Source organism: Cyanidioschyzon merolae, chromosome 19 (genome assembly GCF_000091205.1).
Source record: "Cyanidioschyzon merolae strain 10D DNA, chromosome 19, complete genome".
Lineage (NCBI taxonomy): Eukaryota > Rhodophyta > Bangiophyceae > Cyanidiales > Cyanidiaceae > Cyanidioschyzon > Cyanidioschyzon merolae.
In genome coordinates this window covers 1,205-134,815 of record NC_010145.1, presented here as the reverse complement: position 1 = coordinate 134,815, position 133,611 = coordinate 1,205, and the positions used below count along the sequence as shown (strand labels likewise).

Sequence of the window (133,611 nt, the reverse complement as noted above, 5' to 3'; positions counted from 1 at the left end):
ACTTTTTCAATCAGCTGAGCGCCTTGAAGGAGGATGAAAGTCAGAGGCTCGTAGTAGCGTACGGAGCAGGGCGACGGAAGACCCAAGCAAGGAACTTCGCCAGCTCCAACGACAAGAACGTACAAAGAGTGTGCACGGCGTATCGGCACGATACCTGTAGATGAGTTTCGAACGTCCTATACACACCATGAACTGGGGTGTACACTTCAGAGGGTCGAGATGGAAAAGTGCCAGAGGAGTCCTGAGGTTATAAGAAAGTACGGTACGCTGACGGAAGAGCAAATGGAAAGGAGCGCGAAAGTTCGTGGACTACTTGCATTAGTGAGTACAACTCCCAACGGCAAGAAACTGATGGAGTTTATGAATCGAGACTTTAATGCTGCCATCAATATAAGGAAATATGCGTTGATGGAGAAGAGACCCCCAGAGTTGACAAGAGAACTCTTTATTGAACAATCTCTGAATGTGGAATTATATGAGATAAAGTTGGAAGCCGTAGTGGGTGGCCAGTGGAAAAAAGCTGGAAGGCGTCTGCACGTCAATTGGAGACGTTTCCTCTAGGGCGCCGGTCGCGACTACTGTACACCGCTGGCGGCAGCGTCTTTCTTTTGAAAAGCGTTTGTTGCCGGCGGTGTGTGCTTTTTGTGTACGGTTTTTGACCCAGTACTTGTTGGAGAACAGGAAACCAGGGGCACTGTTGCGAGCTTGAAACGTTCCACCGTGTGGAATCGGTCGGAAAGCGTAGCCTTTTCGGTTTCGTGAACCCCGCTCTGCCAGTGGGCTTCTCCTGGCACTTGCAGAAGGCCCTAGAGCTGTTACAGAGAACGCAGGAGTGAAGCGCACACACAGGCAACGGGGCTTCTCATCGGATTCAAGGTCGGCCGTACCCAGTTTTTGGCGCAAGGGCGGTTCCCAGACGGACCCGTCGAGACGCACTGACGACCGGTTGTCGACAGTGGGGTGCGTTTGTTCAACCCGTCGTTGTTCATTGAGGACGTATTTTACCAACCCGTCTGTGCCGCACGCGCACGCTTTGTCGTCGATGGTGCTTTTCCATTGCTTCCAAGTGGATCAGGGAGCGTCTACCATGGGCGCGCATCGCGACTGCGCTTTTGTCTCGGTGTTCGGCGCACTTCGCAACGAGAGCCGCTGCTCTGCTTTTAACTGCTCCGGTACGTGTCGTACGCGGCGATGGCGACACCACTGTGCACAAAGGACAGCGATTTCGCCCTGTTGGATGCGCTTAGACTTCGAGGAGGATCACGCGGAGGACGCCGACATTGGGCCGCCAGAGCGGCGGCGCGCATTCCGTCCGCGCCCGAAACAGAGGGACCCAAAGTCAACGCGCGACTTGAAGCACCCGCGTGTTCCTGAACGCCCCTCCGCTTCTGTGACTCCACTGCCTTCGGAGTCGTCCACCACATCAAAGTCGGAGAAAAGAAAACCGCGCACAAGAGCTGCGCTCAAGACGCCTCCAGAATCGAAACCTACATCACCAGCGGTGCCGTTGCCGCATGAACCCGCGCCAGCACCAACGCAACGGCGTTCATCTGATACTCAGGGGCGTCATCCGCAGGGTCACTGGAGTCAAGGCACGGGGCCGCCGCCCAGCGACCCGCACCCGAGTAGCATCGCACCAAGCAACGGGCTCGAAACCGCTCGACGAGAATCGTCTGCGTCGGCTCCCGGTCTGGGGCGCGACGCAACCGCCGGCAGCCGCAGAGGTTCCGTTCCAGGAGCGAAGCCAACTGCCGACAAACGTCCAGACGCGTCCAGCTCTGGCCCCGGTTCCCGGAGTGCGGTTGGCCGACGCACGCCAGACCAGTCGATGGCGCCTCAGGAGCTGAAAAAGCTCGCTAACACGTCGAGAATGACGAGTCGAGGAGCGTATCGACACCGGTATCGAGGAAACCAGATCCCGCGCTACTCGAGCGAGCCGCAGACCCTTTCTCCGCGCATGCAAGAGCTTCTGCAGCGTCTGAATTTCGATGAAAGTCGTTTCCAGGAAGCCGAGATTATTGATGATTCAGAAGGCTTTGGGGCGGTTTCATACACGAGCTGCTACACGCGCGTCATCACAGAAACGCAGAACGAAACTTCGAATGCGTCTGCAGCGCCCAATACAGACTCGGCACCGAAGAAGAATCGGAACAAATGAGCGTGGTGGAGCTCCTGTGGACCGTGGCGTGTTCGGCGCCAAAGGTGACGCGTCGACCACACGGATCCGGAATCGACGATACCGAGGTGACGTGGATGCTTCGCGCTCGTTTTTCAGACGACCATACCACGAGTCTTTGCGGAGCTGTTGCGAAGCACACCGAATGGACAGATACGGATTGCCCCGAATAGCGGAGGATTCGCGCAGATGCGGGAGGCAGGATGCTGCCGTTCTTGTCGATGGCTTCGGGTTTTGGGCCAGCGAATGGCGTTCACTTCGGGGTCCGCCGCGCATTGCCTCGCAGTACCCAAGCCTCGCCTGGTACCAACAGGATATATGTAACGCAATGCAATGCAATGCAATACAATACACCAGCAGATGAAAATGACCAGCAGGTACGCGGCGTCGTCGTGGGCGACTAGGCACGAATCTGTTGCATGCTGGTGTCCAGCACGCGAATATGGGCCGAAAGCACTCGGTAGAGCTACGGTATCGCTGCGGTTATGCGAATACACAACCGCGCTATGTGATGTACTCGGGAATTGCGTGGTCGCTTCGCGACGAATCGACCAAGTCTTGGCATACGATGACGCAGTTCTCGTTCTGGATGTAGCGCGACCGCCAGTGCACCTAGCCTTCAGTCGCGAGCAGGCTCAAGGTGTCGAAGCCTGCTCTATACTACGCGTAAAAGCTTCCTTCCGTCAGAGAGCTATCTGCAGATTTTCGCACCGAAGTAAGCGCTGTTCACCGACCACAACGGACTTTACTTGATCAAGGACGTATCGGACCGAGCGTCCGCGTCCATCAGTGCAACGATTGCCTCGACATTGTCCCGCCCGCCATTGCTAACGACCGAGGCGGGTATCTGGGATACCGGTTGGACGTGCGCAAGCAACCTGCACTAATTGACGGGCGCTGCGGGTCCGCGCGCACCCCGCGTAGGCGGCATCCGCGCAACACGAGTCGACGCGTCGCCGACGTTTGCCCCCGGCCAAGGCGCGTATCGCGGTGTCGAGCGTGCTTGCACGAGCACGTACCATTGTAACACAAGCAGTAACCTGTATCGCAACCGCTACCAATACCATCATGGAACATGTATCAAAGCTGGTTCTTCTCGACCAATCCCCTGATCAGTTCGCGAGCATCAATCACTAGCCAAGCGGGACGACTCCTATCACCCCGGCAATTGAGCAGCACGCTTCCGAACATCATGCACCGAGATGAGTGCCAGCTTATGAACTCAACCACACGTACCTGCAACGTTCTCGATGATCCGCAATTTTGCCGAGCGACTTCGCGGATTCTGGTTCACCTCTTCGGGGCTCGGCACAATGGGCTTCTTCGTGATGATGCGCCAGCATTCGTGATCCTCGAGCTGCTCAGCATATGCTGAATCGTTCGCCGGTTGCCGCGGCACCTCCACTGAGCAGAGTTGCGCGATGCGTGCGCCCTCCGTGCACGCATCATCCGATGACGTGTCCTCATCGCTGATGCGTGTCGCAGGGCGTGCCTCGTGCGCTCCTGACGCCCGCCGGGAGACGGCGGGTATCGCAGCGCATCCGCTCGCTGGCGTGCGTTGCCCTTCAGCAAATGCCCGAAAAGTCCACTTGACGATGCGATCCTCGAGTCGATGGAACGAGATGACAGCCAAGCGTCCACCCGGACGCAGCAGTCGAATGCATGCTTGGAGGCCCTGCTCGAGGCATCCAAGCTCGTCGTTCACAGCAATGCGTAACGCCTGGAACGTGAGCGTCGCCGGATGCAGCGTTCCGCCGTGCTGGTGCCGTCGTCTTCCGGGGTGCCAAACGCCGACCTGCTCCATCACTGGAAGCCGTCGCTTGGAAGCCGCCGTCCCTATGGCTGGTTGCTCGCTCGATCCCGTCAAGGCGTCTTGGTGTTGTGCATGTGTTCGACGGCGGATGCCCTTGGCCTCGAGTACGATGGTGGCGAGTTGCCCTGTGGTCTCGATGGGCGCCCGCCGTCGCGCCTCCACGATGCCTCGGGCGATTTGGCGTGCACGAGGCTCCTCGCCGTACGCTCGCAATATGCGATACAACTCGGATTCGCTCCAGGTGTTCACGATATCCTGAGCAGTGAGTGCGCCTGTAGCGTGCTGATCCATGCGCATGTCGAGAGGCGCATCCCAAGGCGCGTCTGTACGCTTTCCCTGGCTGAAATCGCTTCGAGCGCGAGCGCTTCCGCCGAAACTGAACCCTCTTTCAGGGTGGTCCAGCTGCATCGAAGACACTCCCAAATCCAGGAGAATGCCATCCACCGCGTTAATGGATCTGGCTTGGCAGAGTGCCATAATATCGCGAAAATTCCCGTGCAGAAAATGCATCTGGGGGGCATGTCGCCCCGCAAACTGTTCTTCCAAGTGTTTCGATGCCAGCTCAAGGGCAGATCGATCTCGATCGATGCCGATAAAATGCTCCAGTTCGGGATGGTCAGCGATGATCATCGTGGCATGCCCGCCCGCACCGAGCGTGCCGTCAACAAAGTGGGTCATAGAGCGCCCTGCGAAGGCTTGTCGCACAGCATCTGCAAGCACTGGCACATGCACACGAGCTACTCTCTGCGAATGCGTCTCCGGTTGGATTTTCAAGTTATCCATTTCCTCTTGGGGAAGTTCCACGTAGTCGTGGTTGTTTTTACGATGCATGCGCGCGAAGTTGGCCCAATGACGCCCTTGCCCGAAGCGTTGCGACGGCTTACCTGCTCGGCTTCCGGCCGCGAGGTGCCTCACTATTGCTGGCGTCCAGGTGCCTTTCGGGGTGCGGGGGAAACCTCGGCGTCCAAGCGCAAGCGAGAGCCCCGTACTGCTCACTAAAGCAGTGAACATAAAAGTGTTTCTATGCGTTCTTCGATGACCGCGGCTCTTTCGTCCAAAATCGCGTTACAATGCGCCGGTTGGAACCACAAAACCTGCAGAACAAGTCGGACGCGTTTCCGAAGCGCCCGTAAACGCGGCTCACCGCTTCAGCATAGCAGCAAAAGTGCTCACCGCGTCGCTTCCGAGACGAGCGGTACCAGCTCGTTGTCGTCCGATGCGTTCAGTTGCGCCACAGACGCACCAACCAAAGATTGCCGGGATCAAAGCAAACCTCTCTATGGCTGAAGCACTACAAGATCAGACCCTGAACCGTCTATGGCGGTACAGACGTCCTTGGTGACGGCCGCTGACAAGTCGCAGCGTTCCGCAGGCGCTCGAGTGCTGCGCACGCTCCTCACGACTTGCGTCGCGCCGGCTTGCACGAGAGCGTTCGGCGAGCGCAGCTAGTCTGCAGGCTTCGTGGAAGGATTCAAGACCTGAGCGTTCAGCAAAGATCTCGCTTGAGAATACCAGGTTTACGCGTCCTTCTTACCACGAAGACTGGCCTGCCGTTGAACGTTCTCGTTTGGAAGCCGTCGGCTATCCGCGAGCCTGTTTGCAGGTGCTGCTCAGAGCGCTCCTGAGCGGCGGTGTCGCCACCGCGCTTGCTTGCCGGGTTGATGGATAACAACCCCGGTCGCTCGGCTTTTTCACGGCTTTTGCTGGTTTTTGACGTGGCGCTCTCCACTCGAGCTGTTTACGGTTTCCTGAAAGCGTACTTTCGTTGGCGATTGACGCGATCGAAGGATGGTGGGGCGGCACTAACCGCCTCAGCACCCGCAGAGCCCCGGAAGAAAGTGCGAATATATCTAGACGGTTGCTTTGACTTGATGCACTATGGGCATGCGAACGCAATACGCCAGGCAGCCTCCCTTGGGGACGAACTCATTGTTGGTGTCTGTAGCGATGAGGAGATCACGAAACACAAGGGTCCTCCAGTCATGACCGAGGAGGAGCGCTACGAGACCGTGGAGGCCGTCAAATGGGTGGATCACGTCATCCGTGGTGTTCCATATAACGTGACGCCCGAGTTCCTGGAAACGCTTGTGCGTGACTACGAGATTGACTATGTGGTGCACGGTGACGACCCGTGCCTCGATGCGTCGGGTCGCGATGTCTACGAGGCCGTCAAGCAGGCGGGGAAATTTCGAACCATTGCCCGCACTGAGGGCGTCTCCTCGACGGATATCGTGGGTAGGATGCTCCTCTGTACGACTTCGCATCATTTACCGCCGTCGCGAAGTCAGTCTGCTGAACTTGACGGACCAGAGGATGCCCAATCGCCAGCAGAAGAGCGCCCAATGCTGACAAATGGGCCAACAGCGAAGAGCGAACAATCACAGCAACCCGAACAAGGATATCAGCAACCAAGGGCGTCGTGCTTTCTCCCGACTTCTCGTCGTTTGATGCAGTTCAGCTCGGGGAGCAAGCCACGGCCCGGGGATCGAGTCATCTACGCCGACGGGGCATGGGATATGCTCACCGTGGCGCACATTCGCTTCCTGAAACAGTGCCGTGAGCTTGGCGATTTCCTCCTAGTCGGTATTCATGATGATCACGCGGTGAATCAGCATCGAGGACGCAACTATCCGATTCTGAACCTTCATGAGCGCACGCTGATGGTGCTCAGTATCCGGTACGTCGACGAGGTGATCATTGGTGCGCCCTGGAAAGTAACCGAGGACATGATCAAAACAATGAATATTTCGCTAGTGATACACGGCACGCACTATGATGAGCTGAATATTCGAGACGGTGACGATGATCCATACGAGGTGCCGAAACGTCTCGGTATCTTTCGAGAGATTCCCTCATCGAGTGACTTGAGTGTTCCGAAGATCATCGAGCGGATCGTTCGCAATCGAGAACGGTATCTAGAGCGCCAGCAGCGGAAGGGCACACAGGAAGCGAGGTACTATGCGGATAAGACGCACGTGGAGGAGCTCTGAGAAAACAGCAGTGCCCTGGGCACTCGGTTCGAGATGCCACCGCTTCGCCGTTGCGGGTAGCGCTCTGCGACCTGTGTTAGGGCTGATGTTCACGGCGGTGCGCGTTTGTCGCAGGGCTCCGCATTGCTGCAGGGCACCGTACGGGAGCCGACGTCGATACGTAGCCATGCGGTCGGCATGATTGGAGTATGACGAATCTCCTTGCACCGTGGGGGCAGGTGTGCGCGCTTTTGTTCGTGCGGGAATGAAGCGACGCACAGGCCGGTACGCACGGATGATCGCGGTACCCAATTATAGCATAAAGCTTCTCGCGCAGTGTTTAGCTTTTTCGTTGTCGTTGAGGTCAGATGACGCAAGTTCGGAAACTGGGTGATTCGAAAATGTCCCGGGACCGAGCCCATGGCTTCCGTCAATGCGCTGCAAGATGCAGGCGAGCGTCCAAGACGACAGTAGCAGGAAGGCTCTGGTAAAGTTGCCGCTGCTCGCCGCGGTCTTTGGGGAATACTCATTCACACCCGTAGAATCGGATGTGTACACGTGATTCAAACTAGTCTGTATCGTCTTGAACATCCCGCTGGTGTTCTGTTTCGGGAAACATCCACTGCGGAGTAAGCCCAGACAACATTCGGTGCATGTCAGCAGACGCATCTGCGGACATGCATCCTTGACCCATGTAGATTGCTCTTCAACCCCGAGTCCGATGCCAGTGCAATGCATCTGAAATGGAGCGAATGCAATCGCCTGAGCTCAGAGTCTAACCTTGACACGCGCTCCGAGTCGTCCAAAGAGCCATCGACCGCGTCCAAACAAGCAGCGCTAAGAGGCTCGCGAGTGCGAAACGCCATGGCTGTAGAAGATTACAGGCGTCGACCCCGAACCGCAGCTCATGCGCTACCTCCACAGGCTGCGGGTATGCGTATCCTTTCGGAAGCAGAAGAACCAGCGCCAGCTGTATGCCTGCCTCGAAAGTCAGTGACCAGATCCACGCTCGAGCAAGCATGCGTTGTTGCGGTAGCATCCAGTACGCAAGCGCTGACGCCACAGCGGTGAACCGTGACTCGCGCTTGAGGTCCCAAGAAGCAAACCCTAACCACAGCGTATCGAGCAGCGCCCAGGGCCAGTATGGCGTTCGCGGACGCATTCGAGTCTCGACTAGAGCGCCCCCTAACCGCTGGTTCCCTTTCGTGCACGCGCGCAACGTTGCATGCTCGCGACAAGTCCGAAAGAAGCGTAACTGTTTTGAGAGAGGTTTCGGGCACAAAACCTACTTCCAGGCACTGCGGCACACTGAACACTGCCCGGAACAAGCGAGATTTGGCCTTGCGCAAAGCCAGAACAGTAGGTCCGCCTCCACGAACCTAGAGCAGGCGTACCTCGACCAAACGCGTCCTAGAGAGTTTCCTGACCCGTATCCAACAGCTCTCGCTGTTGCTTTCGGAAACCTCCAGTGTGCGTCAAAAAGAGTCTCTGGAAGCAGACGCCCTCGAAAACTGTCTAAAACGTCGAACACGACGTTGTAAACGGCAGCAACACCTCGAACGAACCGCTACCAGCGGAAAGGATGCAACGTGCGTCCAAACCAAAATGCAACAGCAAGACCTGGTTGAATCAAACGAATAAAACTCCCAGTTTACGCACGTTATCCATAAAACTTGCTAGCCTCTTGCAACTACCCCAGTGCTGCTCGTGCGGACGCGCTGCTCACTTCACAAGCGACGCAACGGCACCGTAAGGTCGCAGTTCACAGCGTCGTAGGCCAGACTGTCTCGCGTTGCGTTCGAACACAGTGACGCTTGGCCATTACGCTAGCGACGTTTTGGGAAACGCAGGGCCAAGCTCCTTGCGAAGCTTGGAAAAAGAAACACGCTTCGCAGCAGCTCCGATATTGGCGTGAATAAAGCTGGCAGTCGCAACGACAACACCCGGGTTCCAGAGCACAAAGCCCGCGTTCATGACGGCGACGCCCATGTTGACGAGAATGAAGCCAACATTGGTGACAAGTACCCCGAGGTTGATCAAGACAACACCAACGTGTACGCACGCAACCGCCTGGTTAACCATGACGGAACCGCCGTTCACACCAGCGAAGGTTCGGTTGAACGCGACACCCCCGATGTTGATGCAAGCAAGGCGGGTATTCAGCGTCACGAACCCGAGATTGAACAGGACTACACCCTTGCTAAGACTCACGACACCTATTTTCTTCATCGCAAATCCCGTATGGTGCGCTATGAAGCGTTCTCTTGTTGCTGGGGGTTCGGGCATCGTCGTCAAGGGCGCGTCGCGGAGCCAGGCGAGCGTTTGCAGGAGCTGGAACACGCACCGCCACCAGACAAGTGCTTCCCGCTCGAGCCCGCTGATGCGAGGTAAGCGCAGCCAGTTTAAGGGAGCTTTATCCCTGAAACAGCAGTTTGACGACCCAGACGAGCACCCAGTGGAGCGTTTTGTGCGCAAACGCAGACGACCGCCTGCCTCGCCGATACCCTGGTCTGAGCGGCTCCTCGGTATCTTGCCGTATCTGGTGCCGCTGCTGGACTCATTGGTATACGGAAAGTACGTGTTTGAGCGATTCCCAATTTTCTCTATGTTCGTCTTGCAACCATTGTGGCCTCTGCTGAGCATCTACCGCGGCATTCCTTTCCTGCCTCTGATCATTTTCGTACTCATGCTCGTGCTCGTGGTGCGAAACCCCCGCGTCAGCTACTTTGTACGATTCAACACGATGCAGGCACTGACGCTGGATATTGCCTTGATTTTACCACAGCTTTTCCAGGGATTAAGCAACGCTCTTCCAGTGTCAGCTGTGGCGATTCAGGTGCTACAAGCTTCCGTCTTTTATGGAATGCTCGGTTGCATCCTCTATGTGATCCAGTCATGTGGACGGGGACAGGTTCCCGATCGTATCCCGCTGATTAGCGAGGCAGCACATACACAGACAATGTCGGGTCCCTGATGCGCGTAGCACGGTATAGTGGAACGCGGTTTACGCTCCGAGCCCCGTTGAAAGCCGCTCCCCCGCTTGGGAATGGAATATCTCGGAGCGTGCCACCGGGGCGTGGTATCGTACGCAGGTTCCGTTCTCTGCAGCGGGGTGCCTGCTCCAGACAGCATCAGTGTCCGGTAGAAGCGGACGATATTTGGTTTAGCTGAGCTCAAGCGTGATATCGCTTCCTCTTCGTTGCTCTGTAACAGATGCGCCCCACGGAAACTGTTGCAGTTGTTCTCGCCCGACGTTTTTGATTGAAGTTTTCCAGCGGACGTTAGGGATGGTGCGTTGCCGGCAAGCTCGAGGACTACCTCACCCATATGCACCTCAAGACCCCATAGGTATAAATCGTGCGCTATCAACAACTGAGACGACGAAAATCAAGACGCTACCGGTTCACCTGGTGCGCTCACGAGCATCTGACCCTGTGAAACGGGTGACGCCCCAGGTATACGGCTTGCCCTAGCGGGTGCACGCCTCGTGCAAGAGCACGACGTTTGCCCGCGTCGCCTACACACCCGTACCTGTTGGTGAGCTCAGAGCTTTCTCATTCAGAAAACAAACAACGTCCTCTACCCTTGCCCTGTATCGAGCGTCGCGATGCGGCATGATACGCGAGAAGCAGAACCGGCGCCCAGTCGACCTTCGGGTAGCATTCGGATGCTGCGGCGCTATATGCAAAAAAGTCAACGCGGTTGCGTTTGACGCAACGTCTCTGAGCGGGCACTACGACTGGAAACACCAGGTGCTGGGCATCATATAGATCGTTTGGGGTCATTTTCTATGTTCTTTGTTGTGAATCCGTAGCGATCTGCGGAAACTCAGCTCGAAGGTGCTTGCTTCGCAGGATACGTCGCCTGGAATAGAACTGTTTTTTGCGGCGAAGGTCAGGATCTGTGGTAGCATCGGCACGAACGTTCCGTTTTCGAACAAGCAGGCGATGGTGTCACCGTTGATTCACTTTCGCCACGCCGCCAGAAAAGCAGTACAAGCTGCTTCTTCTATACAGGCCCAATCGGCCGGAAGTACAAAGCCAGTTCCAGCGGTTACGAGGGAAGGCGACACTCGGCCGGTGAAACAGCGGCTCAAAGCACCCGCTGTGAAACAGCCTCAGTTTTTGTATCGAAACGTAGGGCTCGCGCGATCAGTCACCAAAAGTATGCGTCGATCGACCGTTGCAGAGGACGAAGCAACCATGATTCTTCTGGGGGGTGCTTCAGAGTAGACGCTGAGGGCAGGGCGCTCCGGAGCGGCTGCCAGCTATTCGAAACCGGCAGCAGCGCAGGACCGAGGCGCCCCCGACTGAGTTGGATGTGTAAGCGCTGCAGCTGGAGCATGGCATAACGCACGCTTGTAGCGTTCGCGAAGCGATAACGAGTACGCTGTTGAGGGATCCGGTGACGCTGTTGCGTTCGGGTGACGATCTTTGAATGGTATCAGATCGATGCATCGAGTGGGGATTCTTCTGATATGTGAGCGCTACACATGAGCAGGACTGAGCTATCAGCTTCTCGCAGAAGGCAACCGCGTTGTTGCAAGTCGAATCTGACGTGCCGACCGGGAAAGCGGTTACATTCAGCCCGCAATGTATGTTCTCGATACGTTGAGCATACCGTCGACGCAAGCATCGATGCTGGAGGCATCAGCAGCTCCCTCGTTGCCTTGTAGAGACGGAATCGCTTTGCCATGGCTTGACGCGTGTCGACTTGCGGTGTCTTGCATCCTGCGCATGTCTGAGGCAGTCGGGTGGCCATGCGGACTCTGTTCATGTAGTGGCAAGGGTGCAGGTACTCGAATGCACGTTACCGCAACATCCGACTTGGTGAAAATTGATCTTTTTTCGCCAGATTCTGTATCATGTTATGTTATAATGGTAGGGTGGACGCAGCATTGCGGTTACTGGATTGGTGCAGCTGGGCTGCGACTTGTGCAGCGGCCTGCCGGCTGTCTTCGGACGGCTTCGAGAGGCATTGCTGGCGCACGCCGACTGTTGGCCCCTAGGTTCGGAAACTGATCATGACTAGTTAAAAGGACGCAGATCCGTACATTCGCGATGAAGCTTTCGACTCCGTCATGGCGTGCGATCGATGGATAGGCGTGGACGGCCCTGCTGTGCCGCCGACGCTACTTCTGGACCGGCAGCAGCGACAAAGCATACGGTAGGCCGCAGACAATGAACAAAACTGTCAGACGTCATGGGGGACTAGTGCCCAACTCCTCTCGGTAGCATCTATCGATGTATGCTCTCGCGAAAGATCCATAAAAGCATGCAAGTCCTATGCTCATCATCTATCAAACGAGGCTGCGGGTCATCATTCGGATCAGCACATCAAGACGCTACGCTCGATCATGATCATCATCATCATCATCATCATCTGCTGCTGCTGCTGCTGCTCGTGCTGTTCTTTCGTCATTTTCCTCATCATCCGTTGCACAAAGATCGATGCATTCGAGCGTGTCATCCGCATCTTCAACCGTGAGATCAACCACTTGGATCACTTGGCAGGTATCTCCCTGCTCCAAACAAGTCGCTGACTCCGAAAACCTGGTACGCTCTTCTGATTCCAACGCGACAACGCGTTCCTCCAAACCAGATGGATCGTTCTCCGCTACCTGGATCACTGGTGGTCGATTCCAGTTGACGAGCGCCAACGCCCCCTGCGATTCGTCCGAATACCGTGTTGCGTCATGAGGATCCGGTCTTTGTTGTTCAAGGCGACGCAGCACTGCCTTCAAAAGAAGATTCCGCCGCTGTTCTGGATGACAATCCAAGAGAGCAATCGTTCCCGGTGTCGCTGGTGCAGAAGCAAGGACGGGTCGTGAACCGCATGATCCATCACCACAGCCGCGCGGTGATAAACGATGAACAGGACCGTATAGTCCGGAGCGAGCGCTCCAGCGAACCTCCTCCCAAAGCGTCTCCAATAACGCATAAAACGCCCGATTATGGGCACTGATTTCAATATGTACAAGTTCATGGAGTAACGTGCCCAGGATTTCCTCATATGCGAAGAAATTCGATGCCGACGTACCCGGTATGTCTGAAAGGCCTCGCACTCGTTGTGGAGCTCCAGTTAGAGAGCGCTCCTCGCGCTGGTGATCAGTTCTCGCCGCCCGAGACTGACGCCGACACCCGCCTGAACGGTGCTTACGCAACCGGATACAGATCACGCGCCCACCGTTGATATTGAGCCCGAGCAGTTGCGAGCCTCGCGGCAGGAACTCGCGCAGCACACCGACTACCCACTTTCTTCGTTGCATCAGCTCTTGGACGGCCTCTGCCGCCCTAAATAGCAGTTCGAATGCCACATGGCTATCAGGTTCTCGCTGAAGGATTCGGATGTCGGCGAACATGGCGCGCACGTGCCCAGTCGCGCCAAGCGAGGACGTTTCCGACAAAACCTTACTTCAAGCGCCTCCCTCTTTTATGGTTTGCGAAGCATATCGGGAGCCAGAACTTTGAAGCTAAAAGTTTCAAGCGTATGTATGTAACCCTCTTCGTACGGTTTACAACCACTTATTCCATGAAAAAAGTCTGCAAGCAAGCTGAAAGCCTCCGAAACGCCAACAACCCAAAACACTCCAGAGTGCGCTCGTAGCGAGCGGCCGCGGCACCCTCGTTCAACATCCCCGAACGCGACGCTGTGGAGTTCCAGTTCGTCGCCGCAAGCTGTTTTCACCGCTGCTGGTGTCAGAAACTGCCTTAAAGAAACAGCAGTTCAGACGTGTACAACAAGCACCTGTTCAGTTCTTGGACAATGTTAATATCATGAGAGTGCTGGAACGAGTGATTCATGTTTTGAGGCGCGCGTCGCCACTGCAGCGCGCTAGCATCGCGAGCGCTTCGCGTGCGCTAGCGATGAAAGCACCCGACACGGTTTCGGGAGACGCGCAAGCTCCCCGAAAAAGCATACTGTATAACGAACTGACCAAGCCGCTAGGCTTCTCCTATTATACAATTAAACGACAAGTGGCTGGGATGAACGAAAACGCGCTGCCAGCGATTTTCGCCCGACACCCCCCTGGGGCAACTGCTTCAACGAGCACTCCTGCGAAGCGCGATCCGCTCATTGATGGGCGAGGTGAAGGCTGCTTCGCAGTTATAGCTCATGGACCAAAGCAGTACAAGGTCACAGTTGGAGATATTGTGTATTTGGCTCGCATACGCGGTCAAGTTTCTGAGGAGGTTCGATTCTCGACGGTGCTGGCCCTCGGGTCCGTCGATTGGTCGGTGCTGGGGCGGCCACAGGTGCCCGGTGCCGAAGTCATCGCTGTCATCGAAGAGCAGTCGCTTTCCCAAAAGATCTACATCTATCAAAAGAAACGCCGAAAGGGCCACGAACGCTTGCTTGGTCACCGTCAACCGTACACACGCGTCTGGATCAAGGATATCCGATGGGAAGTTCCTGACGACACCGAGCTGGAACCACTTGAGCTTGCGTTGAGCCCGTGATGTAGGCCTGCAGTAATCCCCCAGGCTGGATGTTCTTGCGTACGCTATGGCAGCGAGCGAATAACGTGCCCCGGATGTTCCGAGTCTGAAGCATTGTCGAATGTCGCGCAGTTTTGCCGATAGCGTTGAGGCGGGCTCAAGGCACTGTGTTGTCCGTTCGCAACGCTTTGATCGACGAAGACGTTCTGGAATCTGCTCCTGCTGCGAACATGCTTCGAAAAGCGAGCGAGGACAGTTCGCTTTCCGGAGCCTCGGTGCTTAGCATCGACGACTTCCCCGGGGGCCGGTATCAGGCCTCCGGCTTAGAGTCCTACACCAAGACGCAGCGTCTGGAGGTGTCGCGTCCCTGTACCTGTATGCTATACCCGATCAGAAAGGAATGAAAGGATTTGTTTTGAGGATCTCGAAGCGACCAAAGCGAACCCATGATTGCACTCTTATTTGCCGGTTGCGACGCTTCACAACCTCACGGGCTTGCGTCGAGCAGCGGTGCAAGCGGGGCGCTGATGCTCGCACCCCCTCCAAGCGTCAGTAACCATGCATCCCTACATCGCTCGAGTTATAGTGTGTGTGTGTGTGTGTGTTTGAATGGCGCATCGATTACACCTGATTTGATAAAGCCTGCTGAACCAAGTGAATCGAAACGAAGATCAACCCACATGGAATCAGGAGAATCATCGCGATTAATACCCAGCCCAGGCCTGATATCTTCCCGTCTTCGCTGAGAAAGCGCAGACCAGTTAGAGACTGCAGTTCACCCAGTGATTGCTCCAGCTCCGCCAACTCTACGGCCACAAGTTCTTCCTGCTGCTTTATCTGCTGAAGCAAACGATATCGCCGGGCCTTTTGGCGTTCCCACCACAGCCACCGATCGAGTGAATCGCCAATCCAGGCCCGTGCTGCTTTCTCAAGCTCAGCAAATGACGGGTCTTCGGCAATCAAACGAGCGTCAAGGTCGTCTACTCCCGTGCTCCGCATAAACGAGAGCTCGTGTCCGTTGCCATCCGAAGCTTCCGCTTCGCCCGTTGGAGAGCTCTCGTTAGACAGCGGCAGGTCAGCACTCGTTCGCGTTTGACCCTGCTCCCTCGGTCCTGGTGACTCTGGCGGTTCGGAGCACGCTTCGAGGGTCTCGGGGCGACACGGCGGTAGACGGCACCGCTTTGGCGGGCGCCAGGCGCAAGCCAAAGCAGAACGGGCTCTGCAACGCGGAGACGGGTGAAAGACCCAAAGACACCAAGCCATTGGCGTTGGGTAACTTGAAGCTCCCGTTGGTTATGAACTTTGTGCCCTGCGCTTGCCGTGCGTGGTCGTTTCCTCGTGAACACACCGGAAGCTCCCCACCGAAACGCTTCTCGCGCCCAAGTCGTTGCGCAGCGGTCTATGCAACTGGTCGGGGTGGCGACCCCGCTACCCCGCTGACCTTGAGTACCGTTACTGCACACGCGCTTCAGCGAGGGGTTCGGCTGCTGAACCGCAGTCTGGGGCCATTGCTTCGCATCGAGGCATATGTCAGGGTCGCTGCTAGCACAGAGCGTGCTGGACGTTCCTCGCAGTCGACCCGGGGCCAAGTCACTGCAGCGACGACGGCAGCAACTGCTCCAGCGCAGCGTCGGCGCACTGACGTTGCCCCAGACTGCGAGAACTGGGTACTCGCGGGCTACGTCAGCGCACTCTGTCTGGCGCCCCTGCTTCGTCGGACGCAGGTAGAGCGCATTGAGCTTGTGAGCGAGCGCCCGACGAACACACCGCGAGTCACATCGAAGTTGCTGGCTGTAGCTGCAGCTTGTGAGGCGTTGCGAAAGGGCGCACCGCACTGCTACTTCTTGGCTATAGACGACGGCTTCCATCGTCACCAGAAACTTGTTCGATATTTTGAGCGTTTAGGGTTCCAGCGTGGACGGCGCGTGACGGACGGTGTGCTCGATCGCCTGCTCTGGGGAGGCTGCGGTACGGTCATGGTTGGTGATCTAGCGGAACTGGCTACACGCTGGTGGCAGGATCTGCAGGCTGGCGAGCACAAGCAAAGCCTTTAATTCATATTGGCAACGACGCTCCATGCGGTTTGAACGGAACGCACATCGCCGTCGTCTGAGCATTGGGCGCTGGTCGCTTTGCCGATGCGTACTTGCGAATGGTGCTGTGAGCGTCCGCAGATGTGTTGCCATTCGCGAGCCTCGAACCGGAACGACGAAGACGATAGCAGCAGCGTTGATGGGAGGAACTGATCGAGATGTACACGGAATCGGCGTGAGCAGATCCAGAAGGTGATATTGGCGATCGCATACCTGCTTTGCTCATGAACGGATACATAGAAACGGACCGAGACATCTAGGATGCATACGTATGGCAGGCGAACGTGCTTATTCGCGCCTATCGCTGACTCTGGGCAGTCACCAGAGTGAAATGAGGTTCGCGAGAGGCCGTTCCGGCCAGCCGTCCATCGCCACAAGCCACAGCAGCTATGAAGCGCTCGAGACGACCCAGCTAGTCGACTGGTGTACGCACTACCTTTCGAATGGACGCTTCATATCACAGATGAGCGCTCTTCTTATGGAGCGCATCGCGAGAATGACTGCCCCGAAGCGCCTGTCGAGGCATCGGTTTCGTTGCCCACCGACGCACAGGCGAGTCCAATGCTCAGAAACTGGTGACCTCGGGTTTGGATGTCTTATTGTTCTTGCGGTTGCCGTCGCCGATGTTCATGGCCCTGACAGATGCGACTCGAGCAATTGGAACCTGGGTGCGACGCTGAAGTAGCCGGAGCAACCGCAGCGACCTTGGAGCAGGTCCAATCATTGAGCTGGGCTTGTCGCGCGATTCTCAGGAATCCCCTCGAAAGGACATGCGCGACCGACGTTACCGCATCAGCAGGAATTGCCTGTAGAGCTGCGTGCCTTGGAGCTCTCTCGAAAGGAAAAGCTTTCCAGCCATCACCAGAGGCAGCTGCTTTCGATTCGGATAGCGAGAGAGGTCGTGCTCCCGGTCATCGCATGATACCGATCTTTTTGTTAGGTGGCGTTCATCAACTCGCTTGGGTGGAGAGAGACAGCTTCGCGGGAAAGCGCACCTCGCATCACCATTGCTATTTCATCATGAGCCAGGGCTGTGCCTCTAGAAACGCAGCGTCCTCGCTGAACCAAATTCTTGCGAGACCAAAGTTCATAAACTCGTGTCACATGCCGCCTAAAGAACGATATCATTACACGCGATTCACATTATCTGCTATGGTTACGAGGAGATTGACGAGTGTCGGCATCGTGCACCAGCGTGTTCGCCAGGGTGCCGCATGCGTGGACGAACGCCCCACAAGCATGCGCGCGAACTTGCACGCCCCATGGACTGAGACCTGTTCCACTGCCTCGACCAGGCGAAGCGACCAGCAGCATCCGCATAGCTTGCAGAGCGCAGATGTGAACGAAGCACAGGAACGCCGCCCCTGATCGATGCGATGTAGGCGCGGCAACCCGCATATACCCGATGCCGCAGGCAACGAGCGGCCGACCGAGTGATCGATAGACACACACACACACATACACACACACAGGAGCCAGAGAGGCCTTCGTTTACCGCAAACGCGCAGCCAACATGAAAAGATTCGATACCGCTTCATCAAGGTTCTTGATCAAACGATTTGCGTCCTGGCACAGCGCATCGGTCTGCGTCGATTCGTGGACGATCAGACAGCCCGCACCCTGATCGATGATGCCGTTCAGTTTCCCATCGAGAATCATTTGCGAGCATTTCGCCTCGATCTGCGGAAGTGGCATTGCAAGCTTGCGTGCGATATGGGCTAAATCGACACGATGATACGGTTCGATGATTCGCAGGATGTTGCGCTCCAGTAGTTTCTGATAGAGCTCATCCAGATGGTTCCTAATAATCGGATCCTCGGTTAGAAACTGCTGATTGGTGCGGAGCACTTGTTCAAGGTCCTGTACCGAGCGCTTCTCGCAGGCGGCGGCTAGTTCCCGCATTGCATCGAGCTCTCGACCTTGATAGCGAAGCGCAACTCGGCCCTGCAGGAGCGCGGCAATCTCACCGGTCTGCTGCGTCATGACCTTGCAGAGAAGAAGGTACTTGAGACTGTCGAGAGCGCGCGAGTCATCGATTGATGCGAAGACTTCAAAGGATTCGTAAAAGTAGGAGAAAGCAGTCTTGTAGTCGCGTTCTTCTGCATAGATTATACCTGCCCAGAGATCAATCTCTCCTTGCAACGCTGGCGGCACATAGATGGCGTTGGCGGTAGCTCGTGCGCCTGTTAGCGCTGCTCGTGCCTTTGAAATGTTCCGCAACGCGTGATGAAGTCGCGTTTCCAACAGTTGCACTTCCAGCAATAGACCTCTGTCGTCCATGCGCCGCACTTCGTGAAGCAAACTCGTGATCAGCGCCAACGCCTCGGGGTACTGCTTGCGTTCCAGGTAGAGGGAAGCCAATCGCGTTTCCACACGTTGACGAAGAAACGTGCGCTTTTCGTCGCGGCACCACTGCACAACCTCGTGACAGAGCGCCAACAAGACCTCACCAGAACCTGGACAGCGGCTGAGCGTTTCAATGAGCGTACGTACGATCTTCGCAGTCTTTGCTTTCGGAACTGCATCAAAATAGGGGCGCAACCAGCGCGCCAACTCTGCCAGGTCTGCTATGCGGTTCCTGTGACCAAGCAGTTCGATCAGCGCCACAATTGCTGACTCTTTCTCTTTTTGTGCGATTTCCGCCCCGTTCTCAGGCAGAGGCTCCGTGATGATGGAGCGGTACAAGGCCTCGGCCTCATATTCGTGAGCCGCCTCAAGTGCTTTAGCTTCTGCCACGCGATCTGAGTCCATGTACTGTGAAAACGAGCCGAAACGCTGAAGCCTTGTCCAAGGCTCGCTCCTACGTATGCTGTTGCTCGAACAAGAGCGCCGTTGACGCGCACGGTTCACAGCTGAAACGAGCGACACCTGATCGATGTATTGTCTTCCAAGCTGAATTCGGTTCCATGTCCGCTGTGTGTCATCGGATGCTTTTTCGCAGTGTATGGCATGGGATCGACACCGCGACGCAATGTACCGAACAGATCGTAAATGAATTTTCTGTAGGATATATATTCGCAACGAGATAGTAAAGGAGGACTGCCCTTTTCCCTCAGGCCAGTCAGACAACAGTATTCAGATGGTTGAGGAACACTGGGATAGACAGAAGGAGATGCGCTCCATAATAAAAACTGATGTTCTCGAAGAATGGTTGAGGTACATGATAGCATACGACCCGTTTGCCGCCTTAAGGGATGCAAAAGCAAATACAGTAGGTGCCACAGGGGTCTCTGTTCCTCAACAGCTTGTTCCGGTGATCCTGAAAACACTGGGATACTGTTGCCAAAGAAGAGCCCGAGTTCACGCACGGCCTTCGTCCTCCGAAAGTGCAGCTACTGCAGTATTCCTGAAACCCAGCGATCGATATAAAGTACAGGAACGTCGGTCCGTTCTTTCGGTCAATAAGACTTGTTTCGGACGAAACGGTGGGGGCGTCCATGGGTATGTACTTAGAGAGAGCCCGTTGTATGTGCTATCGAACTGAACGAGAATGAGGATATCATCATCTGTTCTAGCTGCAGTGGATTCAGTTCGCGGCCACAGGTTCGTTCGTGCAGAGGGGGCTCGTAAAACAGCACCAGCCACTTTGTCGAATCATCGAAGACTTTTCGCTGACGTCCGGCGCCGTCCTTCTATTGAACAACGGAACGATTGCTCTTACCTTTGCGTTCGAGCTCTTGGCGATTCTATCGTGACAGATCTGTTTATCATATCTCCGTGCTCACGAAAGTTCATCCCTGTCGAAGGAGTGTTTTCCATCCTGAAACGTAATGACCGCACCGTTTGGCGAATCGCTGAAGCGTTCAGCACACAGTGACACCAGGGTAAATGTCGACTTTCCACCGCAGGTCCTTCACCCTCAGAGAAGGTTCTCACCTAAGGGCACAAAGAATTGCGTTCATTATCAAAGATAACAAATCCATGTGAGAGGTATGGACATGCAAGTCGAGGATCCTGGAGGGCCGTCATCGCCGGGTTCGACAAAAAAAAGCCAATAAAAATTCCCTTCTCGCCAACCATTGAGCGAAGAGGCGCAAGCAGCAAAACAGGAAAAGAAGAGAAGCTATAGATGACAAAAAATGTGTTTGCCCGACAGCACGATGACGAGATTGTAGTGGCACAGAAGATACGAGTTCGGGGACTCCTTGCAGAGGTGCGTTCAACCAGCGGCAGTGCCTGCATGGAGTTCGTGAACCGTGACTTCCTTGCCACCATCGATATCAGGGGATGCGCGGTGCCCAGGACGAGACCCGCGGAGCTGAGGCTATCTAACTTTATGGGGCAGCCTCTCAGGCTCGAAGCATGTCTGGCTACACTGAAACCGGTTGCTGATGGCCGGCCAGCAAAAAGCTGCAAGATATCTGCGAATGGACACTAATTTTCCCTACATTGTCGTGAAATGTTTATCGTGTTCCCGGCCATATTTTCACTTATCAGTCGAACGGCGCAAATTGCTGCACCCGCCAGTTGTCTTGGCACAGAGTGATCGAAAACTTGAAGAACGCAGGAGCCGGTCAAGCGACACGCAAGGATGCGGAGAAGCGTGGAGGCTTCTACCCAAACACTGGATACTCTAATCTCTTGTTTCATAAGACCGCGTTCGACCGCGTCCCGAATGATCGTACGGATAATGACGTAATGAATTCAAGCGCAACGCGCCGAGCAATTCACTCTGAAAAACACGACAAAGAATCCGAAAAACTACCTCTGAGTCCACAAACCCTCACTGCTGCACTTATACCACTAAAACTACAAATCGAATAAATAGTCCGTAAAACCGAGAAGTGCGAGCAGATCTTATGATTCTCATTCCCATTTTCATCTGACGCAGGTATATCGAAAGATCGGAAACTGCACAACCGAGTGATATCGGGCCGCTTCAGCACAACAGCGCGACGTTCGCGTGAGCCAATCGCAAAGACCACGAACGGTACGCTTAGAATCCGAAGCCTCACATGAATGAATCATGGTCTCTGAAAGCCAATCCCGCTTCTAACTACTGGCATTCGACAATATTGGATTGAAGTGGTGGCTGCTGTCCCGGTTGCCAACAACAATGGCGGAATTCGTGGACACCTTCTCCCATGCATCCATACGACACCATCCACAGGAAATTCAAATCGCCGATCCGCGCGCCTCGCCGCGGTTTTCTCTGCACCCCGACGAGCGCGATAGCCACGGGCGCTCTCGGTACCGTCTGATCGCGCTGCGCTTCCGTTCTTGTGAAAGAAAAGATCATGCAGCGTTTGGTCAAGTGCAGGTATCCTTATAACCCTCCTGCTGGTAAGGAAGGTAAAGGGCAACTGAAACTGGAACGAGGTGATATCCTTGCAGTCGGGGAAACGGTCTCAGACTCAAAATGGGTGCATGGGAAACGTTTGCGCGATGGTGCACAGGGCTGGCTGCCCAAGAACTACTGCCGAGAACTCGGGCAAGCTGAGCTGGAGCAAGCCTTGCGGGAACTGAACATCACAGCGGCGGCGGAGGAGGAGCCGAACACGAAGCGCCTTGACGGCAACTTGGAAAACGTGTCCACGACTGGAGCGGCCGACGCGAGCGCAGTCTCCGAAGAGGGCGCTGATCCCGCAACCCTATGGAAGCAGCCGATCAACTTATCTGCGAAAGCGCGCTCAGCTCCAGAGCACCCGGCGGGCACCGGAGAACAATATTGGCGCTACCGATGTGCCGACCTTGAGACCGAACTCGACACACTGCGGGAACGTTTTGAGCGCTTTCGCCAGGAGATGACCGAGGCCCTGACTCTCGAGATGCAGCGTCGCGAATACGCGGAGAGCAAGTTGCAGGAGCTTTGCGATCGTCTTGAAGCGGCGAGTGTGTCGGATGTGCAGGCAGCGGACGCTTCGAGCCAGATGCGTCGGGAGAGCAGCGGAGCGAGCCCTCACGGTGGTCGGTCCCGAGGCAACGATCCGTTGGCCTCGCCTGAGCTCGTGAGCAAGCTGAGCGTACGCGAGCGACAACGGCTCTTCATGGAGAAGATCACGTCGATGCATCAGCGTCGATACTGATGGGTCGTAACTTTACAATCTCGCTGGATGTGATTGTCGGATGGACCATTTCCTTAAACCAAATTTTGCGTTGAGGAAGCATTTTCGATCACTCTGCGAAAACAGCACACGCAGACCCACAAACGCTAGTGCTAGCGCTCATTTCGGTCACGTTCGTTCCGGATCTGGGATCCTGGTATTTCAGCTTGCGTCTCTTCGCTGCCAGTGCTGTACGCTGTGCGCGGCACGCCGGCGAACTGGTTGCCCTGATATGCTGGACTGAGCTCGGCTTTCTCGAGCTTGTTGTTCATGTGAGTATCTGAATCCAAGAATGATGATGCGGGTTTGCCCTCGATGAGATCAACCTTGCTCCGACTGACCTCCGAGTCTTCTGCATCCACGGCGTACGCGAAACAGGGGCCGCATCGGAATCCGCCAACATTATCATGAAGGAAATAGGTAAAGACCTCAGCTGCCAGAATGAATCCGACCGATGTCCAGAAACATGCAGCCAGACTTTCGACTTTGTCGGAACTGACGTAGGTATAGAGCAGTCCACCGAAAAAGGTACCAATGAAGCGGCCAATAGCGTTGGTCATGTAGTAAAAACCTACTGTCATGGCGACCTTGTCGCCGGACGTGTACTTGACGATCATGTAACTATGCGCTGACGAATTCACGGCGAAAACGAACGAGAACGCGAACACCGTCACAATCACGAACCCAATCATGCCATTCACATCATGATTGGCAAATGTCGGGGACCATTGAATAAAGGCAGCCATAAAGACAACCACCGGCAAAAGAAGTATGTTCCAGAACAGAAGCGTATAACGATTGGACGGCATCTGTCCGAGCGGCCGAAGCAAGTACTGCGGCGCCCAGCTCTGTATCTGACCGTACTGTACCGTGTAGAGGCCAACAAACAGACCCACGGCATAGTCCGGCCAGGAGAACCCATACTTTTGGTTCTGGAGGAAGTACAGTATCGGAACTTCGAGCCACAGATCACGTACACCGAAGAGAAATATCCGCGCGAGACAGAGAAAACCAACGTTGTGATTCACAGTGAGCATGCGCCTCAGCGAGACATAGTCGTGCGGTATACGCCCAGTCTCCCAGTCCAGCCCGAACCAAACGATCACAGCGACGATGAGAACGATCCCGACCATCACACCAAGTGCGGCATAGTAGGAAACAAACACGATCGATGCACCCATGATGTACCCGAGGCCTTTGAACGTATTCTTAAAGCCAGTGATGAACCCTACCAGACGAAAGAGGCGCGTTTGTTTCGATTCCGGGGTCACGAGCCGAGATATGGACTTGCCGGAGAGTTTCACCATGTCCTTGGCGGCACCGCTCAGCACCTGAGCGGCCGCAACGTAGACCGCGCCTCGCACCCCAAGCAGATGCTGGTTGTCTGCCTGCCACACGAAAAGCATGACCAGTCCGAGGAGCTGGAACCCGAGTCCAATCAGTAGCGGGGCTCGAATTCCCCAAGCCGACCCGATCATGCCGGCAATGATATTCGTCGACACCCCAGCAAGTTCGTATGCCGAGAACATGAGCGCTGTTGCGAATGCGGAGAATCCCAGGAAAATCGAGTACAGCAGCACGATCATTCGAATGCCCCCATCGGTCAGGGAAAATAGGAGATATGCCGATGTGACGACGATGTAGGAGCGAAGCTGTTGGAACTCGCGCCGCAAATAGTCCCGACGCGACTCACCCTTTCGAGGGCCAAAGTCCGCCGAGGGTTCCCGCTTCTCCGAGAGCGACGCACTAGGCTCCGACGGTGTCAAGCCAGTCGTCGGCTGCTCGGGGTCGCCACCAGGCACCTCTGGAGATATCGGAAGTACGAATTCATCGCACGCACCGTCCGCATTGGTTCGTTCTGCAGCACTGGGCAGCGGCTCTCTGCCGACGTACGGTGGGTCAGGGGAACGCGCTGCTGTCGCAGCATGCTCCACGAAACCCGCTGATCCATCGCGCTCTTCCCTGGACATTGTTGAATCGCTTTCAGATCGATTGATTCAAGTGACTTTTTCTTCGAATAGGAGTGAACGTATCGTTCGCAGAACAACAACGAAAAAAAACGTTGCATATCACATGTTTTTGGATCACGGTGGAGGTGCATCATCGGCGTACACGAGCGCATCTGTGCAGGGAAAGATTCCGCAGACGGCGCATCTGGGAAGCGGCAAACGCGGCATCACGGTCGCGCGATGCGCATGCATCGATGTCCTTGCGGGTCGTGCGCCCGTACGCCTGGCGCATCGGCGCATGGATCCCGCGGCCGTTCCCGCTTTCGATTCGATTTCCAATGGTGTGCCATATTATATATTTATGTATATATAAGTACCTGGATAGAAATTGAGCAAGTTACGATCCTCCATAAGTATATGGGTATCTGTTTGCGCATGTGCGATCCGGTGTCCGCCACTGGCAATGGCGCGCACGATCGCCCGAGTGTTGATCTCACTGGTGAATTTTTCGATGAGGTTTCCATTGTCCGTGAATCCCAGATTGCACGACGGACATTGGTAATCGAGATTGTGTCCATCATTCCGCACCATACCTTCAAGTTCCATTACCGATAATTCCTCTCGGATATACTGGTTGTTTCGTATGTTCTTTGGTGCGCCGAGTGCCTGCTTCGAGCACCCACTGTAGCGCTTGCATACCGCTGAAGCAGATGCTGCCCGGGGACGCAACGGCTTTGCCATACAACTGGGAGCATCGGCCCGAGGCGTGGTTCATTCAACATGGAATCGGTATACATTATCATTCTAGGAGCCTGAAACCCGCGCGGACTGGCGTACTTCCTGTGGCAGCGCGAAGCGATATACTAGGAGTCCACCGCGACCAGGGTGACGCACAGACGCAGCCTAACTGGCCCTAGTCCCAGAATAGACTGCGTTGCCGACGAGCTGCTGGGGTCTCACTACAGCGCTCGGTACTGCAGAGTCGCATGAAGCACATCCTCGACAGACTCGTCCGGTTCGCGGGACCCATCGCCTATGAAGCAAACTATCCGCAATAAAGAAACTTTTCCCGCGTTTAACGTGTATCGTAGAGGGGAAAGAAATATGGCTATTCATATTTGCGGGTGAATCTAGAGTCTCTGCTCTTTATTCTATATAGTAGGTTCGATATGCGCACCTGGGAGATCAGGCCTTCACGAGACGCGACACGCATGTCGCCGTTGAAATGTAACGCGATCCTGACCGTTCGTCGACTTGTCGCTTCGACGTACAAGTTGCATCTGCGTTCAAGTCATTGCAAATTATAGTGTTTCAATTCAATCGTCTTTCAACGTTCACATTAGTGTATTCAAGTGATTTTACGTGTTTCATAACAGAAGCGTTCAATGTGCGTTTTTTTTTCAAAAAAATAGCAAAGGAAAGTCCTGGACACGGAAATGAAGGATCCTGGAGGGCAGGTGCCGCCAGCTGCCGCATAAGAAAAAACGAACAAAAGTACCAAGCGCAGAAGTGCAAGACAAAAGGAAGAGGCAAAATCGGGAGGTCCAATGTCAGAAGCTCCCAGAATGACGACAGCACGACGATATGGTTGTGAAAGCCTGTCCTCTTGGACCTATCAAGGACTCGTAGAAGGAAACGTTGCGAGAATCCATCAGAAACCATGTCGATTCGTACTCCATGAGTGTTCGTGAGGCTTCTTCAGGGCTGATGCATTTGGTGCAGGGGATGTATCACGACGTGACGGACATCAAAACAGTCGAGGTTTCGGAAGAGTTTCTCAACATGAACTTTATTCGTCACCTGATGGTTGGCACAGGGGACGCGTCGACGAAAAATGAGCGAGTGCATGCCCTCCACGAAAATCACGCCAAATACCGCTTCGACGGTACTGGATACAGGGGTGACTCGCGTATTTCCGAATACGGGGCGATGAGATACCCCACGAGCCCGAGGAACCATATGATCGTGAATATCGAACGTTTCGTGATACGCGCCGTGTTTGCACTCTACCCGGGCCTCTCTCGCAAAACGATATGGGCCATCATCAACGGCATCACGAAGAATTGTAGGAATAAACAGGAGATCGAATTCGTCAACAAGAAGGCATCAGCCAGGAGAAAGAATGAAGCTTCTGTGATCCGTGCGGCTTTTCAAGAGCACCGTGCGGTCTCGGGGCTTGTCAACCCAACAGAACAGGGATCAGATATGATAAAAGATGAAGAAAGATGCTATCACCTCGTGCTACGCTATTTCGTGTTTTTGAATCGAGAACTCGAACGCAAGGCCGAAAAGGAGGCGTGTCGAGAAAAAATGAAGAGTGGGAGAGACGGAAGGCTTTCCTAACGGGGAAGCGCTTCAACATCGTTCTGTTGTGCAACATCAGGTCACATTTTGTGAGTATCGACTCCAGAATCCTTCATGGAATCATGAAGCAGATCTGTCCCGAGTTCTATGTTAGCAGGGAGGACTTCACCGGCGAAAACCGGGAGACGTACTGGAAGAACATCTTCAATTTCAAACGTCTCAAAATCAGCAAGCAAAAGGTATTCACGGGGATGTTCGATATCGATGGAGTGTCCACATGCATTCACTACAGGCGCTTGAAGGTGGATCGACCTAATGCGTCTTTGTTGTCGCCCTTGGCGGAACATGAAGAAAAAAAGGAGGCAGATCCTGGAACGTATAACCCGTAGGAGAACGAATTTGTCGTTGCTCTTCGCCCCGAGAACACGAAGATCGTAACCATTGCTGCACGCAAGTGTGCGAAAGATGGTATCGACGGCAACTTACTTCAGAAAGGCATGCGTCTTTGAAAGTTCTCAAGAGCGAGGTATCACCAAGAATCGGGTATAATGAATGCAAGGAAACAGAGTGAGACGTGGAATTCAGGAATGAAGAAGCATCTGGAAGCGATGAACAAACTGACGGGCCGCAAAGCGGCCTTTGAAGCTTTTCGGGAATCCACGGGAACTCAAGCTGCTCATGACGAGGCGCTACGGAAAGAGTATACAAAGCCCAGGTGGGCTCGTCAGCGACTGAACTTGTGCAAAGGGAAACGGCTTGCATTCGCCAACTTTTTTAATCAGATGAGCGCCCTCACGGAGGACCAGAGTCAGAGGCTCGTAGTAGCGTACGGAGCAGGGCGCACGGTTCCCAAAAAAAGTTAACACACCAGCTCCTTCGCCTAGAGTGTGCAACGAGAACAGGCATCGATGGTATTCGATTCCCATCGATGCGTTTAGGATGACGTACACACATCTCGAGGAGCGTTGCGCGCTGAGGCTGGAAGCGAGGCATCGCGTGAAACCAAACGATGCACCGCATGGTGTATGCTAAGCTGAGCGAACCTCACACCGCGAGGCAATAACAGGTGAGATGCTTGCAATATCGAGATTCCACCTGCAGCAATACACACGAGCTCCTTCCGCATCCGGACTTGGACGCTTGGATCAATACCCGGCATCGCCGTGTGCTTTTGGAGCGACGACTGGCTTTGTATCGAGCAAAGTTTCGTGGTCATCGTTTCGTACTCCGTTTGGGCACTGTACGGAAACGCCGAAGACTTGCGATGAGAAAAAACAGTAGCCAGGTGAGAGGGCATGGGAATCCCGCCTGGAACAGCGCACTCGTGCGGTCCAGGTCAGGAATCCAGATTCACGAGAGCGCCGTGTATCAACACCGGAGACGATCTGTCCGGTCCATTTGTCGACGATCATGGTGTGCCGTTGCTCCATTTTCTCGGTCAGTTTACGCAGGTCGGATCAGCTTAGTGTATCGCAGTGGCAGCGAGCTCCCCGAAACCAGATATCTCGTCCAGTACGCGCGCTCGCCGATATAGGAGCAGCAGCAGCAGCAGCAGCAGCAGCAGACCCGCTCACGAGACACGCCGCGTTCCCTGTCTCTCTTGTAGCCAGCTCGTAATCTGTTCTTTGAGCGCTGGTTGCGGGATCACGTCCTCTATTCTCAGCGGTTGTCTGTTGAATGGATCGTGCGGATCGCTCAACAAATGTCGCACGATGGTCGAGCGATCCACGATTTTGCGACTCGATGGCAACATGACGGGATCCTGCATCAGGGTTGCCAGAATCGGATCTAGGAATTCGTCGGGTGCTTCGCTGAGCTCCTCATCCTCGGCAACAAGCTCCTTAGCACAGATCGCCACGGACTCGACGAGTTCGTGAAATCGTTGGCACTCGGCAGGCGTCAAGAGGCCCCGCGTTGCAGCTATCTGCGCCGCCCGCTCGAAAACCTCCGGTCGATACGAGCGCCCGTCAGCTGCTATTGAGCAACAGAAGCGTCTGGTGCCGTCACGATCCCGAAGCGGATCGTGCATCGACAGATAAATCCGCAGGATCTGGGATAATAGCTGGCGCGGTTCCCATTCGTACCGATGACGCTCCTGAACAACGAGGTTCTCGCAACGCGGCCCGCAAAGTGCCACCAAGAAATAGTTCAGCATGTTCGTTAGACGATCCAGCAGTTCCGGTCGCAAAAACGGCTGCCGCACCTCCTCGGTTAGCGTCACCATCAAGCGAATACTGCTGTTGGCAAGCTGGTTGAACGACTTGGCCTGACGCTGCAACTGAAGCAGGCGCTTGCGTTTCTCTTCGCGAGCCTGCGGCTCCAGAGCCTGACCCTGTATCGAATTCGGCTCTAGAAGCCGCTCGAGTTCGTGGATTTCTGCCAGGGCTTGCAACGACTCATCAAGCAAGAAATTGGCATCATTAAAGAGCATATTGCTGAAATGTACGAAAAGTCCCTCTCGCGTCGAGGCGAGGCGTCGGAGCACACGCGCATACGCCGGGACCCGCCACATGGCCACCAGTACCTCACTCATGTAGAATCGCATCGAGAACTTGTCGAAGAACTGTGTATGCGTTCCAGTACGCTCCACATCGATATAGAGCTGCATCAGAGCTGGTGGCAGATTCTCAACGACCTGTTCATTGCCGAGAAAAGCGGCCTCGAATTCGGGCGGTAGATGCACTGCTCCGAGCGCATGGCGCAGCTCGTTCCCTATCGCCGGGAACATTTGTGCGAGCCATTCAGCGTAGCGTGCGCGGATATGTATGTTCCGCAAGTAGAACGTATTCGAAAGCAGCATGGTAGCGAACTCTACAAACTGGGGAAAGAGGGCGCCCACCGTGGTCAGCGGCACGGGCAAGCGCAGCTGTACGATCGATTGGAGCACCTCAGCCAGCAGCTCAAAAATTGACTCGGGTAACAAGGCGTACTCCCGGGGTACAGAAGCCGCATCCTGAGCAGGCAGCGGTAAGCGTCCGGCAAAACCTGCTATTTGCATGATGTATGCCGCCAGCGCAGCTAAAAATTGCAAAAGACGATCCAGTGAGCCGCTATCGAACAAATAGAAGAGGCAGGATTGGCGATCACGTCGGAGACCGGCGATGGCTCGCTCACACTGGCTTCGCATCAGCTGTTGTTCCAGTTGCTGCATCGAAGATACCGGTTGCTGCTGCTGTTGCTGTTGCGCGAGATTCAGTTCCTCGCGCATCTCTTCAAGCCGCTGCAGTTGATGCAAGATTTCCTCTCGATAATACTGCAAAAATGGCAGATATGTGAGCTGAAGTGCACGCGTCGTCAGGAAAAAACATTCGGGAATGAATGCGTAGGGATTCCCGGCCTGCTGCTGCTGCTGCTGCTGCAAATAGTCGGCTTGTAGACGCTGCGCTTCCGCATAATCGCATCCGACGCGCGTCTCCTGCTCCGCCAAGCGGATTCGATGATGATCGTATAGACATTTGATTGGAATGGACTGCAGTTTGGGGGAGCGCGGGTCAGCAAAAGGCGCTGCAAGGCGCAGCAGGACATCCGTAAGGTTCAGCATGTACCCGTCCGTGCATGTTTCTGCGGTTGCGGCCTGCAGTTTCATCCTTTCCCGATTCTGGTTAAGCTGGTTCGCCAGCCAGGTGAGAACTCGCTCACGAGGATACGGTCCAGCGCGCAAAAGTCGCATCAAGAGCCGGTACAAGCCGTCGCGTAGCGTGTCCAGAGACCACTGCACAGCCGAGATCGCGTCCCGCTCAGCGGTCTCGCTTTCGGTTGATACGTTGTTCGGCAAGAGCGCCCTTGAAACGCGATCGTCCTCATAGTGTAGAGCTGTTGGTGTCAGGAATGGCCCAAGAAGCGACCGGACGTTGTTTCGGGTATCCACTGCAACGAAATCCGCCATCGACACGAATGCGTTCAAGGCCTCATGCGGCTCTAGCGCGCTTCCCAAAGCTCGTAAACATGACAGCTGTGACCTCTGCAGAAAAATCTGATCCAGTTCCGCACGAGCGCTTTCCACCAGGCCACGAAAGAATACTGGAAACAGTTGCTCGAGTTCGTCGGGTGCGTCGCGAGCCCACCAGTGCACCAGGTCCGCGTACATGGCTGGTGGCAGGATTGCTGCATCGCCCTCTGCTGGTATCTGCTGTTTTTGAAACTGCTCCACGAGCCATAATGCGGCAGCCTCGTGTGGAGCGCTCTCCGCTGGCCAACGACGACCTGAGACGAAGAGGTGCGGCTCCCAGAGACATGTTCGCGCATAGGTCACAACAAGCGGTAGCGCATTGCCCAGGCTCTCACGCAACACCTGTGAACGAGCCGCTTGGATTGAGGCCAGCTCCTGACGGAGTCGTTGGTAGCAAAGTATCAAGTAGGAGAGCGCATCTACGATGCGAGGATCCTGGAGTCGTTCCGCCAGCACCGTATCGAGTTCAGCAACGGTTAGGTGCGTCGGCGCTTGCGACGCAGCGACACCAGCTCTCGCCCAGATTTCTTCTAGTTCCGCACTCGAGAGATTCAAAATGCGCAAGAGGCTCTGGTGCACGAGTTCCTTTTCAGAAACAGCCGGGGCTGCTTTTCGTTGTGGTGCCGGGCACGCTTCCACACTCGGTGCTTTTTCACTTTCCGCCCGATGCAAGACTCGCTCTTCAGTCCCAGTTTTATTCTCTGGTCGCTCACAAGCCGGTCGGCTCGAGTGCTGCCCAGCAGTTGCAGAAGTTTCAGCGACAGCACCCGACGAGTCCGCTGCCGTCGACTTGGTGGTAAACCGCGCCAAACGGCGACTGCGCACAAGGTCCAGGTCGACAAGCGGGTTCTGCTCCGTGCTACCGGCTTCTGTATAATAGCTATCTCCTTGAAGCTGATCTCTGGGTTCTGCTGGGTCACGCTCTCTCCGTCCCGAGAACATGATACAGCTCAGCGTCAACGGACGTTTGTGCTGGCGCTTCAGCACGGAACGCGTTGCCGGTGCCTCACGTGCAGGACATCCGCAGCGGACGCCAGCGTCCACGGGATCGATGCCCCTTGCCATGCGCTCTCTATGAGCTCTACGCAGGTTCATGAACCTGCGGTGAGGTATCCGAGCCCTTCCCTAAATATTTTATGGATCTGGTAATATGAAGCACTGCATGTAGTGTAGGTGAGCGTCTTCAACCTGGAGCATCTGTGTCTGCGGTCTACTGTGGCACGATGTTTGCACGAGCGATGGGCGTGCGACACTGGTTACGGATGCATATAGAACGCGGAAATGCTTACTCTGCTCCTGTACGAAGGTTTTCCGGGTTTTTTTCTATGTGTACAGCATCGAAATGACAGATGTTTACGTAGATTTAGGATTCGCAGTTGTCTTTTCAGCGTGACTCATTCGACGCGTTGCCGCTGGATTTCGTAGCATCACGAGCATTGCGGTGACTCGCGCTGATCTTGAACGAGGTTTATGTAAGTAGCAGATATGTTTCGTCAGTTGCTATGAACAAGTCTCATTTATGCTCCTTTTATTACTTGTAGCATGCTGAAATCATGCGTACATGTAGTTTTTTATCCCTCTGTCTCAGGGCAGCTTGCGGGAGCAACAATTCGCGCTGCGACATTGACGAGGACAAACATCGACCTATCCCTTGGAGTCTCGTCTCAGTGATCATGATGAAAGATCTGTGAATCTATCAGGCCAATTAACCGATGTTTTCCGAAAAGTCGATGACTCTTCGCTTTGTAGCAATCGACAAATCGACAATCCCGAGCAGCATCATACCTGTCAGAGGACACGCTCTTCGACGCTCCCTGCCTCTTTTCTCTCCATAGGAAAGGTCTCGGACTTGGGCTTGAGCCATCGCAGCATTCGCTTCCAGTGCAAAAAAACGCGACAAGGTATTATTCGAAGAGCGCAGAGACGGATCGATATCGCTCGACTTGTTCCGTATCCTGGATTTCCCGCTCGGTGCTTATGCACCATGAGCGACACCGCTTCCCACGAACACGTTTTTGAATGGGACAGTGAGCGCGCTCGTGTGCATCGGGTAGCGCACTCGCCGAGAGCGTTGCCCAGAACAAGCTCGTGGTCGTAGGGTACGGCATCGGACTCGGGAGCGGAGTGCGGGCGCCGATGGCAGCGTTCCGTATCAGTCAGGGGCATGTACCGAGCGACATAGCAAGCGTTCACGTTCGGCAGGACGGCGCTCTGAGGAGGAGGAGGTGCACTGGACACCCCTGGGAACACTTGACCATACGGACGAGCAAGCGCTTCGAGGGTCGCACCGACGCTGTATACACAGAGATCGACAATGCCAAGCGAAGCATAGACGGGAGCTTCACTCTGGGCGTCAAATTCTTTGACAGCGGAGCTGGATCGACAAGCGAGACCTGCGTATTGAAATCCACAGATCGGGGATCGAGGAAAAGGAAGCAGTCACAGAAGAGGCACGCAAAAGTTCGTGTCGTTCATGACAGTGAAAAGTGACCCAAATGTTCGTATGTACGCCCGAGGGAGCGCGCTGGACCCATTTCCTCCATATTCTGAAACAGCTGATGTTGTATGCGCATCCAGATTATTGCATCTATTCCATGGAAAATATGTCGTCTGGGTTGTCTCTGAAACAGCTCCAGCTTGAGTTGGCATACTCGCACATCTCATGCACTCACCTCGTGTCCATCACTGGCAGACTTGCTTCCAGCCGACGTCCTCAAGTCTATCGAAAAGCCCTGGTGCCCGCGTGAAACGCTCGCAGCAGCGCGCTAGGCCCTCTGGCAGACTCGACCAGCGGCAGGCTCGCGTCAGCGCCTCATGTTCTCCTGAAGGATGTCTGCTTTACGCGCCATGAAGTGGACAAGGTCATGAACGGACGACCCGGGGCTTTCCTAGATACCGTTTACAGCTTCGCGCTGGGTGATCCTTGTTTGCTCTCATTCAGTAATGCTCCCCGGGGATCGCAACATCGCAACGCAGGGTCCCGGTGCTCGTGGGGCGACTGGCGAGGCGGCCCCAGCAATACTGGGCAAGTATACGTTCCGGGGAACGCTCCCTGAGCACCAAGCTTCAAGCTGTTCATGCGGGCTTGCAGGCCAGTGTTCAGCACGTGTCTGCTGCTTGGTCGTTTGTATCATACCCCAGCTGTTGTTAATGAGTTTCGAGTGTTGAGTCACCGTCTGGTTCCGGAGGCTTGGCCCAAAGGGGTGCTCGCTCGTTGGACGGAGGTCCACGGCGCAGACGCCAGCAAACGGCACAGTACAGAAACGAAAACTGCCCTGAAACTGCTTTGGCGTCAGGCAGACGCAGACGTGTGGAAGCTGGTTCAAGAGCGATCTGATCCGCTCTGGCAAGGTACGCGATGTGTGCTGCTTCGTGGCCCACCAGGTTCCGGGAAGAGCACGAGTCTATTTCACGCTGTCGAGCGAGCTCGTGAGCAGGACTGGCTGGTGTTCTATCTGCCAAACCTGTACCACTGGCTACATGAACGCGACTCTTGTGACGTGGTTCTAACACCGCGACCTCGAGGTGCACGGAGTGCGAGCTTGTTGCGCGAACCTCTTTTCTTCGATCAGGCTCGTCTGGTGCTTGACAGCCTGCAGGCGTGTCGCCAGGTCCATGCCCGAACGCTGGAATCCATTACCTGTCTTCCTACGGAGCAACTGCTTCGGGAGAGTGACCTCGATGATGAAGCGCGGGACGGAGATGTGGCGCGCCAGACCGCCACGTCTACTGATCAGCATACCAACCTGTTGGGACTGGTGGATGCCTGCTTGCAATCTGGCCGCCGACTGGAAGGTGAGCTCGCCGAGTTGAACCTGGATGCCTTTGGTCGGACTTATCGGCTTTTTCTGCGCCAACTTCAATGTGTCCGACAGGTTCCTGTGCTCTTTGCAATCGATGATTGGAATTTGTTGAATGCACTCACGAGCATTCGGCATCCGCAGAAAAAGGGACGTTTCTTGCATGCCAGTGCGCTTCGTAGCCTTCGTCCGCTGAACGCATGGAACATGTTTACGCGCTTCGGGGCTCGAATGCGACGTGGACTGGTGCTATGCGCGGAGACCAGCGCTCGGGGCCTCGGACGTGTGCGGGCGTCTCGCGTTGTGGGCTCTGTTCTGCACCGACCAACACCGGCAATGCAGCGGGACCCTGACGGCAGTCAGGCTGCCCGATGGGTGGACCAGGAACTTCCGTCGAATTTGCAACCAGTGATCCAGGAAATACCGCGGTTTCACAGCGACGAAATACAACGAATACTCAAGGACTTCCAGGATCACAAGGTTTTCCACGCAGTCGATGCGCATACTCTATGGCGGCTAGAGCGTCTCGCTTCTGGTAACGGAGTGCGGCTGCTGCGTATCTGTCAGTCGATTTAAACATTCGATTTGAAGAGAGCATGGGGCAGGCTCTGCAGACGACCTGGTGCAACCGCTTCCCAGCCTGCATCTCTGTTGGATGAACGTGGAGCCCTGAACTCCATGGTTCGCTCCCGCCTTGAGGTTTCTTTCCGAACTTGTTTTGGATGCACATCCTCAACGTTCGATGTGTAGGAATAGGGTATTTACCGATTCGCACGAAAATTTGGAATTCTCGGTCGTCTTTTCGATGTAGATCATTGGCCTCTTCGTCGTTGGAGTTTGTCACGTCATCGGAATAAAAGGCAATATGCGACGTTCTCGGACAAAATTTTGTCATTTATGTGATATCGCGATGCAATGCATATGGAGAAGACTATAGTCTTCTCCATTCATGATGTGTAAATTGAAGCAATTAAATATTCTCCAAGTCATCGATCTTTCTGTTTCAAGGCAACTCGCGCGCGCTGCTATGCGCGCTGCTGGATTGTCGAGGAAACACCTCCACGGCGTCTTCAACGATTTGTTCACAAGCTCGTTCAGAAAGTTTACAGAACTTGTTTCGTCAGACGATGGATATCCTTCTAGTTGAAAAATCCGCCCTTCTTTGTAGCAATCGATAAATCGACAATCCCGAGCAGCATCATACCTGTCAGAGGACACGCTCTTCGACGCTCCCTGCCTCTTTTCTCTCCATAGGAAAGGTCTCGGACTTGGGCTTGAGCCATCGCAGCATTCGCTTCCAGTGCAAAAAAACGCGACAAGGTATTATTCGAAGAGCGCAGAGACGGATCGATATCGCTCGACTTGTTCCGTATCCTGGATTTCCCGCTCGGTGCTTATTCACCATGAGCGACACCGCTTCCCACAAACACGTTTTTGAATGGGACAGTGAGCGCTCTCGTGTGCGTCGGGTAGCGCACTCGCCGAGAGCGTTGCCCAGAACAAGCTCGTGGTCGTAGGGTACGGCATCGGACTCGGGAGCGGAGTGCGGGCGCCGATGGCAGCGTTCCGTATCAGTCAGGGGCATGTACCGAGCGACATAGCAAGCGTTAACGTTCGGCAGGACGGCGCTCTGAGGAGGAGGAGGTGCACTGGACACCCCTGGGAACACTTGACCATACGGACGAGCAAGCGCTTCGAGGGTCGCACCGACGCTGTATACACAGAGATCGACAATGCCAAGCGAAGCATAGACGGGAGCTTCACTCTGGGCGTCAAATTCTTTGATAGCGGAGCTGGATCGACAAGCGAGACCTGCGTATTGAAATCCACAGATCGGGGATCGAGGAAAAGGAAGCAGTCACAGAAGAGGCACGCAAAAGTTCCTGTCGTTCATGACAGTGAAAAGTGACCAATACGCTACAGTCAGTGAAACAAATAATGCCCCACCACCATGTAGGGTACATATATCCACCTTCTCATAGACGCCTCCCAGCGTTTTTTGACTGGCCACCTACCACTGGCATCAACTTCTCCTGATGCAATTCGACCTTGAGATGCTGCTCCACAAAGCTGGATCACGTCAGCTCCGTGGGTTTCATCTTCAGTATCGCATATCTTCTGCTATTAATTGCAGCGTTGAAGTCTCAGTTCAAGAACTCCTTCCATGTATTACCACTGGTTGAAGTCACCAATGCAGGGAGTCCTCGAACGCGTGCCCTCTGTGCCATTTGGTGCTCCGCCAGCTCCGCGTGCGTTTCTATCGCCAAAGCGCTGCGCTGGGGTTTCTCAAACGCGACCTGGTAAAGTGCGCACACCTCAGCTCGCCCCTCAGGTTTCTTATTTCTTCGAAATAAACGCAGTTCTCTATGCCCTTGGACGAGGACCTTCCCGGAAGGAGAAGGGTTTGCGAAACAAAGACAGCACGTGCCTCGGAGTGTTACCGTGTACTAAACGCATCAGTGATTCGCCCAGTGGAGCGATCATTACGTTATAAGACAGCTTACGGTGCTTCGATGGGCATGAACCACAGAGTGTGCGGAGAAATGAAAAGCAGCTATATTACCAGATAGAATCCGCAAAAGCTGGAACGCCACTGGAATGGTCAAACACTAGGTTGCTTAATAGAAGGACCCCGTGAGGCGTCGAAGAACAGTCTTCAATGAATCGACGAAAAGGGTGCTATGGTATGTGGCTTCTCTGCGAACGAAACTGTGGCCACCAAATGAATCCATTGCAGCTAGAGCAGACGATGTTATCCTCGTTCTCTTCGACTTCGATCGTACGTAGACCGGGCGCCCATCGCCCCTGAATACCCATATACGCACCGATCGTTTCGTCCGAAGGAAGTTTCACCGACTGGAAAAAAAACAAACCCACGTCCCTCTGCTTCATACCGGTAGTGACTTTTCAGGATCTTTGTTGTGGTTGCGATTTCGGTGGAAAATGGCCGTGGTTGAACAAGGACTCTTTTTTTGCGATTGTATCCCAGTGTTTTCGAGACCATACGAATGAGCTGTCGAGAAACAGAGACGCCCATGGTGGCTACTATTGTCGCTTTCATCTCCCGTAAGGTGAACAACAGGTCGTTGTCTCCCATTGACCGCAAACAGTCTTTGTGAATACCGGGTTTTGGCATGCAGCGCATCTACTTGTTTCTTTCTGTGCTCGTCAACCATCAGAGTACTGTGGTGTGACGAATCCGAAGGAGGAATGCAGCCCTCTTTGCATTGTTCAGTAAAGATGTGTAGATATCCTTCAGGCAATTCGTCAACGATCCATGGTGTTCATTTCATATTTGTTTCGACCGCCGAATATACACAGCAACTGGGAATGAAACGAGATTCACTTGAAAGACTATCGTTCAGCCTGCGTGTGCAAAATGGACCCGTTTCGCTTTATTCCGCGATATGCGGAAAAGCATGCGCTCCATTCCTGCGCCGGTGCCGTACCCGCTTCGCAGCCTCTTCTAGAAGGCACGAATACGGATCCCGCCGATACCAATTCTATATTCATAGCGTAAACGAGACTGGGTGGCTCTCTGAGTGCCACCCAGCCCAGCTGGGGAAGTTTCATCCCGAACACAACAGTGCGACGTGCGCTGCGTAGGCGGCTTACGTGTGTCAAAGCCGCCTCAGATATCGCTGACTCATACCTAGTCGGTGTTTCGGTTTCACTTTCGCAGACGATATGTGGCAGTTCGAGCGGCTCCGTTCCAACGAGTCCAGTACACACCTATACCGGGAGCCGTTCACGTGCATTTCCTGCAACGTTTTGGCGTCCTCGCCGTAAACTTGGTCCTTACAGAAGGGATGGGCGCTTGGGATTGCGTATACTCTGAATGCATGAAGGGCTGCGTCCGTCGAGTTTGCGAGCTACCTAAATAGGAAAGTTCATTGAGCACATATCCGATGATGACATCGACCAGCATGCACGTTGACTCATATGGCGGGTGTCTGGACACCGAGCACTTGGAATCGGGCGCCTTGTCTTGAAAATTATATGCAGAACACAGCTCGATACCACCCCCGTGACTTTATAAGCGTCGTCAGAAGCGGTGAAACGTGAACGGGGCAGGAGCGGAACCTGCGGCTACGGCTGAACGCAGCGCATGCTTCGTTGCTTTGGCGTGTGATGCCCTCTTGTACCCCATCGAGTCGGAGCCCGAAACTGAAGACGGACAAGTTGGGTGTTCCCCGATCGAGAGAGCACGGCTCCTACGGAGGCTGCCTTTCCGCTCTCACTTTTCCGTGACTCGAGACCGCTGATATCACACGTCCCATACGCTGTATTTTCCAGCAGACAAAACTCCGATTCAAGTGCATCATCGCCATCCCTTTTTCTTCAAACGCGATTGCCTCCTCTGCGGAGCGTCCACGCGCGAGTTTGTCCCTGGTCCTCATCATCCGGATTTTCTGGCACATCGTACGGTAGCGATGCACAGCATCTGTCAAGGCAGCACGTACACGGCCGTTGAAACGATCCATGCTTCAAGTGAAACACTCCGTGAGAGCCCGTAGATGTGAGCACTGCTCACAGCCGCTCTCCCTTCATCACTCCAGTCCGAATAAGGTCGACGAACGCTCCGCTGCCGATGATCTGTGAGAGGAGCGCATCGCTTCCTCCATTCCGCACGGCACCAGAGCCTGCGCCTACACATACATTTCTATGGTGCGGCCCAGGCGTGCTCATCAGCTGTCAGGATTCGTTGACCTGGGCGTCGACGTCAATCTCCCAACGTCATCCGAGAGAAACACTAGGCGGGATTCCCAGCACCTGCGACACGCCAAGAATATTCCTGCGTGGTAGTCGACACAGCATCATGCCCGATATGCCCAGAGCACATGGGGTTCAACACACACTATTCGTAGAAAATGAGCATGCATAACGAGCGCTGTACTTGCAAACGCACAGCTGTCGTCGACGCGACACTTTTTGCTTCGCAACGCTGCACAGGAAAGCGTCCAGTGGCATCCACGGTCAATGCAAGTACAAGAACAACGATGCCGATCGTTCTGCCTGCAGATGAATGTCTCTGTCGCGTGCAAATATCGCATGACAGTGCGTTATTTACTACAGAGATTCGATGGATTGACACCAGGAACTCCTGCATACATCCTTGACAAAAGCCCGTAACCAGTGGAGGCACCACAGCGCCCGTGCAGATGCTCCTAGTGTCGACGAGCTTTAGACCACGACGCGCGTCTCATATTCAGTTCTGATCGACTCTGCGAGCCGGACCCTGCAGGCACATGCTGCGGTGCTGGGTACATCGCTGCAGCTGGCGCACGGGGCCACGATGGCCATGAAACACACCCGCGGCATCGGCTCTCATCTGGCGGCTCTTGCCAGTTCATCATAGACAGCGCAACCGCATCGCGTTCTCCTTGGCAGACCTCGTCCATGCGTACAAGGTGCATCGCGTTTTGACCAGAGCGAATGCTGTGCCTGTGCTGCTCTTTCAGAGCACCGAATGTGCAGCGACTTGGCCAGGTCGCACCATAAAGTCGCGTTGTTCCCGGAGCATGCACCGGTTCTGCCCATTCGGACATGTTTCGAGATCAGTACCGCTCTCTGGAAACGTGCATCAGCACGTCGTCGTCACAGACGATAGCCCCAGAAGCAGCCAATCCACTGCTTCCCGTCAGAGAAAGCAAAATCCTTTCCAGCCGGTAATGATGTTGGCTCATTGAGCGACCCGCTGTTCGTACATATCATCACGAAGAGAAGCTCTCGCTGCAGCGATGCGGAGCGGTTGAGGAATCACTCGACCGACGGCGATACCGCATTGCAACGCAAACGTGTACCCATCAGTTTGAAAAAGACGTGTGGAATGGCCTCTCTGAGCAGTCCTACGGGCGTCCGTCGACACGTTTGCGGACCTTACGCGTTCAGGCAAGCATCGACGTGATTCGATTCATGCTGCCGACGGGTTCGCAACGGTACTGGTGACTGCGACGACGCTGCCTCCGGAGGCTCAAATCCGGCCTTGACGAGGAAGCTCAGCAGGTCAATCGGTGTGCAGACGCTTAGCACGATCTTTTTCAGGACACATTCCCCGTTATTTCGATACTCCCGCTGCGCTGCTGAGACAATCGCAAAATGATCGAATTTGAAAAGGCGTGAGAGTTCGCCCAACGTTGTGGACGGCGTGATGCTCGCATACTGTCGAAACATGACCTTGGAAACCGGATCGTTCGGCGATACGCGCTTTGAAACAAGCTGCGCCATGAGGTTGCCCTCCGTCACAACACCGAGAATCTCCCCTTCAGCCACCACGGGCAACTGATCGACGCCGTTCTCAGCGAGCACTTTGACCGCGTCTCCACAGCTGACCGACGGCAAAACGGTGACCGGGACCTGCAGCGGCAAACGAGAGACCGGATACGCTTCCCAAAGCTCTCGCGGCGTCACGTCATCGAGAAATCCATGCTTCATCATCCACGAATCTGAAACGAATTTGCTCATATAGTTACGGCAACTGTCGGGCAGGATGAGCACAACCACGACATCAGTGCGTTGGCGTAGGTCTAACTGGTCGAGGGCGCGTAACGCCCCAACGAGTGCTGCTCCACTTGAGCCACCGACCAGAAGCCCCTCGAGCGCTATCAGTTGACGTGCAGCACAGAAGGACTCGCGATCACTGGTCTTCACCCAGAGGTCCACCAGCGAGCGATCCAAAACTCCCGGAACGAAATCGTATCCTATGCCTTCAACCGCATACGAATGGACACCTTTTGCATTCAGTGCCTCCGGCTGGGCAAGGATGGAACCCTCTGGATCTACACCAACGATTTTGGTGGCGGGCGCTTGCTCCTTGAAGCGACGAGCGCACCCGGTGATGGTGCCTCCGGTGCCGGCACCCGCCACAAACACGTCGACTCGGCCTTCCGGAACTTGCTCTAGAATTTCAGCAGCTGTCCCGTGATAATGTGCCAAGACATTCTCCGGGTTCTGATACTGGTCCAGGATAAAAGAGTTGGGTATCTCAGCGGTGAGCCTGCGCGCCACTGAAATGTGGCTATCGGGCGAGTCGAAGGCTGCCTCAGTGGGTGTGCGAACGATTTCAGCGCCCAAAAGCTTGAGAATGTTCACCTTCTCCTCGCTCATCTTCTCTGGCATGGTAATGATGCAGCGATAACCCCGAACAGCTGCAACAAGGGCGATTCCGATGCCAGTATTGCCACTCGTGGGCTCGATCAACGTGTCACCGGGTTTGATTCGCCCCTGTCGTTCCGCTTCGAGAAGCATGCGGACCGCGATGCGATCTTTCACGCTTCCACCAGCGTTCAAGAACTCACACTTGCCGTACAACTTACATGCAACATCGAGCGCACGTTCAACTCGCGAGAGCCGTACGAGCGGCGTACCCCCGATGCACTCCAGAACCGAGTCAGCCGCCGGAGGTAACGCTTTCCAGCGCTGAACGCCTGACTTGTTCGCATGCTCCATAGCCACACCAGCGTGACCCACTGGGCACGTGTGTGAATCGGGTGCTGGTCTCACAGGGGCCCGCTTTTCCGACCGTTCAACGAAGCGTGACGCTGCCCAGCGGTGTCTGTTCGAGCAAGCGACACTCGTGCTTGGCGAGTATGCGGTACGTAACGCCTAGCTCACGCTCCCGAATGACGGACAGCAGTCTCTAGGAAACAAGCACTTTGTTTTAAGAGGAAACCGTCGCCGACATTCCACAACAAACTTTTCCAGGTAAAGAGGCTTGTCGTTGCGCCCGTGGATGCCAGCCGTATCTCGAGCCGCGTAACGCATCGACGAGTATCATCGTTAGCGCAGGTTCCGCTTCTTCTTCGCGATAAACGCGTTATCGCAGAGGACGCGAACCAAGCCTTCGTGAACACGCTTCTGAACGTGTTTGGTGTGATTCCGTACTGCACGGTTAGACGGTGGCTTCTGCGGACCGGTGAAACCGGCGTTCTGGGTCCAAGTTGTGCTTCGAGAACGGGCGACGCAGGGGTGTCTGCAACGCCTCTGACGACGAGAACTGAGCAGCGCGGCGCTGGTGTCGCACTAGGCTTCTTCACTGGACACCGCAATCGAGGGAGCGTACATCCACGTTTGCCGCGAGTCCATACGAGCTTTGGCGCTCGGTGTCTAGTGCAGATTCGCCAAGGCCATACGGAAGCGCTGGTGTCCGGAACGTAGCTATTTCCGTGACGCAGTTGGAGACGCCTGTGATAGGTCCTTGGCTGCACGAAACGGTAACCGTAGGTGCACGTCTTGTGCGAGCACTGACACGTCGGGTCAGCAGTTTTCAACGTTTTCCTTGGCAGTCTCTGGCACTTGCAGAATATTTATTTTTTGGCGACCGCTCTTGTAGGGGAGCGATCGCGACATTGCACTTGTGAGCAGTTTGACGCGACAGCGGCCTTTAGGCGTCAACGCTGACTTCCCTGATAGGTCTGGGTAGTTGACGGGCTCGTTGAAACGGCGGCCTTGCACGACCTGGCGGCTAACGCAGGTTCTGAGCGTGCTCGCTGGAAGCGGGCTCGAGAGGGATTTTCACGGGAAAGGCGCCGCTGCGGGTATCTTTCACTCCGAAGCTCGCTTCCGAGCGAAACGCGCAGTGTAGCTACTCGTGAGGCAGACAGGCATTCAAACCGAGATTCACTGAGTTCGTCTGTCAGTGAGTGCACGAGTCACTTTGTGTTCATCGTACATCCGCGAGGGACTTGATCGAGGACCTCGGGAGCCTCGCGCGGCTCGTTTTACCATACGAGTCCCGTGTCGAGCGTATCCCCGGAGCGGCTTGCCATATTTCGGAAAGCTCTGGTGCGACTACCCCCCAGCACTGCATTATCTCTGCATCAACGTCATCTAGGGGCGACGTCAACCCCAGGATGCCGATCGATGTTCAAGTGCCGGCGGTATCGTCGCCGGTGTTCGACCTTGGCCCCGTCGACGACGATAGCGTCCTGCAACCCGGTATCCGTAGTCTTGTGCGAGAGCGTTTCCATCGCCTGGTCATTCAGGCTAGCCTGAAACGCCTTCGCGAAATCGAACGGGCTCGGACTGGGGTACGCTCGACGGAGCACCCTCAACCGGTCGATGCACAACGCGAGTGGATGCTTCTGGTCCTTGATCGCTATGCCCTACGTATTGTATCCGCTGCAATGCGCTTATCGGATCTGCTCAACGAGGGTGTCGCGCTTGTCGAGCGTCTCGAATTACCGCGAGAGAAATTTCCCAGAATGCATGCCATTTATATTCTGCGACCTGTCGTTGAGTCCTTCACCTATTTATCGAAACCTTCTCGAAATGAATACGCCGCGATTCACGTCTACTTCACGCGAGATGCTTCGTCGCTGGCAGCCCAGTTGCCTGGACTGGGTCGCCCGTTGGCTCCAGAGGCAGGTGCCTCGTCGCTTCAGTACGTGTTCCCGGAGAGCATCAGGGATCGTGTAGTAGCGAGCGTGGATCTGGACCTCGATTTTCTGGCACTAGACGAACGCTACTTCAGCCTTGATCGTCCGTTTGGGGCCCTGCACCGTCTCTACTGCCCCGACCAGGGCAGCATGGTGAATGAGATGCAAACCCAGGTCGAGCAACTGGTCTCGCTGTGTTGCACCATTGGAGCACGGCCGCTGATTCGTTTCGCGGTAGACGCGCCGCTTTCCAAGTGGATGGCGCACCAGCTTGAGCGAGCACTGGCAACGCACGCTCGGGCCCGAGCGTTACCCCATAGCGCTGATCTGAACAAGCAGGTATCGCTGCGTACGCAACGCTCCCAAGCTCGTCGCATGCTGCCCGGTGGAGGCGCAGCGGAAGCGAGTCGAACACCAGTACCGTGGACACTGCTGATCGCAGATCGCTCGTATGATCCGCTGGCTCCGGTGATTCATGAATTCACTTACCAGGCGATGGTTATGGATATTCTTGCTGACGAAATCGATCGGTCGCATGCTGGTGGTGCACGTCTACGGCACCCGTTCTTCGACAGCAGCGGCCGTGAACAGTCGCGAGAGGTGGTCATCGACGACGTCGAGAATGACGCACTCTTCCGATCGATTCGCTATCTGCACATGGCGGACGCGATACCAGCGCTGACGAGTGCGTTTCAGAGGTTTCTGGACACGAATCCAGCTGCTCGCCTGCAAATGACCAAGGCCCGAAAAGATGACGCTGATGGCAACGCGAACAGCGGCGGCACTGATGGCCTCGATAAGACTAGCGCCAGTAGCCCCGGTACGCAGCAGATTAACTTGAAGCAGCTCGGTGCGGCGATTCGTGCGCTCCCACAGTACAGAGAACAGCTGAGCGCATTCTCGCTGCACACGTACTTGGCAGGCCAGTGCATGCGGGCGTTTCACGAACGTCATCTCGAAGAGGTGGCGAGTCTCGAACAGGATCTTGCCTGTGGTCGTGATCTGGAAGGGCACCGGGTGCGCCGCGAAGCCCTCGAGCAGGCGCTCCTTCGCCTGTTTCCCGACATCCAGCGCACCGAGAGACCCTCGAGCACCAGAGACAAGGCGGATGCCTCAAAGGCACCTCAAGCGATCGCTTTACCGGATTCCGAGCGTGTGCGTCTCGTGCTGATCGCCATGCTCGCAAAGTATACCGGTCAGTGTGAATCCGCAGCGCTCTTCGATGAGCGCATGATGATGCAGCGCGCGAGGGTTTCGTCTGGGTCCGTTGAGCACCTCCTGAACGGAGCGAAGACATTGGTCAGTTTCCGTGCACCCGTCAATGAGTACGCACCGAAGAACTGGTGGAAACGGCGTCAATGGCGGCGCCGAGAGCGCAAGCTGCACCGAATGCGCATGCAACAGGCAGACGTCCCGTACACCCTCAGCCGCTATGTGCCTGCCTTCCGATCCGTCATGCAGGACTTTGCGGATGGACGTTTGCGAGCTTCGGAATGGCCCTTGGTCTCTGATCACCAGGTGAATGCCTCGGATGGACGCACATCAGCAGGCGCGAATGCATCGAGCACTGAAAGCGACACTGGCACCGAAAGCGACGAGCACACGACGCCAAAGCAGCCGAGTTCGTTTGTTGCTGGGTCGAATCGACGACCGGGGAAGTCTGCTACACAGCGCATCCAGCGTACCAAGTCCATGAGCACCGGATCCAGCGCAGGGGCAACTGTCGACGCGCATAGGTCACCAGGAGCAACCTTTTCGACGCCTGCTGGAGCACGTCGACGTGGAAGCCAACGTGCGTTGAGCACCACGGACGCTGCCAGTGTGCAGCGTGCACAGTCGTCGCCCCTGAAAGTGGAGACGGCAGGAGGCGGTGCCAGCGGGTCACCAGCTGCTGCTGCTGCAGCTGCTGCTGCTGGTGCTGCTGACGACTACGTGGAGCGCACCCCGCGACTCGTTGTGTTTGTCGCTGGCGGCATCAGCTACAGTGAAGCACGGTCCGCGGCACAAGTGATGAGTCGAACCGGTCAGGATATCATTCTTGGCGGCAGTGGCATGCTGGTGCCGACCACTTACATGCAAGCGCTCCAAGCATTGGATGATCGAGACGCGGCTTGTCGACTGGAGCGCCTCCCCGTCGATCCGGAGTTGGAAGCAGCGCTCGCGGATGCCCGCTCATCCACCGAAACGAGTGATGCAGGGGCCCCTGCTGCATCCGAGCGTACCGGACTGCGTCGTTCTGGACGTCAGGCACGAGTGCAACGTCGCGGACAGTGGAATAACCGTGGCGGAGGGCGCAGCGCTTCATGGTTTCGCAGCATATGCGGTGTCTGCTGTTTCGGAGGCGCGGAAAACAACGATGAGGAGCCTTCGCGCCCGGCTTGAAGAGACGCCAACGCGAGACAGTCGGGAACTTGCATCAAGCCGACCAGGCACTCGGCACGTTTACAATAGCGCTACAAGGTGTCTGGTTCATAAACGAAACGTCCGATACCATAGATCGCTACGGACTCTGAATCCCCGAGGCACGTTTATGAGCGCAGCGCCTACCATATACATCGAAGCCGGGTATGTGCGCTTCTACAGCAGCGCAGACACAGAGGCTGCGCGCTCAACACGAGTCCTCGATAATACGCAGCAAGGCATCGGCCCATTCTTGGGAATCATTCAGACACGGCACCAGGTAAAATTCTTCCCCGCCCGCATTGAGGAATTCTTCTCGCCCTTGCATCCCGATTTCCTCGAGCGTCTCCAGACAGTCTGTAACGAAAGACGGAATGGCGACAGCAAGGCGCCGCACACCCTGTTTCGGCAATATCGTCAACACTTCATCGGTATACGGCTTAATCCACTCTGGTCCAGCAGCAGTCAAGCGACTCTGGAACGACACCGAGTACTCGTGAGGTGCCAAGCCCAGCGTCTGTGCTAGAGCGCGGGCAGTAGCGAAACACTGCGCCCGATAGCAGTTGCGATTCGCTTGCACCAACGCGCTGCAGCAATGCTCTTGCTGCATACAAACTAAACCAGTATCATCAGTTTGTTGACAGTGTTTTTCAGGGACACCATGAAAACTCAACAGAAGGTGATCTACGCGTCGTGATCCTCGCGGCCCAATGACTCGTTCGATTACGTTCGCATAGGCTTGTATGTAGGCGGGATGGTCATAGAATGCCGGCACGATGTGCAGGTACGGTGTAGAGTACAGTTTGCTCGCGGTATGATAAGCCATCTCGCTGGCACTCCCAGTGGTACTGCTCGCGTACTGCGGGAACATCGGTACGATAATCATTCGATCGATACCGCGTCGACGAAAATCGTGCATCACCGAGACCAGGTTCGGTTCACCAAACTGCATGCCGACAGCGACTGCGTAGCCATTGCCGACCCGCTTTTGTATCTTTGTCGCAAGTTCTTGAGAATAGTGCAACAGCGGCGAGCCTGTCTCCTTATCCCAGATATTCGCGTAAGCTTCCGCTGACTTTGCTGGTCGAGTGAGGAGCAGCACTTGCAGCAAAATCGTCTTGAGCCATTTGGGTCGGATGTCGACCACCCGGTCGTCGCCGAGAAACTCGCGTAGGTAACGCCGCACATCAGCAACGTTCAGACTCGCCGGTGTCCCGATGTTTACCAGAATGAGACCAGTTCGGCCTTGAAAACGTGGCTCCAGGAAGGAGGCGCTGCCAGCGGTGCCCCGGTTTGCCACGCGCGCCGTCGTTGCAGTCGCGGTCGTGCTCGTCGCCGGTGAAGCGGCGTTCCGTGCTGTACCTGAGCTCGTCAGCGCATGTTGACCGTCCTCGCTCCCGTGAATCAGGGAAAGTCTCCAGGTAGGGCGACGGTGCAAACCGCCCCGAGGACGGGGCAAGCGCCAGGCGTTCCCAGGCACGACTACAAACATAACGACGTAACTATTGTAATGGTGCTCCGCAACGCGTGCGGATCTCAAGCCAAAGTCTAGGCCAAGTCAAGCCTCTGATCCCAAACGTTCTCGTATGGTACGTCAGCGAAAACAGCCAAACCCTAACTGTTCACGATGGTGCTGCACGCGCCTGACGCGTGTGCCCCGCGTCGAGCGCCCTCATCGTACAGCCCGCGTTACGACGGGCAACGTTTCATACGTAAAGCGGGATATGAGCGCTGCATAGCATCTTTCATTCCGATTATGATTGAGCCTCAGGTGCGTGGAAGAATGTGCTTTTTCGTGGTATCGAGCAGGTGTGTTCAAAGTGCGTTCATGTAACGAAATAAAAATACAGAGGTATGAACGTGAGCGTCGGGGCTCCTGGAGTGCCTTCCTCGCCGGGTGCCGGAAAACAACGACAAAAATTCGCTTCGCTCCAACTATCGAGCGAAGAAGAGCGAGTGATATGAAGAAGAAGAGGGAAGTAGGCTAGACTTAAGTGGCACAGAGGGTACGAGATCTAGTGATCCATGCACGGATGTGTTCAACCAGAGGCAATAAACCCAAGGAGCTCGTGAACCGAGAATTCAACGCTGTTACCAGTATCAGGCAGTATGCTGTGCTGGAGACGAGAGCCGCAGAGCTGACGTGATCTAACTTTATCGCACAACCTCTCAGGCTCGTGGTGTACAGCGGATACACTGGAACCGATAACAGGGGGCCGGTCGAAAACGGCTAGGAGGCGTCCATATATTGATATTCATTTACCGTCCGTGTTCGTAAAAACAGTTTTTTCTTTCACTGACGATTGCTGCTGCTGCTGCTGCTGCTACTGCTGTATGGATACGGAATGGCTATGCGGTGTTTTGCACACTCCAGCTCACACCGATGGAACTGCATCCATGCTGGTTGACACGCATCCGCTTCAACAAACGAGTAGCCCAATCTCCGCGCACCCACAAAGACACACACTTCGTTTAGGGTCATATCCGGCGGCACTACCTATCGGGATTACGTTTATCATGGCAGCAGCTTGCCTCGCACTGTGCCTACAAGCAGAGCGGCAGCTCCAGGAATCGCTCGAGGTATGCGAACCTCGGCCCGGAGATCAGGCGGTATCTAGGATCCTCATCCCCGATTACCCCGTTGAGAAAGCGTATTCGTGAGCGTTTGAGATGACGCTGCACCAAAGCAGCAAACCTTATGCGGATTCCCTCTGGAAGCAAGGGCCGGTTCTCTTGTCTCCATAGTGGCATGCGCGCACTGCAACGAGAACCAGAATCAAGTGGAAGACCTCGTTGACGTTCGTGGCGGTGCTTCTCAGCCGCTTCTCGGGCAATGCGCCAACGAGAAGATTGCCAGATGCACCTCGACCGTATGCGACCGTCGCAGTCGACTTCTTGGTTCCGATAGAGGCAAGCCAGCTCCGTGTGGCATGCGCGCTGACACGTGCTCGGCATCGGGAGGCAGTCTGAAACGGATGCGCACATGAGGCGTCCAGCGAGGCGCCGACGACTTAATACCCAGCAGGGGGTTTTGGAGTCGCGATTCGGCACCCTTGGCTGCTGGCGGATGAAGGTCTCTTCGAATCGGCACCAGCTGCGGAGATGCCCTGTGAGAAATAGGATTTGCGTTCCGGGGAAGAGCCTTATCTCGCGCCAAAAACGCGCACCATCTGGCGATGCTGTTGTTTTTTTCGTATCACGCAGCGTCGGCACATGGAAATGACGTAAACGCCACGCCTCGCTGGTCCAGCGTCCACCGCTTGCACTTGATCCGAAACCTGTGATTGCAGGTAACGAGCACGAGCACCGCCTACACCGTCTCTGGCACGAAACGCTGGACGCCTCGCTAGGCAAGTTGTGCCATTTAACTGCTTGGTCCCGAATCCATTCAGGAATGTAAAGCTTTTTCCAGGTCAGTTGCATGCCCAGTCTCTGCTGCTGCTGCTGCTGATGTCGATTCCGGATCGCCTTGCGACTGATCTTCCTCCGTGACTTGCTCGAGGGGCTCCTCGGGCTCGAGTTCGGCTTCTAGCGCCTCATCATCATCATCATCATCATCATCGTCATCATCATCGTCATCGTCGCGCGCTGCATCCGAGTCACTGGGTGCACCGTCGGACTCATCTTCAACGTCGCCTGCAAAATCTTCATCTTCCTCGTCATCCTCGTCGTCAAACGTCTGCGGATCACGTTTCCCATCATATTTGGTATCCTGGTCGTCGGCTTCTTCGTCGTCCTCACCATCCGCTTCACGACGAGCAGCCTCCTCTGCGGCGATAGCCATTTCGGCTCGCACGGCTGCCGCGCGCATACTGGTCTTGCCGGTCGTTGCACCGCGCAGGAGCGCCGGCGGGATCCCGACCATCCGAACTTGTTTGCTCTCCAGAAACTGGTAGAGTGTCGAGAACTCGCTTCGCTCGAGATTCGTAAAGAGCAGCGTGGAGCCATTCAGCATCACGACCTGCAGGTCAAACCTTCTATCCATTTCCAGTCGTTTGAATTCAACAAAATCAACATCCTCATAACGCAAATAGGTCGGCGGCTTGTTCACAAAGAAGAAACAGTTCTCCAGCGGATACAGATAACCGTCATTGGCACCGAGCGCGGTGCGCAGCGCATGGGCACCCTGTGAGGTCACAAAATTCTTCGGTGCATGCAGGGGCTTGTCGACCAAAACACGCAGCACCTTCGTGACGACTTGCCAGAGCTCACCGCTGATTTTCGGCGGCAACTTATCCCCGTAGCGTTTCTGCAACTCTTCTGGCTTCATGTTTAACGCCACCTCGATCTCATCGTCGTCGCGGCGGAGCTGGAGCACCAGGTGTGGATAGGTTGTGTTGCCCTGGCGAATCGGCGGGTCCAGAGAGATAACCAGCGCCAGATGGATCTCATCCGGTTTTGGCAGCAGGAACATACGCCGCACTGTCTTGTACAGGATCTTGTAGTCGAAAGATTTGCCGTGCATACTCAGGTACGTGGGGAACAGCTCGAGATCGTAGCGACCTCGCGGCACGATAAACGGGAGTTCCTCGAAGAAAACTAGAGACTCACCCATAAACGACGCTGAGCCAACACGCGCCGATAGCTCTGCGTGGAGCGCGATTGCGTCCTCCTCGGTCGGTGCCTGGAAGCGCATCTCAACAAGGCACTCGTCGGTTTTCCCTGCCGTGTCGTCGAGATGAAACTCCAACGCCAGCTCGTTGCGACCTGAACGCACCACTTGCGATATATCCGAAATTGGCAACTCGAACGCCGTCTCTGATCCAGAGACGAAGAGCACGCTCTCACCCTCGATGCGCACCTGTCCAAAGTTCCATCCGACGACGCCCTGTTCGCCGCGCGGTACACCCTTGGTCCATGCCCAGGCCTCCTTCACATACTCCTCCAAGGTTGCGCGATCCGCTGGACGAAAACCTTCAAAGTTCACGGTGCTGCCGTCTTTACGAGTGCAGCGTAGCTGGTCACCGCGAGCGCCTCTGAACCAGCGCAGCGACGCGAGGTCCTCGCGAGCCACACTGATCGTGTATAGACCTTCGTTGCGCGGTGACCAGAGTAGTCCAGCCTTCGACAGCCGCAGTGACCCAGGTCCAAGCGACTGGTCGGTCACATAAACGGGATCAATGACCTGGGCAGCACTCATGGCACCAAAGTCGTGCGAGCGCTAGGAGCGCACGCGCTGGAAACGTTTGCCCGCGCTTTCGACGGTACGGACGCGCATGGCAGCTGCGCGTGGCATCCTCCATCCTGTCTTTTTTATATAGGTGTGTACAGATAGGTTCGATGTGTCGCAGGCGCGCACACGCCACCCCGAGTAGCCATCGAAGACGTCGATGTAGATCCAATGCCTCTAACTTGTCTGTTTTTGTTCGAGTATGTACAAATAGGACAAATGTCACGCTGAGGCGTACGCGCGCCACCCCCGAATACCCTCGTTGTGAGACTGGTCGTGCACGCAACGTGTTCCTCGTTCTCGACTCGAATGGAGGAGAGCAGTCTAGATGAACTGGAACTCATTCGACATGATCATCAAGTTGAGCTTGAGCGAATAGAGGCGCTCTTGGTCCACGAGAGTCTGGAACAGGGTGCAGTAGCTGCCGCGCAGCCGAACTCGCTGAAGCGCGCCTGGCTGGCGGGGTTACGCGCTGGATTGCGCGGCGGCGAAGTAGCCGGTGCGGCACACGCTGACCGTTGCTGGGCAGAGGCGCGAGTTGCGCTATCGCATCATGATCCAGGTGCGGTGCAGACGTGCGACGCTCTTCACTGAAACGCTGGTGGACGCGGAAGCGTAACTGCAGGGGCACTACGGAACAGTGCTTCGTAGACGAGTCGCGCGCGCCACTCGAGCTGAGTTTGTGCGTGAAGCTGCTAGGTTTAGGCGCTGAACAAGTCGTCAGTGGTGCGAGCTGCGGACTGCGTGTGGGTACGTCGTAGAAAGGCGGCGCGCTCGCGCTCCAGGCGCTTCTGGGTGGCCGCTATAACGCGCTGTGTCTCTTCTACCTGACGCAGTATAGCGTCTTGCCACGCCTGTTTCGAGAGTTTGTTCTGCGTTGGTGCGATAGCATCGTTCTGCTTCGGAGCGGATACGGGCTGCACAGCGGGTTCCGGTGCCTCGACGCGCCGTCGATGATGCCTGGTGCGCATAAAATGGATCATCTCTCGACTTACTTGCAGGTCATCAGGCACTTGGTCCAATGCTATGGACGGCTCATCGGTGTCCAGCTCTTCGGCACGCCACGCGGACGCATCGTGATCGTGATGCTTTGGCCGCCGTCGAGTCTCGGTCTTTTGTCGCGAGGCTTGAGCCGCTGCCGGGGGCTTTGCCGCGACAGCCTGGCTCCGCGACGGTGGCGCTGGCTGCGGAACCTCGTCAGGTACCGCTTGCGTTGCTTCCGGGGCGCACGGGGATCCTGGTTCAGAGGCCGCATCGCGCCCGCGAACTTGCGCAAGTCGGTCTACAGTTCGCATCACCCGTTCAATACGCTGTTCCAAACCGTGTAGCGTCCTCTCCCAGGAGTTTTGTGCGGGCTTTGGAGGTGTTTCTCCAAGTGCCGGTGGTGCTTTCTTCTCCAGGTGCGGCTCAGGTGTCGACGTGGGAGGCGGAACGGAAGCTTCTGGGCGCGGGCCCTGGAAGCGCTGCAGACTGACCAATTGTTCGCAAAAGTGGCGCACCTCCTCGCGCCAGAAGCGAATATCCTCATGGAGCGTCCGAATGTCTCGATGAATGGCATCCCAGTGGAGCACGTCCGTCGACGCTGGTGCACCGTCAGCTGCTTTGCGACCACCTGCACCATTTCCCGCTGATGGAGTGGCGGTTGCCGCTGGGGCGCTCAGCGGCGGTCGAGCGTTGGCCGTTCGCATTGTCACTTCGCGAATCTGGTCCTGGAGCTGCTGCTCACGAGTGATCGACTGGCTGAGCTCCATACACAACTGATGAATGTGACGGTCGCGATCTGCGATCATTTCTTCGAGCGAGCGACAGCGGCTCTGGTAATGCATGAACTCGGCGCGCAGTCGCTCGACATGCTGGTCTTGCGGCTCTCGCTCAGCCTGAACGGCGGCCGCATGCGATTCTGCGGCGCGAGTGGTGTTGCGTTCGTTTTCCTCAGTACTGGGAGGAGCGGATGCCGCTTTCAATGTTTCATATCCGCTGCTGTGAGACAAGTAATTTCCAGTTTCCGGTTTCTTCACGTTTGCTTCCGTCGCAGCAGTGCTGTGTTCACCGGCTGGAGCTTTTGCTTGCAGCTCCCGCTCCAAAGTAGCAATACGCCTGATGGCTTCGTGGAGTTTCTCGGCAAGCTCATCGCGTTCGCTCTGGCACAATTCCAGTTCCTCCTGTTGTCGTTGGCTTTCCAGTTCTATGCTCTTGAGTCGCGCCTGCAGGGCGTCCAGTTCGGAATCGCCTGCTTCTAGGCGCGCCTGCAGGTGTTCGATGTGGCCGAGCGCTTGCGCGTGCTCGAGACTCAACTGAGCGTGACTGCGGCATTCTGCCGCGAGTTTCTCTTGTGTCTCTTTCAACGTTTTTTGCGCGTGATGGAGCTCCTCGCGCTCCGCAGACTCCCTGTGCCGCAGCTGCTCCTCTGTTAACTGCCAGTGCTCGCGCTCCTTCTCATGGGCCTCCACTAGGCGGCGCACACGCTCCATCGCGTCACTGGTCGTCCTGGTCAGGGTAGACTCCAGCTCGCGGCATCGTTGCTCAGCGTGGCGGCATGCATCCTCCGCGGCAGCAACTCGTTCGTTCGAGGTGGCCTGCTCGGTCCGAACAGCTTCGAGTGCCGATGCGAGGGCGTCGCGCTCCTTTTGTGCTGCAGTCAGCCGTTCCTGCAGCTCGGTTTGCACGGCGGGCTCGCGAGCTGCATGCGTCGTGGCTTTTTCAAGAGCTCGTTGAAGCATAGTTCTCTGTTCATCGGATTCTTTCAGAAGGCTTTGATAATGCTTCGCTTCTAAACTGAGCTGTTCAATACGTTTTTCCGCCTCAGCGAGATGTGACTCGAGGGCACTTCGTTGCTCTCGCTCGACGACGTGGCTCGCATCCGCGGGCACATGTCCAACGTCGATTCCCTTTTCGCGCTCATGAATGGCAGCTTGCAATTCCTCTTGAAGGCCTCGAATCTCTTCGTCCTTGCTGTCGCGAACGCTGCAGATCTCCTGCTCGAGATCTCGAATCTGTTCGTCACGGATACGTATCTGCTCTTCCAGCCTTTGGATCTCTTCACGGAACGCCGCCTCAGTGGACGCTAGCGCTTCTCGAATTGCGGCGTCAAGATTCACGGGTGTAGGCGTCTGGCAATCGCCTGCTTGCGGGGGTGGCGACGGTAGTGCTTCACCGCTTGCGGAGCTCTTCTTGGCCGCTTCCAATGCCTGTTCTTCGGCACGTTGAATTCGCGCTTGTGCGTCCTGGAGCGCCTCTTGAAGGCCCATAATAGCCTCTCGGGCCGTTTGAAGCAATTCATCTCGCTCCTCAAGATCGGCTAGCCTCTCTTCGAGCTCTGCCTGCAGACTACGCAGGCGCTCTTCTTTCGCCTCCAATTCTAGTCGAATAGAATCGAAATCAAAGTCGATTGCTCCACACTGCGAAACAGTACTATCGTCGTTCAGTTTTCTCGCGCCGGTGGGCGCCGTCCCATCAATCGCTCTATAGTCTATGCCAGCGGCAGCTAAGGCTTCTTCCAGAAAATATATTCGCAATTTCAAGTTAAAGTTTTGCTTCTTGAGCCGCTCAATTTCCTGCTGCATATGCCGCATAGCAAGGTGCGGCGTCGTCGGCGACGGTGGCGTCGGTGGCGAGCTCGGCCTGGGAGTCCGCTCGACACCAGCGTCTAGGAGCGTTCGCATCGACGGTGCAAAGTCTCCGCGTGTTCCCGTTCGCCGGGTATGCGGGCTGCCGAGGCCCTCCAGGGCTTTCTCCCGAGATCCCGAAGCGTTATCTTCCAAAGTGCTGCATGTGCGGGAGAGCTCGGACGAAACACCATTCTCAATGGACTCCTCGCCTATGTTCTCTGCGCTTTTGCGCGGATGCGGTGCGTTGCTGCGCCTTGCACTGGAGGCGGCGACGCTGTTTGCCCCATGGACAAGGTCGGCGGCGGTATCGCCTTCCTGTCGAGACTCAACTGTCCCCAAAGCACCGTTAGACGCGACGACGGCCTCGCTCTGTGCGGTTTCATCCAGCGCTTCGGGACTGAGTTGGGCAATGGAGCTTGGAGTTTGGAGGAAGTTCCGCCAGTATGTTTGGCCGGCTTCCTCTGCGGCGCCCGGCGGCTTTGGAGTATCCTTCTCTATTGGAGAAAGGCTCTGGTTCCAACGTTCACTTCCAAGTGGCCGCCACGGGTGACTTGCATACTCCTGATCGTGCGGTTCGCCTATATCTGCCATATAATTCGAAGAGACTTCGTGGCGAACGCGAGAATCGCTATGCCGATGGTCCCCGCCCTTCAGGTTTCCCGCAAAGTCTCGGGCGTAAAGCAACTGACAAACAAAAAGCACTTGAAACGCCCACTCTTAGGTGCTTAAACAGAAAGGCGTGCACGCTGTTGGGATCCGGTCTCGACCAGCGTTGCCCAAGTAGAAGTATCGTGCAGCGAACACTCCCAAATGGCTCCTGTACCGAAAACGTCCACAGTGCCTGGGGATCTGTTCGCGCGTATCGGTGCTGCGCTGCCAAAAATTCGAATTGCCCAGCCAGCGGCTTGATTTCGATGGGGCAGTGCCACGGTACCTCTTGGTCCAGTAATGTCCTAATATATATATTTTAGAACCAATATGAACAAAATGATCCCGAATGCAGATCGATGCGTGCGTCCGCTTGGATGGCGGCATCTTCCCGCGGATACGCGGCAGCGCGGCGGTGGCGTTGTGGGGCTGCGCACGGTCGCGCGCTTCGCGACTGAACTACACATCTCCATGCCTTCCACGATATCGCTGTGAAAGCTTGTTCTCCTGACTCTTTTCAGGTCGTCGACCAGAAGACACCTTTAAGCAGCAAACGTCTCTGCCTGTGGGATTTCGGGGGTGGTACAGAGTTATTGGCGCCGTGCAACACACATGTCCGCATAGAACAGAACCGTGCACTCACGTAACCCGGGCGCACGCGCTATGTTTTGGGTCTCCGCCAATAGTCATCTACATCAACCTTTTGGTGGATATTTATGCGCATGATTCCTTTTCCGAGCTCTTGTATCCGGCTTTAAATATGCCGGTATTTCCATGTCACTTCAGCTCCGTCGTTAACAAATCTAAGCATGTTGACACCAGCATAGACGTCCCGATTTCGCTGCGCCCGACTGCTGTCGACGCATTTCATGCACAGGCAAAAGTGGACATCTACGCATCGCCTGCCGTTCTCATCTTCCTTGTATACAAACTCTGTGGGCCATTCGCAGCGGCGAGACTTGGATGTAATGAGGTGATCCTATGCTTTTGCGACGCCTCCTCCTCGGCATCCTCCTCCTATGAGTGCTGTCTTTTGGCACGCGAACGCTTGCTTCGTCGCTCGATGCCTGATCTTGGCGGGTACAATGGGCTTTCTGCGATACGCTCCTCCGCTTCTGCGCCCCGGTGCCGTCGCCTGCGATCGCAGGCTTCTTCGAGACGATCTCTGCGGCGAGTATGTTGTCTGCTTCTCGCACAAGCGAACGCTGTTCCTTTGGATCACAGATCCGTCGACCGTGATGTTGTCCACGATGAAATAAGTCCCGTAAGGAAATCCCGGACTGGAGCTCAAGTCGAGATATCCGGATCCGTCCACGAACCAGCAGTGCAATGCCAAGACGCATTCTCTGCTGCAGGCAATGCCTGCGAAGCCTTCAGTGCGAGCCCAAGGCCGTTTTCTATGCAAACAGACGAAACGGGAGTCTCTCGGATCAGCCCCCTTTGAGCGGCATCATGCTCGTATTGAATTCCATATAGTCGATTACCACAAATAGACGAGGACTAGTGTTTCGAACAGAATCGATTACATCATGTGACACGTTCATTGAACTAGAGAGAAGAACTTGTGATGCATTCTTCATGGAACGACAGCGATTTCACCCGTCGTCAGCGCTGCGGCGAGAATCGCTGCGCCCACGAGTTGCCTTGAATAAGGAAGATGGAAAACTTGAAGAGCTTGTGATCTGACCAGGCCACACGTGAGTAAAGGAGACGAGTGAAGCATTGTACGTGTACATTGAATAACGATATAATTTATTTTACGAGCCTCTGTTCAAATGCGTCGTAAACCATTCTGATTCCATTCACGTAATAACTCCCTGCTGCAAAGCGTCTACGGATCTATGGTGAAAAACCAACCTCGAGTCTCTAAACTACTTATGGATTCGCAAGGCCTTCCTGCTGCACTTGGGATTTAGAGGCTACACATCCAATGAAAAGCTCGGAACATAACCAAAGGCATGAATAGAGCGAGCACTCCAGTGTCTCATATCAATATATGATACGGGTGCTGGCGAGCATCGCACTACATGTCGGGTGAACAGCCGTTGATCTGCATCGAGGATTCCGAATCGCGCGATGATTAGCGGCATGCGCGAGAATGCCCGCGCTTCCGCCCAAGACCTCCAAACTGCACCAGCAACACCGCATGCTCGCCTCGAGCATTGCAGATAGGGCTGCGGCAGCGAGCCGTGCGAACGGCCCTGCAGTCGTTGCTCCAAACACGAGTTAGAAGGCACTCGTATCCATGTCGATCTCTAGCTGCAAGAACGACCACTTGCTTCAATCGAATGCCAAGCACCTGAAGATCAAGTGAATGGTTTTATCCACGCGCTTTGAGCAACATGTGCATAGAGCACATTCCAGATATCTCGCAATCGTGCATTCCCAAGGTATGCTGCATCGTCGTGCTGGTGATCACACCGCATTTGTGCCCACGAACGCTACGTTCCAACGCTATGAGCTTATCATCTTGGACCCGAAGGGGATTTTGTCGAGTATGCTATCATGATGAGCGGCATCGGGTACTCGAACTCATTGTCAGGGCGATAGCTCGGGGCTTCCCAGACAGCACCGAACACGTTTCTCCGCGTCATGCGCTCGGTGTTCGATTCGCGCTCCCCGTACACATAAAGGCCGCGACATATGTCGCGGTCTCCAGAACGACAATTTCATTCTTTCAGCATCGGGTTCAGGTTTTACGCCCATCTATATCGACCCATGCAAGATATACGGCATTCTTTGGGCCATACGTAAAAAGTCGTTGTATCTATTAGCCGGGTGCGTACAGCGTCGAGTCGCACGCCCTCCCCGCTACGCATCTCCATGAGTGACCTCGTCCAAGCGTCTCGTCAATGAATTGTCAAGGACATCTCATTCGAAGCGGATCCATCCTTCAGTATCAAAAAATGAACACCTTTCGTTCGCGAGCATACAATCTAGTGCGTTGGTGTGCTTTCGTACTCGTTCAAGACAGGCGCGCGAAGAGAACGCGCGCTACCTTCGAACGCTGCCTGTGGCCAGCGTGCACTCTGCAGAGCGCCCCGGTCTGGTTGCAGCATGCTCAGCTGGTTTTCTCCACCGGCACGCTCGTCTTCGCTGCAGCCATGGTGCTCAGGAATGCGTTATACCCCACCTGAACCGTGTTAATGTACAAAATACGCTGAGAAGAAGGGATAAAGCGGAAGTTAATAAGGTGCGCCAACGGCCAAACCGTCCAGTTCACTTTCAATGTTGGCCATAATTTCTCCCGAACGACTTCAGGAGCCCGCTCCGGTTTCCCCTCCGCCGCCTGCATATAAGAAAAGAAAAGCGACGTAAAAACTGGAGCCCAGAGCAACTGGTCGATGGCCATTTTCGAAACCACAGCAGCGGTACTCTTGCTCGCCTGCGGCATGATAGTCCGGTCTAGAAACTCGTACCAGTAGTGTCCGATAGGTCCGTGCAGTACAAGACCGAATGACGCCATTCTTGCTGTGCGGGCAGCGTCCCAGGGTTTCCCGTCCATCAAGGCCGGGATCTGAGCCACCAGGTCACCGATCGTAAAACCTATGAAAGAAGTCATAGTTTTCACCTGAAGTGGCTTCTCAGCCAACAATTGCGTATACTTTGACCAGAACGTCGCCATGGAGCCGATGCAGAAACGCTTCTTGACACGGAAAGCACTGAAACACAGGAGCGTGCTACTGAGGCCTCGGGGGATGCGCCCTTTTAAGGCAAGCGCCGCGCTGGCGGTGTCGCATTGTCGTCGGCAGACACGCCGGGCGCAACGGCGGCGGCGGCGGTTGCGACACCGCCAGCAACAGCAGCGGATACCATGCGGATGATATCGGCAACAGGTTGTTTACCATGAACTGGGGAATGACTTTCGCGCTAATATGCGGATGTGTGATCAATACGATGCACATGCGCGTTCGTGTGTGAAGCAGAGTGAAGGATAGGCCTCGCGGATGGCAGCTGTGAAGCTGGTCATTTTCGTGCTGCCGCTCGAGCGCTGCTTCGGAGAAAAAGTCCAGAAAATTACTGGAGTATCTTATTGGCGAAAACGATTGAATCTGTGAGACCGTCCATCGGTCTCGTAAATCGTCCCTGGAGATTCACGTTCGTATTCGCGATTCACGGCAAGCTCACTGGGTAGCTCATCATCAATCTAGCGCTGCGTTACCGTGAAACACACGCCGATTCCCGTGATCCGGAACGATGCGTCGAGTACTCTTGCCTGGTGATGGCGCTCCAGTTCCATGCCATGATTCCCATTCGTTTTGCGGATTCGCAGAGTGTATCAACCGAAGCCAACTGCAAGCGATATTCCGCTCGAACAGCTGATGGATGCACTCTGGTACGCAGTATCTGGCCTCGCTACAGAGCGTGAACGATGATCAGTCGAAAATACGCCCGGCCCCCAGCTGCAAGCGATGTTCCGCTCGAACAGCTGGTGGATGCACTCTGGTACGCAGTATCTGGCCTCGCTACAGAGCGTGAACGATGATCAGTCGAAAATACGCCCGGCCCCCAGCTGCAAGCGATGTTCCGCTCGAACAGCTGGTGGGTGCACTCTGGTACGCAGTATCTGGCCTCGCTACAGAGCGTGAACGATGATCAGTCGAAAATACGCACAAATCAACGCGGTAGCTTCCCGTGGCGACCAGGATGCTGGTCGCAAATGCAAATTGCACACGCTTTCCCGTCCGGGCATAGACGCAGCATTCCGCGCCAGACGTTTGCCGCTCAGGCGGCAGGTACGGAGCTTACCCCAACTCCGACGACTCGTTCCATAGGCGAGCGGCTTGTCACGGGTATTCCGCTCGAGCCTGGGACGACCCCAGACTCGGGCTATGGCGTCCGTAGCACTCGTTCTCGTTATCGATTCCTGAACGGTTGGCAGATTTCGATCCCCGCAAGTTCTATGCGGCATACGGGTACGGGCAGCATGCCTTACGACCGATTCTTCGCTACTCATGGATACCGTAAAATGGTCACTTTTCGCGCTCACAGAGCGGTGATCGCACGACTTGATTCCAGGTACGAGCATCAGCGACAACCAGCGCTCAGACGTTGCTGTTGTAACAGCCGAAAAGGCTGTGCGCTGCGTCAAGGCAGCGATCCCGAGCGCTACACCACAGCCCCATCGAATGCACTTGTCAAGATAACGGGTCCATGGGTATCGCAGGGACGTTCTGCTTTCGAGCGGTGACTGCAGTGGCGCATCCAGCGTCATCGACAGGCTTGGCTTGCCTCGTGTCCGCACCTGAACGGTCGCTGCATCGATCGAGCCTCTACTCTCGGATGGTATACCATTGCGGAAGCGCTGGAACCCGACAGCAGTTCCTGAACAGCTGCCGCTTCTTCCGCGATCACTTGTTCCACGTGCACCTCTGGAATGTTTTGATCAGGGGGTTTCGATCCCGCACCATCGACGCAAACGCGAACCCGCAATCATGCGCAGGCGCCTCCAGGGTACGGCTGGGTTGCCAGAGCCGGCTCCTGAAGTGCAACGCCTTCCAGGCCTTATGGAGGAGAGTCATGCGGCAGCGTTCGCTTGTGGACACGCTCTGGCTAACACCAGGTCCCGTGTCACGGGAATGGAGCTGGCTCTGGTCTATGAACGTGTGCACACGGCAACAACGCTGATTAGGTGCCCGTTGCGACGGCTCCGGCGATCGGCAGTCACTCCTGGGCACAGCGGTGCGCGTTTGACCCCACGCTTACGTCACCAGCGTGCGGGTCGAGAGAGACGGCTCGACATGAACGTCACTTGGGCGCCATCATCCGGACGGGCGCTCACAGCTGTGCTTGTGAACGGGGCACTCTGGGCGCTTGGGTTCGTCTCTAGGCAGCGGGCGCTCACGCAAGCTGGCCTGCTGCACGCTGCCGCACTCGGGACGCTGTTATGGGCGTCACTCGGCTGGGCTGGGTGGACCACTTGTCTGCTCTTTTTGGTCATATCCAGTATAGCCACCCGTTTAAAACAGGATAGAAAGGAGCAACTCGGCATCGCGGAGAAGCGCGGCGGTGCCCGGGGCCCAGAGAACGTCTGGGGCGCGGCCGCTGTCGCTGCGCTCTGCGCGCTTCTACACGTCTGGCTCCCAGGGACTGGCGCTTCTGCTAGATGGAAGGCGCTTGCTCGACTAGGTTTTCTGACATCCATGGCGACAAAGCTAGGCGATACGCTCGCCACGGAAATCGGCAAGGCGTACGGACGCAAGACGTACTTGATCACCACAATGCAGGAGGTGCAGCCTGGTACTGAGGGTGCCATTAGTCGCGAAGGCACCATCGCTTGTGCTGCGGGAATCCTGATCCTGACGCTCTTCGGGGCAGCGTCCAGGCTGATACCGTTTCAGGCGAATGCGCTTGCAATCTGTTCCGTGTCTGCGTTCAGCGCAACCCTCATCGAGAGCGTCATCGGAGCTACCCTGCAGCGGCGGTATCCGTGGCTCTCCAACGAAGCAGTTAACGTTTTGAACACAGCGATAGGTGCAGTGCTTGCGGTCATCGTAGGCGCATTGGTTCTCTAGAGCGATCGCTTGACCTGTATTTTGGGTCAGGCATCATCAAATCGGTTCTGAGGCTTTGTGTATGTGTCTGTGTGTGTATGTATGCATGTGTGTGTGTGTGTGTGTGCTCGAACTTGCAGACCGACGCCAGCATCTGAGAGTCAGCGCTTCACTGCACCAAAGCGACATGGAGCGCGGCTGTGCCCACTGGGCGGAGCTGGACCCAAACAGCAGCCTCTGCAGATGTCTATCCTTGCGTGCGGCTATGAGGCTCCTCGTGTGCTCGCATGTGTGCATCTATGTGCGAAGACCGATATGGTAGCAGCAGTCTGTATGCTGCAGTTGACGTTGTCAGCTTTGCGTTGCAGGTTACCGATGCATCGGTCAACTACACGCCTTGACGAGTACCATCGGTTCGGCGCCGCCTCGTTCGCTCACACTGGTGTCCGGAAGCGTCTGCAGCTTATCCGTGAGCCGCGCTCCAGTCGGCCGCCGCAGGCACCGTTTTGACGTTTGCGAATGAGGTCTTAGCGCGAGCCCTGGAAGCGCCCGCTAGGACCCCAGAGCTGCTGGTGCGTCGGACCTCTCGATGCTTCGAGGTGTACAAGAAGCTGCTCTGTCGTCATCGTCGTCGGGCAGCGGAAAGCATCCCACCAGGTTGCGTAGGCCTGGCCAAGACCTTTGGCATCTTGGACCAGCAGATCGCCCAGTCGCCACAACTGCGCAGGATGACATCGTTCCACGTTGCCCCAGTGGCCCACAGAGGCGTAAAAATTGAAACCCCTTGGCCATGGCTTCGTCCAGTTTGTAGTCCAGTCTCCGTCTGGTGACCAGAAATGGACTTTAGGCAGCCGCCGCTGCCCGTACGGATGCCCCAGGCGACGCATTTCCTCCCGCCAGCAGCGCTCTGCGCGTCGAAGACACCTTTTGCATCGACAGGTGTCCCAGGTGAAGCAGTTCTCGTCTGGTGTGCCTCGGTGAAGTTGTTGCGGCTTGCAAGCTCCGGTGTAGCGTGCAACAACTGCTGGAGATGGTTGCAGGGATGCATCCACTTGCGCATGCGCATCCGCCAGCTCGAGGAGCACCTCCCAGAGCGCTGACTGGTCTGCGAGCGTTTGCGGCTCATCGGCTTGCGCTCGCCATTTCTCCAAAAAGGCCAACGACCATTCCGTTGGTCGAATGAAAAACGCTCCAGAGTTGATGTAATCGGCACCATCATGCAGCACGAGATCGATATCTTCGGATACTGCGTCAGTGAAAGCGCTCAGCGGAATGCTGGTGTTCATCACCATTGCGTCGGCATCCACGTAGAAGATCCAGTCCGGACACGAGTTGCCACCAAGACACGCCTGGACATATTCCATCAAAAACCACAAACGATTCCAGTAGTCGCTCTTACCGTGCACTTCCGACCAATCTCGAATATCTATGATAAATTCGTACCCATGAAGCCGTGCAAAGCATTGTTTGTTCGTGATGGCAAGCGAGAATCGATTCAGGAACGCGGACGTCGCCCCTGTCACGATGGCGATGCGGGGCGTATCGACCTGCTTCACATCCAAGCGCTGGTAGGGCGCTGAGGCGTGGCGGTATCTCTGCCAGCAGGCCGCCAAGTTTACCTGGTGGGACAAAAGCCACCATACACAAGAAATCAAAACGAGGCTCAGACCTAGATAAAGCGGTTTTGCGATCCAGTTTACAGAGGATCGTGTATGAGCGCGCCAGACTCGCCAGCGCCGTGACGCTATTTCGCATACAAGAGGGAGCGGTAGGTAACGCATTCGCGCCTAGCCATGAAGCACAAGCAAGGATGGAGAGGTTCACCCAAAAGTCGGTTGCTCCATAGGCACAAAGACTCGTGCTGCGGTGCTCGCAGCGTCCGAACCAGCCACAGCGTGTCTCATCCGCGCGTCATCTCGACGAGACGGCATTTGTTGACAGCTGGACAAGGCATTCATCGTCGGTGGACAGCTATCGAAAACAAACCAGCAGTGGCGGTGGCGATTGAATCACTCTTACAGGTGTGATTTCGAGCAGCGACGCGACTGTAGCTGCGAAAGCGTCAACACGAGAAGCACGCTGTCTCTGTGGTAGTGCGTGACGGCGTGCGACCGCTCTTGCGCGAGTGCCCACTCATCTGCCAAGCAGAGGCGTCCTCCTGTGACTGGCGTCGCTCAGCGAAAGGTACTGCACGGTACACGAGCTGCAGCGCGCCACCTGAATACGCAGCGCGGAGCAAACCGTCACCCCACAGGTACGCGCACGCGCACTGCACCTACGCTCCATCGGCTTTGTCGACGTATTAGTCGTTATGGTTATTCCGATTTGAATCGAGAAGCAGCAGGAGATCCGTGCTATTCAAAAAATCTGCAGTTACTTGCTTCGGTGGTACTGACTAGTTCCGACAAACCTCGCACTGAGGCTGAAGATAGCGCTTAGCTTGCGTCCGCACTGTGTCCAATAGAGTGCCCAAGCGTTATTTCAAAAAGTACCTGCATTCTGCAGTTCTCTTTGCCATGCGGCGGTGCTTCTAAAACAAAACGGTTCGTATAGGTGTGGTCTAGACGAGCACACGTGCAGCAGAAAGGGCAAACGGCACCGCTACCGCCACGCCACGCTATGCCACGCCACGCCACAGAGCCTGATTCTCACATCGACCCCGTGCCCCAGCGCGGGCACCGACTCCGTGCACTATTCAGTGCTCTATGTACAACGCTCGTATTTTGTCCGCAATGCTGCCTGGTGCTCCACGCTAGTTGCATCACCTCGTGGAGGAGAAGATTTGCAACAAAACGAATACATAGGCGCGCTGTACCTCGTCAGCAACGTCGCGTCTAGAGGCCACGCATCCCATCGAGGTTAAAAGTCTGTACTAATCTACCTAAATCGAATCATACCATTTCACGTCTACTGACCGAAAAATACATTTTTGTTTAGCCTTTGAAGGATCTTCAGCACACAGCGCTTCGCGTCTCGCGCTAGCCATGGATTCGATCTAGGAACGGGTGCGCAGTTTTCGAAACCTGTTTTTGCGGGGCGCCTCGCAGGCTGTTCGTTTCAACCGACTCCTTCTTGCTTGAGGCTGGCTCTTCATTGATTTTGGGGAAGGAGCCGCGCTTAAGACATGGAAGCTTTACCAGACGGGGGAGGCGGGCTGACCCAGGGGGCTTTGCGAGCGGCTGCGGTTTCGAAACAGCACGCAGCCGCGCTTGGGGGCCTTGTCGCGGGTGACGCACCGCTGTCCCCTGACGTTGGAATGGAATCAGTGGCCAGTTCCTTCCAGGTGCACGACGGGGGCAAAAGTTCCGAGAAAAGCGAACCCGGAGCAGACACAGTGGGCTCGCGAGCGACAAGTCCCTCGCAGGCCGACTCGGACTCGTTGGGCGGCGGCGCGGAACCTGCCACCATCTTTCGCAACTTGCCCGTGAACCACGCTACTTTAAAGATGCTACAAGAGGACGTGTCGCAGCTATCAGAGGAAGAGGCGAACATGCACGTGACGATATGGAATCGTGCCGAGTTGCGTAAAATCGCTGGGAATGCGGCTCCGCTGCGGCGGAACCTGCGCAAGTATCTGAGCAGGCACCCCGAGTGCGAGGTATTCGATGGACAGGATGAGCGTCTTGACCCCGAAGTCCGCGCGTCCATGGTCGACAATGAACACGTGCCCATCTGGCATCGAATAGAGCGCCGCAAAGTCACTGGGAATGCCGCACCGCTGCGGAAAAATCTCGCCAAGTACCTTGCGAAACACCCAGAGTGCGAGGTTTACAATGGTCAAGACAGAGTTCTGGCGGCCGTCTCGACCGACGCCGACACTACTCAGGTTGGTGCCCATTCGAGCGCTCTGGGTATCATGGGAGACCGGCTGATGGGGCGACCCGTGCTTGGGGCTGTTGGAACAGGCCCCCATTCGGAGTCTGCTTTTTCGACCTCGACCAGTGCCGATTTTTCGAACATGAACATGCGACCACGAGCCGGTGATGCACCTGCAGGAGGCGCCCGCACCATGCGGTCGAGCCAACCGATGCCCGTCGGTACCTCGGGAATGCACACGAATCCGGATAGTCGACACATTCTGGTGGCAAATCCTGTGCGTGGCGATACACGCGCGCTTTCCGGTCTTGGAACTGTATTCGAGGGTGGAGCGGATCACGTTTCGGTGCATTTTTCTTACATGCACCGTGATTCGAGCCCCATTGAGACCGCCGAGATGTCATTTCACCAGGGCCTGCCCCAAAGCCTCGCCCAGATGACCGCAGGTTCATCTCCATTGTACTTTAATCCGTACGGCTCTCCAGCAGCAGACACGAACAATGCTGGCTCGATCGGCCACTACCACAACACCATGGCAATGGTTGCTGCAGCGAATGGTCAGACGTCTGCCCACATCCAAGGCGTGATGGCGATGCATCCGACCGGTGCTTCGTCGCCACCGAGCGGTATGTCGTACGAACAAACCATGCCGTGGACGACGCATCCGATGCACTCGTTCGGCACGAATACGGGTTGGCTCGGAGGAGGCAACCATTCAGGATTCCCCACCGGAACATCCAGCCTGCTCGGGTCGAGTCCGCGCGATTATCTCTATACTGGACGCACACCAGAGTACTGGAAAAGCATCTCAACCTCCGCGAATGCTGCGGCAGCGTACTTTGTCATGCCCCAGCCATTGGATTCGGATCCACCAATGTCTGAGGATGAGCGCAAGGACGTGACTTACCGAGGTACCCGCCTCGCCGAGGCGCCCGCTTCGGCCCTGGTCCCCATGGATGCGCTCGAGCAGTGCTCCACAGATATGTCCTGCACAGCGGGCCGCGGGCCGGCGCTAAGAGGTGAACATGCGGGCGAGGCGCATCGCACGGCAGCCGGTGGCATCACTGGCGAGTCTGCGTTGCATTCGCAACGCGCTATGCCGCATATCGACGACACGAGCCGCAGCAGCGCGTCTGCACTCGACGCCTCGACGAGCAGATTCGGCACAGGAGCAGCTGGCACAGGAGCAGGGGCAGCTGGCGCTAGCGCAGCCCTCTTGCCCATGGCGGATGCGTCCGAATTTGAACTCTCTCCGGGAAATCTGTTGATGCTTAGTTCCTCGCCTTCAGATGGCGCACGGCTGGAAACAAAACCCACCACTTCACGTTCCAAGGCCCAGTGGAAGGCACCGAGCGGCGGCCTGAGCAGCGCTGGCAGTGCGCGCACCACGGCTGCTTCTGCTGACACCGGGGCGCCCGTTCCGGGTGTCTCGGCGATGATACCTCCTCGACCGCGTCATCCCGCGAATCGATAAGACTTGTCAGTGATTGGCTCGTGCAGGGGCCTCAATGCACTGCACCCTGGTCACTAGGATGTGCTCGAAACCCGAATACTGTCCTCAGCGCGTCCTTGGAATACCACACTTGCCATCACTTTTGTTTTTCGCGAACAGCGTTCGCTGGTTCACCGGTTGTCGGGCACATGTCAACGCAGCGCGGGTATCCGCTTTCGCCACCGTACGAGCATCCCGTGCGAGCAGGCGCTGCGCGTGGATGCTTCATGTACTCTGGGTAGTTTTGTATCCGCGGACTTGTTTGGCAATGCGTACGACTACGAGCCAACATTTGCGAATCTGAGTCGCCGTAAAGCATATACTGCGTCGAGTACGGGGAAAGTTTTTTTATACGTGGCTTTGCGAGCGCCACCTCGGCGCACTGGTACCGTGCGTCACCTGCTGGACGAGACCTCCACTCAGCAGCGCGTGCCCGGAACGATTCCCGTCCGTTGCACGTGAAGCGCTCAAGCGTTCAGCGCTGCCACCAGGATTTCAGGCTCAAGCGATCCGATCCCGTGTGGATCGTCCTCGTGTTCGGTGTCGTCGATGACGCCGGACCCAGTGTCGCTGCTCCGTCCCCGGGAGAGCGATCGTCGACCACGAGGAGCGAGAGTTTCCGCAGCTGTGCCATCAGCGCAGAGACCTGTTTCTCGTGACTAGCCGCTACCTCGCGCATGAGTTGGCGCATGGAAACCATCGTCAGCAGGGAGCCGTTCGGCAGGCTCTCCAGTACGGGCAGATGTCGTATATCGAGCTCCGTCATGAGGTGAAGCGCGTCACCGACTCGTTGCTGCGGCGTTACGCATACCGGGTCTTGGGTCATGACCTCAGCTATGGGGGTTGTTTTCGATGCCTTCGAGGCAACAATAATTTTCCGCAAGTAGTCGCGTTCCGTGAAGATGCCAACGAGCCGCTGTGCCTGTCGTGCGGCATCGTTTGCGTCCGGTTCCACCACCGCGACAGCACCAACGTTGTGCGCTACCATTTTCTGTACAGCTTCGAATACCGTCGACTCGGGCGATATGGTGTACGCTCTTCGTGGCTGGCTCTGAATGAACTGTGCCAGCGTCATTTGCCACGAGTCCAGGTCTAGGTACTGGGGTAACTCGCGCTCCAGCATCGCTAGAGCAGCCAAGCGTCTTCTCCATTGCACTAGTGGAGCGATAACCACCGATTCTACCGCGCTCTTTTGACGCCAAACTGGCAAGAGACGCTGGAGACTGCGCATACCGCTGGGTGACACCAATGCTCGGCACCGTGGTGTAAACAATTGGGTGAAAGCGCGCGTGCGCAGCAGCACCAGCCAGCCAGCCAGCCAGCCACAGATTCCATTGGCAGATCGGCACGCATGCCCGCAGGCGTTCACCGGATGCCTCACGCATGCAGCAGCAGCAGCAGCAGCGCCTATCATGGAAAGAATGCGGCAGTGCCAGATGCGTAGGCACTGGTGATGCACGATCGAATTATAGTGCTTGATGCACGATCGAATTATGGTGCTTGATGCACGATCGAATTACGATGCATGATGCATGATCGATGCGTGCAGTGCGAGTACGCAGTGGAATGTGCAGGTGCTGCCTATCCTGCGGATGGAAAATGCTGTAGCTTCACAAGGCGCTTGTATTTTCCGCAAGCCCCAGACGAGTGTTCCTGTTTGGTGGGCAGCGAGAGTCCGTACAGTGCACTGCTGGGTGCCAAGCTTGTCGATTTTTCATGGTGTGAGATCGATGAATCTTATCAGGCTTCTCGTGGATACATAACTGCTCCTAGAGGAAATGAAAGATACCCCAGCCTATCCAGATACGCATCTGCATACCATAATCGACCGGGATGTGTTTCCCGAAGGAATACAAGTTGATTCGATCTAGCGACGTTCGGGGCATCAAACATGTTCCAGAAGCGTGGCGTGACTCGGGCTACGCCCGCGTCGCAGTTGATCCCCCCAGAGACAGAGCTGCTGAACGGTGTCTAGCGTTGGCATTTGGTTTCGCACGACAATTGTTGCCGCGTTCAATGCTCTGCGGCCGACCGGCTCTTCGACGCGTTGGCGAGGTGACGGCTCGAGGCAATACCGCTGCCGCTGCCGCCGGTGATTCGAGATGAAACATCAGTTTCCGAGAACAGTCGCTTCCAGGATTCAATAAGCTTTGAACATGCTGCTTTCGCGGATGACAGGGCAATCAAAAACGACACTTTTTATGATCCACGCGGCTCACCGTGAGAAGCATTGCTGCAGAGCTAGGTCACAGATATGCGTTTTGTAAGCCCCGGGGCATAGGTGCAGCGCTCGGCTACGCGCCAAACACCAAGCGCGCCCGCCACTCGCGTGAGCTCTTGCGAATACCTGGCTCCCAGTGTGCGTAACAAGAGAGCGCGGACGTCGTGCATGCCCGCATGCGCTGCAATCTAGTTGAGCAGCTGCGCCGGGGACGCAAGCCACGAACGCGCCCGCCAGGCCGCCTCGTCCAGCTTCTGAGTGATGCCAGACAAGCTGATGGAGCCGCGCGTTTGGTCGCAGTGCGGTGCGAACACCGGGTCGTCAGGCGGGCGTAAACCTGCATGACACAGGGACCGTTTCGGGAAGCATACCCCCAATGGTCAGCGATATCAAAACTCAAATCGAAACATGCATCACCCTTGTTCTGTGGATGAACTGGTCTGTATAAGAACACGCTGGCTTGCACCAAGCACGCGTCCGTGGCAGAATAAAGCACGTACTGCAGCCGACGAGCGGCCGTATGGTTTACAGAGACGCCGCTACAATGCCGTGGCATTCGCGTCAATATCCGCTGATAACCACAGCACGACATTGCGAGCGCGACAGGTCGCACTGCATCTGGCCGCTCGTTTCGCGACGCGCACGTTCTCCAGACTTGAACAAGGCTCAGGGTCGCGACAGCGTAGGGTACGCGGCAGGCGCTGTCACGCAACAGCTCGCTTCCTTCACCATACGCGCTCGAGAATGCGCAGTTGCGTTACGTTGCGTTGCGTTACGTTGCGTTACGTTACGTTGCGTTACGTTACGTTGCGTTGCGTTACGTTGTTCCTGAAACAGCCGCACAACTCGTGGCCACATGGGCACCACCAGCGGCGAGGAATCGTTCCCCAGGTCATGAGCGACACCGGTATCCGGCGAACTGACGCGCACTTCGGGGCATCATGAAGACATTGCAGCCTGGGAGCGAATGACGTGCCGTGGTGCGTGAAGCCTTCCTCTTCTTGACGTTTCCAGACATCTCCCCCGAGAAACACGCGCTCGATCGCTGGAACGATTTCTCGTGCGTTCTTAAACCCCAGCTCGATGGTAATGACGTCTCTGACTGAACTGCTGGTGGTTCGCGCTTTCGTTGATCCTCCGGGGACAGGATGGCGGCATACAGACTGCGCAGGCGACTCGCGGTGCGCGCTCCATGCGAATACTCATCTTTGTCGCGGGAGAATTCGCTTCGACGACGAGTGAACGCTCCCGTTCCCCGCCTAAGCAATAGCGTACATCAGGGTACTTGGTGCTCGCAGCTCGGGAATCGCAAGCGGAATCAACCCTTCGCAGAGCATACGCTACAATGGAGAGCCTCTGATTCGCACCGTCCCATCTCCAAGAGTTCTGCGCATTGGTGCTCCACAAGCACGCGAGTAGCCCAATACTCTCGTTCACATTTCGATGATTGCCCCCAATAAATATTGCGTCATGTATGCATGATACCACGACAATCGATTCAAACGGTGGCTTGCGCCGCCTGTTCAGCGCCATGGTCAGCGTGATCAGCTTGGGACGTGCACGGTCTCTGGTGCCACTTCAGAGGCACCACAAGGCACCGGCGGGTACGCAATTCATTGCCATGGCCACCATGATCTTCTTGGCGCTTGTATGGACTCTGGGATCGCTTCAGGGGCGCCAGAAGCCACTGGCACGGATGCCAGTGACGCGTCGACCGATGGCGGTAGCGAGCGCTGCAGAGCCGCCAGAGCAGGGGCCACATCCGCGCCAGCCCCGTGGATGGCACTCGCCTCGTTTGCCTCTGCGGTATTCGGTTGTACATGCACCGATGACTCCGGGTTCAACCACATCTGACTGTCGTCGGGGTTCAAACGTCCATTTTTGGCCGCTACATATGAATGCACCAGGTCTGGAAACCCCGTGTAAAAGTTCCGCAAGTTATTCACCACGAAGTTTTCGACGTAAGGCCCCACAAGCGGGACGTTCACAATCACCTCTCCTCGGATGCAGACGCGTGTTCCAGCCTGGGCATCCGCGGAGTCAGCAGGTTCATCAACGAACTCGCACTCACCCCTGGTCTCGGTGTACTCCTGAAACATATTCGGATGGCTGCGGAAGTTGATGTAGTACGGCTTCGACAGGCGGTATTCGTGAACGTCTTCGATGTAGATGCCAGCACCTTCGCCAACGTACGCAAGTACAAACTGCGGCAGCGGCACGCTAGGTGTTATCCGCCACGTCACGGTTATGCGGTCGGGGTCGGCTGCGTCGACGTTTTTCTCCACAATTTCCAGGTTGCTCATATCGGAGGAGTGCTCATACTGCCAACGCAAAAACTCAGGGTCTTCTCGCAGGCTCCACATCTCCTCCCGAGGAAGCCGCACTCGATATTCAATTTCAAACAGCACCATCCTTGATGAATCAGAGGCTAGTCCGATAACGCCTTTCAAAAGAGAACCGCTGCCGCCAGCGGTGTGTAGTCGTGGCGGCGAACGCGCCTTGGACAAATCGTCTCCAGCTGAGGTGCAGACGGCTCCCAGCCTCTCTGGGCCGCCAAGCTACTACTGGTTTCATTTTTTTCTCAAATAGTTCCACTTTGAGAGGTTGCCCCATACAATCCTCTCTGGTCAACGCTGGAGGTCTTTTCTCCATCACCGCACAACTCCCTACCTTGATTGCCGCGTTAAGTTCTCGGTTCACAAACTCCATACGTTTCTTGCTATCACTGGTTGTACTTACTAATGCAAGCAATCCACGAAATTTCGCCCTCCTTTCCATTTGACCTTCCGTCAGCGCTCCGTACTTTTTTATATCCCCAGGGCTCCGCTGGCATTTCTCCATCTCCACCCTCTGGAGTGTACACCAGCTCCAACGACAAGAACGCACAAGGAGTGTGCACGGCGTTTCGTCACGATACCTGTAGATGCTTTCCGAACGTCCTATACACACCATGAACTGGGGTGTACTCTTTAGAGAGTGGAGATGGAAAAGTGCCAGCGGAGCCCTGAGGATATAAAAAAGTACGGAGCGCTGACGGAAGATCAAATGGAAAGGAGAGCGAAAGTGCGTGGTTTGCTTGCACTAGTAAGTACTACCAGTGATGGCAAGAAACGTATGGAATTTGCGAACCGAGACTCTCACGCAGCAATCAATGTAGGGAGATGTGCGATGATGGAGAAAAAGCCTCCAAAGTGGACAAGAGTGAACTTTGTGGGACACCCTCTCAAAGTGGAACTATATGAGAAACAATTGAAACCAGTTGTAGGCGGCCGGTCCAGAAAGACGGCGAGGCGTCTACACGTCAGTTGGAGACGTCAAGGCTTAGGCGCTGGTCGCCACTACCGTACACCGTTGGCAGCAACGTTTTTCTTTTGAAAGGGGTTTGTTTTCAGGGTTGTCTTCGCATTCACCGGGTGCGTCATTCGAGCGAACGCTTCGTGGATAACGACCAGGGAATGGAAACAGAGACTAATGTATACGACGAAGTCGAGATCGAAGATATGAACTATGAAGAAGATGCCCAGAGGTACACGTACAATTGCCCGTGTGGGGACCTATTCGTTCTCACAGTCGCAGAAATGCGGCGTGGGGAACAGATTGCCAAGTGCCCGTCGTGCTCGCTTCGCATCCGGGTCATCTATGACGTAGAGGCGTGGTGTCCCAGCAGAGCGGTTCCGGTCTGTGCACCAGCCGCTACGCGGGTATAGGAGCTGGTGTTCTCGGTTCTTTTGCGAGCAGACAAGCCGGTGCAGCGTGTGCGGGCCGCTTTGCGAGCAAGCGCTGGTAAATCGCGCCACAGCTGCCGGTTTGCGCTGCTTCATGGAGCGTCCAGCACAGTTGTTGTTCGCCGGCTGGGAGCGCTGACGCCCATGTATTGCGTCTGTCGACTGCCGCGGTGCGCGCGGCTGCGTGTGCTTGTCTAACAATGCTGTCTGCTTACCAGATTGACCAAGAATGAGTTTGTATGAGAAATCCAGGGTTCGCGCTTGCGGAACGTAAACGTGTCGGTTAAGGAATAACAGCCGTTTGCCCAGTGACCGTTAGCTGGCGCGCATCCACCGGCATCCGGGTGCATCCGCCGAGACACCACCACGAAAACAGCATCGCTGCTGAAAGCGTGGTCCTTTCGCGGACGCCAGAAAGGTGCCTCTGTTGCACGCGAGCACCGCGTATACAGTCGCTGTGTCGACGCTTCGCAGCGACAGCTTCATGTCGCATAGCTCGGCGTCGCGCGTCTGTTCAGACAAGGAGTGCAGCATGTCGTGTGGGTTTCAGGTCACGAGCCTCATTTAAATTGATTAAAACATGTATCTAGTAGCTACGACCCCAGAGTGCCCAGCGCTTTGCTGCTGCGTCGCATGCAAAACACTGTTTGCCAGGCGCTGGCGCCTCGTACTCTGACCGGTCAACGAGACGCAGCCGCTCCAGCTCGGACGCGAAGGGCATGCAAAGCGTTTTCACTGCACCAGAGAGGACAGTGTCCGCGGCGGCAGGGTCGACTTCGTTGGCCAGGCGCTCACGATAGCTCACAGAGTCCTGCATGCTTCTCTGACGAACCTGCTCCTCGCAGTTGGTTTCAGCGCACCATGGTGTCAGTGCCAGGCAACGTTCGATGATGGCTTTCATGAACGGCTCCCAGCTTGCGACACAGCGAATGCGCGCGTTTCGCTCAGCAGAAGCCCTTTCGAACATGCTCTTTTGGATATCGTCGAGGATTTTCGCAATTTCCCTGCCAAAGCTGTCGTCTGCTTCAAGCGCATCCCAATCTACCAACTGGATACTTCGCTTCTCCATGGTATCTCGGCGTGCAATGGTGATCGTCTTCGACTGCACATCCCGAGGGCCGACTTCTATGCGCAGCGGGACGCCTCGCAGCTCCCATTCGTTGAATTTCCATCCCGGGGTCTTCTCGGGGCGATCATCGAATTTCACCCGCAGGTTTGCACGCTGGAGTCGCAGGCAGAGAACCTCGCATACTTGGGATACGTTTGCTGCGGCGTTCTTCACGATGATGGGCACGATGACCACTTGCAGTGGTGCCACGCGTGGGGGCAATACGAGGCCTCTGTCGTCTCCGTGGACCATAACGGCAACACCAATGGTGCGTGTTGTGCAACCCCATGAGTTTTGCCAAGGCATGAGCTTCTCTCCGCTGTCTTTGCCTTCGTAATACACTCCAAACATGCGGGCAAAATTCTGGCCCAGGGAGTGACTCGTTGCACCTTGTACAGCACGGCCATTTGCGGGCACAAATGCCTCTACGGTGGTTGTGTACAGGCCGCCAGCGAACCGCTCCCGCTCACTTTTGATGCCTTTGATCACGGGAACCGCAAGCAGCTCCTCGTAGATGCGCCTGTAGAGCTCGAGAATCTGGAGCACTTCCTCGTCAGCTGCTGATCGATCGGCATAGGCGGTGTGGCCTTCCTGCCACAGAAATTCTCGTGAACGAATGAAGGGTGTCGGGTGTTTGAATTCCCAACGCACGACATTGCTCCATTGGTTCAGCTTCAAGGGTAGATCCCGGTGCGATCGTATCCATTTCGCCATCGCCGGATAGATGATCGTTTCCGACGTCGGGCGGATGGCGATCGGCTCTTCGAGCTCGCTGGAGCCGCTTTTGGTCACCCAGGCCACCTCGGCGGCAAACCCTTCCAGGTGTTCCTGCTCTGTTCGCAAACGACGTTCGGAAACAAAGACAGGGAAATACGCATTCTGGACGCCAAGTTTCTTGATTTCAGCGTCGAAAAATTCGACGATCTTCTCCCAGACGGCGTACGCCCATGGTCGAATGATGTAACAGCCGGAGATATCGTAGAGCTCAATGAGCTCCGCTTTGATCACCACTTGTTGGTACCATGCACTAAAGTTATCTGCCTTGCGGCAATCTATTCCTTCTTTCGTCTCTCGCTCGACACGTTTTTTTGTCTCCGCAGACACGGATCCCTGCGCTGCAGCAGAGCGAGCCGGCTTTTCCTTCCCGAGCGCGACGGAATCTGGTGCATGACTTTGCTTTTTTTCGAGCTCAAGTCCCTCAAGCCCGTCGGCTACGGGTTTTTCCATGAATCTTCCGCAGATCTAAAGTCCGAGCGTCCCACGCGCGCTTTTCACGACCCAGGCACACACGCCGTGTCGCAGCTCGAACGGCGCCCAGACCGCGTGTGAGCCGAACCTTAGCGCCGCTACGTTGATGCTGCTTTGCGTGCCGTTACGAAGCCCAGCACCGCACAGCACCACCACGAGTCACGGTGTCTGCTGATCGTCCTCGAGGAAGGCTGGAGTGTTACGAAACCGCCGCCGACGCCTCCACAGGCGCAGATAAGGTCGAACGTGCAGGCCGTACTGAAACGCTACATCAGTACGCACTCCGGGCAACGGCCGCGCGGTGGCGCCAGCATCGACGCCGCTGCGCCTCGCTGCTGAGCGTCTGCGGATCGGGCGAGGTGCTCTGGTGCTAGTGCTGGTGCTGGTGCTGGTGCTGGTGCTAGTGCTGGTGCTGGTGCTGGTGCTGGTGCTGGTGCCAAAGCGAGGCGCTTCTGCAGCAGCGATGCGTATGCAGCCTCTATCATTGGCAGCGAATGCGATTCCGCAGGCGTCTTGGTCGATTCCATGAGCGCACCTGATGGGAACGCAATGGTACTGCGTAGAGGGAAATGTCACCTTGAGGCATCTGCTGGAGCCGTCAGGATGCTGCTCTGATCACCAGCCGCGTTTGCGCATCCACAAACGCCAGGTTTTCTGGAACGTTTTAGTTCCGGAATCCGTTGGTTGCGGCTGTGAAGCCTCGCACGGACGCCTAACGGGTCATTCATTCTGGAATCGATGAAGTATCCGCTCGCCGCGCGATGCACCATCATCATCCCTGCGAGGGTCGGTGATCGATCGCAAACAAGCCATGTTCAGCACCCTGATCGCTGCCGCTGTACCGCTCAATCGAGATCCTGTGTATATTCTACACCGATATTTCGGGCATGTCACGACATCGTCCTAGAGACTCTACGAGTTGCTTCCAATTCCGTGGTGCAGTGCCGTAGCATCGACGCTGATATTCGCGCATGGCAAAAGCACCAGGCAGTATACAGGGTTCATGAGCGAAGGCTCGTTCTGAAACTGTCGCTGATCGAGGCATCGCGTGGTGTCAAGTGATGCACTGAGCGGCCCAGCGCTGCTGTACCGTTCGTCAACGGTTTAGGGGTGCTCGTCAACGGCACGACTCGCGACACCTCATCGTGCCGCCTGGTGTGCGGGTGCACGCTGCCACCCGCGCGCCGTCGACAGCCGAGGCGTCACGCATGACCCGATTCGCTCATGAGACATAATTGGATATAGGATGACATGGTGCATTGCACCCGTCCTCGCTGGCGCAGGATGACGCTGCAACTCTCGGATCGGTATCATGGGCGTGTCAGGCAATGCGCCCAAATCATCGGCAAATGTTGCCAGGGTACGCCTCACCGGTTATTTCTTCTTCGTCTCATTCTTCCTCTGTGGATGTGTGGAACGTGCAGCAGCGCCTTTGGTACTTGTCTTGCATGCCGGTGAATCCATCGTTCGATGCTTTCGGTGGATTCGGATCCGGCCAGCAGATGCGTGAACAGCGCTCTTCCTGTTCAAAAGATGCGACGAATGTGCTGGAGAACGGGCACTCGCTCTGGGAAACGCGATATATGCGACGTTATGTGCTGGTGACGGCGCGCGTGTCGATGAGAAGCATCCACCAGCGTGCATCCTGTGCTCAGACATGCCTGACCTGACACCGCAAATCGTATGCGTAAACACAGGCTATGCACGCCGCAGCATCACGTACGAATCAAGAAAGCGCGTGACCTGTATCAGCGGACCTGTCGTTTGGATGAACACACGACGCTTGTTGCGGGATCGCAACAGTGTGGCACCCGTATGGTGCGGGCGGCCCGTCACGAACGAATGCAACGCCTGCCTCACCAGTGCGTAGCTGCACGCCTGGACTGGGGCTGGTAGAACGTGGACGCCTCCAAAGGAGGACGGCTTTGTCTTCGCTGGTTACTGGTAGCACTTGCACAACCAGGGTGCTCTTGGTAGAGTCGTCGACCGTAGGCCTCGAAAACTCCGTGCGGAAGCCTTTCTACTCTGGCTCTAAGCGACGCGGTCTCTCTTCGGGGGACACGAACGAGAGCCACCGACCTCTCTTTATGGGAGAAAGCCTCTTCTCTGAGGAAGACTTTGCCGTGGCTTGGCGAATCGCCCAACCGGAGGAACCACTAGCGCCTCTGGGGAAAGATGCACTCGATGACGACTTAGGGCGGCTTCTGGAGAAACTCGCACGCGAACTCGACGACGCGCCACAGGTCGAGAGGCCGCTGTCTCTGGACACCCTGCAACACGTGCAAGAACTCTACTTACAGTACGAGCAAGAGCTGCGGGCGCTCGAATCGAAGCTGCTGCAACGAGTGGCTGCCGACGAGCCGCTGCTCGAGACTACCGCTACCGAACTCGCTCGCTGCGAGGGCTTCTTCACCGACGCCGAAGAAAGACTCTGTCAAGTTCTAGGGCAACTGGACGACCGCAGACGTCGGCTTGCTTTCGATGAAGTAGAAAGTCAGCGCTGGAACGAGCGCGTGCACACAACACGCGAAGCGGCTGGTCACCTGCAAGCCTTCGCCCTGGAGGTCGTGCTACCACCAGCGCTCGTACGCAGGCTCACAGCACGCCCACAGATCGATGAAGTCTACCTCGAAGAAGTGAAGCGCTTTCGCAGTAAGCTAGCGTTCGCCAGCCTTCCGGATGTACAGCGAACTGCGGCCTACAAAGACCTGCGACCTATCCTGCACGAGCTGCAGCGTCGAGTGGTCGCTCGGTTGCAGGCGTTCTTGCTGGGTCAAATGAGTCGTCTGGAAGAGCCGAATACGAATATTCAGATTCTGCAACAGAATATGCTCCTGAAATATAGGTATTTCATCGAGTTTCTGCAAGACGTTGCACCGGAGGCGGTTGAGAGCATCACGCAAACATATAAGAATACGCAGAGTCGGGTGTATCTGAATTTCTTTCGCCAGTACCTGGATGGACTCTGGGCCCTTCACGAGCCGGACCAGAATCTCGAAGATACCTTGCTGATTCCACCGTCAATGTCGAGCTCCCTTGGGGCGGTTTGGCAGCGCTTGCTGCCAACCGCGACGTCGTTTCGTCTGCCGTCGATGTTCACGAGCTCCTGGATGTCCAACAGCAAAGCCGCCACCTCCACCAGCGGTGATCGAATGCGTAGCGCTGGTACAACAGCTGGTAGCGCTGCGGCAGGTGACCGGACCGCGGCTGGCGCTGCCACTCCCAGTGGTCTCGGCCAGCGCCTAGCCGTTCTGGAGGAGCTGGCCGAGCCTCCACTAGTTCTCGCCGTCGCTCAGGCCGAGGGGCGGCTCATTCCCCCAGAACGCATCTTCTGGTCGGTTGGAAGGATGCTACTAACGATCTGCAGCTCTGAAAGGGACTTTCTCGCGGACTTTTTCGGACCTGTTGAGTCGCCCACGCTGGAGCACGTCATGCTGCAGGCAAGAGACTATGTGGCGGAGCGATTCTCAGAATATTTCGCCCGGACAACAGATGTGGTTGGTCTCCTGCTGTGCACCCGAATCGGACAGACGCAGCGAGACGACGCACGTGCAAATGGACTCGCGCTGCTCGAGATATTCTTCTCGCGTGTCGAACTAGCGATCATTCCGCGTCTGAAGGAAATTTTGGATGCGAACGAAACGAGCCTTGCGCAAGCGGATCCACGGCTCCTATTCGAAATATCTGCTGCTGCATACAGTGCTGAACAGGATCCGGAGACTGAGCTCGCACGGCGCATACATGCCGTTGTGCAACGCTACGCAGACTACGTGCAGATACTGCTCACGCTGGCGCTACGCGTGCCCTCATCGGATGCGATGGTGCTCAAGTCGTTGCACGTGCAGCAACGAGAGATGCATCGCATTTTGCATGGCATGGCGGAGCGTTTTCAGACGGCTCAGAACAGGAACGCGTTCCTCATCAATCAGCTAGGAACGATTGTTCAACGCCTGACTCGGGTGGCGTCCTCGGTTCAGCGTGAGCGCGATCCGGTCACCGACGCTGGCCTCGAAACGCTGCAAGAAATGAAGCGGGAATTCGAGCTGGAGCTCGAGGCGTGTACGAATCAGTTGGCGGCGATGGTGCTCATGGGCAGTTTCGGGGAGTTTCTGACGCTCGCCTCCTCCAAGGCCGAATCGTCACCGAGAGCGAACGCACCGTCGACGGAGCACTGGCGCCTCGTGTTGGCCGAGTTCCGCTCGGAGTGGAAGGCCCAGCTCGAACTCGTGTGTAAGGCTATCGTGCGGAGTTTTCCGAACTGGGAGATCGGTGCATCTGTTCTGAGACGTTCATTTCAGGAACTTCGACGCTACAACATGAACCTGCAACGGCTGCTGCCTTATGACGCTTCATCCGAACTTGGAGCGCTGCTCGTGGATGATGCGGCCCTGGTTTTTGAGATGCGGCGTTACGTGAAGGTTGGCACTGCCATAAATGCCGCGCTTGTCGAAGAGGCGAGCGATTGACGTCGATGAAACGCGGATGCGCGTTGCTTCTTCTGCTGTCGGTAGACGCTGTCGAGAGAATCTCCGCGTTGTATTTGACGCGTAACACGGCCCGATGGGGGCCAGTTCCCGGTATCGTTCGCGGAACCATCGTACATGGAAGTGGCCGTGGTGGCGGCTGCTGTGGCGGCTGCTGTGGAGGAATCGCTCACGGGTCCTCGGAGGCATCCTCTGCAACTGCTCTCATCGGCTGCGATCCGTCGACGTGACTCTGTGCTGGCGTCGTGTGCAGGACGCGAGTCTGCCCAGGTACTCGGTAAGGACCGCGTCTCTGATGCGTGGATATGTATGCGAAACGGCAAAAGTGCCGTACGCGCTGTATTTCTGAGGCGTGCCGCACAACCGCCTTCGTGCCGTTGCGCACAGTGCGCGCGACGTCGTCGTCGCCGAGGCTCAGCGGGGACCCGCCCAGGCCCTGGACCCCGTCGTGGAATGCGTCGATATGACGAGCATTGCATATGAGACGCGCCTCTTTTCTGATACGGCGTGAAGAACAAGTGTGCTGGAATCGGTTATCGATAACCATGGGGCACGAATTTTCGTCGACCGGTAACCCCGCAAAATCGTTCCCGTTGTGTGAAGACGGTGCTCCAGCGGTTCGTGACAGAGCGGAACCCGACCATGCCAATGCCTTGCTCCAGGCGAGGATCCAATCCCGTCTCTCGTGACCAGTGATTTTCGCTCATCGCCAGATCGCAACGTTTCTGCACGATGCCCAAACTGGGTACTGAACGATTCCGTCAGAGACTTGCCTCGACACAGAGCCGCTGGGCGCTCTGCAAGCACGACATGTTTTTGGATGTTCATTGACGCGTTCAAGGCTGAGTGCGAAGCACGTTTGCGCGCATGCTTGCCAGCTCTGGAGTCATTCCATAGCAAGCCTCTCGCTTACGATTGTCTCGCCATTTGAGGTCCGGTCCGCGTATTCTACATCACCTCTTGCAACCGTCTCTGTTTGGCGCTCTTCTTCTCTATTTGTTGCAGCGTGCGCTCCTGCTCATGATTCATGGATGCCGTCCTGGACGCATCCATGGGAATCGTTTCGAATCGATCCCCGTGCTCGTTGCAGGCTATGGACGAGGTAGCGCGAAAGCAGCCCTTGCGCGCTACAGCGTGCTCGGCGCCGTGGGTCACTACCTAACAACGCGACTTGTCAGTTACTTGCTTTTCCAAGGCATTGAACAAGTAGGCGAATGCGAGCTTCTCGCCCTTGAACAACTGAAATCGCTGGTGTTCTGGCGCGGTCTCGTGTTGTCCTGCCAAAAACCTCGTCCGCATGAGCGATTTACACATTGATAGTCTCTCTACATGAAGCGCACAAGCCATGTGCCACTATTCAGTACGATGTCGAGAGTGTCGAGACCGGTCTCGACGACCTCATCCCATTTGTTGGTATGCGTCCCGGCATCTGCCATGCCCGACTACGGATTATGACGAGCCCCGGTAACGTTGCCTCGTTTCATCTGTTTTCCGTTCAGGTCTCTAGCTGTGTCTCCTTGACGCAGCGTTGCATCGACGGCAATGAGGTTCTTCAGCCCGGCATCTCCAGGTCCATCTCTTCATCTACGGTGAGCGGCTGAGAATGAGTCTCGTTGCTCGACTCGGGTCGAGATTTCACGAAATGCCTGTATATGGATTTTCATTCGCTCCGCATTGTATCTGTGAACGAGAGACCTGGGATAAGCACCGTCCATGCGCTTCGCGACGCCGGTCGAATGCTTGTTTCTTGCTCGGAGAGGCCGGCCGTCGATCCCTGGTGACTCCATGCAGGTCAAACGTGTCTACGATGCCATCATTACCCTTGATGTGACATATGGGAGACGCGTAGAAGAAACGCATGTGGCGGCGAGGCGTTAGTATTCGGACAGGGCGTCGTCTGCTTTGCTCTATACGGGTCCGTTGAGGAACACGTAGGAGCGCAAGATGCAACGAAGACAGACATGATGCGTAAACCAGCCTTACGATACGATATCCGTCAGCCCGAGGCCGAGCGCCAAACGATGAACTCGGACGCAGCTACGCGACTCGTGCGCTGGCGACGATGTCCCGTCCAAAGTCGGAAGCGTTTCGAGCTCCTCCACCGCCACCAGCCTGTCATTTGCCTCTGTCGACACATCAGGAATGCCTCGCGTGAATTCCCACTTTTCTGGACCGGCAACGTGATCGTACGACGTCAGCAGGGTGCGCCTCCAGGGTGCATTTGCGATTGATCCGCAAACGGCCGTTACCCTCAGTCTGCTTCATTTTTCGCGCCCGGGCTGTAGACGTTTCGATCGCCTGGGTTGCGTCATCCACTCATATACGCATAAAAGCAGCAAGTACGAGCGCGACGGTATCGCTTTCTTCTCGCGGACCGCTGCCACAAATAGCGTGTCCCATCGGGGGCCATGTACGGATGATTCGCTGCTACGCCTCGGTCTGGCGTGGAGCGCACGCGCCGTTTACGTATCTTTCTCAATGAGTCTAGTTACTGCGTGTAAAGTAAGTGAATAGATTACCCAACAGACTGCGAACTTTGTAATACAACGTGCTCTTGAGACGCGTCGTTTCCAGATCCATACGCAGGGCCTCAATCTGCTTGCCAAGCCTCTCTATTTCCAAGAGTAACTGGGTGCGCTCGCCTTCCAGCTCCAGGTTCCTGTTGCGTAGCTGTTGATTTTCTTGATCGCGCAGCTGACACGCCTCCCGGTAGACTCGGACTTCGCCAAACATGCGGTCAAGAGTAAGAGCAACTTCATTTTTCTTGCATTCAATGGTTTCAAGCGTGCTCCGAAGCTGTGCCTGCTCGCGCCGCAATGTTGCGACCGTCTCCAGTAACTCGGCGAGCTCCCTCTCTCGAGCTTGTTGGCGCTTTTCCATGTCATTCTGAAGTAGCTCCATTTCGTGATCCTTCTCGAAACGCAGTCCTTCCATATCCACCAGCACCTGCTGCTTTGACTCACGCAAGGCAACGACCTCGAGCCTGAGCTCTTCCAGCTCCCGCATGTAGGCCTGGAGCTCGCGATTTGCTTGCTCCTGAAGTGCAAGCTGTTTGCTAACGGAGACGAGATCCACGTCTTTGTCGTGGAGCTGCGCTTCCAGTGTCTTGACCTGCTGGTCCAGGTGCGTCACGCGCTGCTCCGCTTGATGCAGCCTCTCCCTGTTTCCTTCCAGCTCGAGAGTGGTTTCCCTCAGACGAGAAATGAGCGTAGCGTTCAGGAGCTTGAGCTGCTTCGCTTTATAGGCTTCCTCCTGTATCCTTTTGACGAGCAAGGCTTTGTCCTCCAGCCGCATCGGGGAGTTTGCAAGCTCCTTGAACGGCGTAGCGAAAGACTCGTTCATTCGCGTGAGATTGTTCGGCGTCAAGCGCACATTCTCCTTTTCGTACGCAAGTGGTGAGCGCATTCCCTGAGGACGACGATAGTGCGGAGGTGTCTGCAGAGACATGTTATCTGTTGAGACTGCTTGAAAGAGCCGGAGAGCAAATACAACGCGCAACGATACGCACGCTCGCCCGCAGCTGCAACGGCTGCAGGCTCAACAACAACGCGATCCATGCGCCGGGTTCAAATTCCCGCAACCGTAACCGCTGTCCCGAGCGTGACGTGCGCTGCATGCGCGCCGCGTGCCTGTAACGCCGCCGCTGTGATTGCAGCGCGTACCACGAAGCGCTGCCTGAGCGCCCACCGGCAAGCAGCGATTTCGATTTTTCTTCATTGACAGAACGTTTACTTAGGCCAGCGTTCTCTGATTACGCGCTTTTTCCTTTCTTTTCTTTTTCTGTTTTTTTTTCAGTGCGCGGTGAAGTATCCACCGAATTCCCTACCTCCGAGTTACATTACCTATACTTCTTCTCAGATATTCTGGTCGTTTCTCACGTCCTCTCGTGTGTGCCTAGTGCCTGCTGTTCCGTATCCGCCTTTGCGCCTGAACCGCTGGAGCAGATAGTTCATAGAGCTAGCGCTGCGTTGCTGTACCGCACAAAGGGCGTCGGCTCGAGGGTAGCGATTCCTGTATGCGCATTTTGCGATCACAGCGCCGTTACAGGCCGCTTTGCCTGAATATGATGAGCGGGCGCGCGACAACTTGAGACGTGAGCGCCTCCTCCAGCGCTAGGATATGTACCATGCTGGGTACTGTATTACGGATCTGGATCTGTATCCATTGAACGAATCGATGCGTGCTAAGCGCACCGCTAACGCTTGGCGCGGTATCGACGAGGCCTTGATATCCAGGTACCGGCGGCAGGCATCCAGGCGAAGCACGCTACGGGTTCTTTGTGGCTGACGTGCCCGTGTCGCCGCCGCGTGGCGGGTGCAGTGGCGCACTTTGTGCATAGTCGTCAACAATTCGGAAAGTTTTGGCGTAAGAAACGTCGCCGGTGCGTACATGGCTCTGTTCCACAGGGCAGCGAGGCGCTCCGGGAGGCGAGGGCAGCGCGGCTGCATTTGCGGAAGCAGAGAGACTGAGCTCCCGGCAGCCGGCCTCATTGTGGGTGCGCGTCCGTGTAGTCTGCTCTGCACCACCGACTTGGACAGGTTCGAAATCCAGAATGCGCCTGAATGTTCAGATCGTGCGTACTCGTCGTGGTACCAAGTTTGCGAGGCAGCCTCGGGATCGGCCTGACTGGAAACCAGCCTTCGTTCGCAACCGCGTGACGCTAGCGCGGCAACTGCTGACAACGGAGCGTTTGCCCTCAAATTACAGGAGCACGCCGGTGTTTGCTGCAACTCGAGAACAAAACAGCATGTGCTCTGTGGGAGCGCCTTTCCGAGCAAGTCCAAACCAGGTCAGAGTGGATTTTGCACTTTGGGCAGCTGCGACCACCCCGCAACGCAAGGACATCACCACCAGATGGGTGACTTGCCTGCCCATTGATCGCGTACCGAACTGGTCCACCGAGCACCGTCCGTCACGGCGTCAGGGAATGCTCAGCTCGAGTGCCATTCTGGTTCGTCAGAGCGCATAGCGTTTTCCTTTACGCAAATCTCGCGGAGATATTCGCATGCTTGTTCTACGTTTCAGCCATATTTCATGCTAGCGTCTGAGCGAGAGAAACGCTGGGTACGCATCATGCTTGATATCATCATTCTTGTAGCAGGGATGGTGTCAGCCTACCAGCTCGCAGGGCATTGGTACGGGTCTTCCAGCAGTGCCTGACGCGCGCCCCAGACAATCTGGACGCTGCAACGCTCAGGCGGCCTAGAGCGGTGCGCACCAAGCGACAGGAGCACAGAATATCTCCGCAGTATCGCCGAGCATTTGTTGCTCACCGATCAAGTCTGTTCTTGGATGCTGGGCAGACGCATATCTAAACGCCCAGGGGCCTTGATCCTTTTCTGAGTCCTGGTCTACAGAGCGACAAGTCATCCTGTGAAAAATCGCCACCAGTGCTGCCATGGAAGAAAACCGCCGCACCGTGGGCAGCGTTCTAGCTTCGCTGAGTCGGTGGCGACCAAACCCGAGCCCTTGCACGTCGCACAGGATCGCTGTCGCGCTATCGCCTTCAGAAACACTACCAGTCCGACGAAGAACGGGACCGTGCTCAACAAAGAGGCAACCCAAATGACTGGGCTCACTGGCTGTGGTCCCAGTTCACTCAGCATATCACTGGGAAGTACCAGCATGTCAAGAAACGCCACTCGTCGCCTCGCGAACCGGGCGCTCCAGCGCAGCTTGCGTTCACGTCCGAGACCTCGTACGGGGCGTGCCTGAGACCCAGGCCCACTACGACGTGGCACACAGCCTGCGTTCAAGAACATCGTCTTCGTACCGACTACAGATAACGTTTATGAGCAGAGCTTGCTCACACCTGGGCCAAGCCAGACCTCACAAACCCCGTACCTGAACAGCTTGCTATGAACGCCACCGAAGCAACGCAGAGCACGTTGTTGCCCACGCGAGGGCCTTTCAACCGCCTGCTCCTACGTTTCAGTGTGAACTGGAGCGTGTGCACCCGCCTGCGTCGCCCGATCGATGCCTGCGCGATTCCCGCATCGTCGTGTCCTTGACATGCTCCTGAATTGTTTTCCAATCCCTAGATGCGTTTCATCAAAGGCTGTCTCGCTGGTTAGCGCTGATGCATTCAAGGTGTGTTCATTTGAAGAAATAAGGAGTGCAAGGGAAAGTTATGGGCGTGAAAGTCGGGGATCCTGAAGGGCCGTTATCGTCCGCTGCCGAAAAATCCTCTTCTTGCTGACGATCGAGCGAAGAAGAAGCACAAGCGACGACGACGAAGAAGCAGAAGAAGAGGTGTTGGATAGGCGAGCCTCTAGTGGCACAGCGAGCACGAGTTCTAAAACTTCTTGCAATCGTGCGTTCAACCAGTGGCACTGCACGCAAGGAGATCAAGAACCGAGACCTCAACGCCACCATCAATATCAGACGATGTGCGGTGCTGAAGGCCAGATCCGCAGAACTGACGCGATCCAACTTTGTGGGCAGCCTCCCAGACTACAGGTGCACCTGGGTAAATCAAAACCGATAGCAGGCCGCTGGTCAAAACAGGCTGGGAGGCGTCTGCGCCTGGGTATTCATTGAACCTACATGGTTGCGAAACGTTTTCGCTCTATTGAACATACATGATACCAAGTTGGAGCGATCAGGGTTCGCGATGCGGGCGTCCTTGGCCGAATATCCCGCATGTGTAAGCGGCGATCCAGATGAAGAAAGGCGGCATCTAGCGTAGAAGCACGCTGAACGTATCCATGTTGTGATCCGAAGCATGATCGGTAACGAGCATTTGCTGTCGAGGGTGTGCGAGCTTGCACAAACCCTCGAAAACTCGTAAAATGCGTTTTCATCACGACACCGGTGAGTTCAGTACACGTATCGAGCTGGTGGTTTCGCTGCCAACGGTTAAGGTAGCGAATTCGACCACAGAGAGCGCGGCTTCGTGCACACACGTTTCATCCAGGAAACGAGCGACTGGGTACGCTCGTGATCCCACACATATGGAGAATCCGGGGCGCTCGCGTTGAGCACCAGGAGCGAGCCAGCGATCGCAGCAGCGTGCCCGCAAGCCTCCTGGGCGGACGGGTCGTCGTCCCTCGTGCGCTGCAATACGAAAACCGATGGTTATACTCGTGCAACATTATGACATGTTGCTGCTTGCAATGAAAAGGTTTTGCGAATTCTAGACTTGATCACGGGAAGCTTCTCGCCTGCATTCAGTGTCATCCGCGATATGCTAGATCGTCTGGAAAAGTTCAGGAGTCGCAGCAACGACGAGTACACCTCTCGGCACTGGTTATTTGCGTCCGGATGCTGGGTCAGTGCAGGGCCTCAAATACGGAAGTAGCGCACCATCTGGACACCTTTCCGCTCCAGACCGAGTTTCGCATAAAAGGCCTCGTTTTCTTCGACGCAGTCCAGGGTAACCTTGTAGCACTTGAACTGGTCCCGCGCTCGTGCACACAGCTCTCGAACGAGGCGTGAGCCCAGGTTCCGCCGCCGATACGCTGCGTCAACCACAACGTCCTCAATGTGACCGGCTTGCCCGCAGCTTCGCGTGAATTTGTACTCGATAAGCAGCGTTGCTGTCGCTGTTACGCGCTTTGTGGCACTTTCGACGGCCACCAGCGTCACGTACGTGCCCGGCAGCTGCTGGCGAAGGCGGTAGCGTTCGCGCCAAAAGGACAACGGCAGCGTACCCGTCTGTGTAAGCTGGGCAAGCAACTCTGGAAACCCGTGCTCAAGATCTGTTTCGCATAGTTCACGTACTTCGTATGAAGCAGTCTCGTCCATGCGCTGCTTCAACGTAGTGCGCTCGAGCAAGGTACGCAGCGCATGCCGCTTGGCATGCCGCAGCGCCAGCACCAACTGCAGTCGAGTGCGAGCGCATACGCCTTGCAAGCGTAACGTCCTTAGGTCCGACTGTCCGCTCAGCGACTCGAGTGCTGCTATGCTGGTGCGGTTTATGGATTCTACGCTTGTCACTGAGTGCACTGAGCTGGGCTAATGGCATCCGAGCAGCCTGCGGGCGTCGAAGACCCCGCGCAAGCGCGCGACGCGGCAACCTTCAACCAGTCGGAGGAGCGACCGGTCAGCGCCCTAGCTTCGCAGCAGCGCTTACCATGGCAGCTACGCTGGCAACGAACCTTCAACGCACTGGGCGGCGTCGTGTCCAGGGCTCACGGCGGTATTACCGAGCAGTTTCGGGCTCTCTTTGCGCGCCGGATGGCCGCTGCCACTCCAGTGCTGCTATTTCTGGGTGACTCGCTGACACGTCGCGGCCTCGATATCAACGAATACGCTGGATACACCTCCGTTGGCTGGGGTCTGCGACTCGTTCACGCATATAACGGTGCGGCGGACTGCATCTTTCGTGGTCTGTCGGGTTATAACACGCGGTGGGCGCTGCCAGTGGTCCGGCATCACCTGTCGGATGTGGCACAGGAGCGTCTGCTGCTCGTTGGGATCTGGTTTGGAGCGAATGATGCCGCAGCACCCGGTACTGCACAGTACGTTCCACTGGATGAATACGCAAGCAATGTTTACGAGATGCTTCGGCTCATACTGGAGCGCTCGCACGACGCATCCCTGACCCTGACCAGCGAGAGGCGTCCACAGCGGCAGCAGCACGGTCGAACGCCACCGTCGCTCGCAGCGGCACCGGCACCTGATGCATCGGAGGCGAATGAGATAGAGTCTGTTCGATACCCTCGTGTTCTGCTGATGACGCCACCGTGGGTAGACGAGGAAGCTCGGCGGCGCCATATCCAAAGCAGTCTCGCAGCGGAGCGCGCTGCGCCCGACGCCCACCAGCCATCGGACTCAGGTCAACGAACTGAGTCTGATCGTATGTGTGCACGAACTAGACAGTACGCGGCTGCTTGTCGCCGTGTTGCTGCGCAGATTCGACCCCGAGATCGAGTCTTGCTCCTAGATCTCTTTACGCAAATCGAGCAGCTGCCTCCAGCGGAACGTTCCGGCCTCTTCATCGATGGACTTCACCTGAGTGATCGAGGTCAGCGCTTCGTTTACGATGCCATTTTGGAGCTCATCGCCCGCGAGGCACCGGAGCTGTCACCGTCGAGCCTGGGTCAGTTTGCGATCCCGTGGTGCGATATAAATCCAGTTCGCCCACAGGAGCAACTGGCTGTGTATGACCAGCAGCGATGGTGGTAGCGCTACCCTGCATGAGTGCCGCTGACGGGCTCCGAGCCCGAACGGAAGCCGAGGAAGGTGCACGCGCATCTACACTGCCGATTGATGCATGGTAGGACAAGAAGCACGCTGTTCTCAGTATGAATAGGAAACGAGTCTCGAATGTGGATACGTGCGACAAATAGGAAGCAGGCGCACCTGACAAAGCATTTGAAGTATCCGGGGTAAATCCAGACACCAAAATTTGACGCAGCATCCGAAGGTTTCATTCTGAGCGCGCACTACGGCGATGTGGTAGCACGCTGTGCCGTCTGCGTGCAGTGTACCGCACATCGTTCCCGTTGATATAGTCGATGACGCCTTTTCTTGGTCTCAGACTGGTGTCGAATGTATCCAGGAGACTGCGTGAGCGACGCTTGAGCGCACGTACGCGCACATGTATCCATGCATACATACGTCTAGGCACTGGCCAGTGATTACGACGCCTTGCGCAGTATGTCAGTTGCCGCGAGACCGGTGAGCGGGCGTTCCCCAGCGAGCCGTACCCGTGCACTCATGAACATTTCGTGGCCAGGTGCGGCTCGCGCTGCCGTGTCCACCCTTGTGGCTCCAGCTGTTCCACAGACGGGGAGCTTTCTGCGTTCGCGCGCTTCGGTATACGTGGTCGACGCACGCTCCCTCGTGAGTGGCAACTGCGGTCCACTTGGGCGATGCAGCGCCCTGGACCTGGCATTCTTACGATCTCGGGAGCTTCATAGCATGAGTCGACGTTCGCAGCAGCCATCAAAGCATATGGAATGCTGCACGAATGACGCACGAGCGAATCCCGCCATGCATTGAAGCTGCGGGGCTGACGTTTTGCATCCTACACCTCCGAGGCCGCCAGCATACGTCCACAGTCCGCGCTAGAGTCGGAACGGCGCCATCGCGAGACCCTTTCCGCGCAACGCCTGTCGATAGACGACTTCGAAGAGGTCCACCACCTGCTGCACGCTCGGCACCGGACGGGTCAGACGCGCCGTGTCTCCAGTACCACAGTCCACCTTGATGAGGCGCTTTCGATAATAGAACTGGAGCGACAGGGGTCGCCACGCCTCAACGCCGAAGCGCCGCGCAGCCTGCGGAACCTGCCGCAAGTCCACATCGTACACCACTGCGAACCGCCGCACGCGCGCTGCTGATCTTGCCAGGAATTCGTCCATGAAGACACAATCTACGGCTGCTGGATCGCTGCTAAAGCGCAGGGCAACCAGACGCTCGGTTTCCTCAGCCAGTGCTTGTTGAATCGCCGCCATGGAGCTCAGTACCGGCACCAACGGTGCACTGTCCATACCATCGGAGGTGTATGCAACCCCAACAAACAGCTATCGTTCACTGCAAGTCCATCGGCTGACGTTTGGCGTCACACGAGCGCTCGAGTCTGACGCTCGTGATACCACACGCGCATACGCAAGTCCGCACACCCAGCCTTTGCTCTTCAACGGACAGCGTCCGCACAGGCGCACGTTTTCTTCCGCCTGCGCTGGCGCAGTTGCGCGCACGCAATCCGAAACGGTATGCACCTCTCCATTTACGCACCATCATGAATCTATAGTACTATAAATATTGATAAATATATCATTAGGTATCTATATGCCACCACAGCAGCACGTTCGGATTTTTTTCACTGACAACACGTTTACTTCGGCCAGCGTTCTCCGATTAAGCGCATTTGTTTCTTACTTTTTTTGTGGTTTTTTTCAGTGGGCGGTAAGGTGTCCATCAAACCCCCGAACCTCCAAGTTACATTACCGATACCTCTTCTCGGATATTCCGGCCGTTTCATACGTCCCATCGGGTGTGCCTAGTGCCTGCCGTTCCGTATCCGCCTTTGGACCTTAAATGCTAGAGCAGATAGTTCATAGAGCTAGAACAGCTTTTCTATACCCGAGAGGGCGTCGGCTTGAGGCGTGCTTCACCCGACGTAGAATCGGGTCTCGTCGTCGGTATGTGCTCGGACAGTCTGCGGATGCAGGCTTGCCTTTGCTGAACGACACGCTGGAGAAACTTGGCTGTTAGGATGAATGCTGGGAGCCGCCGCTCTCCTTCGTGATCATGCATGGAATGCGCTGTTGTCGGTTGGCAATGCGGGTTTGTGCTTGACACCCACCACAGTGGGTAGGCGCAGAAAGCGCACTGGCCCCGTATGCGTATCCGATTCGCTGGACCTTGCGCCCAGAAGGTACCCTTGATGCCGATGCGCGTCGCGCACATTAGCATAAGCGCATAACCTGGACAATCCGACACCATCCACCATGCAAGCTGCGGAAGGCAGTTTGGTGGCGCCATTCGTGCCAGAGGCGCTGCTGCGCTTTCGGTTGCGCGCGCTGGCCATCGAGGTAGCGCGAATGCTCGCCAAAGTGCGTGCACAGCTCGCGCAACGGAATCCTGTGTGGGGTGCAGCGAATTCTCCCCCCCAGGTACCGCTACGCTGCTGCACTGAGGTCGACTCCAAAAGGGTGCCTGTTGGAGGCGTGAACCGCCATCAATGCTGGTATCACTTGCTTCTAGTCCTTCTTTGGGTCTGAATTATTTGCGTTACCCAGCCAAAGCAGTGCGGGTAACGCGCTGTGAACGGCTTCGCCTCGCAAACGCGCGCCGGGGTGCAGGTCCCGCCAAGCTCGACGCGTGTGCACCTCGACCGGCCGGGGGCGACTCGCTTCGCTGGCGTGATACCGTTGCGCTTTATGCACAGCTTTCCGCTGAACAAACTGTGGAGCACTTACTGGAAGGTCTCTCGCGTCGACAGGCACTCACCACCGCGCAGGAGTGTGATGAGGGTATTGAAGCGTTGTATGCCTTTGCGAACTTTGACGTCTGGTCGATCAAGAATGAGTTCTTCGGAAAGCGCATTGATTTGGGTCAGTTTGAACGCTTTAAGCGCATCATGATGGCGAGGCCGTATTCCGCGCTGCTCCGTCACAAGAGTCGATGCGTGCTTAGCTCAATGCGAGTCACCCCATACCTCTACCACTGCCGTATCCAGGTTCTCTCGAGCGTGGACGACGTTGCCGTTTTCAGGTTTTGCCTCAGCCGCCGAGCGTTGCCAGGCGCTCCACGTGCACCACGCCGTCCGCGTTTGTACTGGATGGTTGACCAAATTCTCCATGAGCAAGTTTCATGATGTCACTTCTTTGCACAGTCACATAAAGGCCGCCAATGGTGCCCCTTCATGTTTATGATGTAGAAGGCTTGCTGTGCGCCATGCAGCGCAGGAGGCTGCTTCGTTCCGCTGCGCACTCTGGTGCGTGCTCGCTACCGAACGCTTGCATGCATCTCCATAGCGGGGCGCAGTCGCACGTCTCCACAGAGCCATTCCGGACATGATCGTCTTGAATGCTTTGTGTGTTGGAATACCACCCGTGGTAAAGCGTGATGCCGGCGAGGGTGACGCTTACCACGAAAACACCTCCTGCGACCAGTCGTCTTGCGGGCAGCTCCAGCCAGCGCTTTCCTGACAGTAACTGTCTTCCGATCAAACTCGCGTACGTCACATAATCCTGCAGACACGTCCCCGTTTCACGGAAGGGAAAATCTCGAGGAGCAAAGCGGAGCCACCCGCACGCCCACACACACACGTCTATGATAGGGACGAGAACGGATAACCCAGCACTTGTGTGACGAACAGTGCTCCGACTCGCGTTCAGTTTCCGTGCACGAAAGGCTTGCTTTCAGCGCTACTTGTCGTAATCAAGGACCGGCCAGACTGTTGGAGCAGTGTCCGGAGCGGTAGACCGCGTACCTGAAAGCCACAAAAGGCGCACAGGGCAGAGCGCCGTACTGCGTCCAGCTCGCGAAACCGGTTGCTTCTTTCGGGCGATGGGCGCGGTCGCCTGCTGCTGGTCCGTGGTATCGCCGACACAAGGAACGCCCTAAAAGACGAACGTCGCCGGCGGCCGTGTACAGTAGTGGCGAGAAACCCGCGCTAGATAAATCGTCTTCGGCTGACGTGCAGACGCCTCCCAGCCTTTTTGGACAGGCCACCTACTACTGCCTCCAACTTTTTCTCATACAGTTCCAGTTTGAATGATTGCGCAACAAAGTTCTATCGTGTCCACTCTGGAGGTCTTCTTTCCACCACCGCACATCTCCTTATATTGATAGCGGCGTTAAAGTCACGATTCACAAACTCCATACGTTTCTTGCCATCTTTGTTTGTACACAGTAATGCGAGTAGTCCACGAGCTTTCGCCCTGCTTTCCATTTGTTCCTCCGTCAACGCTCCGTACTTTTTTACATCCTCAGGGCTTCACTGGTACTTTTCCATCTCCACTCTATGATGCGTACAACCCAGTTCATGGTGTGTATACGACGTTCGTAACTCATCTACAGGTATCGTAACGAAACGCCTTGCACACTCCTTGTGCGTTCTTGTAGTTGGAGCTCGTGTACACCCTTTTCGGGTCTTCCATCGCCCTGCTCCATACGCTAGTACGAGCCTCTGACTGTCGCTCTCCTTCAAGACGTTCAATTCATTGAAAAAACTCGCGAACGCACGCTGGCTCCCACCGTGTAGATTCATACGCAACCGAGCCCACCGGGGCTTTGTATACTCCTCCTACAGCGCCTCGCAATGAGCAACACGAACTTCCATAAACTCCCGAAAAGCGTGAAAGTCCGCTCCCCGGCCCGTCACCTGGCTGATCGCTTCCAGGTGCTCTTTCAATCCTGCGTTCCACGCCCCACTTTTCTTCTTTGCATTCATCACACCGAATTCTCGGTAATATCTCGTTCTTGAAAGCTTTAAAACACGCATGTGTTTTTTGACGTAGGTTGTCGTCGATGCCATCATCCCCGCAATTGCGTGTTGTGATGGTCCTGATATTCGTGTTCCCAGGGCCCGCGCCAACGACAAAGTGGTTCTCATGCACCTCCTGCGTCGTTGGGCTAGCCTCTTTGTTTTCTTCACGCTTTGCCAGCGACGGCAACGAAGACAGAACTGGACGATCCGCCTTCAAGCGCCGATAATGTACACGCATGGCTATCGCATCACTTTCGATCATCCCAGTGAATTCCTTTTTCTTGCTCGTTCTGAGACGTTTGGAATCGAAGATATTCTTCTTCCAGTACGTCTCCTGGTTTTCATCGGTGAACTGCTTGTTGCTTACATCGAACACTGGACAGATCTCCGTAATGATGCCGTAAGGGATTTCGGAGTCGATACTCACAAAATGTGACTTGATGTTGCACAACGGAACGACGTTGACGCGCTTCTCCAGAAGCGCAGCTTTCCGTTTCTCCGACACTGCATTTGCTTCAACACCCTGCTCCATATCGGTCTTGCATTTCAGTTGTCGGTTCAGGAATATGGTATAGCGCAAGATGAGGCGATCGTATCTTTCCGAATCTTTTTTCAACTCGGATATCTTTTCTGCTGGACTCGCCAGCCCCAAGACCACACGATGCTCTTTAATAGCTGCACGGATTCCAGAATCCTCATTTGCTCTCCTGCGTGATGTCTTCCCGTGAACAAATTCGATCTCCTGCTCATTCTTACTATCGTTTGTGATGCCGTCGATGATGGTCCATATCCCTTCGCGAGAGGGGCCCGGGTAGCGCGTACAGACGGCGCGTATCATGAAACGTTCCAGGCTCATGGTCAAATAGTTCTTCAGGTTCGTGAGGTGCTTCATAACCCGACGGTGTAAATATGCGAGTCACCCCTGTCTCGAGTACCGTTGGAGCTGTAGAAGGAGTATTTTTGGCAGAGGGCATGCACCCGCTCATTTCTCCTCGACGTTTCCCCTGTACCAAGCATCAGGTGACGAATAAAGGTTTTGCCGAAAAATTCTTCCAGAACCTCGACTGTTTTGATGCCCGTTACGTCGTCGCGCATCTCCTTCACCAAATGCATTATACCTGCAGAAGCCATCATAACACTCATGGAGTATGACTCGATACGGTTTCTGATGGCCTCTCGCAGCCTTCGCCGGGACGGATCCTTGATATGTGCGAGAAGACAGGTTTTCACCACCATCTTGTCGTACTGTCGTGGTTCGTTCAGCTTCTGACCTCGGGCCTTCCTCTTTTGCTCCATCGTCTTCTCATGTTCCTTTTAGCTCCGCCATGTTTTTCGTCAGTCTCCGGCAGTCGACGACACCAGATGTCCAGGATCCTCCAGTTTCTTTTCCATAACCTTTTTTATTTTTGAAGAAGAAGAAGGTTCTTTCGACGCTTCTGATCTGAATTGCCAAACATCATTTGTATACACTTACTTGAGGTTTGAAACACAATTGCATGAAACAACTTTACTTTGTTACGACTTTAACGCAAATACAACTTGTACGGTAGAACAATAAGAAAACGGATTTTCACAATTTCGCGTTTCCTTTCAACGGCGACACGTGCGTCTTGTCTCGTACGACCTGATCTCCCCGGCGCGCTAACCGACCGCAGCATACAGAGCAAAGAACAGAGACTAACCATTAACTAGCAACGATATACCAATTTATCTTCCCTGCACGATAAACGATAAAAAGGAAACACGGTTCCCGTTTTGTCGAAAGTTGAATTTCTCGACGGAAAAACCCGCGAGCCAGACGAGTACCCCAGGCACGTGCTTCGTGCTCGCCACCCAGTGGCGGGTGCTGCATAGAAATCTGAGCAATTCGTCTGCAGCACTGTTTATTCTGGTACTAGCGGCAGTTAAACTGCATCTGGGCGTCGATCTGGTCGCGGTGGAGTCCTGGTATATAGCTTCACGCTATCGCAGGCAGTGTGTCTGTCTGCGGAGCTTGCTGGCTCCCAGAATGATCCTATACTCCGACTCTGTGTCAGGTGGAGCATTCCTCGATCCGACGCCCTCAGTAGTACGGCAACGCTGTCCTGTCTCTGTTATGCATCGGCATCAGCGGATTAGACGCTAAGGCGGGTGCATCAACGCATGCACCCGGCGAATGACAGGAAGCACGAGACGAGTAGTACATCTGAAAGGAAGTATACGTAATGGAATCTGGAGTTAGAATGCAGCATGATGGATGCTTTCGCCAAATCCGATACCCATTTATAGCACAATCTGGGATCCATTGTCAATGTAAGTGTTTTTCCATCGGAAAAATGAAGCATGTAGCTCTATCGTACAAATTTTAACGATTTCAAGTCGTAGAAAAGCCCATTGTTTGTCCTCAATCGTGTTTCAACCTTCACACTAATGTATTCAAGTGCTTTTTTATGCGTAATAGCTGTACCATCCAAAGTTGTTTCGGTTTTTTATATTGAAAAAGGAAAGTTACGGGAGGGGAAGTGGAGGATCCTGGGCGCCAATGTCGCCGGCAGCCCGAAAAAATGAAGAACAGTGCCAAGTGCAAAGGAACAGGATAAGAAGAAGAAGTAAAAGCGGGAGGCCCTACGTCAAAGGCTACGCAAAAGATGACGGTACGACGAGATGGCGGTGAAAGCCTGTCTTCTTCAACATACCAAGGATCCGTACAGGGAAAACGTTCGAGAGGCAATCTGGAACCGTGTCGAGCCGAACTCCAGCGGTGTTCGTGACGCTTCTCAAGGAATGGTGGATTTCCTAAGAAAATGGTATCATGACGTTACGGACATCAAAACAGTCCATATTCTGGAAGATTTTCTCAACAAAACCGTTTTTCATCACCGGATGCTTGGCACCGGTGAAACGTCTAGGTGAAATGAGCGAGTTCATGCCCTCCACAAAATTTACGCCGAGTTCCGCTTCGACGGTACTCGATACAGGGGGGGATTCGAATATTTACACCTACGGAGCGATGAACTACCTCACCAGTCTAAAGAACCATTTAACAATGAACCTCAAGAACTTCATGATACGCTCCATCTTTGCACTCTACCCGGTCTCATTCGCCAGGGGATATGGGCGATTATCAATGGCAACACGAACGATCGCAAGCATGAAGATGAGATTGAATTCATCGACGAGAAGAAATCACTCAGGAGCATGAATGAGGATTCCGTCATCCGAGCGGCTATACAAGAGCATCGTGCGGTACTGGGGTTGGCGAACCGAGCAGCAAACATATCAGAGTTGAAAAAAGATAACGAAAGATACTACCGCCACGTCCTGCGTTACTTTGTGTTTCTGGACCGTGAGCTCGAACGCAAGGCAGAGATGAAGCTGAGTGAGGAAAAAATGAAGAGTGGGGGAGACGAAAGGCTGCGCTTCTGGGTAAGCGCTTCAACGTCGTTCCGTTGTCCAACATCGAGTCACATTTTGTGACTATCGATTCCAGAATCCTTTACGGCATCATGAAGGAGTTCAGCCCCGAGTTTAATGTCAGCAGGAAGGAGAGTACCGGTGAAAACCGGGACACGTACTGGAAGAATATCTTCGATTTCACAAGTCTGAAAGTGAGCAAACAAAAGGTATTCACAGGGGTGATCGAAACCGATGGAGTAGCCATGTGTGTTCACTATCGGCGCTTGAAGGCGGATCGTCCAGTTCCGTCTTCGATAGTGTCCGTGACGAAGCATGAAGATGAGAAGGAGGCAGATTGTGCCACACAGAAAGTGCAGGATAACGACTTTGTCGTTGGCGCGGACCCTGGGGTTACGAATATCGTAACCATCGCTGCTCCCAAGCGCGCGGAAGATGGTACTGACGGCAACTCACGTCAGAAAGACATGCGTCTGTTGAGGTTCTCGAGAGCGAGATACTACCGAGGATCCGGCGTAATGAATGCAAGGAAGAAAATCATTACATGGAATTCAGGAATGAAAGAGCACCTGGAGGCTTTGAGCGAGGTGACGACCCGAGGAGCGGACTCTAACGCTTTTCGGGAGTTTATGGAAGTTCGCGTTGCTCATTGGGATGCGCTGTGGGAGGAGTATACAAAGCCTCGATGGGCCCGTCTGCTTATGAACCTGTATTGTGGGAAGCGGCTTGCAGTCGCCAACTTTTTCAGTCAGTTGAGCGCCTTGAAGGAGGATGAAAGTCAAAGGCTCGTAGTAGCATACGGAGCAGGGCGATGGAGGACCCAAAAAAGGAACTACGCCAGCTCCAACAACAAGAACGTACAAGAAGTGCGCACGGAGCTTCGCTACGATACCTGCAGATGAGTTCCGAACGTCCTATACACACCATGAACTGGGGTGCACACTTCAGACGGTCGAGATGGAAAAATATCAGCGAAGCCCTGAGGATGTAAAAAAGTACGGACCGCTGACGGAAGAGCAAATGAAAAGGAGGGCGAAAGTTCGTGGATTGCTTGCACTAGTGAGTCCAACTACCAATGGCAAGAAACATATGGAGTTTGTGAATCGTGACTTTAACGCCGCAATCAATATAAGGAAATGTGCGCTGCTGGAGAAACGACCTCCACAGCTGTCAAGAGAAAATTTTCTTGGACAACCTCTCAAAGTTGAACTATATGAAAAGAAGTTGGAAGCAGTATTGGGTGGCCGGTTCAAGAAATCTGAAGGGCATCTGCGCATCTGCTCGAGACGTTTTGTCTGGGGGGCGCGTGGCGCGCCACTGCTGTACCACTGGTGACAGCAGCCTTTTCTTTAGAACGGCGTTTGTTGGAGGCGGCGTGCAGGTCTCGGAACACAGGCTCGAGAAGAGCACAACGGCGTTTTCGGTGCAGCTTTCCGGTCACTGTCTATGCCAAGCAGGCGGTACGTTTTCGCCATGCGGTCGCTCGGCAGGCAACGAGGCGGCACTCTGTTCAAAGAAACCCCAAGCTCGTTGCGGCAGCCAGTTGAACCTGATAATCCGTTGCAGTTCGTTATTAACACGTGTGTTTATCGCGGAAGCCTCTTCTCGTCGGCGTCTGCACTGAGGTGTTTGCGCGGTCAGCACTCACACGAGGCACAGCGGCGGTGCGGCGTGGCGAAACTGTCGTTGCGGAGCGAGCCGCACAACGAGCAGCGTCCGCTTGCAGTCTCAGAGCAGCGGTGCGTCTTTCGGTGTGGAACGTACCAGATCATCGGCGATCGTCCTAGTGCGGAACAAGGTACAACGTTTCCTGGTGAGGCGTTGCTTCTCTCGGGGTCGACGGACACGGTCTTCGTTTGCGAGGGGAAGGGCGCGGTGGGCCTTGCGGACTGCGGTCACGTTCTCTACGCCACTGAGCGTGGTGTTGTTCGCGCGGCATTCGCACCGATTAAGGACACGCGCGATGTAGAACTGGCGCATATGTACACGGCGCAGTACCATGTGCGCAACATCTTAGACGGGTTCATTGAACAGGTGCTTTTTTCTGAATCGGAGCAAGACACCGCTCGAGGACGAAACTGGCAACCACGCTTCGAACTACTCAGCTGTCTCCGTGATGCCGTGACGCATATGCGGCCGCCCGAAGCAGTGCGTTCGGTGTCGGTGCTGGCGGCATGTCTCGCAAACAATGGGAATCTGCTCTATGCCGTGCGTACAGGCAATATCGGGTTCCTCGTGATTCGTGATCAAACAATTGTGTTCTCGAGCCTCAACGGCATCGAGGGGAATCCGGAAACCCAACGCACCAGCATCACGATCGAGACGTGTACGGGTGATGTGGTGCCCATTTACCTCGACGTGTTCCGACTACGAGCGTACGATACGGTTATATTTGGGACGGATGGCCTTTTCGATAATATCAGTGAGAGCCAGATTCTCGCGCTGGTGTGTCCGGTCTCTTCTGCGTATGATTCGAATCTGGCGGTGGCGAATCGGACCTGCTTGGGCACCTTTACCCACATAGATCCAGTGTTGTTAAGCTATCAACTGGCACAACTCGCACATAACTTCTCCAGCTGCACCAATTGCGATCCTTACATATCGGAACGCATGCCGAGACTTGTTTGTCCTGGGAAGGGTGACGATGCGAGCGTTATCGTTGCGCAACTGGAACCCGAATCCGAACCCGAACCCGAATCACCTTGAAACGCTGCCGAGACGGTGCGGCGACTAAGCACTGGCGTTGACATACATATACGGCATGAAACGGGGCCTAAATGCAGAAAATGCGGTGCATTCGTTGTAAAGCGGCTTTTGGTCGATTTCTAACTCGTTTGCTAACGTCGAATCCGCAACAGCAGGAGGCTGTGCACGTTCCGAGCCTGCTGAACGCCCGTTCAGTTCATGGACTTGTGGCGAGCTGCTCATTGGGCCGGCCTGCTCGCAGGCGCTCTGCAACTTGCGGCATAAACGGTGCGCTGTGGCGTTCCGGACGCGCGTCGGATTAACTCCGCGGCGCTGTGCGCGTTCCCAGGCCTCTGACTTCATCGCTGTGCAGCTGCCTGCCAGAGCGCGCTCGTCGCGTGGTCCATCGCGGTCCACCGAGCCCCGGAGCAAGTACCAAAACAGGGCCGCGTTCTAGTCAGTGTTACGTTGGCAGACACGCGTCCGCTTGGACTAGCCGAGTCTTTCAGCGTACCCGATAAGCCAGTGCTCAACCTTTTGATTTGACGGTACTGCAACGTGTGGAACGAGCGCACTGGTTGAAAGTTTTGCTCCAAGTCTGACACCGAACTGGTTCCTGAGTTCCCCGTTAGGCGGCTTTGGAGACGCGCTGGCACCGTCTAAAGGCGCAGCGGTGCTTAGTTGACGAAACCCACGACAACTACGAGTCTGAACCTGTGAACTGTGCGTGCAGTTGGCCGTCGCGTTCTCAGGAGGCGAAAGCGAGACGCTCGAGCGCACCGCAAATGTCCCTGAAACATACCGGAGCTCAGTGCGGCCGCACACAGGGCAGTGAAGTCGGCTTGTTATGTGCGCGCTGCGACGGTCAGTGCGTGACTTGTGAAGCAGTGCACGCGCTATTCGAACCTGCTCGCATCTGCGCAGACTGTGCGCTTCTGCTTGTCGAGCAACCACAACGGCGAGGCGAGACGCCGCGCTGCTGTCGCTGCAACGCCCCTGGCGCCAAGTACCAGGCTATGTTCTGTCGGGAGTGTGTCCTTCTGCTGAAAAGTAGAAACGGGTGTCCGCGTAACGTGGCAGTTCTCGAGAATCGCTCGGGTTCTGCGCACCGGAGGCTGCAGCGGCCTCAGGCTACAGGCGGCATACAGCACAGCGCGGCCCGCGCTGGTGACTTGTAAGCGCAACCATGCTTGCAACCGGTGTTCTGTTGCGGGCGACGTGATGCGGCCGGTGGAGACGGCGCGCAAGCAGACGCCACCAGTGCATCCTATCGCTCGCTTCGGATCGTTTTCGTCCTTGTCTGCGCATGAGGGTTGATGCGGCGTCTCCGTTGGTCTCCATAGGGCGTCATCATGGATTTCCTGGTGGTGGCGTGGTCCGCTCCGCCACAGAACGCGCCAACACGAGGCAACTTGTCCACGATACTGCCTCCATTCGCGAAAACAGCAGGCAGTATGAATCTATCTCACAGGCGCAACAGTTGAATCGTGTTCTGATAGGTTTCCTGTACAAAGCAAAGGCAACTGCATCGCCCCGTTGACGAGGAAATCAGCGGTGTGTTCCTGCAGGTCTTCCGCCGGCCAACAACCAGTTAGCTGATTCGCGATGGTTCTGGCCCCGATTTCGTAGAGCTGGACGACCTGCCTGTACCATTTGGTAGAACAAGGAGCCCTCAGGTCAGGGCACGCGACCGCAGACAGGACGTGGGACGTCTGGTTACGGCTCGCACGCCTCAATACTGATGCTAGGGCAAGCAGATCCGGACCCAGGGTAACCACCTGACACAGTAGCTCTAAGCGGTGGGATTCTCGCTCTATGCGTCCGCTCGGAAGATGCTCTTCGAGTATTGCGCTGATAGCAGCGACACAATCCGCTGATGCTGTCGCGGGTACGAAGCCTCGGATCAAAGTTCGGAGTGCATGTCGAAAATGGGGTTCTCGAATACCCGATCGTTCAGCCTGGATCAGCGCCTGAAGAGCGGTCTTTCCCAGGTCATGCATCACAGTGTTTTGCGACTCTCCGGAACCTGCTTGCGCCTCCGCCACAGAAACCAAGGCCTGTGCGTACGCAAGCAAAATGCGTCCAAGCGTCTCTGTGGTTGTATCGCGATCGGGCAGGCGCTTTGCCGGCTCTGTTGTTTCCGCTTCGTCGGTACCAGAAGCTAGGATCAGTATCTCGTCAACCAATCGCCTCGTATCCTCCGCGAGCAGTTTCAGTAACGAAAGCGTCGAGCATGCGGTTTCGCCGACTCCCGTGACAACCCCAGGGGTCGCGAGGCTGCGCGCGTGCGCGGCAATGGCTGCAAGCGGTGCGAATCGCCAGTGCGGCCCGTACTTCACCGAACGGCGATCCGTCGCGGGCACGGGATGCCCATGAATCATGCTGGAGCTGGTAGCAGCGGCGGCGGCGGCATGTGCATGGCGCAATTCATCGAGCAGAGCCATCCTTGTCTCCGTATCCGTTCGTTCCACAAGGTCCGTATCTGGTGCCCCGGTAGCGGCAGCAGCTCCAGCTGCAGCAGCAGCAGTGCTGTGCAGATTGTAATTTTCTAAATCCTTACGATTCGCGTGCGGCGCTTTTGCGAGCCTCGGACACGGGTTACGGGTCGAGGCACAGGCACACCTGGATTCGGTCTTCCGTATCGGACGCGGCATGCGCGATGCGTTTCGGTTCTGTGGCGTGCTTCGTGCGGAGCTCGGTTCCTCCGCGTTTTTACGACTCGTTTCTCGTATGCACGCGCTGATCCGCGGCGTCGAGACGCTGCCTGCAGATGCTGGCACCGTGGCAATGGATGCTGCTGGCCGTTCGGGCAGCGTACGGCAGCGACGCTGCCGACGCATATGTTCGGGAGTTTCGTCACGGGGCGCTTCACGCACTGCAGTGGCTCTGGTGTTTGTCGCGACCGCTGCTCCTGGAGCAGCGCTCTCGACATCATGTGAGTCTTTGACCTCGTGCGCAATTTCCTTTGACTTTTGTGCTTTCAACTGCGGGGCGCTCGAAACAGGAGCCGACGACGTGCGACGACGCTTGCTTCGACTCGGCCGCACAGGAGCTTCCGCGACGTTTCCACATGCCGCACGAGTAGGCATTGATTCGAGCTGCCTCCACAGAACCAGCTTCCCATCCCGCATCCGTGTTACCACGGGGTGCTGAGGATTTCGCACATTCGGACGGATCACGACCCTTTGCGAGTGCTGTTGCCAGCGCAGCCGCGCTGTCCACGACTTGCCGTTGCTATCGCTCTTCGACACAACGTCGTGTGTTCGCGTACGCACCCATAGGGTTTCCCCAGTCTCCAGCTCGATGCGCACCAGAGCGTCTATCGGAAACGGGAACTCGGGATCCGTCGGGAGCACCATGAATCACTTTCACCGTAGTGCAAAGACTTGCAATTCCAGACCCTTTGGACAGTAACCTGCATACGGAAAGCACTGCTGAAGCGCTCGGAGGCGCTGTTTCAAGTGCTGTCCATTGCACGCATGCACGCATACGTTGCACGCATATCCAACTGGGACAGCGCACTGCATTTCCCGCGGTGCGCCTGATGCGCCACCACGCCCACAGCGTTCCGAATCGCATCCGCGGCCTTATGGATAGCCATACGGGCGGTGACGTGCATCGCATCGATTCGGGTCATCGAGGCTCGCTACACTCTCGCTGACGTGCTTTTCCCGAGCCTTTGTAATATGGTAACCAGAGAGTTTGTCCCTGCGTCCTATTGATATCGAGTCGCTGTCTCGGAGTCGCTGGCTGGCTGGCTGGCATGATACGGCTGCGAGCGAGCAGCCGGTCGATATCGGGCGGCAGTGATGTTGACAAGTCGCAGGATGCGTTGATATGCAGTTTGATGAAAGCTCCAAGCGCTTCAGGGTGCGCACAGTGGCCGTGAAAGACTTTTCCGGTTCCAGAATAGGTTGCGCGCACTTACAAAGCCGATAGCTGCGTTGGAACGACGCAAAGCGAACAGCATCCGCAACTGGTTCCTCATCGCGTCTATGAAACTTGCAAATTACTCTGTCGAACTTCCGTGTCTCGACTGAAGCACTGCGTCTGTAGCTGACCAGCCGGAGAGACCGCGCTTTCGTGTGCCGTTTGGGCGCGGGAGCCTGTTCGCGCCGACCAGCAAGCACCGTCAAACGCGTCGATTCTGGCAAGCAGCGTAGAACACACAAACGAGTCCAGGTCTTTTCGGCGTCACTGTCGGGTCACTAGTATCAGAACGAGAGCAGCCAAAAAGGCGCGTTGCGGCCAGTTTTGGAGCGTCCAAAACGAGCTCAACGGCGTTTTGCTTCGTGGCGCCTGCTCGCAACTCGAACGCCCTCCCAGGTAACGCGGCATGCTGGCGCTGGCTCCGCTGCTCGTGGTTATGAGTGCGTTTCCGTCTGCCGTTTCCAGAACGACAGAGTCTGCGGCCTACGCTGCCTTTTTGGCGTCTTTCGTAGTTGCCACTACCTAGGGACTCGGGCATGGAGTGGGCAACCACGCCCTTGCTAAAGGTGCAGCGAGCCGCTGAGCTGTCGCCGGCTGTGTTGGGACCTCGTCTTCGCAGCGCTCACGCACTGTGCACTTTTTATCATGCCGAGTTCCAAGCAGTATTCGTGGTAACAGAGACGTCAATCGAAGCGTTCCGCTGGAATCCAGAGCTTGGATGGCAGGATAAGCTCGTCGACCGCCGGCTATGCGTCGTTTTCGAGTGCCCCGAGCGACTCCGTGCGGAGCGCAAGCAAAGCGGCGTCGTTCAGCTCGGAGGGCTAGCGGGCGCTCGCGTGTTGCGGGCTACCGCAGCAACCTATCTCGCCTCCAGCAACGAGGTTCTTGTAGCCCACGAGGACCTCTCCTTGCGCTGCTACGCATGCGAGAGCGGTGAGCTCGGCTTTGAAACCCGTTCCACGATTCTCGTCCTCGACGACCAAACCACCGTGCCGTCGCCGGCCGAACGTGAGTACGTCACAAAGCTACACCCATTGCCCAGTGGTGCCGTCATCGCTGGGCACGTCTCCGGGCGGGTGACCTACCTGGACGCAGCGTGGCACGCAGGTCCGCTCTCGCTGGTCGCACCAGAGCGGATACGGCAATGGCTGGGCGCTGCTGCGCCTGTCGCTGGTGTCTCGGCGCTAGCTGTGCAGGCACCGATACCGGCGCTGGTTACGACGGCGAACGCGGCTGCATCACCCGAGCAAGCCCGACGGAACGGTACCGCCACGGAACCAGTTCGCGAGAGCGATTCGCCTCTGGTGGTGGCCGTCGGATACACAGCCGGCTTCCTCCTGCTCATCCGCGGAAAGCTGATGCATCCAGAAATCGACTTTCTCGGTTGGATGCATTGTCAGGAGATCGTGGATGTGCTGTTCTGGCAGCGTTGGCGATGCGTATGCACTGCGTCGCGTCCTGGCGAGGTTGCACTCACGAGCCTGGACACCGGCCGAACGCTCCATCGACAATCGCTTCCCTTTTGCTGTGCATTCGCGAGAGCGCAGAACGACGATCGCCTGTTGGTGGGCGGCGACGCACCCGTGCCCGTATGGATCTCCATCGAGAGCGGGGCATCATCCACAGACATAGGTCAGCCAGGGTCGGCACATCAGGCAGGGGGTGTTGCGGACGGCTCCGAAACGACACCAAGTAGAAGGCTGGCCACGGGGCTCTCACGTCTGAGTCAGCGACTTGCCGCCTCCATGATCACGATGACAACGGGATGCTGGGCGACAAGCGCGAGCGACTTTATTTTCGTCACTCGCTCCGGCCAGTTGGCGTGGCTCAGCACACGAACCGTATCTCCCAGCTAGAAGGAGCCGGGGGCATGAACCGTCGGAGAGGCGCCCCAAAGGCGTTCGCTGCACGACTGTGACGTTGTACGAGGCCGACACGCATGAGAGTCTGCTGCAAAGGTGTATAAGACTGTATAAAGAGGACAAATACGCGATTCAGATCGCTGCCGCGGACACGTGTACCTCCTGAGACGTCATGCATGCGCACCGTAGCGCAACCCTGGTGCAGGGCGCTACCATTGGGTATCACGTAAACAGCGCACGATGCCAACATAACGTTCTTTGCAAAGCGCGTCTGTGCGGTCGTTTGCTGTCGAAAGAGCCTTGCAGAAACTCTCTGCGTGGCAAGGATGTCGTCGCTGTTTCCAGTGCGTGCCGATGAGGCATCTCGAGGCCGATGCGCGTCGATCACTCGGATCGCGGCCCGCCATGGATCGCTCTCTACGGAACAAGCGATATCCGTTCCTCTGAGCATGTGCTCCGACGGAGCGAATGGCGCTTATGTTGTCGAAAAAGCGTCGGCCCAGACCATCGGCATGAATGGTTGGCGCTCCATGAACGCTCGGATCTGGTAGCATCTCAGCGTTTACGAGCCGAGCGTCCGTTGAATGCCCGTTATCTTCGCGATCTACGTTGCAGTCCTATCGGTGACGAGCACAAAAGCGTCGGCAGTGGATCCCGCTAATCACAATACGCGCCAAAGTGCTGTGTCTGGGTCATTGTGGCGCACTGCTGCGTTGCAGCGTTGCGGTCGCCGTCCCGCGAGCATGTCCACCTGGAAAGCACGCTTCACACGCTTCCAGGCAACACGAAGAAGCGATGGACGCGATCGTACGCTTCTTTCTGAGCGCTGATGCGATGGTACGATTGGAGTCGGGCTCGTCGTTATCACGAATCGATAGGTTTGCTCGCAATTTCAAGTGTATTGATCTGCTCCAGTTCCAAGCGAGGCAGCGAGCACATCCATCGACGCAGAAGAAGAACTTGAACTGCGCGTCCACTTGGCGCCTTGCGAAGCGAATCGCCCACAAGCCGTATCACGACCGAATCATGGATGAGCGCGCACGCCGTGGACGAGCTGTCGCGGATTTCATAATGTAGGTGTGGCGTCCACGAAACCGCCTTTCCATGCCGAAACGTTTCCGCCCGAGCGCTTCGTCCAGAGCCAAATCAGCAGCATACGAATCGGCACCGTGTACAACCAGAAGCGCATTCGCTGCAGAGGCATAATTCAGCCCCCAGATGCAGTCTCGGCAGGTATAGAGGCTGCGATATGCGCCACATGATGGCACGTCAATCTGTAGCACACAGGAGCGCGTCGCCGCCAGGAGCGAGCTCCCCGGCCCGCCGCGCAGAAGATAGTAGCATCCAACGGTTGGCTGTGGGAGTTGCACTTTTTTTTCACCATTTTCCGCCAGAATGTGATCTGAATCTATGGTCCATAGCGCACCACGAGGCGAATCTAGGAAGAGCGCGCATGCGGGTGCGCTTAGCAGCATCCTCTGTTGAGTCCTCAACTCTGGATGGTGATTCTCCGAGATCTCCAGTGTAAATCGCTCTACAACGCCGCTTCGATACGCGACGGCGAGCTCGTTCTCACCAGCACCCAATAAACAACAAGCGTCCGCTTGTTGCAGCCGCAGCGAACGTACTCGAGTTTTCCACTGCGACGTCGTATTGGTTTCCTGAACGAACAAAACGTGCAAATGAATCTTGTCGCTCGCGAGCACCACAAACGTGTCGGGGTGCACCGCAGCCCCCATCATCGCTCCCTTGAGTATTCCGGCTTTCTTTTCTGAGAGCGGGATGCGCTCAGCTCTATGTTTCCGTAGCGCGTACAGCGCTGCGCCTCCTGTGTGTACAAACAAGCAGAACGCCCCCTGTGGATGACCCAGTGTGAGGCTGGCGCTTCCGTTGTCTCCCGCTGCCAACAAAGCCTGAGTCGTGAATCGATAGCGATCGACACACAACTCGCAGCGCGTATTCGCCTTGCATTGGAGTAACACGCGCTCGACAGGCGAGTCCGCCACGAAACAGCTCCCCTCCGAACTAGGCCAACAGGAAACGCGGAGCTGACCAGGGGCCCGAAGTGCTCCGTGGCGCGTCACCTTTTCCGGCGACTCCAAATGTCGAGCCAAGTCCGAAATCAGACAGAGCAGCGCGTCGTCGGCACCAGTGGCGATGCCGAAAGCGTCACTGCATGCAGGTCGAACTGCACACGAGGTGCGTACGGCACGTCGATGCAGCCGCTGAGGGCGCCCGCTCACGAACCAGGGCGTCCGTGCCTCCAGTCGTTGGAGGAATCCGACGCTCCCATCTGCCGAGCCAAACAACACGAGATTCGCTCCGAGAATCCGCAAGTGTGTGATAGCTCCATGACAGTTTTCGAAGGATTCACAGACAGCTAACGCTTTTCCGCGTGTCCACGGGTCCAGAGACCAGAACAGAACGCGACCAGAGGCATCGCCGGTGGCGAGGAAACCGCCCGTCTCCGCACCATTCCAGGAGAGCGATTCAATGCTGAGCGCTTTACCGGCGCTTTTCAAAAGAGCGATGGTTTCACTCTTTCCCGACGGCAGTGACAGCAGCCGAACCTGACCGTCAGCGGTACCCACTGCAACTGCATCACCACTGCGGGACCAGTCGAGACATTGCAACGGTACGTTTGGTGCGATCAGCAGCGTCCGTTCGAGATACCATGCCGCCTGCATGACACCGCGTGCGGCATGATATGCATCTCCGACGGCTGCAGGGCCCCGAAATAGGCGTAGTTTGCCGTCCTTGGACGCACAGGCGATGACCGCCTCTTCTTCGAGCCGTTCACCGAGCGGGCGAAACGCTAAACTTGCGACTGCTGTGCCGCGGGTTGTCCACACAGACTCCAAGAGCACAGCCTGCAGAGCGTCATAAAAGTGAACTTGCCCCTGAGCGTCACCTAGTGCAAGCAGCAGTCCTCCAGGAACTGCGAGGAAAGCAGCAGCCGTTATCGTTCGGTTGCCCCGAACTGCAGCGTGCGCAGCGAGTACGCTCTCTGCGTGGTAGCGATATCGTGGCGAGCGCCACTCGATCAAGCCGTTCTCTCGAACGACAACAAGGTCAGCACCAGATGAAGTGGTTACGCCAATGATGCCCTCACCAGGTGCAAGTGGGATCTCGTGCTCGACGACCTGCACTTGGTCGCTACTGTACGCGCTATCACGTCCACCCGCGTTCCCACGCCTCCGCTTCCGTCCAGCAGCAGTTTGAGACAAACGAACCATAGCCAAAGTACTGCTAGTACCTGTATCGAGTGTGACCGGTGAGGGTGCAGTTAACGTCCTGGAAGAATTCAGCCCAAGTCTAGGTGCTAGCAGGGAGGTACCTCGCCGCTAGATGTGCGCCTCGGCAAGCCTGCAGCAGACGACGTGTTCTCCACCGAGCGAACCCCAGGCCTCAGCTGCTGCTGCTGCTGTTGTTGTTGTTGTACAATGTCTCAGCAACTTACGCTCAAGACCTACGATGTTCGCTCTGATCCCACTGCGACAACCTTCCGTGTGATAAAGGACACACAAACACACGACAGCCCACACAACGCTCGCTAAGAAAGAACGTTTACCCAGCACACTGACCCTACTCGGCGGTACCAGAGCTGCACAAGCGGCCACGGGCATGCGGCCGACGGCGGTTGACTTTCCAACGCAGCTTCAGGTGCTGCGCTGGACCGCGTTTCCTGGCTTGCAGTTGGAATCGATCGTGTTCAGTGGACACCAAGTTTACGGATCACATGTTCATTGGAATTTCCGCAGGTGTGCAAGCTCAACGCTGCAGCTTGAGTCGGGTGGAGCGCCAGGCACAGCTTCCGGTGCAGTCAGGGCGCTGTTGCTACAGGCGGCGAGGCGCTTCTCGAAAACGGGCTCTTCGGCGATGTACTTCTGGGTCGACGCTTTTCGGGTGCGCGCTCTCGAGCGGGCCTGAGCAGGAGCCGCCACTGACAGCGTCCATTCACGGTAAGCGGGCGGTGGGCAGTGCATCCGAGAGCGCGCCAGACGAGCTCACGGAGCTGCGGCGCCTTCACGAACTCTTCTGCAACATGGTGCGCCGAGACCTCGAGCAGCGCTACGGAAAGGAGGTAGCAGAACAGTGGGCATCGGTCCCTCCTGATGAAGAGATCAACCTCGATAACCCACGATTTCAGCGGTTTCTTCAGGAGCTCGTGGAAAACGAGGGCACGCTTTTCGCCAACGAGCCGCTCGCCTCTCCTGAGGACTTGGCGCTTGACCAGCAAGTCGCCGCGTTCCTCGCAGAGCATGCCGAGAAGCTAGGACTGGATGGTCCGCCGAAGAAGGCTGCAGATTTTTTGCCCCCACGAAGCACGCTAAGGCAGGCTCTGCAGCAGTATCGGCAGCAGCTGGGTCAGACACCGGGTCGGGACCCGACGTTCCGCCGTGCCGACTGGCCTCCGCAGGTGCTCTCTTTTGAAAAGCCGCGCCTTGCTCACGAAGCCTGGAATGGCTGGAGCTGTCGTTACGATGTCACCAGCGGTTCACTGATAGAGCGGAAGTTCTTGCATCATGTGCGGCCGTCATCGTTGCTTCCGGAGGAAGCGGATCTCGTTCCCTTGGAACTCGAATCCCCGGAGACTTCGAGCACCGAGCGGGATTCACGCTACGACTGGTGCATGCCGTTTGGCACGGTTGTATTCCCTGACGGCTCATATACTGGTGGCGTTCCTGCGGTTCATGTCGAGTCGGCTGTGGGTCGGCATTACGTGCCGCCCGCACATACACCGTTTGAGCTTAATTTTGGTTTTGTGATCCCGTCAGAACAGGCCGAGCGATGTGGTTGCTCGTCTGGCCTTCTTGATGTAGCTGTTGAGTACCGCGAACGTGCCGCTGTAGCGGTCCGAGTGCGCTGGCTTACGCCCGTCTCCCGAGCGACAGCATCGACCTCGCAAGGCTGGCGGCAAGCCAGTGATGCATTCTCAGCTCGGATGCTTGGCACATCGACGCCATCCACGACGAACGCCGCGGAACAAAAGGCGACAAGCGTTCTTGAACGCATCCAATTCCCATCAGAGGAGGAGTCGGCTTTTTGCATTTTTCCGCTTTATCCGCAGATGCCGTGTTGTTGGCACGCCTCACAAGTATCTCTAGAACCGATTGACTCCAGGCCAGTTGCACCGGAGACGCTCTCGCGGTTTGAAGTCGATTTAGATCGGAGCAGCTTTGAGGATCCCGATCTCACTGGATCAGACATACAGCTCTTACGCACGCCACGATCGATGAAGCTGAAAGGCCGCAAAGGCCGCCTCGGACGTACAATCGAAGCATTGCTCGCGCGTGAGGCAGCCCGAACTGCGCCTTGCACCCATCGACTTCGGCGCTCTATTGCACGATTTGAAACAGTTGATGGCCTCTACGTCGTGAACGGGGACAGCGTGTGTCTGGTTCCTAATGTCGAAGAGGGTTTTGTAGCGCGACGCCTGCTGCATCTGCCGGGTGGCCTCGTTTGTATGTTCCCCGAGCGCATTCCTCGCATGGGTTTCGTATGGGACTCCGAGCTCTGGTTCTGGGGACCGGCTGTGGAGAAGCAGCTCGAAGAGTCGCAGACAGATCGAGTGAGCCTGTCGAAAACGTCGTTTCGACGTATCCTTCGTTCATACTCTGCGCTAGGTGACTTTGTGGCAGGATGCGCGACCCTCGGTGCGTAGTTGGACGTCTTCCTTGCACGAATGAATCGTCGTTCATTCATGCATATCTTGCAGATTTGTGCGGATTTGGTGACAGACTGGTCAGCGTCACACGCCGACTCTATGACGCATGTTTTCACGGAGTTTCGCGACCAATCGCGATTTTTCCCTGTAATTAAACCCCATTGCCGCTTGCATCAAGCGTGCACGGATTGCAATGTCAATGCAATGCTTCATGAATGAACGCTTTTCGTTCTGAACTACAATTCTGCGTGGTGTTCACAAGCAGTATCCGTAAAGGCCAGCGCCAAATGGCTACGCGGCTTGCACAGCAACAGCGCTCTGTCCTGAACAGCCCATGAAACTGCGCGGTATACAGCATGCGATGCTTTTTGGTGTGTGATAGGTACCGCCCGTTTCGTTTCTTCGTCAGCGAATTGCTCAAAAATCGTCTAATCTCCAGACTGAATCCATTCCTTATGCTCCGCTGAAACCCAGAACTAGGCTAAATATTTCTTATTCGAAGAGAGCAAAATTCTGGGGTATCGCGAAAATCCGCTAAAATAGCAGAGCATCTGCAGTAGAGTCTCATGATCATGGAACGCTGAGGTGCTCATGCTCTGTTCCCTCCTTGAGATATTTTCAGAATCTTCTCATAGACGCACAGACTTGGCATTCGAAGTACAGTGATCAGGACTTGCGGATGCATACATACATATAGGATTGTTCGACGAAAATCCGGGGTGGCTGGTTCGAAGTTCTGCCGCTGCCGTTCGTTACGTGACCGGAATAAACATGATTCGCGACTTGCCTTAACATGTATTCGTAACATGAACAATATTTTCATCCACTGCGTATATAAAATTCTTTACAATGCTCCTCTCGCTACGGTTAGCATGCTCGAAAAACGCGTTCTTCAACTTTTGGATCTTTCCGTTCCAGGGCATTGCGTGTGCGCAGCAGCTCGCGCGGAAGGACTGGCGGGGAACGTATATTCGACTTCGTTGCTTGACGAATGGATTACAAGCTCAAGCCGCAGGCTGACTGAACTTGTCACGTAAACTGATAATCGAACGCGTTCGAAAGGTGATTCGCTCTCTCCTTTGAGGATATCAACGAAGCGGCATTTGCAGGCGGCAACGTGCAATTCATGGGATATGGCCCCAAAGGCGCCAGTCGCTTTTCATTGCATGGAAAAGAGTCTTGTACTCGGACTTTAGTCATTGCAGCGATCGCGTCCTCTAGAGAATGCGTAGCCTCGTTGCACAAAGGCAGCAGAGACGCATCGAGCCCGCTCGGCTTGTTCTCTAGCGCGCGTTTCCCTTCCGATACCCGTATCATCAATGATAAGCGTTCGTTTCACGAATTCTCTGTAGCGTGTATTCGCGTGTGACTGTGCGAGCAGCGTCCAGCTTTGTCGACAAGAGCATCACCCAGACCAACCCGTGATTTAAGAGAGCCGCACCAGGTGCCGAAACAGTGGATGGCATCAAGGCGAGCCCTCTCTACCCATCAAGTCCATGCACGGATCGATGAAGCATGTGTCACCGCGCTACAGTGCAGCCCAGTGAAGAGAAGGCGTCGTGGAGTGGTGAGAGCTCCCGACCCCAGTCACGCATCACGGCTGCAAAGAATGCACCGAGGATGTATCCAAACCAGATGAAAATGGCAAGCGATGCGTACATCGCGTCGACTACCTATATGCGAAATGCATCGAGCGTCGCTAGATGCCACAAAATTGAGATTCAAAAGCAGTCATCAAGCTCCTTTGGCTGCTGGCACTGGAGCTGGGGGGCCAGCAGAGGCTGGCTCTTTTAGAGCCCGGGATCAGAGAGAGCAATAGGAGGCAGTCGCTGAAAAAGCCCGCAAAGCTTAGTGTCTAAGGCCAGGGCGAATCCACCCCAACTTTAGTATATGGCCCGAGTTGGATACGACGATCCCTTCCATCTTGTTCCGAAATGAATGTACGACGCCCAACCAGGGACTCTACACCGATCCATGCGCACCGCTGCGATCGCACCTGTATGACATTGGCCAGATCGTGGTGTTTTTGACGACACATGCTCTGGGAATTCCACGAGTAGCGACACATCTCTTGGGTACGGTAAGCTTGTGTCGCATGGCTGTTCGGGAATGTCTGTCCGGGCGTACAGCGACAGCGCCGGTTTTTAGACAAAGATGCTGCAAACTACGAACATCCCACGATTGCGAGCCGTGTATTGACGTTTGCGGCAGCGGCAACGCTCAGGCAGTACATGGACGCGGAGCTGCACTGCTCTACAGGTGCGCAGACCTACGCCAATAACCAGCGTTTAGCAGCGGCGCGACTCGTTCATTGGCGCTCTTGACGGCGCTGTGCAGCCCTCGGGAGAAACGCACATTCCCTGCAGAGGGTTTTCGGGAATTCCTCTGAGCGTGTCAAGCCCGTCGTAGCCCAAAACCCGAATACGAAGCCAACATCCCGTGCAGGTGATGCTTTCACAGTGCTCTGTATGGTGCTCATCAGCAGCGGAGGATGCCGGCGTCCTGCCACCCTGCCTCGTGTTGGCCTCGGCGGTGCGATTTCCCGGAAAGCATGATGCAGCAGCGTCACCTGCACCGATTCGGTTGGTCGTCTTCGCTCGGAATCGCCAGTCTAGTCGGGGAACCCCTCGTGCGGTCTCGCTAAGCAGGCATACCCAAGATCCTCTTCCTCCGTGCTGCGATCGCGGAATCGATTACTGTTCCCGACGCTCGTGCGGATCGGGTTGCGAACTCGAAGAGAGGGGAACGTTCTCGAGCAACTCGCCCAGTGCTAGTCCGCCGAGCGCCATAGTTTTCGCGAACCAGAACCACGGCGACTGATTGCGTCGACGAGCTTCTATGTAGGCCTGCACAGCCATCACCAGGTTCACCGTCGCTACAATTAGGAGGCCCTTCCGCAGCTTATCACGCACGTCTTCGCTGAGATTTGTCAACGGGTTACCAGCATCATATCCAAAAGTGCAGATCAACACGGTAACCAAGCCAACCAGATGTGAGTTCTGGAGGTAAGGTCCCAGCAGCGTTCCCAAAAAGCGCTTTGATGGACGGCCCTTTCCGAGAACAGCGGCGACCCGATCGTAACCAGTTTCCGGGTTTTGCTCGACATCCCTGATGAGATAGCGCTGCAGGTCCGCTGCCGCTTTCGCTTTGCCCGGTTTCGTATTCCCTGTCGCAGATTCGTCGTTTCCGAGGACTCGATCTTTTGGTCGCTTGTCTTTTCGAAACGCTTCGACAAGCTCTAAAACAGAAGCCGCGTCTGGATCCCCTTCACCTGCGCCGGATGTGGTATCAACTTCCACGTTTGCGGGATCCCGTGCCTCTGCAGCTGAGTTCGATGCAGTCGTCTCTTTCGAAACTGTACCCTTCTTTGTCCCCGGGCGCGATAGTTTCGCAGAAGAATTCCGCTTTGATGTTTGTTTGCCCACCTTAGAGGGCTTTTGGTCTTGTGTCGCCGTTTCCGAGACTGGCCTCTCGGAAGCGTCCGCCGTGGCTGGAGACGGAGCTGCCGGGGCAGCACCCCCGGGCGCATCCTCAGACGAAGAAGCGCTCTGAGACCGTTGCTGCAGTGACCCCGCACTTCTCAGCAAGTAAGGAGCAATCGGACCCGAGAAGGGCATCGTCCTCGGCGAGCTATCTGTGCTATCTGCTCTCGCTGCCTTGTGGTCCGTTTCTCGTGTTACGTTCGAGTTTGCGTTCTGGACTGCGTTGCCGTCTGCGGGCTTCCCCACGGCCGGCCGTTTGCTCCCTTTCTTGCCTTTGGACCGAGGTTTGGCCAACATTTTGACTCCTGCACGATGCAAACTTGTACTGCAGCCGCGAGTGGCGTAGCACGCACGCTGTCTGGGCCGTCTTTCCAGAAACACACCACTAGTGCTCACAAAGCCTGTCCGTGTGTGGAGCACGCCCCACAAAGCGCCTCGCGGCTCTTGCGAAACGGTTAAGTCAAACCTGCGCATCCTCAGTTCGTAGGCGCTCTCTGCAGCGACCGCAGAGGTGTCCCCAACAGCTGCCGGCAACGTCTCGCAGGTTTCTGACCCAGTTCGATCGATAGGAACCCCAATAGGCACCCGCGAGCGCGTACCAGTTGACCCGGCTCCCGGTGAGCGCTCGCGCGAGTGTCGCCAACGGTGACGTGGCATTTCCTTCGCTACAGCTGCGCTTTCTTGTCTACGCAACGCTGGTAAGCTGTTGACCGCCGTTTCTGGTACACGTTCAAAAACTGTGAGTACCTAAGGGGCAATTTGTTATCAATGAGGGGTTGTTTTCCGTTCTTGGTTTGATGGAAACAGCACCTCTACTGGAGCAAAGGTATCAAGCGCAGACAGGTATGCACCAACTCGCCCGCACTGCTCACCGTGGACGTTACACGCGTATCCAACCGCAAACAGAAGCAATTTGTGCTGAAACCAGAGCCACGGACCACAGGTCAACTGATGCTATGGAAAACGCAGGCGCTCTGTCTGATGAAACGCTACCAAGGCGTAGTGCTGCCGGTGCAGCGCTCAACGGTACTACCAAAGGCGTCGACGGCTGCGGCTTCGGCGGTGGCGATAGCGACAGCTGTAGGAAACTGGTGCGGAACCCGTTTGTTCGTCGTGATCGTACTTTTCGTGTTGGTACGCTCGTTCGCCTAGTCTTTGGGCTCATAGTACTTTTGCCTATTCGATTGTTGCTGAGCGTCGGCTGTCTCGTTTTCGCTTGGATTCTGGTTTTCTTGGTGACGCTCGGCGTCTCGCGTGCGAGTTTGGCGGCGCACCCGTTGCCACGATGGCGGCGAAGGATCGTCTTTGGAGTCTTGCGCTTCTTCTCGCGTTTCCTACTCCTAGTTTACGGTTTCTGGCGCGTTCGGGAGTTTGGTGACCTGGGCTCGCGCCAGAATCTCTCAAGTGGTACACTGATCGTCAGCAACCACGTGAGTTTCTTCGATATTCTGTACTTTATCTATGCCTTTGCCCCAGCTTTTGTCGCAAAGAAAGAAGTGCTGCGGCTTCCATTCGTAGGCACCATTGCTGCCGCGATGCAGAGCATTTTTGTGGACCGCGAGCGATCACGAACCGGCGGCACAGCGGAGCTCATTCGGATGCGTCTGACTTCGGCGGACGCCAACGCCTATCCGCCGCTGGTACTCTTCCCCGAGGGAACGACCTCCAATGGTGATGCACTTTTGCGATTCCACTCCGGCGCTTTTCTGAGTGGAGTCCCGGTGCGCCCGCTTGCCCTGCGGTACGGCTTCTGGGATTTTGATCCGGCGTTTGTTGGTTTGACGCCGTGGCGCCTGGCCTGCATACTCGCCCAGCCGTGGATGTCGTTGACTGTGCACCATCTACCCTTGTATGAACCATCACCGACTGAGATGGAACGTCCTCGTCTTTACGCGGAGAACATCCGTGCACTTATCGCTCGAGCCCTGCAAGTGGAGTGTGTGGATATGGGTTACCGCGATCGGGTACAGCGGAACTTGTCGCGCATCGGACTACACATGGTCGAGGTGATTCCTGTGGAGCGTGCCACGGAGCGCCGCGACCCCGAAGTTGCTGCAGAAGACGATGCGCTGCGATCGGCTCTGGTGTAGTGCACCTTCCGTGTGTTTAGCGCTGCGGCAGATCACATACAGCACCCTACTGATACGAACTTGCGTGTATTCATCAGTGCACGAGGCTGTCCAGAAGCTCATATCGATGATAAATCAGCACTACGTAACAGCGTGCGAGCAGTGTGTGAACCAAGATATATCCCAGGCTCGGGAATCACTGCCGGGTTGCAGACGTCGCACAATTCGTGGTAACGCTCGCCGCCTTGCTGGCACCCGCGCTAGGCGGGCAGGATCATATTCCGAAAGGTCCTCCAGTGAAGCGCACGACATTCGTGATCCTGATAATGCCGCCTAAGCGGACCCCGGTCTCGGAGCCGCTTCGGGATACGCGGCTCGAGCCTCCATCAGTGAACCTGATTTGTTACGATGCCCCGCTTCAGACGCCCTCTGTTGCGTAGCGAAAGGCAATGATGCAGCGCGGCACACCGCCCTGTATTGGCAGGCAGGGTGTTCATCAGGGGATGCGCCGCTGAGCGATCACCTCAACGGACAATTGATTCCGAGCGTAGCGTTCACTACCTCCTTTACCCAATCTTGTGCACCTGTTTACTCGTTTGCGATGAAGATGCTGTGACCCGACGCGTGCTTCAGTGCGTCAGTTTGCTTCCTGGGCGATCGCTGCGAGTTGCTGCAGCGACTTTCGGTGAGCACGCTGGTGCAAGACGACGACCAGCGTGCCTCCTTGTGGCGCATATCGCTACACCGAGCGCCGGCACGAGCGACACCCCTGGGACCCCTGATTCTTCACCATCGCCAGCAGCTGAAACGAGTGCTGCCTGTTGGCTGAGCAGGCGCGTGAACTGCATTTGGTGCAATACGAAGGCGGCGCTCGCACGCGTCTATCTCCATCGGTGTTTGTGCAACGCATCCGAAGGACAAAGCCCCGTAGCACGACCCCTGGGGCATCAATTCTGCAAATCATGATTTCTTCCGCCAGTGGCCGCCATACTTGTGCACACGTTTTAGGCGTACCAGGTGGTATGTGCAGTATCAGGATTGTCCGACCCGTCGCGTCTGTGCATTGCCGTCGCTGGTGTTGCGCATCGACTCGCGTAGAGGTATGCAGCGCTGATGGTAGGTTCATCTTTCGGATATCGCTCTGGAAGCAATCGTGGTGTTTACGTGCTCTCTCAGCGATATTCTTGAAAAGATTTACTCGCTTCGAAACCCGTGTTTTAATGTGGGCACGCTTTCTCAAGTGAAATGCTCTGTCCTGGAATCCCGACCTGCCCGGTGGCCGTTTCGCCATTCTATTGTCATCCTGATTCGTTCGCGCTTAAAAGGCACCCTCTATACAATGCCTCTCACCTGATCATACCAACTCGAGTCACGTTGCACACATTTCCCTGGGCGCTGTCTCTGGGTGCGCGGGCGCAACGCGAACGTGCCGTTGCCGTCTCGCTTCCGCAGCGTTCTTTAACAAAGCAACGCGCTCTACGCAGCGATGGCGCTATGCAGTGCATTAAAAGGTGGCGTCGCTCAGCGTTTGGAAACGGCTGGCAGCGTTACGAGCATCGCCTTGGCGACTTTCTCAGCTTGCTCATGACCAAAAAGCGCTTCCACCAAGGCCAGAGAGAACGCCATAGCTGTCCCTGGACCCTGAGAGGTAATAAACTGGCCGTCACGGACGACAGGATCATCGATGTGGGCGTGGGATGTGAGTTTCGCCCGAAAATTCGGCGCTGGATAACAGGTCGCTTTGACATCGTTGAGAAGGTGGTGGCTGGCCAGCGCCACCGCAGGTGCAGCGCAAATAGCCCCGATGAGTTTGCCCGTTTCCAAGTGCCTCTTCACCAGGTCCATGAGTGGTTGCGAGTCGCGTAAGTGCTCTGCGCCAGGCATGCCCCCCGGCAGCACCACTGCGTCGAACTGCTTTGAGCGCAACGACGCATCAGATATGAGGAGGTCAGCGACTAGTTTGACGCCTCGTGAAGCGGTCACCTGTAGCTCCTTTTCCACGGATGCAAGGGTCACGTGAGCCCCCGCGCGCACCAGTGTGTCAACCGCAGTGACCGTCTCGATTTCCTCGCTCCCGTTCGCAACAGCAACGAGCGCTGTCTTCGTGGTCATAGCGCTCACAGTGGCTAGAAGCCGGAGTGCGTGGGCAGTACGCGGTGCTGCACTCGACGACGCTGGGTTTGCACGCCCGAGAAGCTGACTCCTCAGAGCGCAACCTGTGGAGACGTTCGCTCGCCACGATAAGTGTTCAGCTTGCCGCGCTGAAGCAATAGAGCAACAACTCAACCCGGTCGTAGAGCCTCCCTTCACGGAAAGCGAACGCAAGCTTCGCAGAGGACTCGCTTGGAAAGCCGCTATATGCGTCGCGACTCGCATCCGCTCGACAAGCACGAATACTGGACGCAGGCTAGACTCGAGCTGGAGGAAACGCAGCGCAGCGTTGCGCTCCTCGCCAGCGTCGCTCTCGCGTACGTTCATTGCATGTGTTTTTGTTCGACAGATTGTTTACAATGAGCAAGGATCCCACAATTCGGAATGGATAATGGCTTTCAGGAAAGTGTCCATCATGATGCAGCCTGCATGCGAGTTCCACCAATCACAGTTCCTCTCGGGTGTACTGGTCGTTGGATACGTTCTATCTTGCGCCGAGTGCCTTTCGAGAGCACTCGTCGTAGCGCTTATACCGCTGGTGCGGTTGCGGCACGGAGACGGAACCGCTTCGCCATACTGCTGATGGGGACGGCTCGAGGTGTGGTGCATCTGATACGGGGTCGGAGTGCGTAATCATTCTGGGAGCCAGCAAGCTGCGCAGACAAGCCTGTTGCCTGCGGCAGCGCGAAGCGATATGCTAGGGGTCTACTGCGATCCGGGCGACGCCCATATGCAGCTTTACTGCGTCTAGTCCCAGAATAAACTGTATTGCGGGTGAGCTGCTCAGGTGTTAGGAAAGCACCTGCCACTGGTTGGAGCAAATGCACTTGCCTAGCAGACTCGTCAAGCTTTGGGAAAATTCCACGCATAAGGTAAGCTTTCGACAATATAGAAGCCTCTTGCCCTTTTTAACGTTTACCCTAGAGGGGAAAAGAAACCGTCATCTCGGTGCTATTTAATGGCTAGTCTCTGTTCTTTTTCAATAGCATGATCATTGCACCGCGCATCGCAGCGACCTCGTGATTCGCGAGCACGCCACCCCTACTGGATGCAGTGCGCGGGCTCGGGAGGCATTTTCCGAGCTGCGAAGCGCCTCCCAGGTCCAGCGCGGATGGTAATGATAATGGTTATGGTGATGCTGGAGGAACGAAGGTTTGTATCATGATTCTACGAATGAGCGAGTGCCACCAGTGACCTGGAAAGCGAGATCAGCGGCCTACGAGATGCCACTGCGTACTGCCCGTTCCAACAAGATAGAGCTGCTTCCCGTACGGAGGCTTGTTTAGAGGATGGGGTCTGGGGCGAACTGTGCGCTCCTGAGCGCGTCGGCGGATGCACACCGCGTATCCGAATACGGAGCTCCGAACAAGAACTCGGGCATAGGGTAGGGCATGCGTCATGCTGCAGCAGAACCTTTTATCCCAGCCGCATTCCTTCGTGTCTATGATGTACTCTTTTCCGGCCGGATACGTGGTAAACTTGTACTCCTTGGATGCGGACCGAGACCTGGCAGCCAGCGGAGCCGCCCAAAGTTGCATCTCACTGGGAGCAGTCGTCTTCAGTCGTTAATGCGCTTCCCACGTGGGAGTCGTCCTCGTTAATGGAACTTGTCGTTGACCTGCTCTCCAATGCACAGGCCACGTGAACGATCGGTTGCAGGTCAGCGGGCTCGTTCAACAGACCAGCGCGATGGGTTCAGCGCTCTATTCGCATACAGCATCGCATCCGGGGACAGTTTTCGAAAATGCTTGCCAAAGATGATGATCCCCGTTCTGAAGCCGCTAGACCCGCGCGCAGGCCAACGACCAGCGTCTTGCGCCTCGGGTGCTTCTGCGACACTTGGCGCGCTGTGGACAATTTCAGAGATACCTGCAGGGCTTCTTCGAAATATCAGCAAATTTGGTGATGCCACCTAGGGCTGAAGATTCTTTTTGACCCGATAAGGGCATGGCACAGCAGGTCCCAAATGAAAACAGCGACGAGACCCGTCCCTGTCTTCGGTTGAAGGCATCGACTTGCGCTGGGGTGTCGGTGGAGTGCGAGAACGCACCACGCGCAGCACACTTGCCATGCTGACTGGAGTTTCGGATACCCGGAACTAGGACGCAGCACAAACCCATGGGGGCCATTGAAGATTAGATGAGGTAGTTTTCTCTAGTGTGTGCATCCTGTAAGGCTCAATATATCTACTTAGGCGGCGAGGTGTGATGCATCGCACCGTGCAGCAGCTGGGACGCTGTCGCTGCCACCGGTGCATCCCAGTCCGTGAATGAACCACAACCCCTGTATCCAGGTGGTTGAGTAGGGCACTGGCGGTCACGCGGACTAGACACTCCGTGCAGCGCGTACAAAACACTTTGTTGCGTATGCGCGCACGTTTCCACGGCAGCGACAGCCTCTATCCCAAACACGCGTTTGGTGCGCTGATAGACTTGATTACCGGAAACCCCTAGAGAATAGTCTATTTCGGAATCCGAGCATGTTCTCAGGTACTGTAGAGGTTTCTGAGCTTTTCCACGGACTAGGGCTAACATTTAGACGAGCGATCAGAACCAACTGAAGCTGCGTCCCGGAGCCCATACAGCGCTGGCTGAAGTAGAGGTAATCGACACTACTCCATGGGTTCGCGAATGGCGGCATACCGTTCACCTCTACCGTGTAAGACGGATACGTTCAACCAGAATTTCTCGGCTGCTTGATGCATGTCGGCAGTTATGAAAGCGACTACCGCGCCTTTGTGGAGGTTGCGATGCTCCCCTGATCATGGACCAGCCCTCCCTACGGAAGCAGCGGTTTGGTCGATCCAGTGACCCTGCTCAGGTCGAGTCTGTCTGGGAGCACTCGCTTCGCATACCGGCTGCAGCATGACTGAACTTGCTGCGAATGAGCGCGCCGCTTCGCTGAACGGCTGGACCGCGTCGCCAGCAGCGCTGAATAGCATCACACAGCAGCGCTAGCCGGACATTTGTCGAAGATACGCTTTTTACTGTCTGGTAACGCAGGCGCAGTTGGCGAGCAGTTCTGCCAGGAGCGTCGAGACAGTTAGCAGTGTTATTTGAGAACATGCCGTTTAAAACCTTAGCTGACCTACAGAAAGACGAAGACGTTGAAGAGGACGGCTCCGACAACGAGTACTATGCCGGAGGCGAATCCAGTGGTCAGACGATCCGAGGTAACCCAGCACAAGACCCGCGGCGTAACTCGGCTGCGCGTCAGTCTGGTAGTTCACGACACCGTCTAGTTTCCGCTATTCTGGATCGGGCCCGTCAGCAGCTCGGGCAACCGCAGGTTGCGGACGCTGGGAGTGCAGCTCGTCCAAGTGGAGCGTTCCACGGCACGGGATACAGACTCGGCGACACGGAGTCACCGGGGAGCGATGCGTACGAGCCGGCAGGCGCTCCGACACCCGCTCGGACGCGCATCGTTACAAAGACAATTACGTTCTATCGAAACGGTTTTATTGTGGATGACGGAGAGCTTCGAAGGTTGGACGACCCCGCGCAAGCAGCGTTTCTTGCTGATATCCACGCAGGGGTTGTACCACGCGAACTCGAAGAGCCCGACCTAAGCGAGCTTAGTGTCAATCTTGTCGACCGCTCTTTCGAAGACTACACTGCACCCTCGGATAAGGCAGCTGCGAGCCGTCGGCGGCCGTTTGAGGGTGGAGGATATCGCCTTGGTGAGGCAGCTGAGGAGCCTCCCAAGGAACCCGCTGCGACGTCGCAGCGAACGGCGAACACGTGCACCAGCGATGTGGTCGAGCCCGATGACCTGGACCCTGACGCACCCACGACGCAAGTCCAGGTTCGTCTAGCTGATGGATCCCGTCTGGTCATGCGTTTGAATACCACGCACCGCGTGCGCGACCTCAGAAGTCTCGTTTGTTCTCATCGCGCGGACTATGCCGGTACACCTTTCGTATTCCAAACGGTTTTACCACGACGAACGCTAGAGGAAGAATCACAGACACTCGCAGAGGCGAATCTTTTGAACTCGGTCGTTGTGCAACAGTTGCAGCAGCAGTGAATGCGACTACGTGACCCGGTGCCGAAGCGTCGCACTAGGCGGGTGCCGCTTCATCCCCGGGGCGCACGCTGGCGCACAAAGTGCGTTCGGTACCGTGACTGCCACCGCATTCGAAGATTGACTGATGAGCATCTCTCCATTCCACCGGGATACTTTCTGTGCGCTGGACAAGGCACGTTTCACGCCAGACGCCAGGATGTTGCTCGCCAGCCGGTTCTCTTGACGCGAGGTATCCCCGCTGCGTAGCACCGAGCATCATCAGTGCACCGCGTATGGACCGTGTGTCTGTGTGCTGACCTGCAGCGCACAGGTTCCGCGGGAACGCGACGCACCTACTGGTGTGATCGCGTTATGATGGCGCTCAAGGCTGGCAGCGGCTGCTCGCTTGAACGATCCGCATGCCCCGAGCGATCTCCCGTGAACCCGGTGCGGTGCGTTTGCCCTCAAACGTCACCTGTTTTGACAGATGCGCTCGACGACTCTGTAACAGACGCACGGAGATCCGAGCCTACATGGAAAAACTCTACGTAGCCCGTTTCCATGAGGGCGCAGTTCTGATTCACGATGCCCGACGATGCTCGCATGGACACGCGCTGGAGCGCCTCTGCGGCAGCAGTCGGGCACACCCTCAGATCGACGCTTGCACGCATGCACATGTTGTTCTGTTTTCGCGCGTGTGCGTGTGTGTACGTATCCGTGCGTATGCGTTTTGTGACGTCACATTGCGTGAATGCGATGTATTTGCCGGTGTGATCGTTCCACGCTGTGGATGCTGCGATGGGCGCTAGGCGCGTTGCGCGACGGAAACGCATCGGCGGTGCAAGGCCTGCGCCTCTTCTCGCGCACGCAGTATCCACGTGTCGACAGAGACGCGTCCGATAGCGCGGACTCGAGATTCACGTGCCAGGCAAAGCGCGCAGCAGATGTTGTCTGTTTTGTAAAAGGATGGATATCTGGTGGAGACTGACCCTCAAAACACGATTTTAGGACATTCCTGAATGCTAGAAACCTCTACCTCAGACCCAGCGCTCGCGCCTCGTCTTGTCGTCTCGTTTGAAGTGAGCTATGGGTAACCGGTGCGCGCTTTTGAAGTCGCTCATGGAAACATATACAGCAGCACTTCGGACGGAGGAGCGGCGGGGCACGAGCGCACCGAGCGAATGCAATTCGTTTCAGATCCGTCCAGCTGGCGGAGAGCACTTGGGCATGCGCTTCGCGGCACTGGGCGAGCACGGAGCCAAACTTACTTTTGGAATCGACGCAGAAAATCCGGAATGTTCCCTATGGTGCGCGACGGTCCCGGCTGTGGTGGCGGAGGTGTGACCTGACGATTGGGAGGCGGCACTTGAGGGCCCGGAGCTGGGCGCCGAGCGCCCGCATCACGCCCAAAGTGAGTGGCGGTATCCGCAGCAATGCCGCCGCGGCGGCTCGTTCCCCCAAGCTTTGGTGACGACGGTGCCGCACCAGCCTGGTAAAACTCATTTGCCGTAGCATTCAATGTAGATGAGGAGCCGCCACTGTTGGCGCTCTCGTTAGGCTGAGGGAAGCCTGTGGCAACCACCGTTATGGATATCTCGCTTTCCATTTGCTGATCAATAAGGGCACCGAAGATGATATTCGCGTTGGGGTCGACTGCTTCGTAGATTACCTCAGCGGCCTGGTTGATTTCGTGCAGGGTCATGTCTTCTCCACCGGTGACGTTGAAAACAATACCTTTGGCACGCTCGATAGGGAAATCCAGCAGCGGTGAGGAAATCGCTGCCACGGCGGCGTCATGGGCCCGGGACTTGCCACTGCCGGTGCCGATGCCCATTAAGGCCGATCCCGCATGTGCCATGACACTTCGGACGTCGGCAAAGTCTACGTTAATGAGACCAGGGCGGATGATAATATCGCTGATGCCCACAACACCCTGCCGCAGGATGTCATCTGCAACTCGAAATGCGTCCTGCAATGGTGTGTTCTCAGGGACTATCTGAAGCAGCTTGTCGTTGCTCACGACAATCAGCGTGTCCACGCTCTCGCGCAAGGCCTCGATAGCCTCCAGCGCCTGATTCATGCGTTTCCGGCCTTCAAACGCGAATGGCTTGGTGACAACGCCCACGGTTAGGCAGCCTTGCTCGCGGGCAGCCTCTGCAACTACTGGAGCGGCTCCGGAACCAGTGCCGCCGCCCATTCCGGCAGTCACAAACACCAGGTCGGCGCCACGGACGGCTTCTGCAATTTGGTCGCACGATTCCTCGGCGGCTTTGCGACCCACTTCGGGATTGCCGCCAGCTCCGAGACCACGGGTCAGCTTATTCCCGATGCTCAGCGTATGGTGTGCCGCCGAGCGCTTCAGCGCCTGCACGTCAGTGTTGATCGCCCAGAACTCCACACCCGAAATACCTGTATCTGCCATACGGTTCACTGCGTTGCCGCCACCACCACCGACGCCGATAACTTTAATCAGACACGGCGGGGCCGAACTGTCGCTGGATAACGGCAACGAAGACAGTTGGCGGTCGTTGCCTCGTCCCGGGTACGACGCTCCATTAGCTTGCACCCTCATGGCACTGCGCAGCCAGTCTACGTTGTGTCTCTTTCCGCGACTGCTGCAGTGTGGTTGGAGCGTTCCGGGACGCGACGCCGTGAAATAGCTCCGGCCAAGTGACCGGTGTCTCGACGCTGACCACACTGTTCCAGTAGCGGGTACAAACGCTGCATAGGCAGCCCGTGCTTCACCTCGAGCCGAAAGAGGCGTACGGTGGTTCATACTATGAGATCGAAACTTGCGTCGAGAATCCAGAAACTACTTCACACGCAGGTCTGCGAGAGCGCCAAAGAACAGAGGTGGAGCGCGAAATTCGCGCGCGATCAACGCCTTTCGAAAGTCGAACAACGTCGGCCATGTACAGTAGTGGCGGGAAAACCGCGCCTGAGACAAATCGTCACCAACTGACGCGCAGGCGCCTCCCCGCCTTTTTCGACCGGCCACCCACTACTGCTTCCAACTTTTTCTCATATAGTTCGACTTTTAGAGGCTATCCAACAAAGTTGCCTTTTGTCTTCTCTGGAGGTCTTTCCTCCAGCACCGCACATTTTCGGATATTGATAGCGGCATTAAAGTCTCGGTTCACGAATTCCATACGTTCCTTCCCACCACTGGTTGTACTTACTTACGCAAGGAGTCCGCGAACTTTCGCGCTCCTTTCCATTTGCTCTTCTGTTAGCGGTCCGTACTTGGCGATTTCCTCAGGGATCCGCCGGCACTTTTTCATCTCGACTCGCTGAAGTGTACATCCCAGTTCATGGTGTGTATAGGATGTTCGGAACTCGTCTACAGGTATCGCAACGAAACGTTGTGCGCACTCCTTGTACGTTCTTGTCGTTGGAGCTGGCGTAGTTCCTTTTTGGGTCTTCCAGTGGCCTGCCCCATACGCTACTACAAGCTTCTGATTTTCATTCTCCTTGAGGGCGCTCAACTGATTGAAAAAGTTGGCGAACGCCCGCTGCTTCCCACAATACAGTTTCACACGCAAACGAGCCCACCGGGGCATGGTATACTCCTCCCACAGCACATCCCAATGCGCCATGCGAACTTCCACGAATTTACGAAAAGCTTCAAAGTCGGCTCCTCGGCTCGTCACCCCGCTCAAATGTTCCGGGAGATCTTTCATTCCTGAATTCCATTTCTCGGTTTTCTTCCTTGCATTCATTACACCGGATTCTCGGTAATATCTAGCTCTTGAGAACCTCGAAAGACGCATGTCTTTCTGACGTAAGTTGCCGTCAGTACCATCTTCCGCGCGCTTGGGTGCTGCGATGGTTATGATATTCGTATTTCCAGGGTCCACACCAACGACAAAGTCGTTCTCCTGCACTTTCTGCATTGTAAGATCCGCCTCCGTATTTCCTTCATTCTTCGCCACGTCAACGACAAGGTCGTTCTCCTCCACCTCCTGCGTCACAGGATCCGCCTCATTCTTTTCTTCATCCTTCGCCGCGTCAAAAATAAGGTCGTTCTCCTCCACCTCCTGCGTCACAGGATCCGCCTCATTCTTTTCTTCATCCTTCGCCGCGTCAAAAATAAGTTCGTTCTCCTCCACCGCCTGCGTCGCAGGATCCGCCTCATTCTTTTCTTCATCCTTCGCCGCGTCAAAAATAAGTTCGTTCTCCTCCACCACCAGCGTCGCAGGATCCGCCTCATTCTTTTCTTTATCCTTCGTCACGGGCACAGCCGACGGCGGACCAGGACGATCTTTCTTGAACCGCCGATAGTGTACACACTAGGCTACTCCATCGGTATCAATCATTCCGGTGAACAACGTTTCCTTGCTCACTCGCAAGCGTTTGAAACCGAAGATATTCTTCCAGTACGTCTCCCGGTTTTCACCGGAGAACTCCTCCTCGCTGACACTGAAATCCGGACTGATCTCCTTCATGATGGCGTGAAGGACGCCGGAGTCAATAGTCACAAATATGACTTGATCTTGCACATTGGAACCACGTCGAAGCGCTTACCCATTAGGAAAGGCTTCCGTCTCTCCCACTCTTCATTTTTTCCCCACTCAGCCTCGCCTCTGCCTTGCGTTTGAGTTCTCGGTCCAGAAACACAAAATAGCGCAGGATGAGGCGATAGTATCATTCCTTATCTTTTTTCAACTCTGATATCTTGTCTGTCGGATTTGCCAACCCCAAGACTGCACGGTACACTTGTATGGCCGCACGGATGACAGAAGCTTCATTCTTTCTCTTACGTGATGTCTTCTTGTCGACGAGTTCGATCTCATCTTCATGCTTGCGATCTTTGGTGATGCCTATGATAATCGCCCATTTTCCTTGGCGAGACAGGCCCGGGTAGAGTGCAATCACGGCGCGTATCATGGAACGTTCGAGGTTCTCTGTCAAATGGTTCTTCAGGTTCGTGAGGTACTTCATCGCCCCATAGTCGTAAACATCCCGGTCACCCTTGTACCGAGTACCCTTGAAGCTGTAAAAGGGATGTTTTTCGTGGAGCGCATACACCCGCTCATTTTCCTTCCGCGCTTTCTCTGTGCCAAGCATCAAGTGACGAATAAAGGTCTTATCGAAAAACTTGTCCGGAATGCCACCATTTCCATCTAGGTTACGTCGCGACACATCTCCTTCACCAAATGGAATAGTTATGAAGAAACCTTCATAATCCTCAAGGAGTACGAGTCGACACGTTTTTCGATAGTTTCTCGCAACTTTTCCTTGTAGGGATCCTTGATATGTCCAAGAAGAAAGGTTTTCACCTCCATCTCGTTCTACAGTCATGTTTCTTGCCGCCTCCGACGTAGGGCATCCCGCTTTCGGTTCTTCTTCTCTTCCTTTTCTTCTGGACTCGGCACTGCTTTTTGTTTGTCTCTAGCGGCCGGCGACCCTGGGCCTCCAGGATCGTCAACTTGCTTTCTCAAAGCTTTCCTTTTTTAGGTTTTTTTAAAAAAACAACGCTCTTTGAACGCTTCTGTCATATACTGCGAAAAACCACTTGTCTAGACTTGTTTGAAGGTTGAAACAAATACGAAGTGAAAAAATGTTCTTGGCTACGACCTGAATTGAAATCCAACTTTTTCCGGTTGAACAACACCCTACTGATCAGGATCGCGTTTCGCTTCAACGGCATACGCATCGTGTCAGTTGACTGCCTGATTTCCCAGGTATACGCTCACCGAGAGCGATGCGTGCACTGCGCGAGACGCCTCCCCGCTCGATGAAGGAGACGTGTCCGACACCCAGATTGCTCCTGTACGTTCTGTACATCTATGTCGCAAGTTGATCGCTCAACGGAATTTATTCCTTCATTGCTCCCGGTTTCCGTTGCAGTCCTTGGTACGATAGACGCTGAGGCGCCTTGAAGCGCAACCGAGGTAATCTTGGTTGCTCGTGTTGTCTTTGCAGTACTGCACAAGAGGCAGGACACCTCTATTATGCACCCGTTGACGCCGCTCACGCCAGCGGAGATTTTACGTGCTGCCAGCATCGGCCGCCAGGGCGCACCTTTCCCAGAGGAACCGCTCTTTGAGCGAATTCAGCTCCACGAGCCACCCAAAGAGCTCTGGGTGGCCGGCAAGCCCACCGAACGTGAGGCCGAGGTCTTCATCTTCCGGAGAAGCTCTATTGGCGTGTGGAAGCTGATCGTTTCGCTCTCGCAAGAGATCGTAATCGCCAAAAAGTACTACCCGAACGCTCGCCCTATGCTCCAGCTTGAACAGTTCACTGCTATAGAAGAAGCTGTACGGGCGTGTCCGGAGTTCCAGGCTGCGTGCAGGAAACACGGTATCGAAGACATGAGTCTAGTTTGTATTGATCCGTGGTCGGCAGGGGCGTTCGGTTCCGTTGAGGAGAAGGATCACCACCTTGCGTTGGCTTTCTGCTGGGTACGGAATCATGCCGATGACAACCTCTATGCACACCCAGTTGAAGGACTTTACGCGATGGTGGATGTCCTGGGCAATAAAGTGCTCAAAGTTTATGATCTGCAGAATATCCCCGTACCGCGAACGGAATGCAATTACGAACCGAATCTGAGAACTGATATTCGCAAGCCCTTGAAGCCGCTGCGCATTGTGCAGGACCAGGGACCGAGCTTTGTCCTGAACGATCATACAATTGCCTGGGATCAATGGTCTCTGGTGATTGGTTTCAATGCACGCGAGGGTATCACGCTGCATGATATTCGGTTTGCTGGACGCCCAGTGGCTCGCAGGCTCTCCCTGGTGGAGATGGTCGTGCCGTACGGCACGCCAGTGGAGCCCCACTTTCGAAAGAATGTTTTTGATATTGGGGAGTACGGGATCGGTAAGCTAGCGAACTCGCTACGGATGAATTGTGATTGTACCGGTTGCGTGGTTTATATGGACGCCCACATTGCCACGATGCACGGCGAGCCGCTGACCATACCAAACGCCATCTGCATTCACGAAGAGGATGCCGGCCTGCTCTGGAAGCACTGGGATTTCCGCACCGACCGTGCAGAAACGCGGCGCGGTAGACGCCTCGTCATCTCCAGCATTTCAACGGTTTGCAATTACGAGTACGCCTCATACTGGTATTTTCGTCAGGACGGCGCCATTGAGTACGAAATGCGGGCTACTGGCGTCATCAGCACTGTGGCCTGCGAGCCGGGCAGACCGAGCCGCTACGGTACTGAGGTTATGCCTGGCGTCGAAGGACACATTCACCAGCATTACTTCTGCGTGCGGATGGACCTCAGCGTAGACGGGGATCGCAACTCTGTTGTAGAGTGTAATACGCGAGCGGAGGATGCAGCTGCGAATCCCTACGGGAATGCGTACTACGTCACCGAGACGCTGCTACGAACTGAGCTGGAGGCATGTCGCTGTGCGAATCCTGCCAGCCACCGGTATTGGAAAGTGTTGAATCCGAACAAAAAGAATCGTGTTAATATGCCAGTCGCCTACAAACTAGAACCGGCACATACGCTCACGTCGTTCCTTGACCCGGACTCACCCTCTGGACAGCGCTCCGGCTTTATCCGTCGTCATTTGTGGGTGACAGCCTATGACCCGGAAGAGCGCTTTCCAGCTGGTGAATTCGTGAATCTCTCGGACGGACAGGACGGCATCCTTCGATTTGTGTCTCAGAATCGATGCATCGAGGATACGGATCTTGTGCTCTGGCACGTGTTCGGCATTCATCACTTGCCGAGACCGGAGGACTTTCCAGTGCAGCCGGCAATGAGCACTGGCTTCATGCTACAGCCATACGGATTTTTTGATGAAAATCCAGCAATCACTCTGCCACGCTCGAGCGACGCGTCCCAAAGTGGTTGTCGTGCCTGCGGCTAGGCTTCATCCGCATCGGATGTTCCGAGCAAGTCCGAAGGTACGGCGCACTTCGAGTTAAGCGCGGCGCCCTGAAGTTTCCTGATGATCTGGTTCGCGAAGCTTACGCGGCGAAACGCCTTTCTAAGTCGAACAACGCCGGTCGTGTACAGTAGTGGCCACCGGCGCCCGAGACATAACGTCTCCAGCTGATGTGCAGACGCCTCCCCGCCGTTTTCGACCGGCCACCCACTACGGCTTCCAACTTTCTCTCATATAGTTCGGCTTTGTGAGGTTGTCCAACAAAGTTGTCTCTTGTCTACTTTGCAAGTCTCTTCTCCAGCACCGCACATCTACTGATACTGATAGCGGCGTTAAAGTCTCGGTTCATTAACTCCATCCGTTTCTCGCCATCGTTCGTTGTACCTACTAATGCAAGGAGTCCACGAACTTTTGCCCTCATTTCCATTTGCTCTTCCGTCAGCGGTCCGTACTTTGCTATTTCCTCAGGGTTCCGTTGGCACTTTTCCATCTCGCCCCTGTGGAGTGTACATCACAGCTCGTGGTGTGTATACGAAGCTCCAAATTCATCTACAGTTACCGTAACGAGACGCCGTGCACACTTTTTGAATGTCCTTGTCGTTGGGGCACGCGTAGTCCCCTTTCTCGACGCCCAGCTCCATGCTCAATATGCTACTACGAGCCTCAGACTTTCATTCTCCTTCAAGGAGCTCAACTCATTGAAAAAGTCCGCGAATGCATGCTGCTTCCGACAGTATAGATTCGCACGTAGAAAAGCCCACCGGGGCTTTGTATACTCCTTCCACAGCGCATCCCAATGAGCAAAACGAACATCCATGAAATCTTGAAAAGCCTGAAAATCCGCTCCTCGGCTCTTCACCTCGCTCACAACTTCGAGATGCTCTTCCACTTTTGCATCCCAAGTCTCAATTTTCTTCCTCGTATTCACGATTCCCGCTTCTGGGTAGAACGTCGATCTCTAGAACCTCAAAAGACGCCTGTCATTCCGACGTAAGCTACATTCAGTAAAATATTCCGAACGCTTGTAACAACGATGGTTATAAAATCAGTATTCCAGGATTTGAGGCCGACGACGAGGTCGTCCTCGTGGGGATTATATATCCCATGGCCGGCCTTCCTGTTTCCGTGCTTCGGCGAGGGCGGTAAAGAAGACGGGATGGGACAAATGCCTGCTACCGCTGAAAGTGTACATATATGTATACCCGATCGTTATCCATGGCCCCGGTGAATACCTTTTACTGGCCGGTTTCGGACGCTTGAACTCGAACTTCCGCATCTAGTAGGTATCCCGGTCTTCGCCGGTTACGTCTCTGTCGCTTCCATCGGGCACTGGATAAACCTCTTCCATGAAGGCGAAAAGAACTCTAAAGTCAAAAATCAAAACATGTGACAGGAATTCGCATAACCGGTCGAAAAAAGCGCAACTGGAGGAGTTCTTCAGTGCCAACTCTCCAATACTCCATTGTATCCATACTCAGCTCCATTTCGGCCCTGCGTTCGAGATCTCGATCCAAAAACCATGAAGTAGGGCAAGATGAGGAAGGAACATCTCTCTTCATATTTTCCATACATGACAGGTTTTTCTCTTGGGTTGGCAAGTCCCGAGACCGAACGATGCTTTTGAATACTTGCGTGGATAACAGAATACCTATTTTTTCACCTGTGTGATGTTCTCTTGTCGACAAATATGATCTCCTGTTCATGCTGGCGATCGTTCTTCATACCATCGATGATTGCCAGCATCCCTTCGCAAAACAGGCCCGGGTACAGCACAATGACAACGCGTATCATGATACAATCGAGGATTAGGATCCTATGGTTCCTCACATTCATGAGGCACCTAATTGCCCTGTATTCGTAAATATCTGCGTCACTCCTGTGTCCAGCACCGTTGATGCGGTATTTGTCGTAAATTTTGACGTAGGCATCCGCCCGCTAGTTTCCCCGCGATGCGCCCCCATTGCAAGCATTCAGATAGTAGATGAAACTCTGTTTTGAAAAAGTGTTCCGGAAAGATCAATTTTGCGATGTGCGTTACGTCGCGATGGAGCTCGCTCACCAAATGCGTCAGTTCTAAAGGAGAGTAACAATCATTCCTGGAGTGCGAGTCGACGCAGTTTCTGATTGCATCTTGGAGCGTTCAGTCGTACGGAACATTGATATGTTGGAGACGACAGGATTCCACAACCATATCGACATAGACACGAAACTAGTGCAGCGTTCGTCGTAGCACCTCCCCATTTCGCTTCCACTTCTTTCCTAGTCCTCTGGAATTAGCTACTATGTCACCTTTTTTCC

General features: G+C 55.7%; 44 protein-coding genes and 4 non-coding genes across 48 annotated transcripts, besides 10 other annotated features; 21 read left to right on the top strand and 27 right to left on the bottom strand.

The window, feature by feature from the left end:
• Window positions 1–634: part of a sequence feature (repetitive element) that runs on past the window's edge.
• Window positions 635–1,042: 408 nt separating this feature from the next.
• Window positions 1,043–2,158, top strand: CYME_CMS054C (hypothetical protein; the record flags this gene model as incomplete). Its single annotated transcript, XM_005538679.1, has 1 exon — window positions 1,043–2,158. One exon carries the CDS (start codon window positions 1,043–1,045, stop codon window positions 2,156–2,158), a length of 1,116 nt encoding a protein of 371 aa, XP_005538736.1.
• A 1,240-nt stretch (window positions 2,159–3,398) lies between these two features.
• Window positions 3,399–5,000, bottom strand: CYME_CMS053C (hypothetical protein, conserved; the record flags this gene model as incomplete). The annotated part of the gene is made up of 1 exon (XM_005538678.1): window positions 3,399–5,000. The coding sequence occupies one exon, from the start codon at window positions 4,998–5,000 to the stop codon at window positions 3,399–3,401; it is 1,602 nt and encodes a 533-aa protein (XP_005538735.1).
• Window positions 5,001–5,650: 650 nt separating this feature from the next.
• Window positions 5,651–6,979, top strand: CYME_CMS052C (phosphoethanolamine cytidylyltransferase; the record flags this gene model as incomplete). Its single annotated transcript, XM_005538677.1, has 1 exon — window positions 5,651–6,979. One exon carries the CDS (start codon window positions 5,651–5,653, stop codon window positions 6,977–6,979), a length of 1,329 nt encoding a protein of 442 aa, XP_005538734.1.
• A 1,800-nt stretch (window positions 6,980–8,779) lies between these two features.
• CYME_CMS051C (hypothetical protein) lies at window positions 8,780–9,244 on the bottom strand (the record flags this gene model as incomplete). Its single annotated transcript, XM_005538676.1, has 1 exon — window positions 8,780–9,244. One exon carries the CDS (start codon window positions 9,242–9,244, stop codon window positions 8,780–8,782), a length of 465 nt encoding a protein of 154 aa, XP_005538733.1.
• Window positions 8,931–9,932, top strand: CYME_CMS050C (hypothetical protein, conserved; the record flags this gene model as incomplete). The annotated part of the gene is made up of 1 exon (XM_005538675.1): window positions 8,931–9,932. The coding sequence occupies one exon, from the start codon at window positions 8,931–8,933 to the stop codon at window positions 9,930–9,932; it is 1,002 nt and encodes a 333-aa protein (XP_005538732.1).
• On the bottom strand, window positions 9,839–10,285 carry CYME_CMS049C (hypothetical protein; the record flags this gene model as incomplete). Its single annotated transcript, XM_005538674.1, has 1 exon — window positions 9,839–10,285. One exon carries the CDS (start codon window positions 10,283–10,285, stop codon window positions 9,839–9,841), a length of 447 nt encoding a protein of 148 aa, XP_005538731.1.
• Window positions 10,286–10,648: 363 nt separating this feature from the next.
• Window positions 10,649–12,342: a sequence feature (possible transcribed region).
• CYME_CMS048C (hypothetical protein, conserved) lies at window positions 12,303–13,319 on the bottom strand (the record flags this gene model as incomplete). Its single annotated transcript, XM_005538673.1, has 1 exon — window positions 12,303–13,319. The coding sequence occupies one exon, from the start codon at window positions 13,317–13,319 to the stop codon at window positions 12,303–12,305; it is 1,017 nt and encodes a 338-aa protein (XP_005538730.1).
• Window positions 13,320–13,734: 415 nt separating this feature from the next.
• On the top strand, window positions 13,735–14,418 carry CYME_CMS047C (mitochondrial ribosomal protein L21 precursor; the record flags this gene model as incomplete). The annotated part of the gene is made up of 1 exon (XM_005538672.1): window positions 13,735–14,418. The coding sequence occupies one exon, from the start codon at window positions 13,735–13,737 to the stop codon at window positions 14,416–14,418; it is 684 nt and encodes a 227-aa protein (XP_005538729.1).
• Window positions 14,419–15,018: 600 nt separating this feature from the next.
• On the bottom strand, window positions 15,019–15,660 carry CYME_CMS046C (hypothetical protein; the record flags this gene model as incomplete). Its single annotated transcript, XM_005538671.1, has 1 exon — window positions 15,019–15,660. The coding sequence occupies one exon, from the start codon at window positions 15,658–15,660 to the stop codon at window positions 15,019–15,021; it is 642 nt and encodes a 213-aa protein (XP_005538728.1).
• Window positions 15,661–15,692: 32 nt separating this feature from the next.
• On the top strand, window positions 15,693–16,451 carry CYME_CMS511C (hypothetical protein; the record flags this gene model as incomplete). The annotated part of the gene is made up of 1 exon (XM_005538670.1): window positions 15,693–16,451. The coding sequence occupies one exon, from the start codon at window positions 15,693–15,695 to the stop codon at window positions 16,449–16,451; it is 759 nt and encodes a 252-aa protein (XP_005538727.1).
• A 1,530-nt stretch (window positions 16,452–17,981) lies between these two features.
• CYME_CMS045C (26S proteasome regulatory subunit RPN6) lies at window positions 17,982–19,241 on the bottom strand (the record flags this gene model as incomplete). Its single annotated transcript, XM_005538669.1, has 1 exon — window positions 17,982–19,241. One exon carries the CDS (start codon window positions 19,239–19,241, stop codon window positions 17,982–17,984), a length of 1,260 nt encoding a protein of 419 aa, XP_005538726.1.
• Window positions 19,242–20,757: 1,516 nt separating this feature from the next.
• Window positions 20,758–21,576: a sequence feature (possible transcribed region).
• Window positions 21,577–22,647: 1,071 nt separating this feature from the next.
• CYME_CMS043C (probable transporter, Pfam sugar transporter) lies at window positions 22,648–24,504 on the bottom strand (the record flags this gene model as incomplete). The annotated part of the gene is made up of 1 exon (XM_005538668.1): window positions 22,648–24,504. One exon carries the CDS (start codon window positions 24,502–24,504, stop codon window positions 22,648–22,650), a length of 1,857 nt encoding a protein of 618 aa, XP_005538725.1.
• A 569-nt stretch (window positions 24,505–25,073) lies between these two features.
• Window positions 25,074–27,644: a sequence feature (repetitive element).
• A 713-nt stretch (window positions 27,645–28,357) lies between these two features.
• Window positions 28,358–31,831, bottom strand: CYME_CMS041C (ubiquitin conjugation factor E4 B; the record flags this gene model as incomplete). Its single annotated transcript, XM_005538667.1, has 1 exon — window positions 28,358–31,831. One exon carries the CDS (start codon window positions 31,829–31,831, stop codon window positions 28,358–28,360), a length of 3,474 nt encoding a protein of 1,157 aa, XP_005538724.1.
• Window positions 31,832–33,813: 1,982 nt separating this feature from the next.
• CYME_CMS040C (hypothetical protein) lies at window positions 33,814–35,112 on the top strand (the record flags this gene model as incomplete). The annotated part of the gene is made up of 1 exon (XM_005538666.1): window positions 33,814–35,112. One exon carries the CDS (start codon window positions 33,814–33,816, stop codon window positions 35,110–35,112), a length of 1,299 nt encoding a protein of 432 aa, XP_005538723.1.
• A 1,712-nt stretch (window positions 35,113–36,824) lies between these two features.
• Window positions 36,825–38,377: a sequence feature (possible transcribed region).
• CYME_CMS038T lies at window positions 37,285–39,088 on the bottom strand. The gene has a single exon (XR_002461649.1). It is a non-coding gene; the product is annotated as a hypothetical transcript (transcript).
• Window positions 39,089–40,416: 1,328 nt separating this feature from the next.
• CYME_CMS037C (cystathionine beta-synthase) lies at window positions 40,417–41,985 on the bottom strand (the record flags this gene model as incomplete). The annotated part of the gene is made up of 1 exon (XM_005538665.1): window positions 40,417–41,985. The coding sequence occupies one exon, from the start codon at window positions 41,983–41,985 to the stop codon at window positions 40,417–40,419; it is 1,569 nt and encodes a 522-aa protein (XP_005538722.1).
• A 1,403-nt stretch (window positions 41,986–43,388) lies between these two features.
• On the top strand, window positions 43,389–46,295 carry CYME_CMS036C (similar to syntaxin-binding protein, UNC-18 homolog; the record flags this gene model as incomplete). The annotated part of the gene is made up of 1 exon (XM_005538664.1): window positions 43,389–46,295. One exon carries the CDS (start codon window positions 43,389–43,391, stop codon window positions 46,293–46,295), a length of 2,907 nt encoding a protein of 968 aa, XP_005538721.1.
• A 226-nt stretch (window positions 46,296–46,521) lies between these two features.
• On the bottom strand, window positions 46,522–47,805 carry CYME_CMS035C (ferrochelatase; the record flags this gene model as incomplete). The annotated part of the gene is made up of 1 exon (XM_005538663.1): window positions 46,522–47,805. The coding sequence occupies one exon, from the start codon at window positions 47,803–47,805 to the stop codon at window positions 46,522–46,524; it is 1,284 nt and encodes a 427-aa protein (XP_005538720.1).
• A 201-nt stretch (window positions 47,806–48,006) lies between these two features.
• Window positions 48,007–48,787: a sequence feature (possible transcribed region).
• Window positions 48,788–49,701: 914 nt separating this feature from the next.
• On the bottom strand, window positions 49,702–51,453 carry CYME_CMS034C (probable structure specific recognition protein, recombination signal sequence recognition protein, chromatin-specific transcription elongation factor; the record flags this gene model as incomplete). The annotated part of the gene is made up of 1 exon (XM_005538662.1): window positions 49,702–51,453. The coding sequence occupies one exon, from the start codon at window positions 51,451–51,453 to the stop codon at window positions 49,702–49,704; it is 1,752 nt and encodes a 583-aa protein (XP_005538719.1).
• A 306-nt stretch (window positions 51,454–51,759) lies between these two features.
• CYME_CMS033T lies at window positions 51,760–54,237 on the top strand. The gene has a single exon (XR_002461648.1). It is a non-coding gene; the product is annotated as a hypothetical transcript (transcript).
• CYME_CMS032C (similar to nuclear mitotic apparatus protein) lies at window positions 52,185–55,682 on the bottom strand (the record flags this gene model as incomplete). The annotated part of the gene is made up of 1 exon (XM_005538661.1): window positions 52,185–55,682. The coding sequence occupies one exon, from the start codon at window positions 55,680–55,682 to the stop codon at window positions 52,185–52,187; it is 3,498 nt and encodes a 1,165-aa protein (XP_005538718.1).
• A 3,118-nt stretch (window positions 55,683–58,800) lies between these two features.
• On the bottom strand, window positions 58,801–59,364 carry CYME_CMS031C (similar to peroxisomal membrane protein PMP22; the record flags this gene model as incomplete). Its single annotated transcript, XM_005538660.1, has 1 exon — window positions 58,801–59,364. One exon carries the CDS (start codon window positions 59,362–59,364, stop codon window positions 58,801–58,803), a length of 564 nt encoding a protein of 187 aa, XP_005538717.1.
• A 1,882-nt stretch (window positions 59,365–61,246) lies between these two features.
• On the top strand, window positions 61,247–62,254 carry CYME_CMS030C (hypothetical protein, conserved; the record flags this gene model as incomplete). The annotated part of the gene is made up of 1 exon (XM_005538659.1): window positions 61,247–62,254. The coding sequence occupies one exon, from the start codon at window positions 61,247–61,249 to the stop codon at window positions 62,252–62,254; it is 1,008 nt and encodes a 335-aa protein (XP_005538716.1).
• Window positions 62,255–62,760: 506 nt separating this feature from the next.
• On the bottom strand, window positions 62,761–64,014 carry CYME_CMS029C (similar to RNA guanylyltransferase and 5'-phosphatase; the record flags this gene model as incomplete). Its single annotated transcript, XM_005538658.1, has 1 exon — window positions 62,761–64,014. The coding sequence occupies one exon, from the start codon at window positions 64,012–64,014 to the stop codon at window positions 62,761–62,763; it is 1,254 nt and encodes a 417-aa protein (XP_005538715.1).
• A 1,343-nt stretch (window positions 64,015–65,357) lies between these two features.
• On the top strand, window positions 65,358–67,523 carry CYME_CMS028C (hypothetical protein; the record flags this gene model as incomplete). The annotated part of the gene is made up of 1 exon (XM_005538657.1): window positions 65,358–67,523. One exon carries the CDS (start codon window positions 65,358–65,360, stop codon window positions 67,521–67,523), a length of 2,166 nt encoding a protein of 721 aa, XP_005538714.1.
• Window positions 67,524–68,016: 493 nt separating this feature from the next.
• CYME_CMS027C (hypothetical protein, conserved) lies at window positions 68,017–68,955 on the bottom strand (the record flags this gene model as incomplete). The annotated part of the gene is made up of 1 exon (XM_005538656.1): window positions 68,017–68,955. One exon carries the CDS (start codon window positions 68,953–68,955, stop codon window positions 68,017–68,019), a length of 939 nt encoding a protein of 312 aa, XP_005538713.1.
• Window positions 68,956–71,375: 2,420 nt separating this feature from the next.
• Window positions 71,376–72,173, bottom strand: CYME_CMS026C (hypothetical protein; the record flags this gene model as incomplete). Its single annotated transcript, XM_005538655.1, has 1 exon — window positions 71,376–72,173. One exon carries the CDS (start codon window positions 72,171–72,173, stop codon window positions 71,376–71,378), a length of 798 nt encoding a protein of 265 aa, XP_005538712.1.
• Window positions 72,174–73,217: 1,044 nt separating this feature from the next.
• CYME_CMS025C (hypothetical protein, conserved) lies at window positions 73,218–73,469 on the top strand (the record flags this gene model as incomplete). The annotated part of the gene is made up of 1 exon (XM_005538654.1): window positions 73,218–73,469. The coding sequence occupies one exon, from the start codon at window positions 73,218–73,220 to the stop codon at window positions 73,467–73,469; it is 252 nt and encodes an 83-aa protein (XP_005538711.1).
• A 604-nt stretch (window positions 73,470–74,073) lies between these two features.
• CYME_CMS024C (prolyl-tRNA synthetase) lies at window positions 74,074–75,822 on the bottom strand (the record flags this gene model as incomplete). Its single annotated transcript, XM_005538653.1, has 1 exon — window positions 74,074–75,822. One exon carries the CDS (start codon window positions 75,820–75,822, stop codon window positions 74,074–74,076), a length of 1,749 nt encoding a protein of 582 aa, XP_005538710.1.
• Window positions 75,823–77,930: 2,108 nt separating this feature from the next.
• On the top strand, window positions 77,931–80,309 carry CYME_CMS023C (similar to Golgi associated retrograde protein complex component VPS52; the record flags this gene model as incomplete). Its single annotated transcript, XM_005538652.1, has 1 exon — window positions 77,931–80,309. The coding sequence occupies one exon, from the start codon at window positions 77,931–77,933 to the stop codon at window positions 80,307–80,309; it is 2,379 nt and encodes a 792-aa protein (XP_005538709.1).
• A 2,502-nt stretch (window positions 80,310–82,811) lies between these two features.
• CYME_CMS022C (hypothetical protein, conserved) lies at window positions 82,812–83,774 on the bottom strand (the record flags this gene model as incomplete). The annotated part of the gene is made up of 1 exon (XM_005538651.1): window positions 82,812–83,774. One exon carries the CDS (start codon window positions 83,772–83,774, stop codon window positions 82,812–82,814), a length of 963 nt encoding a protein of 320 aa, XP_005538708.1.
• A 268-nt stretch (window positions 83,775–84,042) lies between these two features.
• Window positions 84,043–87,681, top strand: CYME_CMS021T. The gene has a single exon (XR_002461647.1). It is a non-coding gene; the product is annotated as a hypothetical transcript (transcript).
• Window positions 87,612–88,073, bottom strand: CYME_CMS020C (similar to glucoseamine-phosphate N-acetyltransferase-like protein; the record flags this gene model as incomplete). The annotated part of the gene is made up of 1 exon (XM_005538650.1): window positions 87,612–88,073. The coding sequence occupies one exon, from the start codon at window positions 88,071–88,073 to the stop codon at window positions 87,612–87,614; it is 462 nt and encodes a 153-aa protein (XP_005538707.1).
• A 213-nt stretch (window positions 88,074–88,286) lies between these two features.
• Window positions 88,287–89,456, top strand: CYME_CMS019C (hypothetical protein, conserved; the record flags this gene model as incomplete). Its single annotated transcript, XM_005538649.1, has 1 exon — window positions 88,287–89,456. One exon carries the CDS (start codon window positions 88,287–88,289, stop codon window positions 89,454–89,456), a length of 1,170 nt encoding a protein of 389 aa, XP_005538706.1.
• An 884-nt stretch (window positions 89,457–90,340) lies between these two features.
• CYME_CMS018C (thioredoxin-like U5 snRNP compornent dim1) lies at window positions 90,341–90,766 on the bottom strand (the record flags this gene model as incomplete). The annotated part of the gene is made up of 1 exon (XM_005538648.1): window positions 90,341–90,766. The coding sequence occupies one exon, from the start codon at window positions 90,764–90,766 to the stop codon at window positions 90,341–90,343; it is 426 nt and encodes a 141-aa protein (XP_005538705.1).
• Window positions 90,767–93,348: 2,582 nt separating this feature from the next.
• Window positions 93,349–96,306: a sequence feature (repetitive element).
• Window positions 96,099–98,901: a sequence feature (repetitive element).
• A 153-nt stretch (window positions 98,902–99,054) lies between these two features.
• On the top strand, window positions 99,055–100,314 carry CYME_CMS015C (hypothetical protein; the record flags this gene model as incomplete). The annotated part of the gene is made up of 1 exon (XM_005538647.1): window positions 99,055–100,314. One exon carries the CDS (start codon window positions 99,055–99,057, stop codon window positions 100,312–100,314), a length of 1,260 nt encoding a protein of 419 aa, XP_005538704.1.
• Window positions 100,315–101,078: 764 nt separating this feature from the next.
• On the top strand, window positions 101,079–101,471 carry CYME_CMS014C (hypothetical protein, conserved; the record flags this gene model as incomplete). The annotated part of the gene is made up of 1 exon (XM_005538646.1): window positions 101,079–101,471. The coding sequence occupies one exon, from the start codon at window positions 101,079–101,081 to the stop codon at window positions 101,469–101,471; it is 393 nt and encodes a 130-aa protein (XP_005538703.1).
• A 282-nt stretch (window positions 101,472–101,753) lies between these two features.
• CYME_CMS013C (hypothetical protein) lies at window positions 101,754–103,652 on the bottom strand (the record flags this gene model as incomplete). Its single annotated transcript, XM_005538645.1, has 1 exon — window positions 101,754–103,652. The coding sequence occupies one exon, from the start codon at window positions 103,650–103,652 to the stop codon at window positions 101,754–101,756; it is 1,899 nt and encodes a 632-aa protein (XP_005538702.1).
• A 1,107-nt stretch (window positions 103,653–104,759) lies between these two features.
• CYME_CMS012C (hypothetical protein) lies at window positions 104,760–106,079 on the top strand (the record flags this gene model as incomplete). The annotated part of the gene is made up of 1 exon (XM_005538644.1): window positions 104,760–106,079. The coding sequence occupies one exon, from the start codon at window positions 104,760–104,762 to the stop codon at window positions 106,077–106,079; it is 1,320 nt and encodes a 439-aa protein (XP_005538701.1).
• A 1,019-nt stretch (window positions 106,080–107,098) lies between these two features.
• On the bottom strand, window positions 107,099–109,321 carry CYME_CMS011C (hypothetical protein; the record flags this gene model as incomplete). The annotated part of the gene is made up of 1 exon (XM_005538643.1): window positions 107,099–109,321. One exon carries the CDS (start codon window positions 109,319–109,321, stop codon window positions 107,099–107,101), a length of 2,223 nt encoding a protein of 740 aa, XP_005538700.1.
• Window positions 109,322–109,824: 503 nt separating this feature from the next.
• CYME_CMS010C (hypothetical protein) lies at window positions 109,825–111,750 on the top strand (the record flags this gene model as incomplete). The annotated part of the gene is made up of 1 exon (XM_005538642.1): window positions 109,825–111,750. The coding sequence occupies one exon, from the start codon at window positions 109,825–109,827 to the stop codon at window positions 111,748–111,750; it is 1,926 nt and encodes a 641-aa protein (XP_005538699.1).
• A 2,696-nt stretch (window positions 111,751–114,446) lies between these two features.
• On the bottom strand, window positions 114,447–115,709 carry CYME_CMS009C (hypothetical protein; the record flags this gene model as incomplete). The annotated part of the gene is made up of 1 exon (XM_005538641.1): window positions 114,447–115,709. One exon carries the CDS (start codon window positions 115,707–115,709, stop codon window positions 114,447–114,449), a length of 1,263 nt encoding a protein of 420 aa, XP_005538698.1.
• A 323-nt stretch (window positions 115,710–116,032) lies between these two features.
• Window positions 116,033–117,325, top strand: CYME_CMS008C (similar to 1-acyl-sn-glycerol-3-phosphate acyltransferase; the record flags this gene model as incomplete). The annotated part of the gene is made up of 1 exon (XM_005538640.1): window positions 116,033–117,325. One exon carries the CDS (start codon window positions 116,033–116,035, stop codon window positions 117,323–117,325), a length of 1,293 nt encoding a protein of 430 aa, XP_005538697.1.
• A 1,500-nt stretch (window positions 117,326–118,825) lies between these two features.
• Window positions 118,826–119,680, bottom strand: CYME_CMS007C (similar to 4-methyl-5(beta-hydroxyethyl)-thiazol monophosphate biosynthesis protein; the record flags this gene model as incomplete). The annotated part of the gene is made up of 1 exon (XM_005538639.1): window positions 118,826–119,680. The coding sequence occupies one exon, from the start codon at window positions 119,678–119,680 to the stop codon at window positions 118,826–118,828; it is 855 nt and encodes a 284-aa protein (XP_005538696.1).
• Window positions 119,681–120,352: 672 nt separating this feature from the next.
• On the bottom strand, window positions 120,353–122,399 carry CYME_CMS006T. The gene has a single exon (XR_002461646.1). It is a non-coding gene; the product is annotated as a hypothetical transcript (transcript).
• Window positions 122,400–122,518: 119 nt separating this feature from the next.
• CYME_CMS005C (similar to human p47 protein) lies at window positions 122,519–123,481 on the top strand (the record flags this gene model as incomplete). The annotated part of the gene is made up of 1 exon (XM_005538638.1): window positions 122,519–123,481. One exon carries the CDS (start codon window positions 122,519–122,521, stop codon window positions 123,479–123,481), a length of 963 nt encoding a protein of 320 aa, XP_005538695.1.
• Window positions 123,482–124,724: 1,243 nt separating this feature from the next.
• On the bottom strand, window positions 124,725–126,236 carry CYME_CMS004C (plastid division protein FtsZ2-1; the record flags this gene model as incomplete). Its single annotated transcript, XM_005538637.1, has 1 exon — window positions 124,725–126,236. One exon carries the CDS (start codon window positions 126,234–126,236, stop codon window positions 124,725–124,727), a length of 1,512 nt encoding a protein of 503 aa, XP_005538694.1.
• A 100-nt stretch (window positions 126,237–126,336) lies between these two features.
• Window positions 126,337–129,221: a sequence feature (repetitive element).
• A 193-nt stretch (window positions 129,222–129,414) lies between these two features.
• On the top strand, window positions 129,415–131,295 carry CYME_CMS002C (copper-containing amine oxidase; the record flags this gene model as incomplete). The annotated part of the gene is made up of 1 exon (XM_005538636.1): window positions 129,415–131,295. The coding sequence occupies one exon, from the start codon at window positions 129,415–129,417 to the stop codon at window positions 131,293–131,295; it is 1,881 nt and encodes a 626-aa protein (XP_005538693.1).
• Window positions 131,296–131,397: 102 nt separating this feature from the next.
• Window positions 131,398–133,611: part of a sequence feature (repetitive element) that runs on past the window's edge.